Source organism: Nomascus leucogenys, chromosome 6 (assembly GCF_006542625.1).
Source record: "Nomascus leucogenys isolate Asia chromosome 6, Asia_NLE_v1, whole genome shotgun sequence".
Taxonomy (NCBI): domain Eukaryota; kingdom Metazoa; phylum Chordata; class Mammalia; order Primates; family Hylobatidae; genus Nomascus; species Nomascus leucogenys.
In genome coordinates, this window is record NC_044386.1 from 94,218,887 (window position 1) to 94,358,565 (window position 139,679).

The following is a 139,679-nucleotide window of genomic DNA, read 5'->3' on the forward strand; positions in this document are numbered from 1 at the left end:
CTGGCCCAGCTCAACCAGCATCACTGAGCAGCTCTCTCCCTCCCCACTCCTAGCTGCTCCAGGGGCAGCAGGGGAGGCGCGTGACAGAGCAACCCTGAGAGGCCAACTCGTGGAACCATAACTGGGATTCCCGCTCGCGCCCTCAGGTCTCCCTCCCTTTTTCAGCGTCAAGCTCTTTGGGCAGCTGCTGGGTTCAGTGACTTGGGTGGGTGGGGAGAATGGGGGGCGCCCAAGGCTGGGTTTTTACCCCTTGCTGCTACCTGGATCTCCCAGCTGAAATCCCAGTTATTAGTGGCCCAGGAGAGAAGTTGGAAGAGGCTACGGAACAGGGTTCTGGGAGTGTATCAGCTCAACCCCTCTCCCGGGAGAGCGACCCCACCACCACAGGCCCTAATCCGCTGTCAGCAGTGCCCAGCGGAGCTCCGCGTTGAAGGAGGCACGTGGGGGAGGCGGGAGTGGGGAGCGGGCACGTGGTCCAGCCTTCTCAGCCCCGTGCTGCCCCCCGCCCCCCGTGAGGAGGGGTTTGGGGAGGTGGGGGCGGGCCCGGGCGGGGGCGGGCGGCGGGCGGCGCCAAGCGTGGGGCGCGGGCCCGCGGCGGGAGCTGTCCGCGAGACCTAGTGCTGAAGTAGGCGCGGACGTGCCCGGTGCCTGGCGTGTGGTAGCAGGCGCCCCGTGCCCCGGCCGGCGAAGACCATGGCGTTCATGGTGAAGACCATGGTGGGCGGCCAGCTGAAGAACCTCACTGGGAGCCTGGGAGGCGGCGAGGACAAGGGGGATGGGGACAAGTCGGCAGCCGAAGCTCAGGGCATGAGCCGGGAGGAGTACGAGGAGTATCAGAAGCAACTGGTGGAAGAGAAGTGAGTGGGATCCCTTCCTGGCTCCAACGACCTCCCCCTCCCCATCCCCACAGCTGCTCAGTCCATCCCCGGGCCAGCCTCAAGTCCCAATCCCTTCTCCCCTACTTTCCTAGACACGGTAAGAGACCGGGAGGTGTCCTCTACACTGCCCCCAGACCCATCCCATCTCAAACCCAAAACCCCGCTCCAGCTTCATACTCCGGCCAAGGGGGAGTGGGGGAGGGGCGACCGGACGAGGGACGGACCGGATCCTGGGACGCGGACGGGGGTGCACGTGCGTTTCTGACGAAACAATAATCCCTTAATCCGATCTGGTCCCAGCTGCCTATGTCTTCCAACTGGGGCTCCTCTGAACTTGAGGCTCTGAAAAAAGTGGTGCAGCTACTCAGAGTCGCGGAGGCAGACCCTGAGATGGGGTCACTCACAGACATTGAGCACTTGTGTGCCCGCAGTGCTGGGACAGAGTTTGGGACTGGACTCTGCGGCTAGGCTACTTGGGTTCAGAGCCTGGCTTTGCCTATTAGCTGGATAACTTTAGGCAAGTTACTTAACCTTTCTGTGCCTCTATTTCCTTTTCTGGAAAATGGGGATGGTAATCATAATATATGCCTTGTATGTTTACGAAGATTAAATGCCAATGCATGTAAACTGTTTAGCACAGCACCTGGCACATGATAAAGTCTCATAAATGATAGCTATTATTTCGCTCAATCCTGATAACAGTTTTGTGAGTTACAAAACTTTATCCCCATTTTACAGAAGAGGAAGGTAAGTGACTTACCTAAGGATATACCTAAAATGGTAGTGGAGCTGGGATGTGAACCCAAGTTTGGCCTGAATACTTTTCGCCACATGACATAGCTTGTCAGTGAGGGAACAGCAGACCAAGTTGGAGGCCATGAGGGACAAATAATTAGGATCTGCAGAGACAGCCAGACAGACTGCCACCTTGGCTCCCTAGTTCCATCCAGTGGCAGAGACGACAAAGGGCGCTGTGATGGGGAGAGGCAGCAGAAACCTGGATGTCCGGGTTGGAGTGCTTTTGCTACACACAGGGACCAATGTAGCAGCTGCCAGGACTCCGAGACCCCTTCTGTCCCTCCCTTGAAGACCTCAACCCCCTTCTCTCAGCCCTCGTGGTGACTCTGCCCCCGGTGACCCTGCAGGATGGAGCGGGATGCACAGTTCACACAGAGGAAGGCAGAGCGGGCCACACTGCGGAGCCACTTCCGAGACAAATACCGGCTACCCAAGGTAAGCTGGCCCCGGCTGCGAGGCACATCTTGGACCCTGAGCTCTGGGTTCTGGACTCCTTCACCCCATTCTGGGCACCACAGCCCTCAGCTATAAGACTCACAGGGTGTTTGGTTAGATCCCTCCTTCTCATTCATTTTTTCTTTTATTCATTCACTCACTCATAGTTAAATCTGTGCCCACCAAGGGCCAGGGCTTTGTGCTGAGGGGACCCCAGTCCTCTTGAGACTGACAGGTCTGTATTTCTGGAGCCAATCTAGGCCTCTTCTCTCCTCCACCCCCTGTACCCCCACCAAGCCTGGGCCAGGCCTGGGCAGAGGAAGACACAGGGGAGGCAGAAATCAGTAGATTTGACTGCAGAAGTGAGTGTTCTGGAGGTTTCTGAACCTACTGAAGGGCAGAACTTACTTAAGGTGGGGGAGAGAAGCCCTGTGTGTGCCAAGTACTTGACCTTCATGTCCTCATCTAACCCCCAATAATGCTGCCAGGCAGCTATCACCCACAGTTGACAAAAGATGAAACTGAGGCTCAGAGAGATGGAGGGACTTGGCTAAGATCATACAGCCAGTGAGCCATGGAGCTGGGACCAGCCCTCAAGCCGGCGAATATGAGCCTGCCTTTGCTCCAGGGCCCCAGGCTGCTTTCCAGGGTATGGAGTCTGCCCGTAGAGAGCCAAGTACCCCCTTGGCCGGCCAAGCAGCCAGAGCGTATATCTCAGGAGATCCCTGCCCCCATGCTCCCCTGGGCAGTGCAGCACCAGAAGGGCATGTAAGTGTGCTGCTCCTGTTGTCTAAGGAGGGGACTGAAGCACAAACCTCTCCCAGAATATCACCCTAGTGCATCCAGAACTGTGCTGGACTCAGGGGAAAATAGCACAGAGCTATAGCCTCCTGATTTTGATCTTCCACTTGAATTGAATGACCAAATATATGAACATCACATTCACTCATTCAACAAATATTTACTGAGTCCCCAGCTGCTTCTGACTCCCCACAGGGCACCAATCTTTTGGAAATCTGTCACGGGGAAAAACCGGTCCAGAAAGCCTGCCTCACTGCAAACTCTCCTAGGAATAAAGTCATTCCTCAGATGCTTGCGCTAGGCATATAAGAGACAGCTGCCATCAGGGAAGTCAGAGTTGAGCAGAAGAGCCAAGACTTGGATGCAACTGAGTGGGACATAAGATGCCCCCCAGAAGAACAGTGAAGGGCAATGGCCATCGTAGGTGCCATGCAAAAAAACACAGATGTTGGAATCAGTGACAGAGGTTTGAATCTAGCTCCCCAACCTCCTACCTGTGTGATCTTGGACAATTTAAGTTACTTAAGTTACTTAAGTTAGTTAAGTAACTTAAATTTAAAGTAAGTTACTTAAATCCTGTAAGCCTCAATTTCCTTATTTGTGAAGTGGAAATAATAATACCTACCTACCTCACAGGGTTATTGTGAGAATTAAAAGCACCCAGCTCAACGTCTGCCATGTAATAGATATAATAGATGTTTGATAAATGGTACCCATCACTATTTTTGATTACACCCTTAAGCATAACAAGAGTCAAAACATGACTTAGCTGACTGTAACAGTGTGACTCATAGGTATTTTCATTTTGTCTTTACTCACTGTGCTGGTCCTTCAGTCTCTCAGAGTGAAATAAGGTAATATGAAAGGTCTCCATGTCCAGGCACCAAATGCTTGATCCTGGGATATGGGGGTGGGAGCTGAGCTCACTGGAACATGGGCCTCAAGAATCTAGGGGCTGGGCATGGTGGCTCATTCCTGTATTCCCCCCGTACTTTGGGAGGCCAAGGTGGGCATATCACTTGAGCCTAGGAGTTTGAGACCAGCGTGGGCAACATAGGGAGATCTCGTCTCTACAAAAAAAAAAAAAAAAAAAAAAAAATCTAGGGGCCTGGAACCCAGTCCAAGCCTCCTCCCTGTCCTCTCAACTCTGGGTCCTCACAGATTTCCACTCCATCCCATCCCCTCTTCCCTTTAGAACGAGACAGATGAGAGCCAGATCCAGATGGCAGGTGGAGACGTGGAGCTGCCCCGGGAGCTGGCCAAGATGATCGAGGAGGACACAGAGGAGGAGGAGGAGAAGGCCTCAGTCCTTGGGCAGCTGGCCAGCCTTCCTGGCTTGGACCTGGGCTCACTCAAGGACAAGGCCCAGGCCACACTGGGGGACCTCAAGCAATCAGCTGAGAAGTGTCATGTCATGTGACCACTTCCGGGGGTTACCCACTGGGCTGGGCCCCCATGAGGGCTAAGAGTGTGTCAACTTCCAGCGACCCATACTCCATTTGGGGCTTTGTTTTCCTTGCCCCATCCTAGTTCCAAGACCTTTCCCATCCATGTCCCAAGCCTATCTTCTGGTTTCTTCCTCTCTGCTGGGAGCAAAGTCCCCATCTTCACTCTACCCTTCAGGACCCTCCCCGCCAGCTCAGCCTGTGGAGGCCTCCCAAGATTGTAGGAATAGGCCCATCCCTCTCTGACCATGGCCCCAAGTTCCTGCACACAGGAGCACCCACAGAGAGACACACATAGGACACAAAACCCCTGGCACGTTCAGAGACAGAAGCCACAGATGCATCCCGGCACACACAGACACGCATGCACAGGCCAGCTCCCTTGCGTGTCCAGCCCCTCCAGACACTACCACTCAGAAATTCTGAGAGAGAGCATGGGCAGATACCCTCTGCAGACAGGAGGCCTGAGTTCCAGTCTCCACCTTTATTGTTCTTGAAAGCCCCTGCTCTCTCTTGAGCCTTGTTTCATCATCTGTAAAATGGGAATGGCCTGAATGATTTCTAAGGCTCTTTCTGGCTTGGCCTCTCAGAGCCAAGCCCACATCCCTCCTTGGGCAGGGCAGCAGCTGCCGCCACAGCCTCCAGCGGCTGCCACTGTGGGCTCTGGGAGCCGGAGCGATGCTGTGTGAGAGGCACAGTGCCAAGGATGAAGCTGGCACTGAACAGTAAGTGGCTCCAGGCCTCCTCTGGGCCCAGGGCCCAGCCAATTTCTGTTCTGTTCCTGTAGAACGCTCTCTGGATTCCATAGCTGGACTCTCCTCTCTTAGCTCAGTGAAAAATAAAAGTCCCGAATGGTGTGCCTACCTTCCCACTTCTTACTGGCTTCCAGGAGTCTTGGAGTTCACAGCCCCCCGAGCCTGCCTTAAAGGATGTCCTCCACCCACCAACTACAGCTTCACAGGAGGGGAGGAGGCATCCAGTGCTAGGAGTGGAAGTGTCTCCAGCTCTGTTCTCTTGGGGCCGTGGGTGAAGGTGGGATCTGGGGCCTATGAAATAGGTCTGGGCTTTGAGGAGGGTGGAGCAGCCTCATTACGTGGGGAAGATGGGGCCTCTGGGGCGTCACTGAGACCACAGGTGGGGCCGGGGCTGGACCGCAGCTGTCTTGGGTGCCTGTGCCTACACCCCTCCTCACCCTGGAGACAGAAGATGTGTAAAAAGAAAGAAGGCAGGGCAACTGCATTCCAGCCCCACACCGTGATGACTTTGAGCCTGACCTTTCCCTCCTTGAACCTGTCTTGCTTGTCCCCTGTAAAATGAACAGTCCCACTCTCCCCCATATAGTAATAATACATGTTTCAAAGGGTGACAATTTATAAAGCATATGACAAACCATATCAATAAATGTAACTCATTCTTTTAAAAAAATGAAGAGACCAGATCTCATCCCACTCACCTGTGGCAGGGGCAGGGGGCAGGGGAGGTTTAAGAAACCAGCCAGAGGCCGGGCACGGTGGCTCACGCCTGTAATCCCAGCACTTTGGGAGGCCGAGGCGGGCGGATCACAAGGTCAGGAGATCGAGACCATCCTGGCTAACACGGTGAAACTCTGTCTCTACTAAAAATACAAAAAATTAGCCAGGAGCGGCGGGCGCCTGTAGTCTCAGCTACTCGAGAGGCTGAGGCAGGAGAATGGCGTGAACCCGGAAGGCGGAGCTTGCAGTGAGGCCTGGGCGAAAGGGCGAGACTCTGTCTCAAAAAAAAAGAAAAAAAACAGCCAGGAAGCTCCCCAAGCAGGTCGCCCCCGGGGCCCGGGCAGGAGGAAGGTGCTATGGGGCCAACCCCAGGTGCCCCACCCCGAGGTCCAGGGCCCGGCCTGTGGGGAAGCCAGCCAAGGTTTATAGGCAGGAGCGGCTGAGGATTGGGTTTCAAGGGCAAAGTTTCCATGAGGTCTCCTTTGTAAAATAAGAACAAGGCACATCGAACCTGTACAGGAGGTCATGCGGGGCTGGAAGAGGGGAGACAGGGCAGGGAGAGACACAGGCCCAGCCCTGGAGTCTGCTGCTGGAGCTGTCACTCTTGGTCTCACTCTCCCGAGTGTCCCCAGGGAATGGGCCTGGGCCTCTGAGCTGCTCCTGGGCTGTCCCCAGGCCAGGGCCTCCTCCTGACCTTCTCAGAGCTGGAGGAGACCCAAGCCAGAGCCCCAAGCCGGGTAGGGGGGTCATGGGCTGCCTCCGCAGCATCGGCAGCAAGGCCCACGTCAGCACTCCGCCCTCCAGGGCCTTCTGCCTAATGGGACTGGACAGACCCCTTCCCCCTCAGTGCTTCGCAGGGCCGAGAGGGAGAGGCAGGGGTGGTGGGCAGTGGGGGCTGGGGACTTGCACTCACTGAACCCTGTCAAAGCAAGGCTGGTTGGAACCTGGATTAAAGGTCAGGAGGGGGGTGAGCCCCCACATTAGTTTCCCCTTCACCCTAGGAGCGGAACTCCAAGAAGCCCTGACCGGTTTGCACTATCCCTGGAATGGGGTGGAGGAGGCTGTGGGCTCAGATAGAGATGGACAATGAGGGTAGGCTGAGGGGTCCTGGGCCCTGTTGGGCATGCCTGGCCTCTCTTCTTCCTTCCCCCTCCCCATCAGCCCTGCAATCTGGGTCTCTGTCAGTCTGCACCCCTCTCACCTGTGTGCCCTCACTCCCCGCCGCTCTGCTGGCTCAGTGCCTGTCCTATATCCACCCGCAGCTGGGGGCTGACTTGGCCCAACTGGAGCTCCTCTTCTGCACCTGCCCCCAACTCCCAAGCCCTCGGGCCCTGAATACATCAACTACTACTCTCTTCCCAAGCTGTTCCTACCCTGTCTTATTTAGACAATTCAATGTCCAACTAGGATATTTACATATTTGTCCTGTGACTGGTCCACCCACCTGGTGTGATGTGAGGGCCACAGAGTCATTTGCCACCAAAACTTCCATTTCACGCTATGCCTAGAACCCCATTAGTACCCCGTAGTTAGGACTCTGATGTTTCAGGCCTGCTCCTTCCTTCCCTCCCTCCCTCCTTTTCTTTTCCCCTTTCCTTTCTCCTTCATACCCTTGCAGGCGGTCTGAGCATACACGAAATGTTAAAAGGTAGTTAAGAGAGCCCCTCCAACTTCCCTAAATCCCTTCAGCGGGAGGAAGAGGCAGAGATGGTTGCCTGTCCCACCACCTCTCACCCTCTGGGGCTCTGGTTCCACAATGCAAAAGATTTCAGGGAAACCCTGCCCAAGGAGCCTGCAGTCCCCTGCTCCTACCTTCTACCCACCCGGACAGCTCAGGCCCAGTTGCCAGCAGGAAGAGGGTGCCAAGAGAACAAGTGACTTTCCCAAGGCCAGTTGGTCCCCAGGGAGGAACTGGGGAGGGTGACCAGGGTTTGGAGCATGGAGGATCTCCTGTTCCCTCAACAGCCACATGGGTCCTCCTCAGACACCGGAGGCCCCAGGCAGGCGCTAAGACACCTGGAACATGCTTGTTAGCTGAGCCGAGCTGCTGACATTGCCTGTTGACCCAGCTGACACTCAGCCGTGAGGCTGGAGCTTCTGTCCTCTATCCCACAGACCTGAGGTGGGGCTGGGGCTGTAGTTACAGGGTCCACTGCCGTGCCTCCAACCCAATGCCTGCCAGGGAGAGCTGTCCCCAGAGGCCATTTGAGGTTTGAGATCAGGGGAGCAGCAGCAGCACTGAGGCGGCCTCAGCCTCATTCAGCAGGAGCTATGCCTGCTTGTGTGCTCATGAGCGTGTGTGTGGGGCCTACGGGGGCTTGTGAGCCTGCACACGGCTGTCTTGTGTCTGTGGGATCTGCTGTGTGTAGGTGCAGTATGAGTTCCTCTGGGGAAGCTGTCATTGGTGTGCTCCTTCCCTCGGGCCCCAGCCTGGGTGTTGGGCCATTGCCCTTTCAGGGAGGGCTGGGACAGCAACCCGGCCTCTGGGGACAAGAGCCCTTCTAGATGACCTTCCGCAGGAACAAAGGTTCTATGTCCTTTCCCACATCCCAGGTAAAGAGGGTAAAGAAGGGCCAGCTGGACACCTGGGTCCCTCTATCTGCTTCTGAGGCCCATCTGCGTCTTCCAGGGCTGGCCCTGTGGGAGAAGGCTTGGGTGCTTCCCCCAGCTTGGCCCAGGGCTGGCTCTGTGCTTGGGTGACTGGGATAGAGGCAGGAGGACAGGGCAGTCCCCTGAACGTTACTAGGAGGTAGCCATCCTGCTTTGGGCACCTACAGAGTGTTGAAAGTGAGAAGCGAAAACAACTCTGTCTCCTATGAAGGAAAACATGACCTTTGGAAAGTGGATCTGCACGTTTCCTACAGGCCTCTGCTGTTAGAAGCAAGCCCTGCCCCTCGCCCCAGCCTCCAACTGGGCTGCCTCCCTGCTTGGCAGACGGCTTGGACACAGGACCAGCCTAGAGACCATCTAGATGTTTTATTCAAGGAGGGCCCCTTCCCAGGGGCTCCTCCAGCAGCCTCAGTCCCCAGGCCTTTCGAGTACTGAATCTTCCCTGTGGGGGCCCACTGCTCTCCGCACCTACCTGCCTAAGAACTTCAAGCCTCTGTTCTCAGCCAGCCAATATAATGATCACAAATAAGCAACTGGGGTCGACGGGCCAACCCTCTCTCTATTGGCCATAAATTCTCTCTAGTCTTCCATCTCGTCTTTCATTTCCACTCTTCCTCCCATCTTTTTTTTTTTTTTCTTTTTAAGACAGAGCCTCGCTGTCACCAGGCTGGAATGCAGTGGCCCAATCTTGGCTCACTGCAATCTCCGCCTTCCAGGTTCAAGTGATTCTCCTGCCTCAGCCTTCCAAGTAGCTGAGACTACAGGCGCCCGCCACCACGCCCAGCTAATTTTTATATTTTCAGTACAGATGGGGTTTCACCATGCTGGCTAGGCTGGTCTCCATCTCCTGACCTCGTGATCTGCCCGCCTTGGCCTCCCAAAGTGCTGGGATTACAGGCGTGAGCCACTGTGCCCAGCCCCTCCCATCTTCTCAATTCATCCACTCAACCAGGTCCATTCATTCCCCTCCTGTTCCCTCACTTTTATATATTGAGGCTTTTTTGTCTGGCCTATTTCCAGAGATAATCTGAAGTACATTTCTCTCCTTAGATCTGAAAGTCACATTTTTTTGTATTCTTACTGTATGCCATGCCCATGTGCAATATCTCATTACAAATTCCCATGGGGCCCTTATCCTCAACCTCACTCTATGAAGAAATAGGCTAATCGATGGATCCCAAACTTCAAGGCCGAGTAGCAGAGCCAGAATTCTAGTAGTTCCTCCTGCCCTCTGGGACACTGCTCCACACTGCCCCCCGATGGCCAGGCCAGGGGCTTCAGGGAGAATAGTTCCCAGGGTCTGTTCCCTTCCAGGTATGGGAAATCCTGGGATGACTGAGCAACCCGGAGCATGGGTAAGTCTAAGGAACTGCTCCCCTGCTGGCTGCCAGGGAATGTGCTCCCCTCCTACTCCCAAGTGCTGATCAGAATGACACCTGGGGTGCACGTGGGGTTGGGGGAAGGCCAGGGTACAGAGCCTGCTGGAAATGGAGTCCCTGGGGGCTGGGTGTGAACATGATACCTCAAAACATGCCCTTTCCCCCAGTCCAGCTCACTGCTCCCTCAGTGGCCCAGGGTAAGAAAGGGAAGGAAGCCAAGAGATCCTGTCTGGGGTGAGACAGTGTGCGGTGTGGAGGGCAGAGCATAGTGGAAGATTGCATTCCTGGAGCTGAGCTGAGGAGCAAAGAGGGAAAAAGCCTTCCCAGCTCCCAGGCCTGCGCTCCTCTCCCCACCGGTCGCCTGGGTATGGGCAGGAATGACCCTGGTCAGCCCTTCTCCTGGATCCCTGGGGGCTGAGGGCAGATGTGGCTATCACTCTCAGCATTCCCCTCCACCTCGCGACCTCTCCGGCCCTACCTCAGCTTCCCCAGCTTTTGCTGCAGTCCTTCTTGCCCCAGCCTATGGGCAGCGGCCACCTCTCCTGTTCTTAAGGCAAGAAGAGATGCGCAAATAGAGAAAATAATTTAATAGAGAAACAATGAATGAAACTCTTCACACTCAGCCTCCTGCAGGGAGGACGGACAACTCTTGCCCAAGGAAGCATTTAAGGGCAGAAGGGCTAGAAATCACCAACACCTGCTGATTATTTAAAAGAAACTCTCAAATACATTCTTTTCCAGGTTAAATTCACTTTGTCCTCGTAAGTGCCCATGCTGTGGGCTGTGAAGGTATCAGCCCCATTGAAGAGATGGGGAGACCCAGGCTCAGAAAGAGGAAGGGGCTTGCCCAGGGCTCCACAGCGGCAGAGCAGTCCTAGAAGTGGGTAGCCTGGAGTGCACTGGGTCAGACCGTCTCCAAACCTCCCTCTCCCTGTCCCAGGCTCAAACTCCAGCACAAGGCCTGCACTGTGGCTAGTGTGGGGCCCAAAGAGGAACGGAGGTGGGAGAGATGAGGACCAAGGAACCCTCCTGAGTGCTCCCTAGGCCAGGGCAGGAACAAGGCATGGGCTTCTTAAACCCCAAAAGATACAACTTTCATGCTTGAAGGATTAACTTAAAGTACCAAGATGGCAGGCAGGTGTGAGTTCCCAGAAAGACTGGTGGGTTCTGTGGGGCTGAGTGCATACTGTGGGGAGGGTGGTCCCTGAGGGGTGTTGGAGTGCCCCATTCCAGTGCAAACAGGAGCTGAGTTGGAATAAGGGTTCCCGGGAAGGGCAGGCCAGGGGCATAGCTGCCTGCTGGCAGGGCGAGGGCAAGCACAGAAGTGCCCTGCAGGGGCCCCTTGCCCTCTTCTCGGAGCCAAAAATGATAGACGACTGTATGCCCCAAAACGGACAGGCACAGGACCCAGTAACCACCGAGTAACAAAGGTCTCATGAAAGAAGTGCTGTTCTCCCAGAGTCCTGCCCTCCCCTCCAGTATACAGCACAGCCATCAAACCGTCTGTGGGTGCAGAGTAACCTGAGGAAGGCTGGGGACTCTGGCATGTGGGGGTCTCAGCACTGTCCATCCAAGAAGCCTGCTCGCCAGGGCTGCAGTGGGCCGCTTCATTCTTGGCGTCAGCCTGGGTTAGTGTCCCTCTGCTCCAGATGGCTCACGTCTGTCCAATCATTCTTCTAGGGTCACTGAAGGGTACAAGCTATAGGGGGGAGGGGGACAATGGGGGAGGGTCAGTCTCAGGTCTTTGGTAAGGGAGGCAGAACTCAGGGCCCCCAGCCCTCACCCGTCCTTGGATAGAGCATCGACCCCAGGACAGGACTCACAGCTACGAACAGATTCCGACAGTCCCTCTTTGTCCAGGGTGTCAGCTTCCCAGCGAGATTCCCTCATCTGTGGGATGTGAAGGCAGCACAAGGGATGAGAGGCAGCCAGAGGCAGACACACGAGCCACAACGCACAGTGCCGAGCAAGTGAGAGAATGAAGGACGGGGACACGAGCCACAGCGCACAGTGCTGAGCAAGAGAGAGAGTGAAGGGCAGATACAGGGACAGGGAGGCCTGCAGAGGAAGCGGGAGAGCAGACATACACCAGCAGGGTGGGGACGACAGCCACAAGCAGAGAGCAACAGCACCCACAGACCCTAGCCCCAGTGCGGCCCCCATGTGCCTACCTTGATCTGCTCCTTCAGGTATTCAGCTCGGGCCATGAGGTTCTGAACCTGCCAAGGAAAGATATGCCCTTGGGTGTGGGGGATAGTGGTGGGGGGTGGGGTTTCAAAGGGAACTCCTCCTCACCCCTGATGCTCTCCAGAACCCTCTGCCCCATCAGAACAACTTGCCTCCTGAGTCCCTTATCTGCTCCTTCCTCCAGGAAGCCTTCCCAGACTTTTTGCTACTGGGTTCCCAGATCCCCCACTGCCCTGTCTGAGCACCCCAGCCCTATGGTTTGACTTCCAGACTTGGAACACCCTGAGAGTGGGACATTCCAGAGGGAATCCAAAGAGGTTCCCACAGGTAAGAGCAGAGAAAGGGGAAGAGGAAGCCCCCCAACCCTCTCAAGCTCAGTGGGCACCTCAGTGTGAAGCAGCTCCCGCCTCCGGCCCGGGGGCTCCGCTGTAAAGAGAGGGCGTGTGGTGAGGGCAGGGCGGCCAGGGGCCCTGTCGGGGGCAGAAATGGGGGCCCTCACCTGCCAGCAGCAGCAGCAGCTCCCCCAGGCTGTGCTGGTACAGGTCCAGGGCATCCTGCTCCCCACCAGCAGCCTCCTCCTGCAGCCACAAGGACACCCCCGCTGCTTAGGGTCATGGCCTGGGTATCTCCCCGCCCTGCCCCGACCCACCTGGACCCCTCCCACTGGCACAAACCTTGGCCATGGCAGCTGAAGCCACTTCCAGGGCGGCTAGGAGGCGTGGCTTGTCCCGGGCCATCTCTGAGATGATGGGAAAGGCTCAGCGTGAGGGAAGCAACCTGCCTGTTCGCTGCAGGATGCCTCTCAACACCCGCCTCCCCATCAGGCTGTCGGGAGGTTTGCTGGGGGCCCTGGGGTCAGCCAGAAACCCTGGGGTCAGTCTACCTCTGAGCAGGTCTCGGGCAGAGGTCCCCTGCCTCAGCAGGGCCTGATTGGAAGAGGAGACGATGGCCTTGAGCTCCTCGGCCCTGGACACGTACTGCCCCACCTGTAGCAGGGAAAGGGCCTGAGGAGGGGTGGTCTCACCCGCTACCCTTGCCAGAACCCACCTCCAAGTTCTCCCTCTGCATTGTTAGTGACTGCCTCAAGCTATAAACATGTCAGGGGGCAAATGAGGCTGGCCTGACCCATTCCCAGCTCTGTGTTGCAGGAGAGGAAGTTCCAATTCTAAGAGAGCCATTCCGCAGGGGCCCCCAAGATCTCCGGGCCTTACCCCCTGCCCCCCCCACTTCCTCATGGGGACTCTCACCCACCTTTGCCTTAATTGCCTCCTTCCGCTGGGCATCCACTTCATCTGCAGAAAGTGAGGTCACATGAGGAGTCTGGGCGAACCCCTGCCCCACAATGAACCCTCTGGAATCCCTCAAAACACAATATGCCAGGTTTATGCTCTGCTTTGTCGCCTACAAAATTCTAGATAGAGAACTTCTGGAATCCACCTACTGCAGCCACAGATGACTCCCATCCCTGCTGCACCCACGAGCTTCAGGCATGGCCTGGGACTCACAGTGCAGGGCAGGTACGAAGAAGTCCAGAGCCTTGCAGTAGAGTGATAAGGCGGCTGCTGCATCCCCCTCCTGGTCTTTCTTCACAGCCTGCACCACCAGGGCGGTCTGGGGGATGGGCAGATCAGGGGTCAGGTCCACCTCCCTATTCTCCCACGCTCACCAAGATGGGAGATCAGCTCCCCTGAGCCCGCCCTCTGTCTCTGTTGGGCGAGTCACCAATTCACCACCAACGGGGGCAACAAAACCTCCAGCCCACCCTCAGCCCACCCCAGCCCCAGCCGTCTGCTCACTGCTCGCCCCAGACTCTCCCCACTGGGCATGTGCTCCAGGTCCACCCAGGGGTGCGCAAAGAAGTCCTGGAAGGAGATGCGACGGCTGGGGTCCCGCTCCAGGAGCCGCTGCAATAGGTCCCGGCAGTCTCGGGAGAGCAGGGGCCGCAAGGGGAGCTGCAGGGAAGGGAACGGCAGAGACAGATCACACTGGGCTCCAGCCCCTCCACCCCTACCCCAGCCCAGGGGTCTGCAAGGAACCCCAGAGGTACGCATTGGACAGGTGGGGAACCCGAGACCAAGGAGGAACAGGATGGGTCAAGATGATGGAGCCAGTGGAGAGCCAGGCCTCCATCCCTGGGCTCCCGGCGCACCCTCGCTGGAGCCCTGAGCTGAGCTAGAATCGTGTTTCTGAGTCCTTATTTCCCTCCCTGGACTATGCTCCTGGGAAGGCTGGGCCTGGCTCTGCTTTGCATTCTCCCCACAAGGGCCTGCAAAATAGGCACTGTGCTGCCTGCTGTGGGCTGACCTGAGGCCCTGGGACAGCCTGGCACCTCGACTTCCAGCCTGGAGCATGCCCCTCCACCACAAAGGCAGCCTGGAGCCCATACTCCAGTCTCTGCAGGTCACAGCGAGGTCTAAACCCTCAGGGCCCTGGCTCCCTCTGCTCCCCAATGGTCGCTAAGGCCCTGCTAGACCCACCTCGATGACCCGGTTGCTACGGATCTTCTCTTCCAGCTCCGAGAACGACCTGGAGGCAAAGGGGGGCTGCCCGAAGAGGGCTTCTGTGGAAGGGAGGCAGAGCGGAGGCTGGGAGGGAATGGGTCAAGCCTGGCCTGACGCCCCTCAGCAGGGGCCCTGGGCCAGCAGTCAGTTTTCATCAGAACCCTTCAGAAGTGGCCCAGAGAGGCCCTGCCTGAGGAAACAGTGTAGGCCTCAGGGTGAGAAGCGGGGAAAAGAGGTCTCACCATACAGGATGACCCCCACGGACCAGAGGTCCACGCGGGCGTCATACTGCCGCTGGCACACCATCTCGGGGGCCATGTAGAGGGGGGAGCCACGGAGCACGTGCTTCTCATCCCAGGGGGACATGTGTTGTGCGAAACCAAAGTCTGCAGGCAAGAGGCGAGGCAGCAGGGCTTGAATTCCAGCTGCTTCAGCTCCTGGCTTGTAAAGCCTCACCCCAGGCTCCTTTCCACCCTCCAGACCTGCCAGGATCAACCCTATTTCCAAGCCTCTGCTCATCATTAGGCTGGAACATCCTCCTGTGTCTGCCTCTGGGGTATAAAACCTACCCATCCTGCACAGCTCCCTTGGGCACCTTTTCCTAGGAAGCCCACCTGATCACACCAGCTACATGGGTAAGCCCCCACCCTCTCACTGTCCCCCCAGGCTTAGGTTCTATCACAGTCTCTGGCCTCCAGCGTCAAGTATTATCCAAATCTTATCAAGGGTCACCACCTCCTACTCCCCCACCACACACCCTCCTATGTGGCCACAGATGGAGTCACAGACTTGAGCCCCAATTCTGATGACAGACCAAGTCCTATCCCTGCCCACAGAGGGATCCCTGATGCTGGTCACACACTGAACCCTGGCACTGTTCCCAGATTGACCCCTAAACCTGGACACACAGTGAGTCCCAACTCTGGCCACAGACTGAGCCCTAACTCCAGCCATTATGCTGCTGGACTTGAGCACGGGTAGCCTCAGAAAGGTTCCACCTTTTGATGACAGGGTCCAACCCCAGACTTCGCAGCCTGTCACTCTTTGAGGACTCTATAGAGGGCTCCATAAGAAGCAGGGCTGCTGAGTGAGCCCAGGCAGAGGGAGGCCTCTGCACTCTCCAAACCTCATCCCTGCTGTTTCAGACACAGACCTGCCAGTTTTAGGTGGGGCTTCTCCAAGGAGCTCAGTAGAATGTTCTGTGGCTTCAGATCCAGGTGAGAGATATTCCGTTCATGCAGGAATTGCAGGGCGCTAGCTGAGGAGCAGGACCCACAAAGAGAGACAGTTCAGAGCCCATTCCCGCCTGCCTCTCGCCTCCCCGGCTCACATCTGCCTCCTCAAGCCTGCACAACCCCAGTTTCTGCCTGGCTGGTCTAATGTTGTCCATATAAGCACCAAGCTCCCACCACTTCTAGGAGTTTGCCACCCCACCCAAGTGCCCACCCTCCTTCCCTCTGCCCCTTCACAAGTCTCCCCGTCTCTCAGAAGCTTCTCTGGATGCCCCAGCCCTTGAGAATCATGCTCTTTTCCTTGGCACAGCACTTGAGTCCTAACTACAGGATTCTGGAATGTTCTACAAGGTCCTTATATTATGTTCTATGTATGGAAGCCTGAACACCCCACAGAGGGGGGTTACTCCCTCATCTCTCCCACAGCGTCCTTGAGCAAGGGTGGAGTGTATGAGATAAACAGGACCCTAAAATTTCAGGCTGTGCAAGAGGCAGCTGCAATGCGTGCCAAGGCTCTAAGCCTGGGGGAGGGGTGGGATGGTGGGGGGCAGAGAACAAGGGACGGAGTGTCAGGCTGGGGTCACAGGCCTTTACCTAATTGCTGCATGAAGACACGCGCCACTTTCTCAGGCAGAATCCTGCGGGTATGGATGAAGCGAGACAGGTCGCCCCCTGCGCAAAACTCCATGATGAGGTAGATATTGTCACTGTCCCACTGTGTTTAGAGGTAGAGAGGCGGCCTGAAGAGAGTGTCCCTTCTCCAGCTCCCTTTGGCAGCGGCCCCGCCCCAGGCTCGCACCTGAAAGTCTTTCAGCTGCACAATGTGGGGATGTCGAATGCCCTTGAGGATTTCAATCTCCGTGAGGAGGTTCTCCACCGATGCCTTGTTCAGACTTTTCTTGGCTACACACTTTATGGCTACCACCTCACGAGTGTCCTTCTGCGGGACAGGAGATTTGGGGACTCTGCCTTGAGGGGGCCAGGACCCTTGTCTGACTGGAAAGGCTCTATCTGGTTCCCTCTGTCCCCCCACCCCGCCCCTCCCCGGGTCTACCTACTGCACACCAGCACCGGGCTTCCCAGCTTTCCCTTGTGAGGCCAGTGAGGAATGCTGATTCTGGAATCCTGGCTTCCCGACACAGCCTCAGCCTGGTCTTCTCCAACCCTCGGCTAGATGATCCATTTCTTTGCATTCTGGAGTGCTCCCGGCAGAGGGATGTCACTCAGGGTTCTAGAACCGCCCACTCTGCCTCCTAACTGGCTCCAGTCCCAGACTCCTCCTAGCCCACCAGGTAACCTGTTTTGAGCCTGTTCTTCAGCCACTGACCCTGCAGGTGGGTGCAGGTGCGCTCTTTAAGACCGAAGCGTGGCAGTCGGCTCCAACCTCTGCCGAGGGTCAGGCTGGGGCGAGGTCGGCCTCCCGTCCCTAACTATTCCCACACTGTCGCTAACCTCTCGGAGTCTCCCCGGCCGGCACCAGCCGGGCTAGCTCGGGCGGGCACAGGGCCACCGGCCGGCACCCACCTTGGCGTAGGCCTTGTACACCGTGGCGTACGTGCCGCTGCCCAGGCGCTCGGTGAGGATGAAGCCGTCCAGGCGAGGGGGACCCCAGCCGGGCCCCGCCATCCCGGCCGCCTGCGCCCGCGCAGGCGCTTCCTCGGTGCGGGCGGCGGTTCCGGCGGGTTGGGGGGCGGGCCGAGCACGCGGCGGCTCCACGCTGCCCCCAGCGCCGCCCGCCGGAAATGCAGCGCGCATCGGGGACGCGGATCCGCCCGGCTCCCGGCGCCCCTCCCCTGTCCCCGGGCCTCGCCGGGTCACGCGCCCAGCCAGTTCCTGCAGGGCCCAGGAGGGGACACGGAGGCCCCGCGAGCCTAGAAGTTAACAGAGGACGGCCGGCGCGGTCTCCGGGGACTCCCAGCGGGCTCAGAGGCGTCTAGAGATCGCCCATGTGAGGGCGCGGGCGGCGGAGCGGGCGTGTGTGGGGGCGACGGCGTCCGGGAGGCTCCCAGGGCCCCTCCCCAGGACCCGCAGCTCGGAAAGGAGAGCTACTGGCACGAGAAGGCGCCTTTGGAAGAGGCCGCGTTGGCTTCCCAGGCCTCCCAGCTGCTTTTCACTTTTCTGAGGAACGGCCTTGACGACCTATTTATTGCATCTTAACTGTCCCCACTCTCCAATCTTGGCAGCAGCGCCCAGCCCCTAATCCTGTGGGCTGCCCCGTCCTCCCAAGTCCACCAGACATGTGGGCCAGTGTTGTCTGAAAATGTCTTTTTATTTTTATTTAAGCACAAAAATTGAGACGTAACATATACATTTGTACATACAGGGGAAAAAATACCAGAAATGAGTTTATAAAACCCCAGCCACTGCTAGTATCATTCAGTGGCTGGGGCCTGCGGCTGCCTCAGGCCCAGAGCCAGAGGCTAGTTTTGTGGGAAGGCCCCCCAGTCCACACACCCACTCGGCAGCATCGGGAGACAGGGTGCTGGTTTTAAGGGTGGACTCTTAGGTGTCTATCACAGTGACATACCCCCCGGGGTGTAAGCCAGACTCCACTGGGTATTAGGGGGCCCTCCGAGAGATGGCTCATCAGTCCCTGCTGAGGGATGCGGTTCTGGACTGGCTGGCTCTGCCCTTCCTGAAAGTCTGGATGCTGCTGATGGGGAGCATGGGCGGGGCAAGCGGCATCTGAGGCAGAGAGAAAGGCAGCCGTCCCTGGCCGGGGGTGGGGGGGGGGAGGGGGCGGGGGAGTCACAGCAAACCAGGGCCAAACCAACCACACCAGGACAGGCAGACCCCACCCTCCTAGAAGACGCTGGGCAGGACAGCTTGGGGTCAGTGTCCTTGGTTCCTTCCAGTCCCCAAATCCCAACCAACGGCATTGCACATTCAGAAAGTCTGAAGAGAGTAAGGCTCAGCAAGGGAGGGCTCCAGAGGGCTCAAAGTGCCATCCCCTGCAGGAGGGTGCAGAGGGCTAAAGGGCTGTGAATCCGTTTCTGAGGAACACGAGGCAGGGAAGAGCTTAAGGCAACCAGCCTTCTCTGGATCCGTTTATGAGGCAGAGAAGAGCTTGAGGCAACCAGCCTTCTCTGGAAGCCTGGAGACAACTGGAGTGTCTGTCCACCAAAGCCTGAGATCTGTCCACCAAAGCCTGAGACAGGCTTATTCCCAGCCCGGGCAGGAAGGGCTGGGCTGTGTCTGAGAAGCCAGATTCAGGCCAGGCCTGCAGGGTGGGGGAGTCAAGGCCCAAGACCCTGGCAGAAAACTCCAGCTGGGGTGGGCCCAGGTCAGCCTGTGATCCCAACTGTGTGGGGGTGTCTGTGTGTGCACAGGACGAAGAGAACTTCAGTCCCACTGCTTCCACAGACAAAAGAATCCTACCAAACCATCACCAGAGAAGGAAAGAGAGCTTTGTTTTCTTTGTACATAGAGGGGGAAAAAAAAGTCCCTGTCCCTTCCGTTCCAGGGAGAGCTGGTCGCTGAGGGAGGAGGAAGAGCCACGGCAAGAACCCTGCCAGGTCTGTGCTGGGCACAACCACCACCACATAAGGCACCCACGGAAAGTGCAGCTCAGAAGGCAGGCGAGAGAAAGGCTGAGGGGGAGAGAAGAGAGAGAGGAGGACTAATTCCCCTGGAAGGCTCCTTGGGCAGCAGATGAAGCAGCTCTGTGGAAGGTTCTGCTGCTGAAGATGCCCTGGGAAAACTCCTCCTGGGCCTGCTGGAAGCTGGCCCCTGTCCGGCGGTACAGGGAGTGCACCTGGCAAAGAGGGGTGGGGTGAGAGAAGCCTGCCCTTTGGGCCCACCAGGAAGCCAGCCATCCAGGTTATACTCCCAAAGGGGTCACCAGAAGCCTGGCACTGCCTGACCCCTGCAACCAGATCCTTAGAGAAAGGTGCTGGACCTTTGGGGGCCTAGGAAGCCCAACTGCAGCGGTGAAAAACATCTCGTGGCAAGGGCAAGAAACAGTTGCCTGCTTCCTCCCATTTGCTGTCAGCCCTGCCCACACCACTCACCCGCTGCAGGAGGAAGACTGAGAGCACGGCACAGAGGGTGAAGAAGCCAGCCACCACCATCATGATGACTGATACGGCCAGGGACTGTTTCTCCAGTGTAGACAGGGCTGCAATCCAACCGCTATAAAGGGAAGAAGAGGCCAGATGGAGCAAAGTGGGAGTGGGCTCCAAGAGTCAGCATAAGGGGCTCTTCTCCAAGTGGCCGCTGTGTCCTGACCATCACCTTGGCATCTCCCCACAGCACAGGGAGCCCTATGAGCCAGAAGCCCTTGGCCTGTGAGGCCAGACCTCCGTGAAGGCTGACAGGCCCACACTACCCCATTCACAAGGGGAATCTTCTGGTTATGTGAGGTCTGAAAGGGAGGATGTGGTTGCTGCCTTCACAGAGTCAGAAGTAGCACTGGGCTGGGTGCTATGGCTGTCACCTGTAATCCCAGCACTTTGGGAGGCTGAGGCAGGAGGATCGCTTGAGCCCAGGAGTTCAAGACCAACCTGGGCAACAGAGGGAGGCCCTGTCTCCATAAAAAATAAAAAAAGGCCAGGTTCGCGCCTGTAATCCCAGCACTTTGGGAGGCTGAGGAAAGCGGATCACTTGAGGTCAGGAGTTTGAGACCAGCCTGGCCAGCATGGTGAAACCTTGTCTCTACTAAAAATACAAAAATTAGCTGCGCATGGTTGCACACGCCTGCAATCCCAGCTACTCGGGAGACTGAGGCAGGAGAATCACTTGAACCTGGAAGGTGCAGGCTGCAGTGAGCCAAGATCATGCATTGCACTCCAGCCTGGGTGACAGGGCAAGACTCCAACTCAAAAAAAAAAAAAAATTAGCTGGCTGTGGTCATATATGCCTGTGGTCCCAGCTACTTGGGATGCTGAGGTGGGAGGATCACTTGAGCCCATGAGGTTCAAGGCTGCAGTGAGCTGTGATCACACCACAGCACTCTAACCTAAGCAACAGAGTGAGACCCTGTAAGGAGAAAGGGCTGGGCACAGTGCCTTTCTCATGCCTGTAATCCCAGCACTTTGGGAGGCCAAGACGGGTGCATCACAAGGTCAGGAGATCGAGACCATCCTGGCTAACACAGTGAAACCCCGTCTCTACTAAAAATACAAAAAATGAGCCAGGCGTGGTGGCAGCCGCCTACATAGTCCCAGCTACTCGGGAGGCTGAGGCAGGAGAATGGCGTGAACCTGGGAGGCGGAGCTTGCAGTGAGCACAGATCACGCCACTGCACATCAGTCTGGGCAACAGAGACTCCATCTCAAAAAATAAATAATTAAATTAATTAATTAATTAAAAAGGTAGCACTGGGCCGGGCCTTTTTCTGCTGCTTTGGGGGTGGGGAGTATGGAAAGCGTGGCTGCTCACTCCTGAGGACCCACCTTCTGGGAAGGAGGATCACTGGCCAACTTGCTGTCACCTGTCTGAGCCCCATGTCCTCATCTGTAAAAGGGATATCCTCATATTTCTTGACATCAAAACTTACTACAAAGCTACAGTCACTAAAATAGTGTAGGACTGGCATAAACATAGACATATAGATCAGTGGAATAGAACTGAGATTCCAGAAATAAACCCATACACCTATGGTCAGTTATTTTTTTCTTTTCTTTTTTTTGAGATTGAGTCTTGCTCTGTAGCCCAGGCTGGAGAACAGTGGCGTGATCTCGGCTCACTGCAACCTCTGCCTCCCAGGTTCAAGCGATTTTCCTGCCTCAGCCTCCCGAGTAGCTGGGATTATAGGCACCTGCCAATGTGCCTGGCTAATTTTTGTACTCTTTGTAGAGACGAGGTTTTCCCATGTTGGCCAGGCTGGTCTCAAACTCCTTTCTGACCTCAGGTGATCCACCTGCCTTGGACTCCCAAAGTGCTGGGATTACAGGCATGAGCCACCGTGCCCGGCCGGTCAATTAATTTTTGACAAGGGTGCCAAAACCATTCAAAGAGAAAGAGTAATCTCTTCAACAAATGGTACTGGAACAATGATATCTACATACAGAACAATGAAGTTAAATACTTATTTCAACCATATACAAAAATTAACATAGGCCAGGCACGGTGGCTCATGCCTGTAATCTCAGCACTTTGGGGGGACAAGGCGGGAGAATCACTTCAGGATCACTTCAGAATCAAATCCAGAATTTGAGACCAACTTGGGCAACATAGCAAGACCCCATCTCTACAAAAAATTTTAAAAATTAGCCAGGCATGGTTGTGCATGTCTGTAGTCCTAGCTACTCAGGAGGCTGGGGCAGGAGGATCACTTGAACGCAGGAGGTCAAGGTTATAGTGAGCTATAATTTTGCCACTGCACTCCAGCCTGGGTGACAGAGCAACACTTTTTTTTTTTGAGACAGAGTCTCACTCTGTCGCCCAGGCTAGAGTACAGTGGTGCAATCTTGGCTCACTGCAACCTCCACCTCCCAGGTTCAAGCAATTCTCCTGCCTCAGCCTCCACAGCATCTGACATTACAGGTACCCACCAAAACACCCAGCTAAATTTTTTTGTATTTTTTGTAGAGACGAGAGTTTGCCATGTTGGCCAGGCTGGTCTCAAACTCCTGACCTCAAGTTATCCACCTGTCTTGGCCTCCCAAAGTGCTGGGATTACAGGCATGAGCCACGGCACCCAGCCAACTCAAGCCTTCTGATTCCCAGTACAGGTGCAAACGGCAGTCATGAATCACAGCTTTTCTACCAGGGTCTTACTTAGGTAACAAGTAATGAAATTGGGTCACTGGTCAAAAGGGACCAGATTAACAACAGCAGGGCAGGAAGCATGAGTGGTGGTGGGAGGGCAGCATGCACTTGTTTGGAGGGCAAGGGGAGGAAGCCTTTCTCTCCCTACTTCTCTGGACTTGCCAGCTCTGCCAGAGGGAGGGGACCAAAATAGCACCGCCCTTCCAGGCTCAGGCTGTCAGCCAAGTGCCAGTCTGACCTTTCTGCAATGCTCCCTGTGCACTGGGGCAGAAAGGAAAACATCAGCCATCAGCTTTTCTTTTGAGATTAATTTTGAGCTGAGGACTGAGGTACCCTGGAAACTCAAACCAGCCGTATGCTCAAAGAGGGCGGCCAGAAGAAGCCTATCCAGGGGAGGTGAGGGACCCGTCTCCTTAAGTTACAAGGCATCTGGAAAAAGTCGCAGCTCAGAGTCTGCAAAGGCCGGGGCATCCATCAGCTTCCAGGAGGGTGTGGCAGGAGGAAAGGAAGAGGCTGCAATCCAGTGCAGGACACTGTCATGGTAGCCTAAAGAGTCAAGCCAAGTTCACCCACAACACCCTGGAAAGTGGAGAGCAGGGAAAGATAGATAGTGTCTTTTTTTTTTTTGATACAGGATCTCACTCTCTCACCCAGGCTGGCATCCAGTGGTGCAATCATGGCTCACTGCAGCCTCAACCTCCTGGGCTCAAGTGATCCTCCTGCTTCAGCCTCCCAAGTACCTGGGACTATAGGTGCATGCCACTGCACCAGGCTAATTTTTTTTTATTTTTGGTAGAGACAAGATCTCCCTGTGTTTCCTAGGCTGTCTCGAACTCCTGGGCTTGAGCAATCTGCCTGCCTCGGCCTCCCAAAGTACTGGGATTCCAGGCATGAGCCACTGCACCCGACCAATAGTGAATGTCTTTTGATGTCTTTAGTATCAAGGAGAAAAAAAAAAGTGAGTGGCTACTGATGAAGAAGTGGAGAGAAGGCCCAAAGCAGATCCGAGCTGGCCCATTCACCCACTCCCCGCCATGGGAAAAGCAGGACACTGGCGGGGCTCTGTGGGAGCTAGAAAACAGGGCAAGAGAGGCTGAGTCCCATATCGAAAGCCATATCCCTCTGTGATGCCCAGGTCTCACCTGTCCCCCAGGCCAGGGATGCCAACCAACTGGATGATGTAGATCCCTATTTGACAAAAGAATACAAAGAAGAACACAAAGAAGCTGAAAGAGTTGTCGGACCTGTGGAGAGAGAGGGAAATGAGAAGTCACAAGGGGGCTTGGGCCGTGTTCCTCAGCATCCTTACTTGGTGTGACATCCCTCCTCACTAGGAGCCAGGAGGCAGCATGGGCAAGAGACAGAGCTCCAGGGGCCCAGCCACACCATCCATAAGGACACACACGCACCCCCCACCATAATCAAGAAGAGCTTGCCTTTCACTGCCTTCCAATTTAAGGGGTCGGTGCTTGACCCCTTCCTCAAAGAGCTGATAAAGTTGCTCCCCCAAAGGACAATATAAAGAGCCTAACACTCCTGCAGTGAGCCAAGATCCCGCCACTGCACTCCAGCCTGGGTGACAGAGTAAGACTCTCTCTCAGAAAAATAAGCAAATAAAAAATAAAGAACCTAACACTCCATCTCCTGGAGTACTTGCGTTTCATAACAGGCAAGAAAAACTAAGCCAAAGGCGTAAATCTCTTAATAATAAAACTGTATGAGGCCAAGAATTTGAGACCAGCCTAGCCAACATGGCAAAACCCTGTCTCTACTAAAAACACAAAAATTAGCTGGGTGTGGTGGTGTGTGCCTGTAATTCCAGCTACTTGGGAGGCTGAGACGGGAGACTCATTGAACCTGGGAGGCGGAGGTTGCAGTGAGCTGAGACTGCGTCATTGCACTCCAGCCTGGGTGACAGAGTGAGATTCTGTCTCAAAAAAACAAAACAGGCCGGGCACAGTGGTTCACGCCCATAATCCCAGCACTTTGGGAGGCCGAGACAGATGGATCACTTGAGGTCACGAGTTCAAGACCAGCCTGGCCAACATGGTGAAACCCCATCGCTACTAAAAATACAAAAATTAGCTGGGTGTGGTTGCATGTGCCTGTAAGCCCAGCTACTCTGGAGGCTGAGGCAGGAGAATCACTTGAACCCAGGTGGAGGAGGCTGCAGTGAGCTGAGATCGCATCATTGCACTCCAGCCTGGGCGACAGAGCGAGACTCCCTCTCAAAACAAAAAAAAACAAAAACAATAGAACTTGAGGATACGTGGTAACAAAGAACAATGAGAAAAAAACAAAACCTGTACATCTGACTGGAAGAAAAAAAAATATTTGGGAAACAGGGGACACCAGACAAAACTCTCTCACAAGCTGAGGACTTCCATCTCTATGTCCTTGAGGGCTAGATCACAGTGAGGGTTCAGGGCCTCCAATGGTACAGGGATGGTTCAGCCACTACCCTAACCCCTCTTCCCAGGGCCTGCTGGGCTCCCAGCCCTGAAAGCATAAACCCTGAGGTACAATTCCAGAACCCCTGGGGGTCTGTAAGGTATCTCCAGCTATGTTCCCAGTATCTAGCTTAGGTGTTGGCACTCTTGAGTTATTGGGAAGCATCAATAGTCATGGAGAAAGAGCCCTTGAGAGCACTCATCTGACACTACCAGAGAAGCACACCTTAGAGCCTCAGAAGGGAGTTCCCAAAGAGCGTCCCCTCCCCCTACCCAGTAACGGCATCAGCCAGACTGGGAGCAGTGGGATGGCAGGTCCCTTCTCTAGGTCTCCTGTGCCTGGTCAAAGGACAGGGCCCAGAGCAGACCTCAGGTACAGAAACTGAGGAACAGGGCCCCCAGTCTTTGCTCTGGGTGGGAACAGAGGAACAGAATGTAGGGAAAGTGGATTTCCCTACATTCTATTCTGCTCTAAGACTTGGATGGGGTCCCAGGGCCTATAGCCCTTAGCCTGCTACCCGGGATGCCAGCCATAAAGTCTCACCCCTTGTGCCGGCCTCACTCACCTAAAGGCCTTATAGATGGGTCGGTACCAACAAAGGAAGGCACAGGGAGTGAAGATCAGAAACCATAGGATGGAGAGGCCAAAGTCCACTCCCTTGGAGCTGTCGCCCGAGAACCAGGCCAGGCAGGCAAGCAGGTTCAGAAACAGAGTCACTGAATGCACTGGGGAAGGGGACAGGACAGAGTTATGACTTGTACCACGGTGGCTGAGGGGCTCCAGTGTGGCAGCCACTCCCTAGGAGAGGTGAGGTTCATGCTGCAAAGGCAGCTGCTGAGACAGAGGAGCCCGCTCTGTACCTAGGCAGGGATAGTTCCCAAATCCTGGTTTTATGGGACCTCAAAACCAGGGATCAAACTACGTTCCTGAGAGGTGATGGGACAGCCCAGGTATCTGAGGGGTGTGGAGGGAGGATGCAGACCCAGGGCTGGTCCTTGGGGAAGGAAGTCTTTCTCTTAGCAATGCTTTTCCCTGGCCCTGGATGGCCCCTGATGGAGCTGCAGGGGAAGTATTCTTCCTCACCCCTCAGAGTCCACAGGCCTGTGGGCAGGGAAGGCCTTCACCTAAGGAGGGCCTTTTAGTGAAGTGAGCTCTGAAGGAACTTGGAAGCCTCTAGTTAGTCCCACCCTCCCTGATCTGTGGTCTGGACTGCTCCTTTCAAGGAGGTTTCCAGACAGGGGGCAGCCTGTGGGCAGAGGCATCTCCCCAACCCAGCCCAGGCACTGAGGAAGGCTGGAGTCTGCCGAAAGCCTGTATATACCAGGGAGAAGCAGCCAGGGCCAAGATGGGGCTCTCAAGTCACACCCAATTCGCCCTTGCGCTTGGAAGGCAGGAGTAGGACTCACACATCCACAGATAGTAGAGCATCTTGCATATCCGCTGGTAGTCGGCAGGGATCTCTGTGGAGAAATCCTGATAGAAGCAGGGCTTCACAGGGCACCACGAGGGCAGGGGGGGCCAGTTGTTCTGTCTCACTGGGTAGGGGAAAAAGAGTGACGAGGTAAAGGCCCAGCCTTAGAAGGGGCATCGAGGTGCGTGCACACCAGCACAGTGTATGGGCCAAACCAGGGTTCCCAGAGGGGCTCCAGCAAGCAGGGCTTGGAGTCTGCATGGAGCATGGAGTGGGACAGAACAGGATAATGGAACCCAAAGAGATACCAACAAGCTCACACGGAGATAACAGACCCCAAATGTACTGGGAAATACAGAGAGCTAAACAGCCTAGTGATTATTTTTATTAACAAGCAGCCCATAAGTGTGAGAACTCAGTTCATCACCATTAGCAAGGAACTGTGGGACCAATGCCCCTATGCTATCAAAGAATCAAGGAATTTTAGAGCTAGGAAGGAGTGCAGAAGTAATCTACAGCCATTACAACTACACTGCAGGTCTCCTGACTTGCAACTTACTGCTCTTCCCAGGACCAGCGTCCTGCGATGAGAAGAGCCCCACAAAACTCTGAGGCAGCTCAGGGTGAACACTGAGAGGCCCTCCGCACAGGGTTCAGGACACTCTTCTATGCCAGGCGGGGCAGCCCCAGGCCCAGCAGCCTCCCTTACCATGCAAGTTGGCTACAGTGTTCTGCAGCTCCCGCTCCTTGCGTTCCAGCTCGGCAGCTTTCCTGTCCAGTTCTTCCTGCTGCTGGAGCAGGCCTGCCTGGGCTGCAGACACCACGGCCTGGAGAGAACAGGGGAGGTACAGGGACAGCCAGATACAACAAACAGAAACAGGGTCAGCCTGGGTAGGCAGGCAGAGAGGCCTTGCCCCAGGCAGGGACAGCCAGCAAGGAGTCTCAGAAGCAGTCCCCGCCCCACAGAGTGTCTTAGGTACCAGAGACCACCTTAGAGAGGCCAACCTGTCTTCCACTGCCCCCGTACCTTCCTGACCCCTTGGCCATGACTAGGCTCTTCTCTCCCCTCATCCCTAAGCTTGAGTTGGGAAAACTATCCCCAGTGGCTTCTCCACCTCTTCCCCATACTGGGTCAAGGCAGAGCTTAGTCATTGTGACCTTTGGGAAAAAGACCTCACAAGAAACTAAACTATAACAAGAAACCCACAGACCCAAGCCTCATTTGAAGAGCCTGGTGTATATGTGAGAAGGAAAACAGTGCAAGCCTGCTAGCAGTGAGTGGAAAGGGGAGACATGTGAGGGCAGATGGCATGTGCCTGAGCCTCAGGATCTGTACAAGCACCCTGCCCCATGGCCTGCCCCCAGGAGCTGCCTCCTGAGGTCCCCCTAAACTGCAACTGGCTACACCCCAGGACAGCCCCTTAGGTGTGGCCCTGCCCTGCCTGGCTTTAGTGGCGTGCAGAGTCAACATTTATCTCCTCTCCAGGTAGGGCAGAGCCTCTGAGTAACAGTAAGGGACTGACTGTATGTGAGGCTGAACAGACCTGGCCCCAGGGCCCTGCACCTGCTGGCAGCTGCTGCCATTTGGGCCAGGTTCCTCCTGAAGGATGAGACTACAGTCCTTTTTAGGGAGAGATCTCAAACTGGTCATCTCACAGGATGACAAACCAGGCACATGTGTACACACACACATGTATACACATACCAACCTCTCCAAAAGCTCTTCAAAGACCTAAGGCTGCCTTGGAGAGGCAAGTTGCAGGCACCGGGGGCAGAAGCAGGAGCAGAACTGACCCCACTGTGCCACACTGGGGGTCTTGACCTCCTCCAAGTCTGTGACGTCAGTTGAGAAGGACCCAGCTCCCTACAGCCCACCACCCAGCTGCACAGAAAAAAAGACACCTCCGCATGTAAGGCCTGCCTCACCTCCACAGGGCTCTAGGGCCTGGGAGGGGTGCGGGGCAGGTTCCGGGTGCCCTGCCCTTCTTCCTGCTCATCTATACTAGGCCTACCTTCGGAATCTTTCGCATGTCGCTGTCTCTGAGAATACTTTCTCCTCCTAGGAGCATCTGCCTCTCTGAGAGCTCGCTCACTGCCAGGAATTGGGCAGGCGGGAACTTGCTGGCCTGTCTAAGCAGGAGCTGCAACACACAACTCCACCATGGGTCATGCTCACAGGGGCAGCGAGGAGCGCGGCAGGAGGGCAGTGAGGCGGCGCAGTGGAGCACCAGGCACAAAGCAGGCAAGATTCACAGTATTTGGTGAAGGGACAAAGGAAGACAGGAAGGAAGGTGAGAATTAATGAAGTTAAAAAAAAAGAGAGATTCTGGGCCCCAAGGAAGAGAGAACAAGCCAAAGGCCCGGGGAGGACCTGGAGGGGTACAACAGGGACAAATCCCCTCTCTGGAGGCACCAAGGAGCCCGGCCTGGTGAGTAGAGCTTATTTCTCAGTGGTGGCGGTGGGTGGGATGGAGGGAGTAAGGATATTAATTGGCAGAGCAGCCCCTCTACTTATAGGTGACCAGCTCCAAACAGATTAGCAAGAGGGCCCTTAGGGGCCAAGGCTGAAAGCTCTCTGCTTGCCCCCAGCCTCAGGGCTCAGCTACTGGTCTGGGTGATTCCCTCACTGGAGAGAAAAGGCCAGAGTTCTTTGTCAGCAGTACCTGGGGGGTCGGCTGGGTTGGTTCCACTGATGGCTGGAGAACCGCTGGCTGCGAGGACCCAGGGAGTTGTGTGACAGGAACTGTTGTCGCTGCATTTGTCTACATGGAACAAATCAAAGGACAGAAGTGAGTGGGACTCCATTAGTTGGTGACGAGGGGTCAAACCCACAGCAGGATGAGTGATATGCCCCTGCCTGTGAGGGAACTCCCTCGGGGCCTGCACTGGGCCTTCCCCTGTGGCTTCCCAGCCAACAAGCCTCAGGTTCAGGCCATCTGATCCCTAACCCAGCACCCCTGGGCTCGCTGGGTCCAGCACTCTTGCGCACTGCCCTGACCTCTTTGGGGAGGGGCCCTGGTCACAGATCCCAAGGGGAGAATTTTACAGAGCATTTGGTGGCTTTCCCATCCTTACCCTGCCTCCTGGGTTCATGTTAGGACCGTCCCTTTGAGGACTGCCGCTTCTCAGAGCTGCTTCTGTCCTTGCCAAGGATCCCTGCCCCGGAGACCCCAGCACCACCCCAGAGGGCCATAGGACTTGGAAAGAGGGCCTGCTCACCAACCTCTGAGAAGGGGTTGAATTCCGCCAGGCTGCCCTGCGGGGCGTTGGTCAGCTGGGTCACAGAGGGATCCTGAGAAGGTGAAAAAGAGCCCTCAGACACAGTGGAGAAAACCCGGGCCAGGGGCCGGCGGGCGAGCTGGTGACGCCTGACTGAAGCGGGGCTGCTGATCACCCTCCCGGGACCCTGATAAGCCTCTCTGGAAGGGTCCTGTGCCTGCCCCTGCCACACCACAGCTGCAGTCCCTTCTCCCTTCCTGGAAAAGTTTCAGCCCAGAAGAGACCCAGAGCAAGCTTTACCCAGAAGCTTGAGAGTACACACCATGCAGGCTCCTGTTGGTGCCCTATAAGATTCAAAATGGTTCACAGTATTTACCTCTAGGGAGTGGGTTTTTTTTTTTTTTTTTTTTTCGGGGTGGGGTGCTGAGGGGCAAGTGAATGGGGTGGTGAGGGCAGAGACTTACTATTGACCTTATAACCTTTCTGTACTGTTTTACTTATTATTCATTTATTCCTCTTATTTTTTATTTTTTTATTCTTTCGAGACAGAGTCTTGCTCTGTCACCCAGGCTGGAGTGCAGTGGTGCAATCTCGGCTCACTGCAACCTCCGCCTCCTGGGTTGAAGCGATTCTCCTGCCTCAGCCTCCCGAGTAGCTGGGACTATGGGCGCACGCCACCACACCTGGCTAATTTTTGTATTTTTAGTGGAGACAGGGTTTCACCATGTTGGCCAGGATGGTCTAGATCTCTTGACCTTGTGATCCGCCTGTCTCAGCCTCCCAAAGTGCTGGGATTACAGGCGTGAGCCACCGTGCCTGGCCATTCCTCTTATTTTGTAAAAGACAGTCTAAAGTAGCCCGGCGTAGTAGCTCACGCCTGTAATCCCAGTACTTTGGGAGGCCAAGGCGGGTGGATCACCTGAGGTTGGGAGCTCGAGACCAGCCTGACCAACATGGAGAAACCCCGTCTCTACTAAAAATATAAAAGTAGCCGGGCGTGGTGGCGCATGCCTGTATTCTCAGCTACTTGGGAGGCTGAGGCAGGAGAATCACTTGAACCTGGGAGGTGGAGGTTGCGGTGAGCCCAGATTGTGCCATTGCTCTCCAGCCTGGGCAACAAGAGAAAAACTCCATCTCAAAAAAAAAAAAAAAAAAATAGTCTAAGGTTCTAAATCATGCTGCTGGCTGCCAGTACTGATTTTATTAAATCAGGCACACTTGCTAAGAGCAGAGATATGATGGGCTGAGGTGAAAATCCAAGAAAATGTTTTTGGGTTTCAGGGGTTTTTTAAAGTCTTTTCATAAAATCCAAGAATGTCCTCAGAACACAACCTTGTCTCCCTTTCCCATCTGATCTCAGCATGGGGCTCTGCCATCCTCTTTACTGCACCCCTGCTGGCCTGGGGCAGTTGTCTTCACCCTGCCCCGCCCCAAGGAGAGCTCCTCCGCACCCTCCCCTTCCTGGTAACAGATGCAGGGCTCAGGTCCAGCTTCACAGCCATGCCTGGGCTCCGTGAGGAACAGCCCTGAGGGTGGCCAAATTCAGGGCTGTTCCTGCCTGTGGAGACACCACTCGGGTTCCACACCTCACCCCACACCCCTAATTATTAAACCAGATGCTTCCATACTTTAGGCCCAGCCTCACCTCCACAGGAAGCCTCTGTAGAGCCAGTTCTTTTTTTTTTTTTTTTTTTTTTTTAAGACAGGGTCACGTTCTGTTGCCCAGGCTGGAGTGCAGTGGCATGATCTCCGCTCACTGCAGCCTCCGCCTTCTGTGCTCAAGCTATTCTCATGCCTCAGCCTCCTGAGTAGCTGGGATTTCAGGCGCCTGCCACCACGCCTAGCTAATTTGTGTATTTTTAGTAGAGATGGGGCTTCACCATGTTGGGCAAGCTGGTCTTGAACTCCTGACCTCAGGTGATCCGCTCACCTCAGCCTCCCAAAGTGCTGGGATTACAGACGTGAGCCACTGCACCTGGCCTCCAGTTCTTTTTTTTTTTCTTTTTCTTTTTTAGAGACAGGGTCTTACTCTGTTGCCCAGGCTGGAGTACAGTGGTGCAATCATAGCTCACGGTAGCCTCAAACTCCTGGGCTCAAGCAGTCCTCCCATCTCAGCCTCTGGAGTAACTAGGACTACACACATGAGCCACCAGGCCTGGCTGATTTTTAAAGTTTTTTTGTAGAGATGGGGTCTTGCTTTGTTGTCGAGGCTGGTTTTGAAGTCCTAGGCTCAAGTGATCCTCCCACTCTGGGCTCCCAAAGCGCTAGGATTACAAATGTGAGCCACTCGCCCTGTCCAGATCCAATTCTTAAATACGATGCTAATATTAGACGTAACCACAGAGTGACCCCCTCAATTTACGGATGTAGAAACTGATACTCACCATGATCCTAGGACCCAAAATGGGAGCTCTCTTCTTACTCTGAACATTTATAGAGCTGAGGGTCAGCATTGAATATGTTCTCTGGTTTTATCACAGATACAACCTCTTATCTCTTATCTTCCCACCTGAGCCACCAGTTCATAGAGGGTGTAACTGTCTGACTGCCTCTAGGCATACAGCCAGAACTCACTGTGTCTGGACGGGCCTCATACTACAGCCTCCACCCCTTCCAACCTCCTCTGTGACAGACTGTGGCTATGTTCTTCCTGCTGAGCACCACCTCTGCCCTGATGGTTCCTGCAATTTGGACAAAGTGACAAGGTGAAGTTCAGGAGGCTCTGTGTTGCTGAGGAATTGGCCCTGAGGTTATTTCATGCCTGAATGACCAGTGGTTTACTACCAGAATCATCTGGCTTCCTGCAAGGAAGATTTGGGGCTTGGTATCTGTTCCCCTCTCAGACTCAGCAGATACTTCGCCACCGCTGAAGTCACTGAAATTGGATCTACCATCCACAGAACTGGCTCAAGTCTGAGTCACCAGAGGACAGAGGAAGAGCGGCCGCTCTGGTAGCAGTTTCAGGTGCTGGCATACAGACATCTGGCCAAGGTGCACATGTTTAATAGGTGATCTCCAGGCCCACAAAGAGATGCCATTTCCTTTATGAATGGCAGACAGAAGGGGACTGTGATGGGGATGACAGGATGACTGCCCTGTCCACTCTGATCCCTCCCCTTTTCCTAAAATCTTAAAGACATGGCCTTGGACCCCTCACCAGGCTCCTCATAAACAAATCTGATCTCCATTAGTAAGTTAGAAACTCCCTGCAGCCATATGCATCTGTGTCTAGTTCATACTTTAGTTCCCTGGTGCTTGGTGAAGGGCCTGTGGCAGCACAGCAGCTCAGTGGTTTGAGAAGACATGCAGCATGCTGTAGGGCCTCCCTCTTTTTAGGAAGCACTGCCCAACTGCCAGGGCATAGCAAACAGGAGGCACCTGCATCATAGCAGTAGCCCAAGGGCCTGGAGGCACGTTGCCTAGGAAGAGCAACCTAAAACGCTGAGACAAGTGGATATTTTCCCATCCAAGAAAACCTAGGCTCTTTCTGAAAGATGTGCGTGGCTTTAAGACAAGCTGAGCCCTGGCAAGAAAGGGAGAGAGGAGGAGGGACTGGGGAAGGAAGCTGACATTTACTTGTGTCTACAGTGTGCCAAACTCACCACACAATGATGCTACTGTGAAATTCTAGTCACCCTAGAACTAGCCACTGTGTCGAGTTGTCAGAAAAGAGGATTTTACTGGCCTTCCTTGACCTGGTTCTTCAAGAGACTTATGACCCCCTAATCCACTATTTATAATGACTTTACTTCTCTCCTGGTACCTAGGGTGGTACTAGTTATACTCCATACTTGAGAGAGCTGAGAGAGTCACTCCAATCAGCTTCTCTGTTCTGTGGCTCAGCTTGGGACCCTGGCTGAGAAAAGCTACAATACAGCTCCTCATTTAACCCTCACAACAGCCTTATGAGGGAAGAATATTTACATTTTGCAGCTGGAAAAGCTCAAGCTCAGAGAAGGGAAGTAGCTTGTCTTAAGGTCTCAGGGGTGAGTGGCTCAGCCAGATTTTGAATCCAAGTCTGTCTCCAGGGACACAAGATGGTAAAGCTGAGTGGGCAAAGCATCTCGAAGCCTGGTACGGAGCCTGACAAACTGAAGGCGCTCAGTGAATATGTGGCGGAATGAATGAGCCCCACTCCAGGAGGACACTGACAAGGGCTTCTGCTTGTTTCCTTGCTTCCTTCTTTCCTTCAAAGAGCTTTTTTTTTTTTTTTTTTGAGACAAAGTCTTGCTCTGTCGCCCAGGCTGGAGTGCAGTGGTGCAATCATGGCTCACTGCAAGCTCTGCCTCCCCGGTTGATGCCATTCTCCTGCCTCAGCCTCCCAAGTAGCTGGGACTACAGGTGCCCGCCACTACGCCCAGCTAATTTTTTTGTATTTTTAGTAGAGACGGGGTTTCACCGTGTTAGCCAGGATGGTCTGGATTTCCTGACCTCGTGATCCACCCACCTCAGCCTCCCAAAGTGGTGGGATTCAGGCGTGAGCCACCATGCCCGACCCTAACTGGCTTTTAAATGGGTCAAGTAGGATAGTAAGGGCTAAGTTTCACCTACAAGGAGGAATAACCTAAAACTCCCCTGCAGTGCCACTCAGACTGGCTAATGCCCTTTACTGAATTTATAACAAATAAAAGGCTCTTACCCTCAGTTCTTTTCATTCAGCAACCAGCTACGGTGTGAGGAACATACCACAATGAATAAGACACAGCTCTTGCCCTTCTGGAGTCCACAGTCTGGTATCTGAGACAAGTGGACACCCCCGAAGGGGTGCTGGGGACCACGGCAAGGTGCAGAGCAAAAACAGGAAGAAGGGGAGACACCTCAGCGGGCTTCGAGAAAGGCCAGGTTGCAGAAGGAAGACAGACAGCAAAGCCCCAGATCAGTAAGGCCCCCCACCACTGCAGGGCAGGGGGGCACTTCCACATAGCTGGAGGGTAAAGTCAGTGAGGGAAGAGAGGCAGAGGCAGGCAGAATTAGGCTGCAGCTCTGCCAGGAAGGGCAATGAAAACCACACTTTTTTTGTTTTTTTGAAACAGAGTCTCGCTCTGTTGCCCAGGCTGGAGTGCAGTGGTGCGATCTCTGCTCACTACAATCTCCACCTCCCAGGTTCAAGCGATTCTCGTGCTTCAGCCTCCCGAGTAGCTAGGATTACAGGCACGTACCACTACGCCCGGCTAATTGAAAACCACACTTGTCACTGGTTTGGAAACCTCATTCCATGCGTTTCACAGGTGCTGGCTGTCTGAGCTCTCTGTGACTTTTCCTTGCCTTCCCTTCTTGTATTCCACCCAGGCTCCCAGTGTGAGGTTTATTTCAGGCTCCAAATAAACACACTAAATAAATATCTTATCTTATGGACTAAAAAACATTCAGGGCCAGCCGGGCACGGTGGCTCAAGCCTGTAATCCAGCACTTTGGGAGGCTGAGGTGAGAGGGTTGCTTGAATCCAATTTGAGATCAGCCTGGGCAACATAGCGAGACACTGTCTCTTTTTTTCATATTAAAAATAAAAAACAAGTTTAGGCCTGGCGCAGTGGCTCAGGCCTGTAATCCCAGCACTTTGGGAGGCCAAGGCAGGCGGATCACCTAAGAACAGGAGTTCCAGACCAGCCAACATGGCAAAACCCCATGTCTATTAAAAATACAAAAATTGGCCAGGTGTGGTGGCTCACACTGTAATCCCAGCACTTTGGGAGGCCAAGGCAGGAGGATCACCTGAGATCAGGAGATCTAGACCAGCCAACATGGGCAACATGGTGAAACCCCATCTCTATTAAAAATACAAAAATTGGCCAGGTGTGGTGGCTCACACCTGTAATCCCAGCACTTTGGGAGGCCGAGGCAGGTGGGTCACCTGAGGTCAGGAGTTTGAGACCAGCCTGGCCAAGATGGCAAAACCCCATCTCTACTAAAAATACAAAATTAGCTGGGTGTGGTGGCAGGCGCCTGTAATCTCAGCTACTTGAGAGGCTGAGGCAGGAGAATCGCTTGAACCTGGGAGGCGGAGGTTGCAGTGAGCCGAGATTGTGCCATTGCACTCTAGCCTGGGAGACAGAGCAAGACTCCGTCTCAAAAAAAAAAAATTAGCCAGGTGTGGTGGTGCACACCTGTAGTCCCAGCTACTTGGGAAGCTGAGGCAAGAGAATCAGTTGAGGCCGGGCACGGTGGCTCACGCCTGTAATCCCAGCACTTTGGGAGGCCAAGGCGGGCAGATCACGAGGTCAGAAGATCGAGACCATCCTGGCTAACACAGTGAAACCCTGTCTCTATTAAAAATACAAAAAAAAAAAATTAGCCGGGCGAGGTGGCGGGCACCTGTAGTCCCAGCTACGCAGGAGGCTGAGGCAGGAGAATGGCGTGAACCCCAGGGGGCGGAGCCTGCAGTGAGCCGAGATCGCGCCACTGCACCCCAGCCTGGGTGAAAGAGCGAGACTCCTTCTCAAAAAAAAAAAAAAAAAAAAAAAAAAAGAGAATCACTTGAACCCAGGAGGAGGTTACAGTAAGCCGAGATTGCGGCGCAGCACTGCACTGCAGCCTGGACAGCAGAGCAAGACTCTGTCTCAAAAAAATAATAAACAGTAATAATAATAAATAAATTCTGGCCAGGCGTGGTGACTCATGCCTGTAATCCCAGCACTTTGGGAGGCCAACATGGGTGGATCACCTGAGGTCAGGAGTGTAAGACCAGTCTGGCTAACAAGGTGAAACCCCGTCTCTACTAAAAATACAAAAATTAGCCAGGTGTAGTGGCAGGTGCCCATAATCCCAGCTACTCAGGAGGCTGCGGCAGAAGAATCACTTGAATCCGGGAGGCAGAGGTTGCAGTGAGCCAAGATCGTGGCACTTCACTCCAGCCTGGGCAACAGAGCAAGACTCAACTCAGGGAAAAATAAATAAATTAATTTAAAAAAAATTAAAAATTCAGGGTCGCCAGGCGCGGTGGCTCACACCTGTGATCCCAGCACTTTGGGAGGCCGAGATGGGCGGATCACGAGGTCAGGAGATCGAGGCCATCGTGGCTAACATGGTGAAACCCCGTCTCTACTAAAAAATACAAAAATTAGCTGGGCGTGGTGGCAGGCGCCTGTAGTCCCAGCTACGCGGGAGGCTGAGGCAGGAGAATGGTGTGAACCCAGGAGGCAGAGCTTGCAGTGAGCCGAGATGGCGCCACTGCACGCCAGCCTGGGTGACAGAGCAAAACTCCGTCTCAAAAAAAAAAAAATTCAGGGTCACGCTGAGAGGCAGAGAGTCAGCAACACTCTAGAACCTCTGTGAAGTCCTATTGGCTTTGGAGATGAGGCTGAGTGTCACAGAGCAAGAAAAAGCAATCATCCCCAGAGTGGCTACCTGGGTCCCAGTGCACAAAGAGCCACAATTGACGTTGGTGCTCTCTGACCTGATACCTGAGAATCTGTCCTAAGAAAATATCACAAAAACATGTAAAAATCTGTACCCGCAATGATATTCACAGGACTAGGACTTACAATGGGAGAAAAAAGCAGGAAACAAACATCCAACGACAGAGACCACAGGTATGTTTCGGTACGCGTCCCCTTGAAGGCCCACAACGCCACTAAGCATCACAGCCATGAAGATGGTGCAGCAATACAGAAAAGGCTTTCTGGCCAGGCGCAGTGGCTCACGCCTATAATCGCAACACTTTGGGAGGCTGAGGCGGGCGGATCACTTGAGGTCAAGAGATCGAGACCATCCTGGCTAACACGGTGAAACCCCGTCTCTACTAAAAATACAAAAACAAAATTAGCCGGGCGTGGTGGCGGGTGCCTGTAGTCCCAGCTACTCTGGAGGCTGAGGCAGGAGAATGGTGTGAACCCAGGAGGCAGAGCTTGCAGTGAGCTGAGATCGCGCCACTGCACTCCAGCCTGGGGGACAGAGCGAGACTCTGTCGAAGAAAAGAAAAAGAAAAAGAAAGAAAAGAAAAGAAGAAAAGAAAAGGCTTTGTTACATCAATACCAAATTATGGGCCAGGCCTGGTAGCTCATGCCTATAATCCCAATACTTTAGGAGGCTGAGGCAGGCGGATCACTTGAGGTCAGGAGTTTGAGACCAGCCTGGCCAACAAGGTGAGAACCCGTCTCCACTAAAAAAAAAAAAAGAATACAAAAGTTAGCCAGGCGTGGTGGCATGTGCCTGTATTCCCAGCTACTTTGGAGGCTGAGGCAGGAGAATCGCTTGAACCCAGGAGGTGGAGGTTGCAGTGAGTCGAGATCGCATCACTGCACTCCAGCCTGGGAGACAGAGTGAGACTCTGTCTCAAAAAAAAAATACAGGCTGGGTGCGATGGCTCACACCTATAATTCCAGCACTTTGGGAGGCCAAGGTGGGCAGGTCACTTGAGATCAGGAGTTCGAGACCACCCTGGCCAACATGGTGAAACCCCTCACTACTAAAAATACAAAAATTAGCCAGGCATGGTGGTGCGTGCCTTTAATTCCAGGTACTCGGGAGGCTGAGGCAGGAGAATCACTTGAATCCAGGAGGCAGAGGCTGCAGTGAGCCAAGATCATGCCACTGCACTCCAGTCTGGGGGACAGAGTGAGACTCCATCTCAATAAATAAATAAATAACAATGGTTGCAAATGACTGGTAGAAATATGGAAGACTAATTTTCTGTTTTCCAAATTTTCTATAATGTGATCATGTTATTTTGATTTTATTTTATTTATTTATTTATTTTTTGAGACGGAGTCTGTCTCTGTCGCCCAGGCTGGAGTGCAGTGGCGCGATCTCGGCTCACTGCAAGCTCCGCCTCCCCGGATTCACGCCATTCTCTTGCCTCAGCCTCTCCGAGTAGCTGGGACTACAGGCGCCCGCCACCACGCCCGGCTAATTTTTTGTATTTTTAGTAGAGACGGGGTTTCACCGTGGTCTCAATCTCCTGACCTCGTGATCCACCCGCCTCGGCCTCCCAAAGTGCTGGGATTACAAGCGTGAGCCACCGCGCCAGGCTATTTTGATTTTAAAACCACACATACATAATCCCAGCTACTTGGAAGGCTGAGGCAGGAGAACCGTTTGAACCCGGGAGGTAGAGGTTGCAGTGAGCTGAGATCGTGCCACTGCACTCCAGCCTGGGTGACAGGGCGAGACTCTGTCTCAAAAAACAAAAAACAAAAAAAAAAAAAAACAAAAAAACACTATACACACACACACACAAACATATTTTTAAAAAGAGAAAGAAAAAAATAGGCTGGGCACATTGCTCATGACTGTAATCCCAGCACTCTAAGAGGCTGAGGCAAGAGAATCGCTTGAGCCTGGGAGTTAAGACCAGCCTGGGCATCATGGTGAAACCCCATCTCTACAGAGAATACAAAAATTAGGCCAGGCACAGAGGCTCATACCTGTAATCCCAGCACTTTGGGAGGCCGAGGTGGGCAGATCGCCTGAGGTTGGGAGTTTGAGACCAGCCTGGCCAGCATGGTGAAACCCAGTCTCTATACTAAAAATACAAAAATTAGCTGGGTGTGGTGGCAGGCGCCTGTAATCCCAGCTACTTGGGAAGCTGAGGCAAGAGAATCGCTTGAACTTGGGAGGTGGGGAGATTGCAGTGAGTTGAGATCACGCCATTGCACTCCAGCCTGGGCAACAGAGCGAGACTCCGTCTCAAAAAAAAAAAAAAAAAAATCAGCCAGGTGTCGTGGTGGGTACCTGTGGTCCCAGCTACACCAGAGGCTGAGGCAGGAGAACTGCTTGAGCCCTGGAGGTTGAGGGTGCAGTGAGCCATGATTGTGCTACTGCACCCTGGCCTGGGTGACAGAGACAGACCCCATCTCCAAAAAAAAAAAAAAAAACAAACAAACAAACAAACAACCAGTAAGTGAGCAAGGTACACTCTCAGGCCTCGCTCCCTGCCACCAGCTGCAATGTGTGGAACCATTCAGAAAAGCAAGTCTGAGTTACCTGGCCTGGTATTCAAGGCCTTCCAGGACCTGGCACCACCCCTCTAAAGGAATCTACCCTCAAAATGGGACACTTACTATCTCCTCCCACCTCCGTGTAGTCTCTCCATACACAAACCATTCCATGCTAAGCACTGGGCTAGGGAAACCAAGAAAAAGCCTTGATTCCTGCCTTCGAGAAGCAAATAGTACAGAGAATCACACAGAAGCCAGGGCAAGAGGTGATGGCACATGATCAGCACTGTAACAGGGTGAGGGCAGACACAGGGTGAGACACAATGTGATCATAGAGGAGAGAGCAATTAAGCTGTCTGGGAGAGTCAGGGAAGGCTCTACTGAGCTGGAATCTGAGTCGGATCTTGAGAGATGAAAGAAACCTAGCAAACAGGAGGAAGGCAAGAACCACACTTGCAAAGCCACAGAATCTTTATTTATTTATGTATTTATTATATATATATTTGAGACGGAGTCCCACTCTGTCACCCAGGCTGGAGTGCAGTGGCGTGATCTCAGTTCACTGCAACATCCACCTCCCGGGTTCAAGTGATTCTCCTACCTCAGCCTCCTGAGTAGCTAGGATTACAGGTGCGTGTCACCATGCCCAGCTAATTTTTTGTATTTTTAGTAGAGACAGGGTTTCACCGTGTTAGCCAGGATGGTCTTGATCTCCTGACCTTGTGATCCATCTGCCTCGGCCTCCCAAAGTGCTGGAATTACAGGCTTGAGCCACCGCACCCGGCCGAGAATCTTTAAAAAGAGCTTGCATGTGTTCAGAAGAGAGAAGGTTATGGAGGCTGTGGAGGGGTGTGTGGAGAGAAGAGTCTGGAGTACCAGGGAACCAGTCTAAAGGGGGTGGGGCAGACTGTAGGACTTTGGATGTCGCTCTACAGGCAACGGGGAACAACTAGAGATTTGCAGTCAGGGGTGCCATGATCATTCTAACAGCAGTGAAGGGAGTGCAACAGCATGGGAGGACAACAGCAGGAAGACTGGCTAGGACACAACTGTCGACATGGGTGAAGTGAGGACCAAATTGAGGGACAGCAGCTGGGGATGGAGAAGAGGAACAAGAGGGACTTCAGAGACCTTCCTCACGTCAATCCCACGGGCTCAGCAACTCTCTGGGTTGGCCTGGGAATGGAAAGACTACAGGGCAGGAAAGGGAAGGGAAAGAATAGAGTTGAGGCCAGGCACAGTGGCTCATGCCTGTAATCCCAGCACTTTGGGAGGCTGAGGTGGGTGGATCACTAGAGGTCAGAAGTTCGAGACCAATCTGGCCAACATGGCGAAACTCCATCTCTATTAAAAATACAAAAATTAGCCAGGTGTGGTGGCACATGCCTGCAATCCCAGCTACTCAGGAGGCTAAAGCAGGAAAATCACTCGAACCCAGGAGAGGTGGAGGTTGCAGTGAGCTGAGATCATACCACTGCACTCCAACCTGACTCTATATAAAAAAAAAAAAAAAAAAAAAAAAAAAGTCCGGGCACAGTGGCTCATGCCTGTAATCCCAGCACTCTGGGAGGCCAAGGCGGGTGGATCACCTGAGGTCAGGAGTTTGAGACTAGCCTGGCCAACATAGTGAAACCCCACCTCTACTGAAAATACAAAAATTAGCCGGACGTGGTGGCATGCCATACGCCTGTATTCCCAGCTACTTGGGAGGCTGAGGCAGGAGAATCGCTTAAACCCGGGGGGCAGAGGTTGCAGTGAGCCAAGACAGCACCACTGCACTCCAGCCTGGGCGACAGAGCAAGATTTTGTCTCAAAAAAAAAAAAGAAAAGAAAAAAGAAAGAAAGAAAGGAGCGCCCAAAATAAGTGACTGTGGGAGAGGAGGAACAGGTTTTTCAAGGGTGGGTGTGGTGGGGTAGGGAGAGGATCCCAGAAGATACTGAGTCAGGTTGGAGATAGCTGTGGAATATTTCTGGTTGGAAGGATTGGGAAGGTGCAGGTGTGAGTTTGAAATAGTGGTTTGAGCTCAGGAGGAAGCTGAGAACTAGAGATCTAGATCTGGGATCGCTGGAATGTGGATGCTATTCTGAAGCCATAGAAATGAAGGTATAAAGTGAGAACATGGTAATCCCAGCACTTTGGGAGGGTGAGGAAGGATTGCTTGAATCCAGGAGTTCAAGACTAGCCTGGGCAACAAAGTGAGACCTCATCTCTCCAAAATAAAAAGAAAAAAAAAAAAAAGCCAGGCATGATGGTGTTTGCCTGTAGTCCCAGCTACTTGGGAGGCTGGGATGGGAGGATTTCTGGGGGATGGGAGGATTTCTGGGGGATGGGAGGATTTCTGGAGCCTGGGAGATTGAGGCTGCAGTGAGCCGTGATTGTGCCATTGCACTTCGGCCTGGGCAACACAGTGAGACTCTGTCTCGAAGGAAGGAAGGAAGGAAGGAAGGAAGGAAGGAAGGAAGGAAGGAAGGAAGGAAGGAAAGAAGGGAGGGAGGGAGGGAGAGGGGAGAAAAGGAAAAGAAAAAAAAGAAAAGAAAGACAGAGTTTAAGTTCTGAACTTCCAGTAGCATGAATAAAAACAAAAAAAGAACTCTGGAATACTCCTAAATGTACGAGACAGGAAGTGAAAACAGGCTGAGGAAGGTGAGAATTATCAGGATAAAAGAGGCCAAGGATGGAGAGAATTTCAAGAGACTGGCCAAACAAGCATGTGAGTCACAAGCAGCAGATGCATCCCAGGCTCATGAATCCCCAAGAGACCATTAAGATATAAGAGTGGAGGACATGCCTGGGGGTGCAGGGATGAGAGTAGACACAGGAGTACAGGGATGACAGCAAGCAGGAGCGACTTTTGGTTCTTGGCACTCCTTCACCCAAAAATACTGTTTTCTGGCTGGGTGTGGTGGCTCACACCTGTAATCCTAGCATTCCAGGACACAGAGGTGGTTGGATCACCTGAGATCAGGAGTTTGAGACCAGCCTGACCAACGTGGTTGAAACCCCACCTCTACTAAAAATACAAAAATTAGCCAGGCGTGCTAATGCACGCCTGTAATCCCAGCTACTTGGGAATGAGACTCTGTCTCAAAAAATAAATGAATACCCCTGTTTTCCCATCTGCCAGGCTTTCTGCTTTTAGCCCAAGCGATCTGTGCCATAGGGGTCTGCCATTCCTCCTGAGAGCCCTCCCAGCTCCTTTGGACACTGCCCTGATCCCACTTGTGGTGTGCTGTCACTCTCAGTGAGCATTTATTTTCTTTTTTTCTTTTTTTTTGAGATGGAGTCTCGCTCTGTCATGCAGGCTGGAGGGCAGTGGTGCAATCTCGGCTCACTGCAACCTCCGCCTACTGGGTTCAAGTGATTCTCCTGCCTCAGCCTCCTGAGTAGCTGGAACTACAGGCGCCCACCATCACGCCTGGCTAATTTTTGTATTTTTAGTAGAGATGGGGTTTCACCATATTGGCCAGGCTGGTCTCGAACTCCTGACCTTGTGATCTGCCCGCCTCAGCCTCCCAAAGTGCTGGGATTACAGGCATGAGCCACTGCGCCCTGGCCTCAGTAAGTATTTCTTAGCTCTCCTGCCAGAAGCCATTGATCACATACTATGCTCATTTACCATGGTCTCCTGCACAGGCCTGCGGAGCAGCATGACCTCAGTGATGTGCACTAACGTGAACATCTCAAAGCAGCACTTGCTGGATGGGTCATAGCTTGCAAATGTGCACAGCACTCTTCTCTGAATGAATAGCAAGTACCTCTTGTTTGTCCTGGTTAAATATTACCATTTCTCTGAACACAAGATTATCTTACCCCAAGTGTTTCCAAAGAAGATTTAACAGAAGAGTCAAAGTTCACTTATCTCTCTACACAAGTTTTAACATCCAGCCTGGCTCCAGGTGCCAACCATAAAGGCAGGAATCCTCCCATCTGGGCAGTTGTCTGCAGTCACAATGAAGCTGTAAGAACCCTGCCATTTTCAAATTTCTTGAGACAATGCTCTGTTACACATGAAAGTTCTACCAGGTCCATCTGGTTGTTCCAAGAATTCCCAAAGTTATGGTCAAGCTGGGGCCGACCCTCTCTGGGAAGGTCCCAGTGTCTGCACAGGGAAATTCAAGTAACTTTGTTCACACCCAAATCACATTTCTGTCACCACTTTCTCCTTCCACAGGAGAGAAATATTTCAAATCCTTGGGAAGCAGCCACAACACCGAGATTATCTTTTAACTGCAAGGAGGCAATGTGTGAAAGTGATATTGTGTGACTTGGCAACTTACAAACACTGAAAGGTTTTCTCTGTTCAATGCCACCACCTATTCCACTTCCTCTCCTTGAGATCAATGCTGTCTGCCTGGGATAATCTGGCAGAAGTGCCGAGTGGGAAAGCAACCCTAGGCACTTGCCTGGGTGGCCTGATTTTTAGTGGACTGCTGAAAAATGGATGGTACAATGACTCCCTTTAGCTTTCCACCCCTTCATCACCTGACAAGACTTAATGAGAAACTTTTGGGAGCAGACACCCTGGATCATTCCGAAGCAGAGACCAAAATACTCAGAGGGTACAAAGCAGCCGCCATAACCAACAGAGGAATTAGGGTGTGCCAGTGGAGGCTGTGAAATCAACAACACTTGGCTTGCAGTTTCCTGCTTCCTCCTAGGAGGTGGGCAAACCTCTGTGGCCACAGAGGCGTGAGCCACTGTGCCCTGGCCTCAGTGAGTATTTCTTAGCTCTCCTGCCAGAAGCCATTGATCACATACTGTGCTCATTTACCATGGTCTCCTGCACAGGCCTGCAGAGGAGGCCTCCGCTCATATCTTAACTTCCCATTCACAGCTCTTTCTGTGCAGGAAGTTTTCTAATCATCCCGATTATAACCACACGCAAGGAAGAGGTCATAAAAGCACATGCCCACAGTGCGGGGTGGAAGCAGGCACTTAATAAAGAACCTTGGATGAGGAAGTCAACTAAATGGTGCACTGGGAGTTTCAAAGGATATAACGAGTGAGCAGAAAACAGATTCCATGGTCGAATAACTGTGAGAAATGCTGGGTCAAATAAAGCTGAGCCAATGTCTTTTTGTAGGATTTCTCAGAGCCTTTAACAAACTAACAAGCCTTGTGAATCTTTATTTTGGTTTGTTTTTTGAGATAGAGTTTCACTCTATTACCCAGGCTGGAGTGCAAAGGCACTCCTCAGCTCACTGCAACCTCTACCTCCCAGGCTCAAGTGATCCCCCTGTTGCAGCCTCCCGAGTAGCTGAGCCCACAGGTGCATGCCACCACACCTGGCTAATTTTTTGTATTTTTTGTAGAGACGGGGTTTTGCCATGTTGCCTAGGCCATTCTCAAACTCATGACTTCAAGTGATCCACCTGCCTTGGCCTCCCAAGTTGCTGAGATTACAGGCGTGAGCCACCGTGCCTGGCTAAGCCTTGTGAATCTTTGAAAAAACAAACAGGCTGGGCACAGTGGCTCATGCCTGTAGTCCTAGCACTTTGGGAGGCTGAGGCGGGTGGATCACCCGAGGTCAGCAGTTCGTGACCAGCCTGGCCAACATGGTGAAACCCTGTCTCTAGTAAAAATACAAAAATTCTGAGCGTGGTGGTGGGTGCCTGTAATCCTACCTACTCGGGAGGCTGAGGCAGGAGAATCGCTTGAACCCAGGAGGTGGAGATTGCAGTGAGCCAAGATCGCACCACTGCACTCTAGCCTGGGCAAAAGAGCGAAACACCATCTCAAAAAACATAAACAAAGAAACAAAAATGAAATAGGTAGCAATTCCCAAACCTATTTGACCACAGAACCATGAGCACCTTTCAGGACTGGCATTACTCAGAATATATATTGCTTTAAAGAACTGTCTTAAAAAGCCCAAGAATTGTTCTCCAGTGGAAAAAAAAAAAAATTAAAAATTAAAAAATTAAAAAACAAAAGCGCAAGATCTGTATTATTCCATCCCCTCACACTGGAGAAAAAAGGTAGCTTAGCTAATACTAATTTGTTACTTTCACCACTCCCAGTACTCTCAAGAATGGTGACAACGTGATGATGTTACATTCCATTCTTTCCTTAGCCAGCCTAAAATATCCCCAGTGCAGTTTAATACCAATGTCTGAGCTTCAAAACCTTTAAAACAGCCCTGTCCTGGGAATGAGACCCAGGTCAGCCCCTTCCTGCTGCTAAAGAACTGATGACTCTGAGGCCAGGCGCGGTGGCTCACGCTTGTAATGCCAGCACTTTGGGAGGCCGAGGCGGGCGGATCACGAGGTCAGGAGATCGAGACCACGGTGAAACCCCGTCTCTACTAAAAATACAAAAAATTAGCCGGGCGTGGTGGCGGGCGCCTGTAGTCCCAGCTACTTGGAGAGGCTGAGGCAGGAGAATGGCGTGAACCCAGGAGGCGGAGCTTGCAGTGAGCCGAGATTGCGCCACGGCACTCCAGCCTGGGCGACAGAGCGAGACTCCGGCTCAAAAAAAAAAAGAACTGATGACTCCGGCACATACCATCCTCATTGAGGTCTTGGTTTCCTCATCTCTAAACTGAAGAGGTTAGAATAGAGTTCTAAGAATGTTCTCAGCTCTAACAGTCAACTATGGGCTCTGAACACTAGGTATATTTTTGCAATCCACCATTACACTGCATGACGGAAATAAAAACGACTGTTCTGGAGTGTGACTAGGTGTGACAGTTTCTGAGTCTATCGCCTCTCCACCTGCTCTCTCCTGAGCTTGGTGCCAACACCCTGAGTAAATGAAGCTGGGCTCACACCCAGGCACCCAAGGGCTACACCTCCCAACGTCCCAGCCCTGGCAGTCAAGGAAGCAGACACCACCATCTCAAGGAAAAGGTGGGCAGCTCTGACCAGGAGAAGGTTCAGAGGCCTCACATACAAAGCTGTTTCTCCCCACACCACTGTGTGCCAAGAGGAAAAGCCCAGCCCAGGATGAGGAGGAGCAAATCGCAGCCAGCCAGCCAGCTCTCTTCTTCCCACCCAGGACTCCCCACCAGATGTGGCTGGTTGAACAGGACCACAGCTGCTTCCTGTCATGCCATATCCTGGGGCTTCCTGATGGACAGACTGTCTCGCTAGAATGCAGAAGTTACTTCTACCACAGTTTGCACAGTCACTTTTGGAGCCAGAGATGAGGTTTAAGACTTTCAAGCAGCTATTAATACAGGGTAGATCTTGCCCTCTGCTAACACTGGAGCAAAGCTCTCTGCATCTTTAGACAACTGACTTCCTCTCTGTCAGACAGCAGCAGACTTTTATTTCTGATTCTGAGAGGACAAAAAAACACACACAAAAAATGGAAAATCATCACATATGACATACACCATAAGGCTACAAGATCCTACTAAAACCCAAACCCCAGTATTATACAGCAGTTTTGTGATTAAAGTCTGTTACCAGAAGACATTGGCAGAGAAAAAAACACAAATCTTCTTTCTTTACTCAATGAATAGAGATGACTGTTTGCCTCACATAAGAGACAAGGTCCTTGCAAAGGCTCTGTCAAGAAACATTAAGCTACGAGAGGAATGTTCAGAATTCCCTGATGTTCTAAGGAACAAGCTATCAGAATTTGCCCTGAGGGCTCCTGTTGGCTAAGACACCTTGAGACCAAGAAAGAAGCAAAACATTTTCACTCTCCTGACAGCGTATAATTATTTAGTTCAAGTCTCCTTTGATTTTGCTCTGACCCTTGAAGCGATTCAAAGTGAGAAAACTCATGCTGTGAATGGCAGGAAGGACTCCTTCAAGGACTTCTCTGACACCTGCAGGAAACTTAAAAGCTGCCAATGACCAAAATAAAGGACAAGCAGGGTGAGTTAATGTGCCTGGTGACATCCTGACAGAGCAGAATATCAGGGCTCATAATTCACCAGTCAGCACAAACAAGCTTCCCTAGAACGGGTTTTGAGCAGACGTGAAACAAAAGGCATAGGAGCTCTAGAGGTAACAGTTCAGCCCCTCATGGTGGAAAAAGATCATCCCTGTGCTCTCAGCTTAAAGGCAGAAAGGTGTGGGCTTTAAGTAGGAAGACTGTCCTGTGGCTCATGCCTGTAATCACAGCACTTTGAGAGGTTGGGGCAGAGGATTGCTTGAGACCAGGATTTCGAGACCAGCTTGGCCTTCACAGTGAGACCCCTTCTCTACAAAAATTTTTTTAAAAAGGAGTCAGGCCCAGTGGCACATTCTTGTAGTCTCAGCGACTCAGGAGACTGAGGTGGGATTCAAATAATCATTTGAATCCTGGAGGTCAAGGCTGCCATGACCTCCACTATGCTACAGCCTGGGCGACAGAATGAGACCCTGCCTTAAAAAAGAAAGAAAGAGGGCCGGGCGCGGTGGCTCATGCCTGTAATCCCAGCACTTTGGGAGGCTGAGACAGGTGGATCACCTGAGGTTGGGAGTTCGAGACCAGCCTGACCAACATGGAGAAACCCCGTCTCTACTAAAAATACAAAATTAGCCAGTCGTGGTGGTGCATGCCTGTAATCCTAGCTACTCAGGAGGCTGAGGAAGGAGAATTGCTTGAACCCAGAAGGCAGAGGTTGCAGTGAGCTGAGATCGCGCCACTGCACTCCAGCCTGGGCAACAAGAGCGAAACTCCATCTCAGAAAAAAAAGAGACCAGGTGTGGTGGCTCACCCCTGTAATCCCAGCACCTTGGGAGGCTAAGGTGGGTGGATCACTTCAGGCCAGGAGTTTGAGACCAGTCTGGCCAATAAGGTGAAACCCCGTCTCTACTAAAAATACAAAAATTAGCCGGGTGTGGTGGTGCACACCTGTAATCCCAGTTTCTCGGGAGGCTGAAGCACGAGAACCACTTGAACCCAGGAGGTTGAGGCTGCAGTGAGCCGAGATCACGCTACTGTACTCCAGCCTGGGCGACAGAGCAAGATTTGTCTCAAAAAAAAAAAAAAAAAAAGGAAAAAAAGAAAGCAGGAAGACTGTTTCTTCCTCAACTGCTGTTCAAAAGGTCAGGCCAGGCGTGGTGGCTCACACCTGTAATCCCAGCACTTTGGAAGGCCGAGGCGGATGGATCACCTGAGGTCAGGAGTTTGAGACCAGCCTGGCCAACATAGTGAAACCCTGTCTCTACTAAAAATATGAAAATTAGCTGGGTGTGGTGGCACACGCCTGTAGTCCCAGCTACTCGGAAGGCTGAAGCAGGAGAATTGCTTTAACTTGGGAGGCAGAGGTTGCAGTGAGCGGAGATGCCAATGCACTCCAGCCTGGGCGACAAAGTGAGCCTCTGTCTCAAAAAAAAAAAAGAGTTAGGCCAGCTCACAGGTCAGTGCATCTCAACTATGTTGCCACCACACACAGTTCCATCAGACAAACGTTCCCTGTGGGTCCAGACTTTTTCAGAGCCCCCCGCACCTCTCCTCCCTCCCTAACCCGGGCTCTCCTATCTGGTCAAAACCCACTCCAAACTAGACCATGGCCAAAATGTGGAATTCTTATCAAGGCCGTTTTTCAACTTGGGCTACCTTCCCGCCCTCTCCCAGCCTTCTTTCCCTGACAAATCTCAGGGGCTCTCCTGTACTTTATACACTAGTTTGGCTGCTGGTGCAGCGGTGGCAGGTGTCCTGGGTTTCTCCCACATTTTCCCACTCCACCAGAGGCTTCACCGCCTCCTCATATGTTGCCGTCACCTCCTCTTCTAAGGTTACTCGACAGGTGTCTATCCAAGAATGAGGGAATGTGATAGCCACATTTCGCTTCTCCCTGACGCTAGGAGACTTCCCTAAGGGTCCGACCGTGCCTGCTCCAGTCCCCTTCCCTAGCACAGCCCAGCCTCCGGGTGCTGTAAGACCCCACTCTCTCCAAGACTTCAGCGCCCCGCCTCCTCTGCAGTTCCACCTGCTGCTAGTCGCGCCCCTCACGCGTTACGATAGGCCAGGCCTCAAAGCCCGCTCTCCCATTGGGCAGATGACCCGTCCCTCCTACGCCACGTCTCCCGGCTCTAGCGAAAGAGGCCCGGGCGGCGGCCGTGGGCCCTAGGGAAATCTGAGAGCTGGATGGCGGGAGAGGGGCTCTACCTGGAAGGGGTTTACATCCACTGGGTCCGCGAAGGGGTTGGTGTCGAAAGCCGACATGGCGATCGGGGGCCAGCGGGCGAACTCCGCGAACGCTGCTGCCTCCGGGGACCCAGACCCAGCGGCGCTTCGTGTAGACCCTCCACTTCCGGGAGCGAGGCAGCGGTTCTGGCGCAGGCGCGGTGCCCTCCCCCGAGGGCGTGACCCTATGACGTCCCGAAATCCGCTCCGCCCCCTGCCTGGCCCACAATAGTGCGGCGGATGGGCATTCGGCTTACGCCCACATCTTCGCCATGCTGGGAATTCAGGGGTCTTGGCTGCGCGGAGGGTCTACGGAGCCAGAGGCGTGGCCGGAGACCTTCCCAACTGCTTATTAATCTGACACCTTCCAATTTTATGTCTCTCAAAAGTGGGACAGGAAACATCCCCTTCACTTCTCTGTAGACCAAGTTTGGGAAGAAGTCCAAACTGACCCCTGGGCAGAGGACAGGGGTGACAGGTGAGGCCAGAGGCCTTGGGAGAACTAGGAAAGCGCTTCCTCTGCAGAACGTGCTGCGGGAAAGAGAAGTGCCAGGACCACCCAGCAGTCCTCCACCCGAGCTGAGCCTGCTTCTTTTAGGGCTGCTTGCCCTCTGAGGTTGTTTCATCGTTTTAGGGACGAGGGTTCCTGGGCCCATCAGCTTTGGGACCTGAGTTGGGACTTGAACCTGGACATCAAGCATTTATGAAGTGAATGAAGGAATTCAGCAACAGAGCCTCAATCATGGGGTAGGTGGCTGCTTCATTCTCCACAGCTCCGCTTTTTTTTTCCCCCCGACACGGTCTCATTGTCGCCCAGGCTGGAGTGCAGTGGCGCAATCATGGCTCACTGCAGCCTCGAGCTCCTGGGCTCAAGCAATCCTCCCACCTCAGCCTCCTGAGTAGCTGGGACTACAGCTGGTCACCACAATACCCAGCTAATTTATCGATTTTTTGTAGAGATGGAGATCTCACTATATTGCCCAGGCTCGTCTCAAACACCTGGGCTGAAGTGATCCTCCCGCCTTGGCTTCCTAAAATGCTAGGATTATACTCACGAACCACTGCCTGGCCAAATCCACATTATTTATTTGGATCTCTCTGGTATTATCATCTCTGCTGTCACCGAATCCCAGCCACTGTTATTTTTACCCTGGACTAATACAGTGCTGTTAATTGGTCTATTGTTCTTCATGTTGTAATCAAAGATCTGTTTAAAGGGGGCAAAATTATCACAGAACTTTGTTAAAATTTTTCAATTAATTTCCATAAAGGGCTGGGTGCGTGGCTCATGTCTGTAATCCCAGCACTTTGAGAGGCAGAGGTAGGAGGATCACTTGAAGCCAGGAGTTCGAGACCAGCCTAGGCAACATACCAGGACCCTGTCTCTACAAAATATATATATATCACACACACAAACATAATTAGCTAGGCATGGTGGCCTGCAACTGTACTCCAGCTACTTGGGAGGCTGAGGCAGGAGGACTGTTTGAGCTCAGGAGGTCGAAGCTGCAGTGAGCCATCTTTGCACCACTATACTCCGGCTGAGTGACAGAGTGAGACCCTGTCTCAGTTAAAAAAAAAAAAAATCAGGCAAGGCAAGGTGGCTCATGCCTGTAGTCCCAGCACTTTGGGAAGCTGAGGCAGGCAGATCACCTGACATCAAGAGTTTGAGACCAGCCTGGCCAACATGGTGAAACCTCATCTCTACTGAAAATACAAAATTAGCTGGGTGTGGTGATGCACACCTGTAATCCCAGCTACTCAGGAGGCTGAGGCAGGAGAATCGTTTGAACTTGGGAGGCAGAGGTTGCAGTGAGCTAAGATTGCAACATTGCACTCCAGCCTGGGCAAAAAGAGTGAAACTCTGTCTCAAAAACAAAAATTCATAAAGGCCCAAATTCTTAGTTTGTCTTCAAGGTCCTAAAGGATCTGCCCCTACCTTTCTCTCCTGACCCCTTCTAGCACCCAACCCCCACCCACTGTTCCAGCCATGCAAGTTCTTTTCAGTTGCTCAAACCTTCCTTGTGCCCTCCTGTCTCAGGGCCTTTACGTATGTGTTCCCTCTACCTGGTAGGCACTTAACCCATGCCCCACTATTATCCTCTGGTTAACCTCTCCTTACCCTTTATTTTTTTAATTTTTTTTATTTTTTTTTGAGACGGAGTCTCGCTCTGTCGCCCAGGCTGGAGTGCAGTGGCGCAATCTCGGCTCACTGCAAGCTCCGCCTCCCGGGTTCACGCCATTCTCCTGCCTCAGCCTCTCCGAGTAGCTGGGACTACAGGCGCCCGCCACCACGCCCGGCTAATTTTTTTGTATTTTTAGTAGAGAAGGGGTTTCACCGTGGTCTCGATCTCCTGACCTCGTGATCCGCCCGCCTCGGCCTCCCAAAGTGCTGGGATTACAAGCGTGAGCCACCGCGCCCGGCCTCTCCTTACCCTTTAAATGCAAGTTCAGATGCCTTTCTTCAGGAGTAGCTTCCCTTCACTCTCTTGGTTACATCATCACCTCACACTCAACATAAGCTCTCCTATTGCCCTGTACTTTTCCTTCACAATACCTATTGCAGATTGTAATTAATACTAGTATAGGTGGTTCTTTATGCCTGTATCCTCTGCTAGACTGAAAGCTCCATGAGGGGAGGGCTGAGGTCTGTTTTGCTCACTGTTGTGTTTCTGTCACTAACATAGTATAAAGCACATGATACACATTTGTGTGTGTGTGTGGGTTTTGGGGTTTTTTTTTTTTTTTTTTTTTTTTTTTTCAGACAAAGTCTCGCTCTGTCACCCAGGCTGGACTATAGTGGCATGATCTCAGCTCAGTGCAATCTCTGCCTCCCAGGTCCAAGTGATTCTGCTGCTTCAGCCTCCCAAGTAGCTGGGATTACAGGCACTCACCACCACACCCAGTTAATTTTTTTTTATATATATAATTTTAATAGAGACTGGGTTTCACCATGTTGGCTAGGCTGGTCTTGAACTTCTGATTTCAAATGATCTGCTCGCCTCGGCCTCCCAAAGTGCTGGGATTACAGGCATGAGCCACTGTGCCTAGCCGACATGCATGATATACATTTAGTAACTATTTCACTGTCCCCGCCCGCCCCCCCCCGCCCCCCGCCCCCATCCATTTATTTTGTTTGTTTGTTTAGAGACAGGGTGTTACTTTGTTGCCCAAGCTGGTGTTGAACTCCTGGCTTCAATTGATCCTCCCAATTTGGCCTCCCAAAGTACTGGGCCTACAGGTACACACCACTGCACCTGGTCATCTGTTTCTTTCACCTTCCTCTCCCGTCTAAATCCTGACTATCCTTTAGGGTTTAGCTCAGCTTTACTTCGGGAAATATCTACACACAAGTGGGAGGATGGGGAAAGATCCATTTTGTATCCCCTTAGAAATTGCCTGTCCCCAAGTCTCTATGGCCACCCCTCCAAGAGCAGCAGATAGATCTTTGCTGTCTGCAGCCTCACAGGAGAACAGTCCACACCCCACAGGCAGTCCTGCCTGCTCTGGGTCTGCTGCAGCCGAGTACAATGCTGGGCTGGTGAAGAAAGAATGAAACTTAGTTACAACCAATGTGGTGGCTGCCCACCTATCTGTCTAATTCCCTACAAGAGAGACATCATTCATTTATTCTACAAGAAAGGAGGTATAGAGAATGCAGCTCTTTGCTTTTGAACCAGTTATTTCACCTCTCCAAGACCCATTTTTCTCATCTTGATCTTGAAACCACCTTTGCAAAAATTATAACTGAGGAAATTATGACAGTGGAAGAGATTAGACCTAACCTACTCCATCTTGCTTCTGACCTTTAAGCAGTCCTTGTTCATTCCTGGGTGTAGGCTGAACTAACCTTGGGAAGGAATTTATAGTTTAACTCTAAAACAAAATTGATTATAGCCCTTTTCCAAAAAAAAAAAAAAAAAATCCCTTCTTGCCTGGGGACCAGTCTGCCTTTCTGGACTAACAAATTAGCTATGAGATTAGAAATTATGGTTTAGGGACCATGCAGCCTTTAGCTGTGAGTCTGAACCTCCCCAAATTGCTCCTGAGAATAACATCACTATTGTAAAACCTAAGATCAGTGCTTGAGATATTTTGCAGACCCTGCACTGGATGGATTAGCTGACACCACCTCCAACAGTAATGTAGCTCAGACAGTTCTGCCATCCCACTCAGGAACAGAAGACAGCAAGAAAAACTCATTTCGACCCCCTATGATTCCATCTCCAACCCGACCAGTCAGCACTCCCTACTTGCCTAGCCCCTACCAGCCAAATTATCTTTTTTTTTTTTTTTTTTTTGAGACGGAGTCTTGCTCTGTCACCAGGCTAGAGTGCTGTGGCACAATCTTGGCTCACTGCAACCTTCAACTCCCTGGTTCAAGGGATTCTCCTGCCTCCGCCTCCCAAGTAGCTGAGATCACAGGCATGCGCCACCATGCCCGGCTAATTTTTGTATTTTTAGTAGAGATCGGGTTTCATTATGTTGGCAAGGATGGTCTCGATCTCCTGACCTCGTGATCCGCCTGCCTCGGCCTCCCAAAGTGCTGGGATTACAGGCATGAGCCACCACGCCCGGCCAAATTATCTTTAAAAACTCTGATCCCAGAGGCTGGGTGCAGTGGCTCACACTTGTAATCCCAGCACTTTGGGAGGCCGAGGCAGGTGGATCATGAGGTCAGGAGTTCAAGACCAGCCCGGCCAAGATGGTGAAGCCTCGTCTCTACTAAAAAATACAAAAAAAATTGCTGGGCGTGGTGGCAGGCGCCTGTAATCCCAGCTACTCGGGAGGCTGAGGCAGATAATTGCTTGAACCTGGGAGGTGGAGGTTGCAGTGAGCTGAGATCACGCCATTGCACTCCAGCACGGGAGACAGAGCAAGACTCCGTCTAAAATAAATAAATAAATAGGCCGGGCGCGGTGGCTCACGCCTGTAATCCCAGCACTTTGAGATGCCGAGGCGGGCAGATCACGAGGTCAGGAGTTCAAGACCAGCCTGGCTAACATAGTGAAACCCTGTCTGTATACTAAAAATACAAAAAATTAGCCGGGCATGGTGGCGGGCGCCTGTAATCCCAGCTACTCTGGAGGCCGAGGCAGGAGAATCGATTGAACCCGGGAGGCAGAGGTTGCAGTTAGCCAAGATCACGCCATTGCACTCTAGCCCAGGCAACAGTGTAAGACTCTGTCTCAAAAATAAACAAACAAATAAATAAATAAAATAAAAACTCTGATCCCTGAATGCTCAGGAAGACTGATTTGGGTAATAATAAAACTCCGGTTTTCTGCACAGCTGGCTCTGCATGAATTTACTCTTTCTCCATTGCAATTCCCCTGTCTTGATAAATTGGCTCTGCCTAGGCAGCAGGCAAGGTGAAGCCGTTAGGTAGTTACAATCTCACAGAGTTGTCTTGAGAATTGATGAAAAAAGCAGTGTTTTTTTTCTCCCTCACAACTACAGACTCCCTCAACAGTCATTCAACACAATAGTTCTGACACCTGACGTGTGTGGGTTGTTTCTCCACACATCAAGCAATTCTGCAGCAGACACTAACTGGGTGTCCTTCAATTTAATTTAATTCCAACACTTTCTACCTGGAGATAGTGTCAGATTGTAACTGCAGTAAGTTCATTGCCAGATGTGCAAATCAATACACTGAGGCACCAGGTTGCAACAAAGAAAAAGGTTTGTTTAATTGTAGGGCAACCTGGCCGGGCGCGGTGGCTCACGCTTGTAATCCCAGCACTTTGGGAGGCCGAGGCGGGCGGATCACGAGGTCAGGAGATCGAGACCATGGTGAAACCCCGTCTCTACTAAAAATACAAAAAAAAAAATTAGCCGGGCGCGGTGGCGGGCGCCTGTAGTCCCAGCTACTCGGAGAGGCTGAGGCGGGAGAATGGCGTGAACCCGGGAGGCGGAGCTTGCAGTGAGCCGAGATTGCGCCACTGCACTCCAGCCTGGGTGACAGAGCGAGACTCCGTCTCAAAAAAAAAAAAAAAAAAAAAAAAAAATTGTAGGGCAACCTAAAGAGGGGATGGGAGAGAATCCCAAATCTATTTCCCCAAGGTGTTTAGGGTTAGGGATTTTTTTTTTTTTTTTTAGATGGAGTCTCACTCTGTTGCCCAGGGGCATGATCTCGACTCACTGCAACCTCTGCCTCCCTCGGGTTCAAGCCATTCTCCTGCCTCAGCCTCCTGATTAGCTGGGATTACAGGTGCCTGCCACCGTGCCTGGCTACTTTTTGTACTTTTAGTAGGGATGGGGTTTCATCATGATGACCAGGCTGGTCTTGAACTCCTAACCTTAGGTGATCCGCCTGCCTTGGCCTCCCAAAGTGCTGGGATTATATAGGCATAAGCCACCGTGCCCGGCCAGGTTAGGGATTTTAAAGAGTATTTTTTTTTTTTTTTTTTTGAGACGGAGTCTCACAATGTCACCTGGGCTGGAGTGCAGTGTTGCGATCTCAGCTCACTGCAACCTCTGCCTCCCGGCTTCAAGCGATTCTCCTGCCTCAGCCTCCCAAGTAGCTGGGATTATAGGTGCCTGCCACCACGCCCAGCTAATTTTTTCTATTTTTAGTAGAGACGGGGTTTCACTATCTTGGCCAGGCTGGTCTCAAACTCCTGACCTCGTGATCTGCCTGCCTCGGCCTCCCAAAGTGCTGGGATTACACGTGTGAGCCACTGTGCCTGGCTTGGTTTGTTTTCTGTTTTTTTGAGACAGGGTGTTTCTTGCTCTCTGGCCTAGGCTGGAGTGCAGTGAAGCAATCTGCAGCTTCAACCTCCCAGGCTCAAGCGATCCTCCCACCTCAGCCTCCCGAGTAGCTGGGACCACAAGAAAACGCCCACCATGTGTGGCTAATTTTTGTATTTTTTGCAGAGATGGGGTTCCACCATGTTGCCCAGGCTGGTCTCAAGCTCCTGGGCTCAAGCGTTCCTCCTTCCTCAGCCTCCCAAAGTGCGTGAGCCACTGTACCTGGTCAGGAGTCTTTAAACTGTTTGGCATCACTTGTTCCCCCAGAATTAAAGATCTGAAAAACATCTTAAACAATTCTTTTTTTTTTTTGAGATGCCCAGGCTGGAGTACAATGGCACAATCTCGGCTCACTGCAAGCTCCGCCTCCTAGGTTCACGCCATTGTCCTGCTTCAGCGTCCCAAGTAGCTGGGACTACAGGCGCCCACCACCACACCTGGCTAATTTTTTTGTATTTTTTAGTAGAGACAGGGTTTCACCATGTTAGCCAGGATGGTCTCCATCTCCTGACCTCGTGATCCACCCACCTCGGCCTCCCAAAGTGCTGGGATTATAGGCGTGAGCCACCGCGCCTAGCCCATCTTAAGCAATTCTTAAAAGCTTTATGATTCTAATGTCAGACATCCTATTTATAGGAACCATGTGGATGCAGATGGTCAGTATCTAGGGCTGCAGTGACTTTTGGTTACAGGGAGGTGGCCCTAAGTGCAGCCTGAGTAATGCTTAATTTTATTTTACTTTATTTATTTATTTATTTTGAGACGGAGTCTCGCTCTGTCGCCAGGCTGGAGTGCAGTGGCGTGATCTCAGCTCGCTGCAACCTCCACCTCCCGGGTTCAAGTGATTCTCCTGCCTCAGCCTCCCAAGTAGCTGGGACTACAGGTGTGCAACACCACGCCCAGCTAACTTTTATGTTTTTAGTAGAGACAGGGTTTCACCATGTTGGCCAGGATGGTCTCAATCTCTTGACCTCGTGATCCACCTGACTTGGCCTCCCAAAGTGCTGGGATTACAGGCGTGAGCCACCGCACCCGGACCAGCCTGATTAATGCTTAATTTTAAATATATTTGTCTTTTTTCTTTTTTTGAGATGGAGTCTCACTCTATCGCCCCAGCTGGAGTGCAGTGGTGCAATCTTGGCTCACTGCAACCTCCACTTCCTGGGTTCAAGCAATTCATCTGCCTCAGCCTCCCGAGTAGCTGGGATTACAGGCACACGCCACCACACCCAGCTAATTTTTGTATTTTTAGTAGAGACGGGGTTTCACCATGTTGCCCAGGCTGGTCTCAAACTCCTGACCTCAGGTGATCCACCCACTTTGGCCTACCAAAGTGCTGGGATTACAGGCGTAAGCCACCATGCCTGGCCTAATGCAAATTCTTGGTAAACAACATGGGAACTGCCTCTTCTTTTCCTTTAAAAACCCATTAGTGGCTGGGTGCGGTGGCTCACGCCTGTAATCCCTGCACTTTGAGAAGCTGAGGTAGGTAGATCACCTGAGGTCAGGAGTTGAAGACCAGCCTGGCCAACATGGCAAAACCCTGTCTCTACTAAAAATACAAAAATTAGCTGGGCATGGTGGTGTGTGCCCATAATCCCAGCTACTAGGGTGGCTGAGGCAGGAGGATCACTTGAACCTGGAAGGCGGAGGTTGCAGTGAGCCGAGATGGCGCCACTGCACTCCAGCCTGGGCAACAGAGTAAGACTCTGTCTCAAAAAAAAAACCAAAAAAAACCAAAAAACCATTAGTAACTGTTGCTAACTGGAGCATATATTAAGGGCAACTTGAATCCATGCTCCTGATCACAGGCCTCAAATTTGGCCCAAATAAACACTACTTATATTAAATTTGTCTAAGTTTCTTTTCTCTTTAGGTCAACAAAAGATATTACAAATTATACACATAGACAGCCAGATGGAAGAGATGCATGGAGCAAGGCCCGTGGGAAGGGGTGTGGTGTTTCCATGCCCTTTCTGGAGGACCACCCTCCAGTGACCTCCAGGGACCATGTGTTCAGCTATCTGGAAGCTTTTTTTTTTTTTTGAGACGGAGTCTCATTCTGGGTTCAAGTGATTCTCCTGCCTCAGCTTCCCGAGTAGCTGGAATTGCAGGCATGCACCACCATGCACAGCTATTTTTTTTTATATTTTAGTAGAGATGGGGTTTCACCATGTTGGCCAGGCTGGTCTCGAACTCCTGACCTCAAGTGATCTGTCCGCCTCAGCCTCCCAAAGTGTGGGGATTACAGGGATTACAAGCGTGAGCTACCACGCCCAGCCTTGGTGTTTTGTTTTGTTTTTTTCTTGAGACAGGGTCTGCTTTGTCATCCAGGCTGGAGTGCAGTGGCAGGGACATGGCTCACTGCAGCCTCGACCTCCCTGCGCTCAGACTAAACTCCCACCTCAGCTTCCTGAGTAGCTAGGACTACAGGCACATGCCACCATGTCCAGTTAATTGTTGTATTTTTTTTGTAGAGCTGGGGTTTTGCCATGTAGCCCAGGCTGGTCTTGAACTCCTGAGCTCTAGTGATCTGCCCACCTCAGCCTCCCAAAGTGCTGAGATTACAGGCGTGAGCTACTGCACCTGGCTGACATATGCCCTTGAGTTGTCTTCCAGAAACCCAGACCCCTAGCAGATGGAAAACAGCCACTGCTATCACATAGACCCCAGATAAGGGGGAACTGAGGACTGAACTCTGGCCTTACCCATTGTATAACTGAGGCAGGATTTTTCTCAGCCCCTTTGTCAGCCAGAGGTCTTCAGCTGGTGACACCCCTACCTGGGCCTTGCTCAGGCCTGGGCTTGCTGCAGGAGATGCCCCATCTACTCAGGTCACTGAGCCGTGCCTGGCTTTTACTCCAATGCAGATCCCTGCACTCAGCCCCTGGAGGGAGGAGGTGTGAGCAAGTGTGGAGTCTGGCCACCACACCAAGCACAGACACAGGAGTGGGTTCCATGCAGGGCTTGAGGCTGGACCAGGCATGTTGCACTGAGGGGAAAGTGGTGGTGTATGAACAGGGATGCCTATGACCCCAAAGCCCCAGAGTGGGTATTACAGCATGCTAATAGCTCTTTTGGTCCCACTGTCTGCAACCTGATGGACTAACAGCTCTGTCAGTCCCACTGCCCCACTCCAGCCTATGGCTCCAGTACTGGCTTGGCCCTGCCACTCCTTCCCATCACATGAGGCACCTGACCTGAGCCAGTGGAAGGTAGAGGACCAGTGTTACAGCCTCTTTTTACCCACATTCGGTAGTCCCAAGTTCTTGTCCCATGTACAAGAAGAATGAGGTTATGGTGACAATTGAAGGGTGAGGGGGACAAAGAGCTTTACTGAGTGACAAAACAGATTTCAGTGGAGAGGAGGATGTGAGGGGTTCCCCCACCTGAAGTTGTGTGGTCTCTCACTCGGTGTGGCTGTGTCTGGGGCTTTTATAGGCTCAGAATGGGGAAGTACATGCTGATTGGTTTATGAGTATGCAAAAAAGGCTAAAACAAAGGCATCACTCAAAGGTAGGCACAACAGTGTAAGAAACCAATTAGGGAAGGGTAAGTATATGTAAAATAGGTGACGGGTGGGGATCAATCAGAGGAAAGTGCACCGAACAGGAAGAGAGGTTCACACTCCAGTCCGTGGATTTACCCAGGACTTGTAGCTTGGCTTTCAGGCTTTAAACTGTCTTTGGTTTGAAGGTTGGTTTTCACCGGGGACCCGTCCCTGTCTGCCTAGGATTTGTCTGCCTCCTGCCACTATCATAACAATAAAAGTTAGCTGCAGCCAGGTGCGGTGGCTTACACCTATAATCCCAGCACTTTGGGAGGCTGAGGCCAGTGGACTCCTTGGGCTCAGGAATTCGAGACCAGCTGGGATATGTGGCAAAACCTCGTCTCTATAAAAAATACAAAAATTAGCCAAGTGTGGTGTTGTGTGCCTGTAGTGCCAGCTACTCAGGAGGCTAAGGTGGGAAGATCACTTGAGCTCAGGAGGTGGAGGTTGCAGTGAGCTGTGACCTTGCCACTGCACTCCAGTCTGGGAGACTGTCTCAAAAAAAAAAAACAGCTGCTATTATAGCTTGAACCCTCAGCTGGGCACTGGCAGAAATGTGAAGCTGAATTAGACATATGGTCTAGAAGGGAAGAGAGAGAGGAAAGTGTATTGTCACTAGATAATAGAGTGTGATCAGTTCTATTAGAGATTGTTAACCTAAAAGGAAGAGGCTGAGTCACAAAATTAAAGTTACTTGATTCACAGTGAGACAGCTGTCCATAAGACTCAGAACCAAGTAACCTTGGATATGAGCTCTGTTAGGCCTTTGTTACAAGTTTGTTTGTTTTTTTTCCGAGATGGAGTCTTGCTCTGTCGCCCAGGCTGGAGTGCAGTGGTGCAATCTCAGCTCACTGAAACCTCTGCCTCCCAGGTTCAAGCGATTCTCCTGCCTCAGCTTCCTGAGTAGCTGGGACTACAGGCATGCGCCACCACGCCCGGCTAATTTTTTTGTATTTTTAGTAGAGACAGGGTTTCACCATGTTGGCCAGGCTAGTCTCGCACTCCTGACCTCATAATCCTCATGCCTTGGCCTCTCAAAGTGCTAGGATTACAGGCGTGAGCCACAGTGCCCAGCCACAAGTATGTTTTTAAAGGTAAAATGCAAGGACAAGGAGTGGGCTGATACAGTCTTTTGTCAGGAATTCTCATTGGTTTACTGAAATAGCACTGATTAGTGATTGGCGATACATTGTTAAGCTGTAGGGTATGGGTTACAGTGTCCATTGTGATATTATTAGGTTAATTTATACCTAGTTGTGGCAATAGCAAGCAGTTTCAAGAGATAAATAAATAGCTCAAAAGGAAAGGAGTAGAATGTGGTTGCTGTCTCATTTTAATGTTGTTACTGAATTGACCTCGGGTCTGCTTTCCTAGTGTGCAGAAAAAGCCAAACACTGGCCAGGCACAGTGGCTCATGCCAATACTCCCAGCACTTTGGGTGGCTGAGGTAGGAGGATCACTTGAGGCCAGGAGTTCAAGACCAGCCTGGCCACATAGTGAGACCCAATCTCTTAAAATAAAAAATAAAGAAATTAGCAGGGCGTGATGGCATGTGCCTATAATCTCAGCTACTCGAGAGGCTGAGGTGGGAGGATCACTTGAGTCTTGGAAGTAGAGGCTGCAGTGAGCTGTCATTGTGCCACTGCACTCCAGCCTGGGCGACAGAGCAAGACTTTGTCTCAAAGAAAAAACAAAACAAAACAAAAATGCCAAACAGTGACACCGGGATTTGCAGCAAAAGAAAGTGACATAATTTATTGCAGGTGCCAAGCAAGGAGAATCAGGCAGCTAATGCTTAAGACCTGAACTCCACAATGGCTTACAAGCAAGGGTTTTTAAAAGCAGGGGCACATTTCAGGAAAGCAAAATTGTAAATCGATACATAGAGGTTACACGTTGGTTTGCCCCAAAAAGGTGGGATATCTTGAAGCAGGGGCTCACGTGAATTCAGAGATTCTTTGGTTTGTAATTGGCTAAGGAAACAAGGCTTTGTCTAAAAACTTGGGGTCAGCAGAAAGGAATGCTAAGGTTTGGCCCGTGGGTGTGACTCTCTCCACACCCCTCAGGAATAATTTGGAACAAAGGATGGTGGTCAGAGTTCAGTCTTCAGTTCCCCCTTATCTGAAGTCAATGTGACAGCAGTGGGCATTTTCCATCTGGTAGGAGTCTGGAATCCCAGCACTTTGGGAGACAGAGGCAGGAGAACAGCTTGAGCCCAGGAGTTCAAGACCAGCCTAGGCAACATAGCAAGAACTCCCATCTTTACAAAAAATTTTAAAATTAGCCAGGTGTGGTGGCATGTGCTTATAGTCCTAGCTACTCAGGAGGTTGAGATGAAAGGATAGCTTGAGCCCAAGAGTTCGAGGCTGCAGTAGGCCTGGATGACACAGAGAGAACCCATCTCTGAAAAAAAAAAACCAGAAGACATGTCAAGGTGTTATTTTTTTTAGAGATGGAGTCTCACTCTGTCACCCAGGCTGGAGTGCAGTGGTACAATCACAGTTCACTGCAGCCTCGACTTTCCAGGCTCAAGCAATCCTCCCACCTCAGCCTCCAGAGTAGCCGGGACTACTGGCATGTGCTACCACACTCAGCTAATTTTTAAAGTATGTTTAGCCGGGCACGGTGGCTCAAGCCTGTAATCCCAGCACTTTAGGAGGCCGAGGCGGGCGGATCAAGAGGTCAGGAGATCGAGACCATCCTGGCTAACACGGTGAAACCCCATCTCTACTAAAAATACAAAAAATTAGCCGGGCACGGTGGCGGGTGCCTGTAGTCCCAGCTGCTCGGGAGGCTGAGGCAGGAGAATGGCGTGAACCCAGGAGGCAGAGCTTGCAGTGAGCAGAGATCGCACCACTGCACTCCAGCCTGGGGGACAGAGCAAGACTCTGTCTCAAAAAAAAAAAAAGTATGTTTAGAGACAGGGTCTTGCTATGTTGCCCAGGCTGGTCTCGAATTCCTGGACACAAGTTATCCTCTGCCTTGGCCTCCCAAAGTGTTGGCATTACAGGTGTGAGCCACTGCACCTGGCCAAGATATTATCTTCATTTTTTTTTAAATAGTAATGAGATCTTGCTATGTTGGCCAGGTTGGTCTTGAACTCCTGGCCTCAAGCAATCCTTCTACCTCTGCCTCCTAAACTGCTAAGATTACAGGCCTGAGTCGTTGCACTACTCTATCTTTTTTTTTTTTTTTTTTTTTTTTTGAGACGGAGTCTCACTCTGTCGCCCAGGCTGGAGTGCAGTGGCGCGATCTCGGCTCACTGCAAGCTCCGCCTCCCGGGTTCACGCCATTCTCCTGCCTCAGCCTCTCCAAGTAGCTGGGACTACAGGCGCCCGCCACCACGCCCGGCTAATTTTTGTATTTTTAGTAGAGACAGGGTTTCACCGTGGTCTCGATCTCCTGACCTCGTGATCCGCCCGCCTCGGCCTCCCAAAGTGCTGGGATTACAAGCGTGAGCCACCGCGCCCGGCCACTACTCTATCTTTAGTTGTCTTTTTTTTTTTTTTTTTTTTTTTTTTTTTTGAGATGGAGCCTTGCTCTGTCGCCCAGGCTAGAGTGCAGTGGCACGATCTCCACTCGCTGCCATTCTCTTGCCTCAGCCTCCCGAGTAGCTGGGACTACAGGCGCCTGCCACCACGCCCAGCTAATTTTTTGTATTTTTAGTAGAGACGGGGTTTCACCATGTTAGCCAGGATGGTCTTGATCTCCTGACCTCGATCTCATGATCTGCCTGCCTTGGCCTTCCAAAGTGCTGGGATTACAGGTGTGAGCCACCGTGCCCGGCCCCTATCTTTAGTTTTTATAAAGAACTAAACATCTTGTGACTCTGGCTTACTTGGGTGGCTGCTTAAGTTACTATTACCTTCTTCCTTAGTGGGTTATTAATTTAATTCCCTAATTGCTGGGTGCAGGGCTAGCTAGTTCCTGAAATCTCCCTTGAAGGGACTCAAAATTTTCCCTTTATCTCCATACTTGCGGGCCAGACGGGCACCTAAGAAGGGTCTGTCCTCCATATCAATGTCTCTCTGGGCCTGATAATATAAAAGGATGCACATTCCTCAGATAAAATCTCTTTTCTCAAGATAGACCAGCAAGAGGGAAGAAGTAGAAGGTTCTAGGTTCTCCAAACACCCTAGTTTCCCTTACAGATAAGTTTTTCTGTATTGGGGGGGTGGTCTGTATCTCCCAACAATCTAAGTTCTTCCTTCACTTTGCAGCGATACTATCAGCAAGTAACCCTGACTCTGTTTTCTGTGGTAGTGGTAGTGGGGAGTGCTCCAAGAACTCCTTGAGCCTCATTAATCCCTCATTCTTATCTGAGAAGGTTCCTAATGCTTGGTGTATTAGTCCGTTTTCATACTGCTATAAAGATACTACCTGAATTGGGTAATTTATAAAGAAAGGAGGTTTGGGCCCGGCATGGTGGCTCATGCCTGTAACCCCAGCACTTTGGGAGGCTGAGGTGAGTGGATCACCTGCAGTCAGGATTTTGAGACCAGCCTGGCCAACATGGTGAAACCCCATCTCTACTAAAAATACAAAAATTAGCTGGGTGTGATGGCATATGCCTGGTGCCTGTAGTCCCAGCTATTTGGGAGGCTGAGACAGGAGAATCGCTTGAACCCGGGAGGCGGAGGTTGCAGTGAGCCAAGATCATGCCACTGCACTCTAGTCTGGGTGACAGAGTGAGAACTCCATCTCAAAAAAAAAAAAAAAAAAAAAGGAGGTTTGGCCTGACTCGGTGGCTCATGCCTGTAATCTCAGCACTTTGGGAGGTCAAGGCGGGTGGATCACCTGGGGTCAGGAGTTCGAGACCAGCCTGGGCAAAATGGTGAAACCGTGCCTCTAGTAAAAATACAAAAATTAGCCGGGCATGGTGGTGTGCACCCAGCTACTTGGGTGGCTGAGGCAGGAGAATCATTTGAACCTGGGAAACGGAGGTTGCAGTGAGCTGAGATCATGCCACTGCACTCCAGCCTGGGCAACGGAGCAAGACTCAATACTCAAAAAGAAAAAATAAAAAAAAAGGAGGTTTAATTGACTCACAGTTCTACATGGCTGGGGAGGCCTCAGGAGCTTATAATCATGACAGAAAGCAAAGGGGAAGCAAGGCACGTCTTAGATGGCAGTAGGAGAGAGAGCGAGAAAGTGCCACACTTTAAAACCATCAGCTCTCGGGAGAACTCACTCACTATCATGAGCACAGCGTGGGGGAAACCACCCCCATGATCCAATCACCTCCCACCAGGTCCCTCCCTCAACATGTGGGGATTACAATTCGAGATGAGATTTAGGTGGGGACACAGAGCCAAATCATATCACTCGGGTAGTGGAGATGAGGGGAAGGAGTGGTATTCCAAAGCAGGAGGTATTGAGTACCTTGTTTCATTAGTCTTGTATTATCCATTTTATTATTCCTTAGTGCATGGTAAAGCTTCCTTTGAAATGCAAGCTGATTTATCTGAGCCAGAGGACCCCAGGGGAGGTGAGATAAATACCCACACCTGGGCAGAGGATTACAGGGAAAACAGCACCCACTCCTTCCCCTGGGCACATGTGGTAGAGGCTGTGGGAATCAGGGTATTGCAGGGGTAAAGAGGGTAGAGTCAGGACTGTAATTCCTCATTCCAGGTTCCCCGGAGCTTTGACTGCTACGCTCCTGGCCTCAAGCAATCCTTCTGCCTCTGCCTCCTAAGGTGCTAGGATTACAGGCCTGAGCCACTGACTGTCCTCCTCCTAGGAGGCTGTTGACTGAGGTCTGGATGTCAAAGCCTTTCACCACAGGATATAGCCAAGATTACTGCAGAGCCAAGGCCCAAGGCCATCCTTCCCTATGCACAGCTCTTGGTAATTCCCCTGACTTCTATGTGTGCAACTTGTAAGCAGCTCAGCCTGGAGTAGGAGTTGGGGTTCTGACTTTCTACAGCACCTGGGACAGGAAGGATCAGAGGCGCACAGGGCGCTGACTGCCTTATAGGTGTCCCACGTCATTCCATCTGACCCTCCAACAAGCGTGTCAGGCTGGCATTATTCACCCCATTCTACAAAGCTCGGAGCAGTGAAGGGCCTTGCATGTGACATTTACCATCATCATCACTAGTATGTCCCTACTCACATCACAGCAATTCTTTGCTCAAATCTCTAATTGCTGAGAGACTCAAGTAAAACCCAAAGTCCTCACAATAGCAATAGCCTGCAAAGCTCTGCCCCCCGCCTCTCTTCTCTGACCTCCTCACTGCCCCTGTCTTACTCACTCTGCTCCAGCCACAGTGGCCTCCTTGCTAGCAGTTCCCTCCCCAACACGCCCGGCACAGTCCCACATTCCCGCCTTGCTCTGGCTTCCGCTGTGGCTGTTTCCTCCCCGCAGAACACTCCTGCCTTTCACCGCCAAGTCTGGACTCAAACCTCACCTCCTCAATGAGGCTTGCCCAGACAGCCTTTTAAATTCTGCAAAATGCCTCCCACTCCCACCTGCCCCCTTACTTTTTGTGGCCTTGACCTTTCAACATACTGCATGATTTGCTTACAATACTTGTCTTTCTTGCCTTCACCAGAATGTAAGCTCTCTACAAAGGCAGAGGGAAGGCTATCTTGCTCTCTGATGTATCCTCCAGCCCTTAGAACAGTCCGTGGTACTTAACAGGTTTTCAGTACATCTGTGCCCGGCGACGGAAAGAATGAATGAATACTGAGACCGAAGATCGCGGCCGTAAGCCTCTGGGCACATGTGCTCCGGGTTCTGGCGGAACGCTCAGGGAACTACATTTCCCGTGAAGCTCTGGGCGCAGAGGGCCGCGGGGACTGCCGGGAAAGGCATACGTCCTTAATCCTGGTGCAGGGGGCGAGCATGGCCGCTCCGCGAGGTGAGCCACTGGCCGGGGTGTCAGCGAGTGTGTTGGTGGGGCGCGTCCTGGGGACGACTCCCGGCATGATCGGCCAGGTTGAGTCCGCTCCTGGAGCTCCGCGGGAAGATGGGTGGGTGCCCGGCAGAGGTGGGGCCACCTGCGATGGGGACTGACCTCCGAGGGGAGGAGGCCCTTCTAGACGTCGTGCCGTGGGATAGGTACCTTCCGCTCCCTCCCCGCCACCCTGCCTCAGATCAGCACAAGGTCCTTACTGCTGCCCATCTGACAGTTGGGAACATCGAGGCCTGCAGCGGAGGGGGGTCTCATCCAACAGCCTACAAAACCCTTATTTGACTCTGTCCCCAGTGAGCACCCCCCAGCTCTTGCCTGGTTTCCCGGGACACTAGGGTGGGGCCTGAGGAGTGGAGTGGCAGCTGACCCTGTCTGTGCCCCCAGTATTCCCACTTTCCTGTGCGGTGCAGCAGTATGCCTGGGGGAAGATGGGTTCCAACAGCGAAGTGGCGCGGCTGTTAGCCAGCAGTGACCCACTGGCCCAGATCGCAGAGGACAAGCCCTATGCAGAGGTGAGCCCCGGGCTGTATTTCAGCCCACTGTATTTCAGGTCAGGAGAAAGGGCCTGAGGCAAGTCATAAGAATCAGCTGGGAATGGTGAGGCAGCAAGGAGGGAGGAGACCCACTTGGCTCTTCAGGCTAATGGACTAGATAGTGTTACCAAAAAGAAGAGAGGTTTTGTCATAATAGGCTGGGATTTCCAGCACTCTCCTTCCCCCAACCACTCTTAGCACTTAGTGAATTTTAATTCAGCCCTCTTTGATAATTACGTTTTTTTACTTTGACTATTTTTTTTGCATTTTTATTAACCTAAAATATTTCTCCTGCCTATTTAGTGGAGAAAAAGCCAAAGCATAGGAAGGCTTTTGCCTCTGCTTCTGAAACTGGAAGATGTATGTTAACCCCTGAAAGAATCATTTAAGAGTCATAGTTTGTCTGCTACTTTGACAGTGCAGCTGTCATTCTCCTCTTCGGACAGAAGGGAAATAACTAGTCCAAGTCTCCACAGATGGCTAGTGGCCGAGTCTGGACAAGGGCCTGGGTCTGCTGCCTCCCTGTATGTCCATGATGGCATGAACATTTGTATCCAGACCTGGGAGGCCTTTCCCAGGACTCAGTTGCCCTGTGGGGAGCACAGCATAACAGATTGGGGCAGGCCAACTCAGGGTGGCAGGTTTCTTCCCCCTTCCCCTCCCAAGTTTCCTGTCTTTCCAGTTGTGGATGGGGACTCACCCCCGAGGGGATGCCAAGATCCTTGACAACCGCATCTCACAGAAGACCCTAAGCCAGTGGATTGCTGAGAACCAGGACAGCTTGGGCTCAAAGGTCAAGGACACCTTTAATGGCAACCTGCCCTTCCTCTTCAAAGTGCTCTCAGTTGAAACACCCCTGTCCATCCAGGCACACCCTAACAAGGTAAAGGACAGAGTGCAGTGCAGAGGTCAGGGTACAGAAGAGCTTATGCTAAGGTCCTCCCATGACTTTGACTGCCACTTTTACCCCACCCATGCCAGGCTCCTGCCCAAGGCCAAATCCAGGCTGACAACTCCCAATTTAGCTCTGCAAAGCCAGATGGTAGTGACACATGCGGCAACTAAGTCTAAGCAAACAGCTCACTGGCCTGTGCCAGGGGAGTTTCTCTAAGCTCATTCCAAGGGGCTTCTTCCTGGTCTTCCCTCACCCAACTCATGTCTATTCATATCTGCCATTTACTCATCTGCTTTCAGGAAGAGTTCAACTTGCAGGGCAGGGCAGGTACCCTCAGCTCCACCCCCATGGAGTCTCCCTACACAAGCCTGAGTCCCATCCTAAGCAACTGTGGATCAAAACTCCTTTTTTTTTTTTTTTTTGAGACTGAGTCTTGCTCTGTTGCCCAGGCTGGAGTACAGTGGCACGATCTCGGCTCACTGCAACCTCCTCCTCCCAGTTCAAGCAATTCTCTTGCTTCAGCCTCCCAAATAGCTGGGACTACAGGCACGTGCCACCACACCCAGCTAATTTTTGTATTTTTAGTAGAGATGGGGTTTCACCATGTTGGCCAGGCTGGTCTTGAACCCCTGCGCTCGTAATCCGCTCGCCTCAGCCTCCCAAAGTGCTGGGATTACAGGCGTGAGCCACCATGCCTAGCCAAAATTCCTTATTTCTAGATACACAAAGTAATACCCAGAGAAGGGAGGGATTTACCCAAAGCCACACAGCTTGTTAGTGTCAGAGCTTGGCCTGATATTTGGGTTTCCTGATTCACAGGCCAAGCCTCTTAAAGTCTGCCCCAGCTTTTCCCTGGATTTGCCCCTGGGTTGCCCCTGATTTGCCCCTGCCCTGGGTTGGCTGAGCCCCAAGTTTCTGCATCATGCTTTGACTGGGCTCCTTGCCAGAGGTAGGTAGCCACTGCCATCCTGCAACTGGGGAGGGTGGACAGCAGGGGCTAGGTGGCACTGGTGTCCCTGCTAGGTAATGGCTGTACCCTCACCATCCTCCTCTTCCCCTGGCCACCCTACAGGAGCTGGCAGAGAAGCTGCACCTCCAGGCTCCGCAGCACTACCCCGATGCCAACCACAAGCCAGAGATGGCCATTGCCCTCACCCCCTTCCAGGGCTTGTGTGGCTTCCGGCCAGTTGAGGAGATTGTAACCTTTCTGAAGAGTAAGTTGGGCAGAATGCTGAAGGCATGTGTATTGGGCCAGGGATACCTGGGGAACCAAGATGATAGGAACAGTGGCTGAGAACAGGGGTCACATGTCACAGGCACTGAAGGGCCTCATGAAGCAGTTTTCGGAGCCAGTGGGCCAGGCCAGTGAGACCAGGCTCCAGTGTGATTGCCAAGGGCTGGTGGTGAGTGATTGGTTTCCACTGCAAGGTTTACTTAGCATTGCTGGCTCTTTGGTTAGGGCTGGGATGGGAAGGTGTCCTCCAACTCCCCACTTGTGTGGGTTCCATCTTACCATTCCTGATAATGGGCCCTGGGCCTGGCCTTCCTGTAGAGGTGCCTGAGTTTCAGTTCCTGATTGGAGATGAGGCAGCAACACACCTGAAGCAGACCATGAGCCATGACTCCCAGGCTGTGGCCTCCTCTCTGCAGAGCTGTTTCTCCCACCTGATGAAGAGTGAGAAGAAGGTGGTGGTGGAACAGCTCAACCTGTTGGTGAAGCGGATCTCCCAGCAAGGTGGGCACGGTTATATTCCTGGTTGGGTGCAATGCTCTGGCCTGGGCTTCCCAGCAGACACCAGACTCTGGGGACAGTTCTCAACCCCCTTGCCCAAGTGGAACACTAAAAGGGGCCCAACTTAGATGACCTGTTGGCAACCTAGCATTGCTTGCCTAGTCTTTGTGGAGCAGGGCCCTTCTTATTTGAGTGGTGCTTCCCAACTGGTCATCTTCTCCAGATGGTTGGAGGCAGACTGGCATAGAAGACTCTTAGGATGCCTTCCACCTAGGCATTCTGAGATTTTCCCTAGCCCTGCAGCTGCCCTCCATGGATGGACTTGTATCTTGGGGCTAAAGAGGCAGGAAGGGGACAAGAGCATCCTCCCTCTTCTGGAAAGGCCTGATGCCTCCAGCACTCAGTCATTTGATCTTTCCATTACCTGCTGTGTGCCCAACCTTGTGCTAAGAAGAGTTCAGGAAATGACTGTGACGGGTGTGGTCATGTCACCCCAAAGGTGGGGAATCAACACAAGCAGTAAGAAACCCAAAACAGAACAGACTCCCAGCAATGAGCTTATGTGGTGCAGGCGATGAAGTCTCAGCTTCTTAGCCTGGCAGCCACAGCCCCTTCTCTAGGTGGCCCAGAGCTCTCTTGCTCTCTTTTTATTTTACCTCTACAGGTTTCCCCTGTTACCTTTGAGCCTTAGGGCATTATTTATTTTACCCAAGCATATTTTTTTCTGTTCAGTGTGTGTGTGTGTGCGCGCGCGCGTTTTGAGCCAGGGTCTCTTTCTGTTGCCCCAGGCTAGGGTGCAGTGGTGCGATCTTGGCTCACTGCAGCCTCTGCCTCCCAGGTTAAAGCAATTCTCCTGCCTCAGCCTCCTGAGTAGCTGGGATTACAGGCATGTGCCACCACATCTGGCTAAGTTTTTATATTTTAGTAGAGACGGAGTTTCACCATGTTGCCTAGGCTGGTCTCAAACTCCTGAGCTCAGGCAATTCACCTGCCTCAGCCTCCCAAAGTGCTAGGATTACAGGCGTGAGCCACCACGCCAGGCCCCTTGCCTCACTTTAAAGAAGCCTGGCTGGGCATGGTGGCTCACACCTGTAATCCTAACACTTTGGGAGGTTGAGGCGAGTGTATCACTTGAGGTCAGGAATTCAAGACCAGCCTGGCCAACATGGTGAAACCCCATCTCTACTAAAGATACAAAAATTAGCCAGGTGAGGCAGAGGTTGTGGTGAGCCTAGATCATGCCACTGCACTTCAGCCGGGGCAATAGAGCGAGACTGTCTCAAAAAAAAAAAAAAATTGCTGGGCATGGTGGTGTGTGCCTGTAATCTACCAGCTACTCAGGAGGCACAAGAATCACTTGAACCCAGGAGGTGGAGGTTGCAGTGAGTCTAGATTGCACCACCGCACTCCAGCCTGGGAGACAGAGCAAGACTCCGATTCAAAAAAGAAAAAGAAAAAGAAAAAAAATTTAAAAATTAAAGAAGTCCACTCTTGCCACTCTACCCAGGCTGAGCTCATTTTCCCTTGTCGTTTCCAGGACACATTTTGGCCCTCAGCGCATTCTGCCTCATGCTATCTGGAGCGGACCGAGAGAGATTCTCTGAGACATAGAACTTTCTTTTTTTTTTTTTTCTGAGACGGAGTCTCGCTCTGTCGTCCAGGCTGGAGTGCAGTGGTGCAATCTCGATCACTGCAAGCTCCACCTCCTGGGTTCAAGCGATTCTCCTGCCTCAGCCTCCCGAGTAGCTGGGATTACAGGCATGTGCCACCACACCTGACTTTTTTTTTTTTTTTTTGTATTTTTAGTAGAGATGGGGTTTCACCATGTTGGTCAGACTGGTCTCGAACTCCTGACCTCGTGATCCACCTGCCTTGGCCTCCGAAAGTCCTGAGATGACAGGGGTGAGCCACCACGCCCGGCTGAGACACAGAACTTTCAGTGTTAAAAACTAGAAAGTCGCCGGGTGCGGTGGCTCACACCTGTATTCCCAGCACTTTGGGAGGCCTAGGTGGGAGGATCAGTTGTGTTCAGGAGTTTGAGACCAGCCTGGACAACATAGCAACACCCTGTCTCTGCAAATAATAAAAAACTTAGCCGGGCATGGTGGCATGCACCTGTGGTTCTCGCTACTCAGGAGGCTGAGGTAGGAGGATTGCTTGATCCTGGACAGTTGAGGCTGCAGTGAGCTATGATCGTGCCACTGCACTCCAGCCTGGGTGACAGTGAGATCCCATCTCAAAAAAAAAAAGGGAAAGCTCAGGCATGTTGGTTACCCTTCATGAAACTCTTAGTTATCTCCCTAGATCTTGAGCTCCAAGCACAGTGGTTCTCATCCAGGGGACATTTGGCTGTTGTCTGGAGCCATTTTTGATTGTCAAAATCCAGACAGGGGTTGCTAGTGGCATCTTGTGGGTGGAGGCCAGGGAAGCTGCTACACATCCATCAGTACACAGGACAGCCCCCACAAAAAAGAATTACCTAGCCCAAATGTCAGTAGCGCCAAGGCTGAGAAATCCTGTCCTGAAAGGACCATACTCTAGCTCTTTTAGCGGCTAGTATAGTCCTGGACATATGAATAGTCAAGATATGATGAAAGATGGTATTTGTATGGACTGGAGTATCAAGCAAGGCTGGACCCCCAAAGGGCTGGAGGCATGGCCAGAAGGACAGGGCCACTTTGGCTTCTGAATTCCTGTGACAGGGACCTTTTCCTAGGACTCCCTGGCCAATGTGGGGCTATGAACAGCACTGAGTATCCCCCTAAGTGACCTTGGGGTGCTCTGTGACCCTCAGTGGCTGCCGGAAACAACATGGAGGACATCTTTGGGGAGCTTTTACTGCAGCTGCACCAGCAGTACCCAGGTGATATCGGCTGCTTTGCCATCTACTTCCTGAACCTGCTTACCCTGAAGCCTGGGGAGGCCATGTTTCTGGAGGCCAACGTACCCCATGCCTACCTGAAAGGAGGTGAGCCACATTTCAGCAGTGAGCCCCACTGCCATCCGTGCTGGGCGCTGTTTCCCTATCTGGACAAAAGAAGGAGAAAGGTGGTCAAGGAGACCCCCAAGGACCTTGCAGCTCTGACCTCTGAGGGTTCCTGGGCTCAGCAAGCAACAGCTGGTAGGGATGATGAATGCGTTTAGCATTGAACACGCCTTGAATCCTGCCACCAACCCTGTGATGCCATGCTACTCTGATTTTAAGTCCTGCCAGTCAGTGTGGGAACCACAATTTGAACGCAGGCTATATTGGATCAAAGCTGTTGTTCTGTCACTACCCAGGGATTTTTACACTAAAATATGCATGTTGCCACAGAAGGATGCCACCTTTTAACTGTTGGCTGCTTATCCACACATGCCTCATGCAGAGGATTCTGTGGTAGAAGTGGGAGACTACAGAGTTGGGGCTCCCCAACCCCCAGGGGTTAACATGACTCCCCTCTGACAATAACGGGTGACCTGTCACCTGTTTTTGGTATTTGATATCTTAGCCCCATTCTCCCAGATAATACAATTCATGGAAATTTTTACCTAACTTGGCATGGGGTTCATGGAGCTCAGGTTAGGAGGCCCAGAACTGGAGAGCTAAGGCATACTTTATCAGCTTAGCGCATGACGACTGTCTCTCCAGACTGTGTGGAGTGCATGGCGTGTTCAGACAACACAGTTCGTGCTGGCCTGACACCCAAGTTCATCGATGTGCCAACCCTGTGTGAAATGCTCAGCTATACCCCTAGCTCCAGCAAGGACAGGCTCTTTCTCCCAACACGGAGTCAGGAAGACCCTTACCTCTCAATCTATGACCCCCCTGTACCAGACTTCACCATTATGAAGACGGAGGTGAGTGAGGGGCCATGATGGGTGTCCTCCGTGTGCCATGAACATCTCTGGCAACGGTCATGATGGGGCTGGGTTTCCTGTCAAGCCCACTTGGCGGAGGGTGGCCCCAGGCCCTGCCCATTCCTCCCTGTACCAGGGACCAGGCCTCTATGCTGACCCAGCCTGGGTTGTGGGAGAAGGTGGCAGAGCTCTCCCTCGTGCCCTGGGGACTGTCCTGGGCCCATGAGCTGAAGAGAGCAGAGTCTGAGCTGCACTGCCTTATCGTTTCTTCCTGCCCAGGTCCCTGGCTCTGTCACTGAATACAAGGTCTTGGCACTGGACTCTGCCAGCATCCTCCTGATGGTACAGGGGACAGTGATAGCCAGCACACCCACAACCCAGACACCAATCCCTCTGCAACGTGGTGGCGTGCTCTTCATTGGGGCCAATGAGAGTGTCTCACTGAAGCTTACTGAGCCGAAGGACCTGCTGATATTCCGTGCCTGCTGTCTGCTATAGAGGCCGCAGCCTCCCTAGCTCTCCTCTGCCAGCCACCCTAAATTCCAGCCAGCCTCACCTCCTCAGGCCCAGCTCAAGCCCCCTTCCTTGCTCTGGACCCCTTAGGTATACCCTGGAAGAGCTGGGGTGGAGGAGGAGGGAGCGTGAAGGTAGTGACTCCTGAACACACCCAGGTGGAACCATCTTCTTTGGGGAGGAGAGGCCCGTGTGAGGGGTCTGATACTCCCCTTGTCTTCCCTCTCTACTCCTCGCTACACCTGAGCCAGGCTCTTGCCAACTCTGTTCCAGCCTATGGCTTTAGGCTAGCTGTTAAATATGTGACCCAGCATTAGCTCAGCATCTGTCAGAGCAAGAGGCCAGGTAATTTCTAAGAACAGGGTTCTAGCACTGGGACTGCCCATTTTGTCAGCTGCAGAGGAGGAAAGGGAAAGAGTAGGCCTGTGGACTAACTCTGTTTACACCCTCTTGTTCTGTCAAAGCAATTAAAGGTCACTTGTGTTGAGGCTGTGGGGTAATGAGCACTCAGCCTTTGGGGTACCTGTTCCTAAAGTGGGCCAAAAGAGCCCTCCCTGCATGATGCCCCAGTTTTTGCTTTATTCCTATTTCATACAGCTTCCTGGGGGGGTGGGCAGGCTACACTCCAGAACGCTGGTATGGGAAGGAGTGGGAGAGGAAGCCAGCTTTGGCCTCAGAGGCACAGCTTGCAAGCAGGCCTTGGGTCTACCCAGAGGCATAGCTTGCAAGCAGCCCTACAGAGAAGGTGACTCAAAGGATACACCAGTCACCAGTGCAAGACTCTTTGCTCCTATTTTTTTTTTTTCGACGGAGTCTCACTCTGTAGCCCAGACTGGAGTGCAGTGGTGCAATCTCGGCTCATTGCAAGCTCCACCTCCCGAGTAGCTGAGACCACAGGCGCCCACCACTGCGCCCGGCCAATTTTTTTGGTATGTTTAGTAGAGATGGGGTTTCACTGTGTTAGCCAGGATGGTCTCCATCTCCTGACCTCGTGATCCGCCCACCTCGGCCTCCCAAAGTGCTGGGATTACAGGTGTGAGCCACTGCGCCCTGCCCGGCTCCTGTTTTTCAACTGGCCCTAGAGGAGGGGTCAGCAAACCAGGCTGGCAGGCCAGTTCTGGCCATACCTGTTCATTTCCATACTGTCTGGCTGCTTTCAAGCCACAGTGGCAAAGTTGAAGAGTTGCACTAGACTGTACAGCCTGCAAAGCTGAAACTATTGACTGTCAACCACTTCTCTAGAACATACTCAGCTGTTGCAGATTACAGGGACTCAGGAACCGAATTAGACAATTTTCATGGTGAGGAGAAGCCCAGTTAGCTTTCCTAAACTGGCAGGAAGTGTGAAAAGAGGGAATCTCCCGATGGCCTGCTCCAGGAGTGGCACACGCCTGCAAGAGGCTGTCGGCTGTCTGCTGCTGCTGAGGTTTCTGACCTGCAATCATAGATCCTGTCACCACAGACTAATCACTTAGTCTACTGGCTCCTTCCTGTGGGATAAAGGTTTAAATTCATACAAAAGAATCTTTCTGGGCTTCTGCCCACACTAGAGCCCCTATACAATGGAGTTCCAGGAAACCACCTTCAAAAATCTCCTGGGTTTTTTTGCCTCCAAATTTTCTTCAACTAAAAAAACAATAAAGATGAGCTGGAAAGAAAAGGTCTGCTAAAGGGAACCCATTCTATAGAAGTGACTTGCAAGAGCCTATTTCACTCATGCTGTCCAATGAAACAGGCCCGAAAGTGGTGCCCAGTGCGAACAGCAGAAAGGGGAGGGAGTTTCCAGAAGGAATTGCTGTAGTCAGCTATTAAGCTATTTCTTCATTTCAGGATATCCAGGATATTCTTAACTTTTATTTTTTTGAGAGGGAGTCTTGCACTGTCTCCCAGGCTGGAGTGCAGTGGTGCGATAGCTCACTGCAACCTCTGCCCACTGGGTTCAAGCGATTCTCCTGCCTCAGCCTCCTGAGTAGCTGGGACTACAGGCGCCTGCCACCACACCCAGCTAATTTTTTGTATTTTTAGTAGAGACAGGGTTTCAGTAGAGACGGGGTGACAGGATCTACAACTGCAGGTCAGGTCAGGTTGGTCTCAAACTCCTGACCTTGTGATTTGCCTGCCTCAGCCTCCGAAAGTGCTGGGATTATAGGCATGAGCCACTGTGCCTGGCCAAGGCCTTTAAAATCCTACTGCAACACAGACACAGCTCAACTAGTGTGATTGCATTTATTCTTATAAATGTACGGAGCTGTAGAAGTGCAAGCCAAGAGTTCTATAGAGTAGTACATAAACACCATATGGTACCACTCCTGCTGGGAGGTAAGCCTGGATACACCCCTCTCCTCAGGAAACTGTCACCTGCAGAACACACAGCACTCAGAATTAAGGCAGTTTGGCCCTGGGCACATTGGTGGTATTTTGGTATGTGGCCACTGGCCCCAAACAACTGACCATTTCTACCCTGCCTCACTGCACTGTCCCACCAGGTCCCTCCAGCTTTTTCTACAAGGTAACACCCTCCTACATGGGGTCAACCAGCTCAGAAACCTCTTCTTCAGGGACAGTTGCAGCTGAATATGCCAGAGCTGATTATTACAACAATGCAGAGGGCCTTGGCTTTGGGGTCCTGCCACCCTCACCCCTAGCAGCTGCTAAACACCCAGGCCATTCTGCCCTGACCACCTCCCCAACAGAGATGTGGGTCTATACCTACCTTCTGCAGCCACCTCCCAGCACACACTGGGTCCCTCTACCTGTGTCGCTGTCTTTCTTTACACTGTGCTACATTTGATCCCTTTCCACATGTGCACTTCACCTCTGCAGACACAAGAAAGGCCTGGACACGATCTCTGCAGATGGGGAAGGGGTTCTGGATGGAGATGTTCTTGAGCTCTACAAGCATTTGCACAAAGTGCTCAGGATGTTGGCCACCTGCGTAGAGCTGCAGAGTCCCATTCCAGAACAGAGTAACCATCTGCCTCCTCTCTTCCCAAGACCCCAAGCTGGCATGACTCTGGTCTCTGTCCTCTCTCTGCTGTGATGCTGCTAGCTAGTAGAGTAAGTCAGCCCCCAGATACTGTATATTCCTCTCAACCTTCCATGGTTTGAGAAAAACACAAAGATAGATGTCCATCAAGCACTCACAGGATTACCATCGTGAGGATGGTTGTCAGAGAGATAACAAATAAGGCTGTATCTTTTTATTAGACTTTCTCATCTTCCAGTCACCCCTTGTGGTAGAGCGAAAAGAGTGTGTTGTCCCTCTCATGCCTCTAGTGGTCACAGGACACTGAGTAAAGCAAGAGACTGGATACTTTCCCATGTAGAACCTACACCCCAATCCCGACTATTGGGCTGGGAACCCTGTCTATGCCCATTCAAAGCTCACCATGTGGGAGGATTGCTTGGGCCTGGGAGGTTGAGGCTGCAGTGAGCTGTGATTGCACCACTGCACTCCAGCCTGGGTGATAGAGACCCTGTCTCCAACAAAACAAAGCAGAACGCTCACGATGGTTCTGAGTTAAGCCAAAAAACAAAACAAAACCTGTTGGAAAAATTCTAGAAAGAGGCTTGGTATAGAGTATAGCAAGAGATACTCTCCAATTTGTGGGTAGGGGGTGTCACAGCAGAAATTATGCCTATTTCTGCTGTTTGGGCTGGGGGCTGAAAGAGGCTGTGTTACACCCAGAGTTCTGCTTAAAGCCCAATCCTGAGTATCCAGTGAGGCCCATGCTGTGACCAGAAGAATCTGGCAATAGAATGAAGGGAGTGAAGGGAGGCCCTCTACACTGGTGGACTGATTTCCTCAGGCAAGGGTCTAGGAGCTGGCTTAGGTCTCTCCTACCCTTCCTGTCTGTAAGCCTCAGTCTAGGACAAAGCCCACACAGCTGTATACCCACTCTCACAAGACCATTGCTACTTCTCAAAAGTTTAAAAAGTAAACAAATAGGAAGGCACCGGACTGCTCCCTGTAGCTCCCTCTGCTGGTAATAATAAAAACTGCAGGCTTCTGGGGCCAGCCCCAGTACCTTCGACCTAATCTTTAGCTCAAAGACTGGGTGAAGAAACTCGCCCAGACCAAGGAAATACAAATAAATAAATATGAACATGTCAGAGCAGTTTTTCTCTAACTAGGGAAGGGCAAACCAGAATCACTAAACTCACCCGGACAGTTGGACCAGTTGGGGATGCCCCAGGTCCAGGGATTCTGGAAGCCAGGATACTGCTGTGTCATTAAGCAACCTGCTATGATCCCTGTCATAGTTAGACAGGTGCAACCTGAAGAGGGACAAAAGGACTCACTTTATGCTCTCTTGAAGGTCAAGCCTGCAAACCATCTTAGAGCTAGGAAGAATAGGGCAAATGGAATTTCTCGAACCGGTCTCAAACAGTTAAGTTCTTTTTTGGATTGCCAGCTATAATAAACCATAAAGTGCTATTTTCTGCCTCCATACAACACTATCTAGCACAGCCTGGGCACAAGAGCTCCCTTTTTGCCTCCCTGAAGCACTATGACAAATACCAGTCAAGCTGTCTGCAAGTGTTTTCCTTAGCCACCTTTGTCACCCACCATAAGAACCAGAATTCTCTGTCCTGCCCTTATTAAAGTGACTTCTCCAAACTCTGCTCCAACAGCAGAGGAAAACTACAGAATTCTACCTATTAGCCCACAGCCCAGATGGGGGCCTCTGGCCTGAGAAGCAACAGGTAAGGGCTACCTGCAGGTCACTTTCTAGGGGTCAGTGACTTCAGTGCTCACTGCACTGTGTGAGCGATGAGTGGCCAACAGGGCTCTGTAGGCCTCATGGTGAGCAGGGCCCATCTTCGAGGGTAATGTCTACTGGAGGGTACAGGAGGAAGAGTCCCCAAGACAGCACCAGCAGCAGGAGCATGTTGAAGAGGCCATGGGCTTAGGGGGGATGAGGTCCAAGTCCTCGTCATCTGGAATCTCATCCAGGTGATACCCATCCTGAAGCAGCTGCCGGCTCACATCCTGGTTCACCTGCTAAGAGAAGGAGAGGAGGGAACTATAGGCCAAGATGCAAAGCAGAAATAACTGCTACCCAAAAGACAGAACCACATTCCCTTACCAGGGCTTCCTGTCCATGTCCCATCCCCGGCCAACCCCACACATCCCTGGACTACAGGAGGAAGTATCACCTTCTCCTACCTGTGCCTCAGCCAGCAGTAAGCCTTAGTACTGTCCAGGCTTCACTGTCAGTGACCCCCAGGGATCTGTTCTCACTAAATCCTGAGGCATTCATATAAATATCAAGTTCCCAATTATGTTTGAAGATAGATGCTCTGACTGTTCCTACTGGGAGCCCAGACTAGTCCCTATCAAGGCTGAAGAATATGGGATAATAACAGAACAATGGGCTAGCATAGTAGAGCATGGGTTACAGTGGAAGGGGGTGGTGAGCAGTTTTGTCTACACACTGCTGTTTAGACTTATCCTTTGATGCCAGCAGAGCTGGGTTCCTGCAAAGTGGAATCTGTTGGTTGGTTTCATCAGTTCACCGAACATAAGAAAAATAAGGCTGGGCGTGGTGGCTCACGCCTGTAATCCCAGCATTTTGGGAGGCCAAGGCAGGTGGATCACAAGGTCAGGAGATTGAGACCATCCTGGCTAACATGGTGAAACCCCAACTCTACTGAAAAATAGAAAAAATTAGCCGGGCGTGGTGGCAGGCGCCTGTAGTCCCAGCTACTCGGGAGGCTGAGGCAGGAGAATGGCATGAACCTAGGAGGCGGAGCTTCCAGTGAGCTGAGATCATGCCACTGCACTCCAGCCTGGGCGACAGAGTGAGACTCCGTCTCAAAAAAAAAAAAAAAAAGAAAAAGAAAAATAAATGAGGCTGGGGAAAGTGTAAGACTTCCTCTTACACACAATCTTTGACACTCAGACATCTAAGGAGGACACAATTTGCAAACTGCTCTATTCTCTGTGACAGAAACTCAGAGATTAGCCAAGATTTCCAGGAGAGTAAGAAAAGCAAGTGGTGTAGAGTCATGTCCCCAGCACTTCACCTCTGTCAAAGGGAATGAGCTGCAAATCCCAGGATTTTACATCCCTGTGTTTCTATCTGGGACAGTCACTCTAGAAAAATGTCCACATGGCTATCCCAGGAGTGTTTTAGCTTGACTTTTCATAGATGGAACAACTGAAGAAACAGAAGTTGTTTGGTCTGGAAGAAAGCAAGCTTGGTGGAAGATGGGCAGGGGAGAGACAGAAATGCTGATCTCAGAGAAACTAGAGTTGCTGTGTGACACTGGAAAGCAGGTCAAGGACCAATGGACCCATTCAGATTAATAAGGAAGATTTCTCTAAGAGCTACTCAAAGAAAAAATTTTGTGTGTGTTGAGGGAAGGGTGGGTAGCAAGGCTCCTTGGAGGTGGTGAGTACCCAATTACAGAAAGCATTCAAGTAAGCACAGACTAGTAAACACTTAGCTGGGATCTATCAAAAGGATTCCTTTTCCAAGCTGTGCCCTAAAAGACTTTATTTTAGAGTCTTATTTTAGAGACAGGGTCTTGCTATATTGTCCAGGCTGGTCTTGGAACTCCTGGGCTCAAGCAATCCTCCTGCCTCAGCCTCCCTAGTAGCAGAGACAACAGGCATGTACCACCATGCCCAGCTTTCATGACTTCTGAGATCATTTCTAGCCCTGAGTCTATATGGTCTCCTCGATTCTCAACAGCCCTCCTTGGTCACCTATACCTCCACCGGGGGAAGAGGGCAGAGTGGAAGATCGTAGAACAGACCAGAAGTATGGCACAGTGCTGTGCTCACAGCGGGCACCAAACAAGCATTTGACAGTGGTAGTAATGTTGCCTGCAGCCTGGCCCTGCGCAGAAAGGTGTTCTGGACTTGCCTCTGCAGATGAATACCCGGAGGAGTATCTGGATTCCAGCTCCCCATCACTAGGAGAAGAGGAAAACAGTCAGTTCCGGAAGGTACCTGTGGCGCACGGCTGTAAATCATCAGGCGGAGAGCATGCGAGGGCATCTGGAAGACTTGTGAAGCAAAGGCCACACACAACAGAACTCAAGCCCGAATAGGCCTGGAGGAATACTGGTTCCCTCAACTGGTTCTGGCAGGGACAGGGTCACTCTCACTAACAATGCAAACATAGCAGGGCAGGATGATCCCCCGGACATTGATGCTCCGAATTCTAGAGCAGCATGATTACCTATGAGTCTTCTAACCAAGCCATCCTGGGAAGGGATATTGTTCAGAAGAGAACAGCCCTGGAATATACATGAAGGGCCTTGGAGGAGACAGGGAACAAGCAAAGGCATCAGGCAATCTTCAGTTCCAGCCAAGTTGCTTCCCAAGGGGGTATTTCCAAGGGGAGCACTCACCTGTCAGAGTCGAGGGACACCAGGTTTTCATCTGGACTCTGGCTAAGAGCAGTATAGCCCTTGTTAAACTTCACTGACCTGAGGGGAGATGGGGGAGAAGAGACCAAACATAGATGAAAGCATAGGCATTTCACAGGGATAGCCAGAGTCCTCGCCCTGAAGGAGAAAGAATTAACTGCACTACTGACTTGCCTTCTCCCTGGTCACAGCCACCACTGCCTGCAGCTCCATGTACCTGGCTAAGTGCCTCAGAGTGTGTACGTCCTCATTCTTTTTTTTTTTTTTTGAGACAGAGTCTGGCCCTGTCACCCAGGCTGGGGTGCAGTGGCGCGATCTTGGCTCACTGCAATCTCCGCCTACCATGTTCAAGTGATTTTCCTGCCTCAGCCTCTTGAGTAGCTGGGACTACAGGCGTGCCCAGTTAATTTTGTATTTTTAATAGAGACAGGGTTTTACCATGTTGGCCAGGCTGGTCTCGAACTCCTGACTTCAGGTGATCTACCTGCCTCGGCTTCCCAAAGTGGTGGAATTACAGTCGTGAGCCACTACGCCTGGCCTGTATTCTACTCCTCTCATAGGTCTTGGAAAAAAGCACACCTCCCCTTGCCTGAACTAGGAAAAGCACCCTCTCCCCACTTATTTAATCAGAGGACACAAAAACTGCAAGTCTTTGAGTAAAAGGTTAGGGTTAACCTTCACTTCTCCGAGTTTCAACCCTCATCTGTAAAAGGAGGCACTGAATAAGGTTCTATGCAGCTCCGAGTTTACTATTCTGTTAAAAACAAACAAAAACAGGTCTAGCCATTCCCACACTGCTCTTCGTCCTTATTCCTGGGGACTCCAGTCACCATTCTCCTCCCTAACAGAGGAGGAGAATGTTAGTGAATGAGCCTGTGCACTCACAGAACTCCCTTATTCCGAAGCCCTTTCTCTGATCCTATCACATCCTTAAAGGAAAAGAGGAGATTGTTCCTCTTCCCATTTTAAAGATAGTGAACCTGACAGGTTGCATCAGGGGAATCGCTAGCTCGGCCTTAAACCAGAGCACCCTGTCTCCGTCCTGGGGATTAAAGCCTTCTCTAAAGCTGCTGGCACAGAGGAGGTGGCGCCTGCTGAGACCTTTTCCCTGAAGAGTCTGGGCGGTTCGGCGAGGCCCCCAGCATGCCTTTTCTCCGCAGAACGGCCTTGGCCAGGTCCCGGTGCTTCTCTGGAAGTTAAAGGACCCGGGTCAGCCGGGTCTTCCCCACTCCGCCGCGTCTCCCGAAGGCTGGGAGGCCGCTCTTTCCGAACGTATTTTGAGGGGCGAGAGCAGGCTGCAGCTAACCCCTTCCCTCCGGGGCCGAGGCCCAGCGGAGCTCCGGAGCCCGCCCTGGGGACGCGGCCGCCCGCCCAGGGACAGACCTCCCCCGACCATCGGGCCACACTCACGCAGCTTGGCTTGAATGGAGGGTGCGCGCGTCACCATGTATGGCCCCCTCTTTTCCACGGCCGCGGCAGTGCGCTCCCCTAGACGGAGGGCTCTATTACCGATCTGCCCGGAGGGTGGCCCCGCAGCTCCCGGCGCGCGGTCCCGAGCCCCGCTGGGCCGGGGGCCCGGGGAAGACAACCGCACCGCGCGCCCGCTGGGCTCCGCGGTCGCCATGGCCGGGCCCCGCCCTGCCGGATGGTGCAACCCCGCCCGTGGCAAACAAGCGACCTGCCGAGAGAGAAGCGGGCTCTTTTAACAAGATGGCGGTGCGCAGCCGCAGGTGGTTCCCTTCCGGAACTCTCCGGTTCGGTAGTCTGAGGAGTTGGCCGAAATGTTCCGCCCTTCTTTTCGGGGGGTCGGGCAGTTCCGTTCTCGCTTTTGGGGTAGGTAGCTTGAGCCTGGTGATGGTTAGGCTCAGTTTTGTCTCTAGTGGAAATTAAATACTGACACTGTTGTGGGGCTGCGCGTGTGCCTCGGTCGGGCGCCCACGCTTTGAGTCCTGGTGCGCCGCACTCTGCTTCTCGCAGTGTCTCCTTGGGGGTCTCCCCACATACGGGGCTGCCAGAGAGCAGACTTGGATTGAAGAGTCATATGAGGACAAGCGTTATCAGCGACCTTTTCTAGCAAAAGAAACAGGCCCCAGAAGTTAAAGAACCTTGTGAAGGTGACACATCTAGAGGCAGTGCTTGCGCTGATCCATCTGACGCCAAACCCCACCTTCTTTCCAAAACCAAGCGGTGCCTGTGACCTTCGACAGGACCTGACCCTCTCTAGGCCTCAGTTTCCACATTTAAAAATAGAGCCAATGTCACTACTCATTGTACAGTGAGGCAAATAGGCGTTGAAAAGGAGGGTGAAAGTGCACTCTGAGTCTGTGTGTGGTAGGCTGTGTGTCAGGGCTCTTGACTTCTCTAGCCCCCAAGGGATGTGCTTGTGACTGGCTGGAAAGAAACTCCAGATCCTTGTAGAACTCCCAAATCTCATGAGGCTGTCCCTTGACTAACTTACTGGCCTCAATAGGGTAGGTCAACAGTATGCAACCTCCGAGCTCCCAGGGCCACGCAGACCGTTGGGTGGCACTATGCCTTGGGCAAGAGAGGTGAAAAGGAAGAATTTAGGGCTAAAGTTTTCAAAAATCAAAAGCACAAAGGAATCCTTACCATTTTGGTAGATTCCCCCCACTCCCCATGATGTTAGACTGTTTTTGCCTCCAGAAACAGCAGGTTCATATACCTCAACTTAGTATTTAATCGTTATAACCTCCCAGTGAAGCCAATAGTTATTCTTGTTAAACAAATGAAGCGGCCGGGCGCGGTGGCTCACGCTTGTAATCCCAGCACTTTGGGAGGCCGAGGCGGGCGGATCACGAGGTCAGGAGATCGAGACCACGGTGAAACCCCGTCTCTACTAAAAAATACAAAAAATTAGCCGGGCGTGGTAGCGGGCGCCTGTAGTCCCAGCTACTCGGAGAGGCTGAGGCAGGAGAATGGCGTGAACCCGGGAGGCGGAGCTTGCAGTGAGCCGAGATTGAGCCACTGCACTCCAGCCTGGGCGACAGAGCGATACTCCGTCTCAACAAAAAACAAAAACAAAAACAAAAAAAAAAAATGAAGCTTAGACTTGGTCAAGTTTACCAGTTAAGTGATAAACCTGGAATTCGTACCCAGTTGCCTGTGGACTCCAAAGAAGTAGTTTTCTGGCTGGGCACAGTGGCTCACATCTGTAATCCCAGCACTTTCGGAGGCTGAGGCGGGTGGATCCCCCAAGGTAGGGAGTTCAAGACCAGCTTGGCCAACATGGTGAAACCCCCATCTCTACTGAAAATACAAAATTAGCCAGGTGTGGTGGTGGGTGCCTGTAATCCTGGCTATTCAGGAGGCTGAGGCATGAGAGTCGCTTGAATCCAGGAGTGGGAGGTTGCAGTGAGCCGAGATTGGGCCACTGCACTCCAGCCTAGGCAACACAGCAAGATGCTGTTTCAAAAACAAATCACCCCCCAGCCAAAAAAAAAAACAAAAAAAAAACAACGAAGTGGTTTTTTCCTGGTTATGCTGATGGGGACTTCACCAAGGGCCAAAGAAAATGTGATTTAAACCAGCAGTCTCCAACCTTTTTGGCACTAGGGTTGGTTTTGTGGAAGACAGTTTTTCCACGGGGTGGAAATGTGGGGGCTGGTTTTGGGATGATTCAAGCACATTTATTGTGCACTTTATTATTACATTACAATATATAATGAAATAATTATACAACTCAACTTAGAATCAGTAGGAGCCCCAAGCTTGTTTTCCTGCAACTAGACGGTCCCATCTGGGTGTGATGGGAGACAATGACAGATCATCAGGCATTAGATTCTCATAAGGAGCCCACAACCTAAATCCCTTGCATATGCAGTTCACAATAGGGTTCATGCTGCTATGAGACTCTAAAGCCACGGCTTGTCTGACAGGAGGCGGAGCTCAGGTGGTAATGTGAGCAATGGGGAGCCGCTGTAAATACAGATGAAGCTTTGCTCACTCATGGACCAGTATCCATCCATGGCCTGGGGCTTGGGAACCCCGACGTAAACCCACTTAATGTCACAAAATCACTAGGAACTTGTAGCAAAAGTGTGAGAGCCTTCATGCACGCTCCTCCCAATCTTCCATCAATAATGCTGTTAACTGCTGAGTGATTGAACATAGACCCTGAAGCCAAATTATTTGCTCTGTTACCTACTGGCAAATTATTAAACCTCTTTATGTCTCAGTTTCTTTAGATAAGTGGAGATAAGAAAACCCGTCTAGCCGGGCGCGGTGGCTCACGCCTGTAATCCCAGCACTTTGGGAGGCCGAGGCAGGCGGATCACGAGGTCAGGAGATCGAGACCATCCTGGCTAACACAGTGAAACCCCGTCTCTACTAAAAATACAAAAAATTAGCCAGGCGAGGTGGCGGGCGCCTGTAGTCCCAGCTACTCGGGAGGCTGAGGCAGGAGAATGGCGTGAACCCCGGGGGGCGGAGCCTGCAGTGAGCTGAGATCGTGCCACTGCACTCCAGCCTGGGCGACAGCGAGACTCTGTCTCAAAAAAAAAAAAAAAAAAAAGAAAACCCATCTAATGGAAGTGGAATTGTGAAGTTCAGTTGTAAAGTGTTTAGAATGACACCTGGCAAATAGTAAGAGTTCAAGAAATATATGCTATTATTTACACAACCCTTATACAGCATTACAAGGATTTAGTGTTCATTCTCATTTGACTTTACACTCCCCAAGGGCAGACTGCCTTATTCACTTTTTAGCATAAGGTTATAGTAATAAGTATTTGTTGAATTAATATCCTATTTCCCCTCTTTTAGTTAACTAGTATCATAGAACTTTGGGGCTGGAAGAGATTTTTTTTTTTTTTTTTTTTTGAAACAGTCTTGCTCTGTCGCCCAGGCTGGAGCGCAGTGGCGCGATCTCAGCTCACTGCAAGCCCTGCCTCCCAGGTTCATGCCATTCTCCTGCCTCAGCCTCCTGAGTAGCTGGGACTACATGTGCCCGCCACCACGCCCAGCTAATTTTTTTTTGTATTTTTAGTAGAGACAGGGTCTCACCGTATTAGCCAGGATGGTCTCAATCTCCTGACCTCGTGATCCGCCCTTCTCGGCCTCCCAAAGTGCTGGGATTACAGGTGTGAGCCACCGCACCCGGCCTGGAAGAGATCTTAGAGATTATATAATTTAAAGTCATTACTAATGAAGAAATTGTGGTCTTGTGATAGTTGTGCTCAATGACCCTGGCCTGGATGTGGGCAGTTCCCTTTTCCACTTAAGAAATTATGTTCACTAGGGCTCACGTCTGTCATCCCAGCACTTTGAGAGGCCAAGACAAGTGGATTGCTTGAGGCCAGGAGTTCAAGAGCAGCCTGGGCAACATGGCAAAGCCCCGTCTCCGCAAAAAAATAGAAAAAGTAGCTGGGCATGGTGGTGTGTGCGTGTGGTCTCAGCTACTTGGGAGTCTGAGGTGGGAGGATCACCTCAGCCCAGGTGGTTAAGGCTGATCTGACAGGAGGTGGAGCTGCAGTGAGCTGCGATCACACCACTGCACTCCAGCCTAGATGACAATGAGACCCTATCTCAAAAAATAAATAACTTACAATTTAAAAAAAGAAATTATGTTCAATAGGAACCTAAGAAAAACAAATACCCGGCCGGGCGCGGTGGCTCACGCTTGTAATCCCAGCACTTTGGGAGGCCGAGGCGGGCGGATCACGAGGTCAGGAGATCGAGACCATGGTGAAACCCCGTCTCCACTAAAAATACAAAAAAATTAGCCGGGCGTGGTGGCGGGCGCCTGTAGTCCCAGCTACTCGGAGAGGCTGAGGCAGGAGAATGGCGTGAACCCGGGAGGCGGAGCTTGCAGTGAGCCGAGATTGCGCCACTGCACTCCAGCCTGGGCAACAGAGCGAGACTCCGTCTCAAAAAAAAAAAAAAAAAAAAAAAAAAAAACAAAAAAAAACAAAAAAAAACAAATACCCACCCCACCACCAAAAATACCCCCAACCAACTCTAGGTTGCAAGGGGATAAGTCTCCAGAGCAAGAACTGCCACAGCAGAAAGGGCAGAAAGCCCCTCTTCTTGCCCCTGCTACTCAGACCTTAACCCGGTGCTTGTGCTGGCTGCCTTGCTGGGCCTGGGGCTTCTCAATTCAGCATAGCGTTATTCATCTCCTACTGTGTCACAGGTGCTATGCTGGGTCCTACAAACCTAATGATGACAAGGTATCTCCCAGTTCCCAGTCTTGTTCCTTTGTTATTGAGGGGTAGTGAATGCTCGGGGAGAGATTATTGGCTGTTGGGAGCAAGGACTACTATCCTGGCTTTTGGAACCTTCATTGGGCAGTTACTCTTTATCCCTGGCTCTAAATCTAAGTTATTCCCTAAACTTTCTTGGTCCTGGGACAGATACATCTCCATCATCAGTTGAGAATTCTGGTTCTGCTGTTGACTGGAGCTGAATTACTTCATACAGGCAAGTATCTGGGGTTAAGCATTAAAAGGGATGGAGGACAGATTTTTTTTTATCCTGCTACTTCCCTTTCAAGCTCTTTTCCATCTCAGAAGGCACTGTCTCACCAGGTTGTGGCCTCTAGCCCAAGGAACTTCTCTCATTATTGGTAGAGTACACATAACTATATAGGACCTATGAATCTGCAGGTCTTTCTGGGTTCCCAGGTTACCAGACCCACCATTTTCCTCACAGTTATATGCAAAGGTATGGCCACAGATGTGGAGGGCTGCTGTGGTTTGTCTCCACCAAACCCCATGTTTAAATTTGATCCCCAGTGTTGGAGGTGGGGCCTAATAGGAGGTATCTGGGTCATGGGGGTGGATCCCTCACAAATACATTAACGCTGTCTCTGAAGGTGGTAAGTTCTTATTTTCTGAAGGTAATAAGGTCTCTGAAGGTAGTAAGCTCTCTGAAGGTGGTAAGTTTTCTGAAGGTAGTAAGTTCCTGAGATACCTGGGTTTTTAAAAAAATATCGATTATATATATATAGTGGGCCATAAAAACTATCTCTGCGGCCAGGCGCAGTGGCTCACGCCTGTAATCCCAGCACTTTGGGAGGCCGAGGCAGGTGGATCACGAGGTCAAGAGTTCGAGACCAGCCTGACCAACATGGTGAAACCCCATCTCTATTAAAAATACAAAATTAGCCGGGTGTGGTGGCGTGCGCCTGTAATTCCAGCTACTCAGGAGGCTGAGGGAGGAGAATTGCTTGAACCCAGGAGGCGGAGGTTACAGGGAGCCGAGATCGTGCCATTGCACTCCAGCCTGGGCAACACAGTGAGACTCCATCTCAAAACAAACAAACAAAAACTATCTCTGCTTTCCTGAAGTGTGGATTTAGCTGAGGAGCCAAAAAACATAAAAACATAGCAGTGGAAATTTACTAGTTATAGGGATAATCTTAGATATATATTTATGTGTGAATATATATTATCTGTATAGATAGATAACTAGGTATTAATGTCACATAAAATGGTGTGACCACACACACACACAAACATTTGTGCAGTGAGAGGGAATTCAGCCACGTGGTGTAGGTTGGTTAATTACTTGAGATAAATGAGAAGCAGGCAGGTCTGTGCTGAGCTGTGTCATCAGTGAAGACCACACTTGGAGGTGACATTGAAGCTGATTCCTCAATAGGAAAAAGAACCAGGAAGGAGGCATGTGGAGACCCAGACAGGGAACATCAGAGGCTCCAGAAAAAGCACGTCCCAGAAAAGTCTCGGCCTGTTCTTCAGAAAGGAATGACCACTTTGTCTGTGGGGTATAGTGGGAGGCAGAGGAGATGGAGCTGAGATTCAGGGCCTTGGTGGATTCAGAATAGGTCAGGATAAACTGGCCAGGAAAAGGTGGCCCCATCATCTCAAGAGAGCTGGATATTAAAGAGCCTGGTATCTCCCCTTCCTATTGCTTCCTCTCTCACCAAGTGATTTCTGCTCAAGCCTGCTCCCCTCTGCCTTCAGCCATGAGTGGAAGCAGCCTGAGGCCCTCACCAGAAGCTAAGTAGATGCCAGTTCCATGCTTCTTGTATAGCCAAAACAACCGTGAGCTAATAAACTTTTTTTTTTTTTTTTTTTTTTTGAGACCATGTTTCCCTATTATTGCCAAGGCTGGAGTGCAATGGCATGATCTCGGCTCACCCCAACCTCTACTTCCCCAGTTCAGGCGATTCTCCTGGCTCAGCCTCCCGAGTAGCTGGGATTACAGGCATGTGCCACCACGCCTGTAATTTTGTATTTCTAGTAGAAATGGGGTTTCTCCATGTTGGTCAGGCTGGTCTTGAACTGACCTCAGGTGATCCGCTCGCCTCAGCCTCCCAAAGTGTTGGGATTACAGGCGTGAGCCACTGCACCCGGCCTAATAAACATTTTTTGTTAAGAGATGGGGTCTTGGCCGGGCGCGATGGCTCACGCCTGTAATCCCACCACTTTGGGAGGCCAAGGCGGGCGGATCACAAGGTCAGGAGATCGAGACCATGGTGAAACCCCGTCTCTACTAAAAATACAAAAAAAAAAAAAAATTAGCCGGGCATGGTGGCGGGCGCCTGTAGTCCCAGCTACTCGAAGAGGCTGAGGCAGGAGAATGGCGTGAACCCGGGAGGAGAAGCTTGCAGTGAGCCGAGATTGCGCCACTGCACTCCAGCCTGGGCGACAGAGCGAGACTCCGTCTCAAAAAAAAAAAAAAAAGATGGGGTCTTGCCCTGTTGCCCAAGCTGGAGTGCAGCACTGTGATCATAGCTCACCGTATCCTTGAACTCCTGGGCCCAAGCAATCATCCTATCTCACCTTTCTGAGTAGCTGGGACTATAGGTACATACCACTGTACCTAGCTAGTTTTTAAATTTTTTTTGTAGAGATGGGGGCGGCGGGTCTCACTATGTGGCCCAGGCTGGTCTCGAACTCCTGGCCTCAAGTAATCCTCCTTCCTTGGCCTCCCAAGGCACTGGGATTACAGGCATGAGCCCCTTTACTTTAAAAATTACCCAGCCCCAGGCCGGACGCAGTGGCTCACGCCTGTAATCCCAGCACTTTGGGAGGTCGAGGCGGGTGGATCACAAGGTCAAGAGATTGAGACCATCCTGGCCAACATGGTGAAACCCCGTCTCTATTAAAAGTATAAAAATCAGCTGAGCGTGGTGGCAGGCGCCTGTAGTCCCAGCTACTTGGGAGGCTGAGGCAGGAGAATCGCTTGAACCCAGGAGGCGGAGGTTGCAGTGAGCTGAGATCACGCCACTGCACTCCAGCCTGGGCGACAGAGCGAGACGCCGTCTCAAAAAAAAAAAAAAAAAAAAAAAAAAAAAAAAAAAAAAAAATTACCCAGCCTCAGGTATCCCTTTACAGCAACACACTAAACACCTACTAAACACTAAACACTAAACCCATTTAAGACAAAGGCCAAGCCAAGCACAGTCATCTCACTTGGCATTCAACCAAACTTCTCCAATGCAGCAAAATGGCAAACTAAACAATGTTACTGCAAAATGTGACTATAGACTAATAGACTCTGCTGCTATGGACAAGCTCTCTGGCATCCAGTTAAACAAACAGCCAGGAAAAACTGAAGTGATAGTTAGCAAAACTTAGGAGAGAATGACTAGGCTTAAGCCATTTTCCCAAGCACAACCAAAAAAATGATTATAACACATAGGACATAATCTGGTAACCTTTCATTCTTGTTATATCCTTGTGAGGTGGCTCCCATTTTCAGATAAGGAAACGAAACGAAGTGTTGGCAACGTATAAACAGTCATATGGCTGTTATACAGTAGACTGGGATTTATACACAAGTCTGAATCCAAACCCCATTTTCTCATCTTACTGCTACATTATGCTGCCTTCCATCAGCTGGTAGGTGTATGTAATAAAAAGACACGAGGTCAAACTGACATCATGTCCCTCCTGAGGGGATACAATTGGAATTTCACATGGTATTTTTGCCAAAAATGTTTAGCTGGATTTGAATAATTAGGAAACAGACACAGGCAGATTACAGGACATTCTACAACTGGCCTGGACTCTTCAGAAATATGAACTGTATGTATTTGATGCTAAACTTTTTTTTTTTTGAGACGGAGTTTCACTCTTGTTGCTGGAGTACAATGGCCCAGTCTTGGCTCACCGCAACCTCCGCCTTCTGGGTTCAAGTGATTCTCCTGCCTCAGCCTCCCGAGTAGCTGGGATTACAGGCATGAGCCACCACGCCCAGCTAATTTTTGTAGTTTTAATAGAGACGGGGTGTCTCAATGTTGGTCAGCCTGGTCTCGAACTCCTGACCTCAGGTGATCCATCCACCTCAGCCTCCCGAAGTGCCAGAGTTACAGGCATGACCCACTGCGCCCTGCCTGATGCTAAACTTCTTGAAATAGAACAGAATTGTGTTTATGTAGGAAGCAAAAGTCCTTTTTCTCAGATTTTTGCTTTAGTATTCAGGGGTGAAGTGACGTATCTACAGATATACATATATATACGTATTATCTGTATATAACATATAAACAAATGTGACAAACTATTAATTGCTTTGAAATTTCTTTTATTTTTTTCTGAGATGGAGTCTGGCTCTGTCGCCCAGGCTGGAGTGCAGTGGCACGATCTCGGCTCACTGCAACCTCTGCCTCCCAGGTTCACACCATTCTCCTGCCTCAGCCTCCCAAGTAGCTGGGACTACCGGCGCCCGCCACCTCGCCCGGCTAATTTTTTGTATTTTTAGTAGAGACGGGTTTTACTGTGTTAGCCAGGATGGTCTCGATCTCCTGACTTTGTGATCCGCCTGCCTTGGCCTCCCAAAGTGCTGGGATTACAGGCATGAGCCACTGTGCCCGGCCTGCTTTGAAGTTTATTAAAACAAACTGTAGGAAAGAAAAAGGCTAGAGACCCCATCCTGTTAGGGTAGAAGCCCTGTCCATCCAAGTCAAGCTGTGGAAGGATCCTCATATTTACCATCTACTTCTTTTGTTTGAGAAAGTCTCGATCTGTCGCCAGGCTAGAGTGCAGTGGCACGATCTCGGCTCACTGCAACCTCGGCCTCCCGGGTTCAAACAATTCTCCTGCCTCAGCCTCCTGAGTGGCTGGGACAACAGGCGTGCACCACCATGCCCAGCTAATTTTTGTAGAGATGGGGTCTCACCATGTTGGAAAGGCTGGTCTTGAACTCCTGACCTCATGATCCGCCTGTCCCAGCCTCCCAAAGTGCTAGGATTACAGGCGTGAGCCACTGCACCTGGCCCATCTACTTCTTTAGGTAGAGCTAGGATTCATCAAGCTAAAAGATGTATCTACTTTTTTTTTTTTTTGAGATAGAATTTCACTCGTTACCCAGGCTGGAGTGCAAATGGCATGATCTTGGCTCACTGCAACCTCCGCCTCCCAGGTTCAAGCGATTCTTCTGCCTTAGCCTCTCGCTGGGATTACGGGCACTCACCACCACACCCAGTAAATTTTTTGTATTTTTAGTAGAGACAGCGTTTCACCGTGTTGGCCGGCTGGTCTTGACCTCAGGTGATCCACTCACCTCAGCCTCCACAAGTGCTGGGATTACAGGCGTGAGCCACCGCGCCTGGCCAAGATGTACCTACTTTTTCCAGCACAACAAAGGAGTTGATTCAATTTGCCTAATGGGTGTGTGTGTGAAGAAAGTTTGATGAGACAAATTCACCAGTAGATTGAATTTATCTAGTCACTTTTGCCTCCTAGTAACATGCCTTGTGATTTTTGTAAGTTTGCTTCTTGTGAAAATTATTTCTATTATTTTAGATTAAAGGTGGGCAAACTTTCTGTAAACAGGCAAATAGTACTCTCTGGTCCAACTACTCACTATGTCATTTTAATGCAAAAGCAGCTATAGATAAAGCACAATGTGAATGTACCTAATGCCACTGAACTGTAAACTCAAAAATGGTCAAGATGAGGCCAGGTGCGGTGGCTCACGCCTGTAATCCCAGCACTTTGGGAGGCCCAGGTGGGCGGATCACGAGGTCAGGAGATCGAGACCATCCTGGCTAACACGGTGAAACCCCATCTCTACTAAAAATACAAAGAATTAGCCAGGCGTGGTGGCTGATGCCTGTGGTCCCAGCTACTTGGGAGGCTGAGACAGGAGAATGGCGTGAACTCCAGAGGCAGAGGTTGCAGTGAGCTGAGATCGCGCCACTGCACTCCAGCCTGGACAACAGAGCAAGACTCTGTCTCAAAAAAGTCCAGATGGTAAATTTTATGTATGATCTTACCATAATTTACTAAAAAGCAAAAAAAGAAGCCACAGATAATATGTAAATGAACGAGGGAGTGTGACTGTGTTCCAATAAAACCTTATTTATGGACACCATATTTGAATTTTTTTTTTTTTTTTGAGACAGTCTCGCTCTGTCGCCCAGGCTGGAGTGCAGTGGCACGATCTCGGCTCACTGCAACCTCCGCCTCCCAGGTTTATGCCATTCTCCTGCCTCAGCCTCCCGAGTAGTGGGGACCACAGGCGCCCGCCACCATGCCTGGCTAATTTTTTATATTTTTAGTAGAGACGGGGTTTCACCGTGTTAGCCAGGATGGTCTTGATCTCCTACCTTGTGATCCGCCCACCTCGGCCTCCCAAAGTGCTGGGATTACAGGCCTGAGCCACCGTGCCTGGCCCATATTCTGAATTTCATACAGTTTTTATATATTATGAAATTTTTTTTTTGAGTCGGAGTCTTGCTCTGTTGCCCAGCCTGGAGTATAGCGGCACGATCTCGGCTCACTGCAACTTCCACATCTCGGGTTCAAACAATTATTCTGCTTCAGCTTCCCGAGTAGCTGGGACTACAGGTGCGTGCCACCATGCCCAGCTAATTTTTGTATTTTTAGTAGAGACGTGGTTTCACCATATTGGCCAGGCTGGTCTCGAACTCCTGACCTCGTGATCCACCCGCCTTGGCCTCCCAAAGTGCTGGGATTACAGGTGTGAGCCACCGCGCCTGGCCGAAATATTTTTTCACTGATTTTTCAACCATTTAAAAACATACCAGGCCGGGCACAGTGGCTCACGCCTGTAATCCTAGCACTTTGGGAGGCCGAGGCAGGTGGATCACGAGGTCAGGAGATTGAGACCATCCTGGCTAACACGGTGAAACCCCATCTCTACTAAAAATACAAAAAATATGCCAGGCGTGGTGGCAGGCACCTGTAGTCCCAGCTACTCGGGAGGCTGAGGCAGGAGAATGGCGTGAACCTGGGAGGCAGAGCTTGCAGTGAGCTGAGATTATGCCACTGTACTCTAGCCTGGGCAACAGAGCAAAACTGTCTCAAAAAAAAACAAAAAACCCGTAACAGCCTGGGCAACATGGTCTACAAAAAAATACAAAAATTAGCTGGGTGTGGTAGCTTGCATCTGTAGTACCAGCTCCTCAGAGGCTGAGATAGGAGGATTGCCTGAGCCCAGGAGGCAGAGGTTGCAGTGACTGATGTCGCACCACTGTACTCCAGCCTGGGTGACAGAGCAAGATCCTGTCTCAAAAAAAAAAAAAAAAAAAAAAAAAGTAAAAATTCCTAGAGCAGGCCAGGCACAGTAGCTCACGCTTGTAATCCCAGCACTTTGGAGGGTGAGGTGGGCGGATCACTTCAGGCTAGGAGTTCAAGACCAGTCCAGCCAACATGGTGAAACCCTATCTCTACTAAAGCTACAATAAATTAGCCAGGTGTAGTGGCACATCCTGTAATCCCAGCTACTCAGGAGGCTGAGGAAGGACAATCGCTTGAACCTGGGAGGCAGAGGTTGCAGTGAGCCAAGATTGTGCCACTGGACTCCAGCCTGGGCGACAGAGCAAGACTCCGTCTCAGAAAAACAAATAAAAAAAACCTTACCAGAGTACCCATTTCCTTCTAAGGATATAGATGAGTGAATCAGATAAAATAAAATGTTGAAATTTCAACCTTACCTAAGATACAAAGGAGGCCGGCTGTGGTGGCTCACGCCTGTAATCCTAGCACTCTGGGAAGCCAAGGCAGGCAGAGAGCTTGAACTCAGGAATTTGACGCCAGCCTGGGCAACATGAGACCAAAACCACAAAAATTAGCCACGTGTGGTGGTGCACGCCTGTGGTCCCAGCTACTCTGGAGGCTCAGATGGAAGGATTGTTGGAGCCCGGGAAGTCGAGACTACAGTGAGCCATGATCACATCACTGCACTCCAGCCTGTGTCAGAGCAAGACCGTCTCAAACCAAAACAAAAACACGTTTAAAAAAAAAAAAAAAAAAAAAAAAAAAAAAAAAAAAAAAAAAAAAAAAAAGCAAAGGCAACAAGAATCACTTTCCATCTACTAGTTCTATCCAGCTACAAATAAATCTTCTGCTTGTAAAAGAAAAGCTAATGCCTCAACCCTCACCATCTTTCAAATCACCCTCATTGCCTAAGATCACTCCTTCGCCTCCTGCAATTTGGCCTCGACCGCCCACAAAAACATGGCCAAGAAATTAAAATTTCTTGAGCATCTGGCCAGGCGCGATGGCTCATGCCTGTAATCCCAACACTTTGGGAGGCCAAGGCAGGCGGATCACATGAGGTCAGGAGTTCGAGACCAGCCTGGCCAACATGGTGAAACCCCATCTCTACTAAAATTACAAAAATTAGCAGGGCATGGTGGCGCATGCCTGTAATCCCAGCTACTTGGGAGGCTGAGGCACAAGAATCGCTTGAACCCGGGAGGGGGAGGTTGTAGTGAGCCGAAATCGTGCCACTGCACTCTAACCTGGGCAACCGAGTGAGACTCTGTCTTAAAAAAAAAAAAAAATTTTGCTGAGCATCTGTATATGCTTACTAGCTTCACTTAGTGTCATTTAATCCTGACAAAAATGGCTCTTAAAAGTCCTCCATTCAGCATTTCACAGGTATACACATGTAAAAGCTCAAGCTACATACTTTAAGATTTGCATACTTGGCTGCATGTAAGTTATACCTTACTAAAGTTGCTCTCTTCTTTCCCTCTAAATGTACCCGCTCCCACAATTTCGGCCTTCAACCTAGTTCACATCTGCCTAGTTCACATCTGCCTCCAAACAGCCTCCTTGGAAGTCTTACTTTTTGCTGTTTCAAACCTTAAATTCTTTTCTCTAGTCTCAGTCTCTTTTCAGAGCTCTTGTCGTAACTAGCCCACAGATGCCTGAAATTTAACAGATCCAGAATCAAATGTAGCAATTTCTCCACTCTGCACCAAGGTCCTCCTTTTGCTGACTCCTGTATGAATGGCATCACCACTCAAATCTCAAAAATGGCCTTCCCAGAGTTCTCATTTCCCCTCATCGAATTAGTTATCAACTACACCTCAATAATGTGATTCTCAAAATGCATCCCTTTCCATTCCTATGTCTACTACCCTAATTCAAAATCCCCATTAAGTTATAACCACACTGTGCCTAACTTTTATCCCTACCTCCAGTGTCTCCAGGTTCCAATATTCACTGTCTCTCCTGTTCACTGCTTTACCTTCAGTGCCTGGCATGTTTGTTAAGACAGTAGGTGTTTGACAAATTTTTGTAGCATGAAGACCATCACAGCATTTATCTCACCCTCATAGATAACTGTGACTCTATGTTCCTTCCTCTGCTCCTCCCATGACATGAGGAACAGAGACCATTTTTACGACAGTGAGGAGGAAAGCGCTGGCCCACAATGGGATCAAACCTAAGAACCATGGCCTACCAACTATACATTAAAAATATGTGCCATTTTAGTTTATTTCACATTTCTACGTCTTAAAAACTGGACAGGGGATTTTCTGGTAGGGGATCAGCCTTTATAAAAGGTTTCACTAGTATTAGAACTTCACCAAAACTGATTTTAGTAACAATCCCTTACATGGCTCTAGGAAAGAAGACATCTAAATTTCAAGCTAATATTAATCCGATTTCTCTGATACTGCAGTCTGGACTGGCTGTACTAGAAGTCACCCAGATCTAGAACCTCTTTATCCAGCAGCTGGTTCTAGTATTATGGTGCTTCTCACACAAGCAGGATTTGTTTTACTCAGCTGTTTAATCAGAATGCCTCCAAATTTACAAAGCAAATGTTTTAATGTCCAAGGCCAATACGCCACTGCAAGGGAAGAACAGGTAGGGAAGGAAAGGGGCACTAAGAGAGGAACACACCATAAGAGGGCTTGGCTACTGCATAGCACATCCTCAAGACTATCTCAGTGACCACTTTTAAACATCATTAAAACCTGTTTTGGAAGGTACACAATTTGATCTATCCCCACAGTCCCCTAAGCCTAGGGTGTCAACAAGAAAATTCTATATAAATGACTTCTAGCCTTCAGCTAATTTACAAGCTAGGGCACCCAAACATATGAAGCTGCTTTTCATGTCAGATGGTTTCCAGAGAATTAACACAGTTCTCTCAGCATGTAACAGGGCAGCAAAACCATGAAACTAATACAGCACTTAATTTTCTGCTTATTAATGCAAACACATGAAACAAATACCTAATTTCAGTTCAAACTCATTTCCCTTTTATTAAAGTCCAAGTTACCATTACATGGCTTGGTACTCAATAAAGGAAAACTTGTTCAAATAAGGTAATATGTTATCATCAGTATTTCCAGGTAACTGTTCACACTCAAGTAGCAATGTCAATAAATCCTTGGGGAAGCCCATCTGTAAGAGAAAACACAAAGAATTAGCTGGGAAAGAATAAAGAAAAGGTAGAAATCTTTTAAAAAAAAAACATTAGTGCTACAACCAGGGAAATCACTGTCTCTCTGTACCCTTTACTGCTCTTACTTAATCCTGCCTACTGTCAACCCACAAGGGACTAGCTTTCTGGCTTTTTTGTTGTTTATACACTGGTACTTCCTTCCCAATCAGAAAAGTGTTCAGTAGTTGCCATTTAACAAAAAAAATTTTTTTTGGGCTGGACACGGTGGCTCATGCCTGTAACGCTAGCACTTTGGGAAGCCGAGGCGAGTGGATTGCCTGAGCATAGAAGTTTGAGACCACTCTGGGCAACACGGTGAAACCCCGTCTCCACTAAAATACAAAAAATAAGCCTGGTGTGGTGGCCCACGCCTGCAGTCCCAGCCTCAGGAGGCTAAGGCACAAGGATCTCTTCAACCGGGAGGCGGAGGTTGGAGTGGGCCGAGATCACTTCATTACACTCCAACATGGATGACAGAGCAAGACTCTGTCTCAAAAAAAAAAAAAGAAAAGAAAAAGAAAAAAAGTTAGTATAGCTAGAATACGAATACATCCTACATAAAAAAGATCTTCTGGACCCCTTGGAATAATACTTGATAAAATGAAAACTAAAACAATCTTTTAGGAGTCCATTATAGAATATGAACCACAGGGCTGGGCGTGGTGGCTCACGCCTGTAATCCCAGCACTTTGGGAGGCCAAGGCGGGCAGATCACGAAGTCAGGAGATTGAGACCATCTCGGCTAACATGGTGAAACCCCGTCTCTACTAAAAATACAAAAAATTAGCCAGGCATGGTGGTGGGTGCCTGTAGTCCCAGCTACTTGGGAGGCTGAGGCAGATGAACAGCGTGAACCTGGAAAGCGGAGCTTGCAGTGAGCCGAGATCGCGGCACTGCACTCCAGCCTGGGCGACAGAGCCAGACTCCGTCTCAAAAAAAAAAAAAAAAAAAAAAAAGAATATGAATCACAGGGCCAGACGCAGTGACTCACACCTGTAATCCCAGCACTTTGGGAGGCTGAGGTCAGGAGTTCGAGACCAGCCTGGCCAACATGGCAAAACCTGGTCTCTACTAAAAATACAAAAATGAACTGGGCATGGTGGTGGACACTTGTAATCCCAGCTACTAGGGAGGCTGAGGCATGAGAATTGTTTGAATCTGAGAGGCAGAGGTTACAGTGAGCAGAGGTAGTGCCATTGCACTCCAGCCTGGGCAACAGCGAGACTCCGTCTCAAAACAACAACAAAAAACAAACAAGAGCTTCAAAAGTATAACTAGGAAAATTTCCATTCTGAACAACTAGTTTTAAGTACTCACAGAAGTTAAAACCATTGCATGTATTATAAAGATGAGCTACTTCAGGGAGGCTGTGCTGATGAGGGGGTGGACAAAGATAAAATGAAAAGACCATTGCTTTTGGCTCACACCTGAAACTCAAATAATTTGGAAGGCCAAAGTGGAAGGATCACTTGAGCCCAGGAGTTCAAGAACAGCCTGGGCAACATAGTGAGACCCTGTCTCTATAACAAAATTAAAAATAAATAAACAAAAACAAAAAGACCACTCCTTTAAAGCAAGCTTTAAAATGAGATCCCACCTGGGGGTGGTGGCTTATGCCTGTAATCCCAGCACTTTGGGAGGCTGAGGCGGGTGGGTCACCTGAAGGCAGGAGTTCAAGACCAGCCTGGCCAACATGGTGAAACCCCATCTCTACTAAAAATACAAAAATTAGCCGGGCATGGTGGTGCATGCCTGTAATCTCAGCTACTTAGGAGGCTGAGGTACAAGAATCAGCTTGAACCCGGGAGGCGGAGGTTCAGTGAGCTGAGATCATGCCACTGCACTCCGGCCTGGGTGACAGAGTGAGACTCCGTCTCAAAAAAAAAAAAAAAAAAAAAATCTTAAAAGTAGATTACAAAGTTTTTGGCATTTTCTGTTCAGTTTCTCAACAGGAAGACTGAATATAAAAATTCCTTGAATTCTGAATATTTTTGTTTGTATGTATGTATGTATGTATTTAATTAACTAACAGAGACAGGGTCTCACTATGTTGCTCAGGCTGGTCTCAAACTACTGAACTCAAGCAATCCTCCCACCTTAGCCTCCCAAAGTGCTGAGCTTACAGGCATGAGCCATTGTTGCCAGCCAAGTTCTGAGTCTTCTTCTTTTGTGTTTTTTTTTTTTTTTTTTTTTTTTGAGACAGAGTCTCACTCTGTCACCCAGGCTGGAGTACAGTGACACAGTCTCGGCTCACTGCAACCTCTGCCTCCCGGGTTGAAGTGATTCTCCCGCCTCGGCCTCCCGAGTAGCTGGGACTACAGGCACATGCCACCACACACAGCTAATTTTTGTATTTTTAGTAGAGACAAGGTTTCACCATGCTGGTCTTGAACTCCTGACCTTGTGATCCACCCACCTCTGCCTCCCAAAATGCTGGGATTACAGGCATGAGCCACTGTGCCCAGCCCAAACAGAAATACTTTAAAACACACCAAAGCAAATGTGGCAACAATAAAAGTATCTGAAAATCTGGATATGTGTACACAGACTCACTATATTATCATCTATGCTACTGTTTATGCCTAAAATATTTTATAAAGATTTTTCTTTAATTAAGATGGCTTTTATTTGCCTTTATACTAGTAAGAAAATAATGATGCCAGGTGCAGTGGCTCAAGCCTGTAATCCCAGCACTCTGGGAGGCCAAGGCAGGCGGATCATGAGGTCAGGGGTTTGAGACCAGCCTGGCCGACATGATGAAACCCCGTCTCTACTAAAAATACACAAATTAGCCAGTTGTGGTGGCATGCGGCCTGTAGTCCCAGCTACTTGGGAGGCTGAGGCTTGAATCCGGGAGGCGGAGGCTGCAGTGAGCCTAGATTGCACCACTGCACTGCAGCCTGGGCAACAGATTAAGACTCTGTCTCAAAAAAAAAAAAGAAAGAAAAGAGAAGAAAAGAAAATAATGATAACAACTAGAAATCATTTCAGTTCTTTAAATTTACCATTACCGGTATTCTCAAAATCTCTTCATGCTCACGGCCATTACCTCTAACAAGAACACTGAAAGGTCTTACTACAGCACACTGAAATGTCATCCACCCACACCTCTCTGGATTGTTTTCCTGCCTTCTTCAGTGGTTTGTCGCTTACCCATGGGGTTTACACTTTGTCAAGGCCCAGTTCCTCCGGAGTGGAGATTCCCAGTTCATTTAAAGTTGGTCTAAGTTCCTGGATGACATAGGGGTAGATTTCCTTATGAGGTCCTGCTTTGTCCTGATGGCAAAGAGAATATTCACATTTAACTCTGTCAAAAGCCATGTCTATTAATTCATGAAATGAACTTAAAAATGTCTTTAATTACTTATGCAGAGGCAAGTAGGACAGAATAATACAGGTGATCAGCTGGGCGGGGTGGCTCACACCTGTAATCCGAGCACTTTGGGAGGCCGAGGCGGGCTGATCACTTGAGGTCAGGAGTTTGAGACCAGCCTGGCCAACATGGTGAAACCCCGTCTCTACTAAAAATACAAAAATCAGCCAGGTGTAGTGGCACATGCCTGTAATCTCAGCTACTCGGGAGGCTGAGGCAGGAGAATCGGCTTGAACCCGGGAGGCGGAGGTTGCAGTGAGCCAAGATCATGCCACTGCACTCCAGCCTGGCAGCCTGGGTGACAGAACAAGATTCTATCTCAAAAAAACAAAAACAAAAACAAAAAAAAACAGGTCATCTACTTTTAAGTTAACACATTTGTTCAGTAAATAGGGCAACTTGCTGGGTGCTGTGGCTCATGCCTGTAATTCCAGCACTTTGGGAGGCCAAGGCGGGCAGATCACAAGGTCAGGAGTTTGAGATCATCCTGACCAACATGGTGAAACCCCGTGCCGGTTGTGGTGGCACACCCCTGTAATCTCAGCTACTCAGGAATGCTTGAACCAGGGAGTCGGAGGTTGCAGTGAGCTGAGATCATGACACTACACTCCAGCTTAGGTGACAGAGCGAGACTCCGTCTCAAAAAAATAAATAAATAATTAAATAAAAATAAAGAGGGCAACTTATATATGTACTGTTCAAGGTAGGCTTTTGAAATACCTTGAGAATAACTGCAATTGGACTAAATCCAGAAAAAACATCTTAAAGTGTAGAATTACTGGAAAAGAAGGTAGTGATGACAGAATTTTGTGAAGGCAATTAGACATGCCCAGCAGGCAACACGAATAATTAAGTTAACACGGGAAAAGTTTTTTCATTTGTCTCCAATTTGAGACCCTAACTGAATTAACTACCAGTGCTGAATGGATTGATAGCCTACAGAACCCTTTATTATCTTACCCATTATAGATAAAGTAATGTCACACTTTTGCTGTTAACGGATCTTAAGCTTCTTTCTTACAGACCACAGTATCTTTTCATGGAGAGCTGTACTTTGAGAATACATATGTCCAGGGCTGGAGACTTTTCACTGTAATATATAGTTACACCTATGCTGTCACAAGGTTCCTTAGGAACGAATAAGAAGTCAAAAGAACTAAGAAAGTGCTGGCCGGGCGTGGTGGCTCATACCTGTAATCCCAGCACTTTGAGAGGCTGAGGCGGGCGGATCAACTGAGGTCAGGAGTTTGAGATCAGCCTGACCAACATGGAGAAACCCCGTCTCTTAAAAACACAAAATTAGCCTGTAATCCCAGCTACTCGGGAGGCTGAGGCAGAAGAGTCACTTGAACCCAGGAGACCTCAGAGGTTGCAGTGAGCTGAGATCATGCCATTGCACTCCAGCCTGGGTGACAGAGTGAGACTCCATCTCAAAAAAATAAATAAACTCAGAAATTATAACCAAATAAGGCCGGGCGCGGTGGCTCACGCTTGTAATCCCAGCACTTTGGGAGGCCGAGGCGGGCGGATCACGAGGTCAGGAGATCGAGACCACGGTGAAACCCCGTCTCTACTAAAAAATACAAAAAAATTAGCCGGGCGTGGTGGCGGGCGCCTGTAGTCCCAGCTACTCGGAGAGGCTGAGGCAGGAGAATGGCATGAACCCGGGAGGCGGAGCTTGCAGTGAGCCGAGATTGCGCCACTGCACACTCCAGCCTGGGCAACAGAGCGAGACTCCGTCTCAAGAAAAAAAAAAAAAAAAAGAAATTATAACCAAATAAGAGGGAGGAAAATTAGTATATATCCTCCTATGTTTTCATATAATGTATATATTTTTTTTGAGATGGAGTTTCTCTCTTGTTGCCCAGGCTGGAGTGCAATGGTGCCATCTCGGCTCACCGTAACCTCTGCCTCCCGGGTTCAAGCAATTCTCCTGCCTCAGCCTCCCGAGTAGCTGGGATTACAACAGGCACGCAGCCCCACGCCCGGCTAATTTTTTATTTTCAGTAGAGATGGGGTTTCTCCATGTTGGTCAGGCTGGTCTCAAACTCTTGACCTCAGGTGATCCACCCGCCTCCGTCTCCCAAAGTGCTGGGATTACAGGCGTGAGCCACCACGACCAGCCAACGCAAATATGTTTGAAGTCAAACACATTTCTATGGTATCAATAGTTGTGTAGTATAACCAGTTTTGGGAAGTTCCCTCTTAAGAATTCCTAACATTGGCCGGGCGCGCTGGCTCACGCTTGTAATCCCAGCACTTTGGGAGGCCGAGGCGGGCGGATCATGAGGTCAGGATATCGAGACCATGGTGAAACCCCGTCTCTACTAAAAATACAAAAAATTAGCTGGGCGTTGTAGCGGGGGCCTGTAGTCCCAGCACTCGGAGGCTGAGGCAGGAGAATGGCGTGAACCTGGGAGGCGGAGCTTGCAGTGAGCCGAGATAGCGCCACTGCACTCCAGCCTGGTAGACAGAGCGAGACTCCGTCTTAAAAAAAAAAAAAGAATTCCTAACATTTCGTATGACAAATAGCAAGGAGATGAATACACTTTGTATTAAATCTTTATATATCCTTAATTGTTTCCTTGATAAATTCCTTTCTTTCTTTTTTTTTTAGAGACGGAGTTTCTCTCTTGTTGCCCAGGCTGGAGTGCAATGGTGCAATCTCAGCTTACCGCTACCTCCACCTCCCGGGTTCAAGCAATTCTCCTGCCTCGGCCTCCCGAGTAGCTGGGATTACAGGCATGTGCCACCACGCCCAGCTAATTTTTATATTTTTAGTAGAGACAGGGTTTCACCATGTTGGCCAGGCTGGTCTCAAACTCCTGACATCGGGTGATCCACCTGCCTTGGCCTCCCAAAGTGCTGGGATTACAGGCGTGAGCCACCACGCACGGCCAAGATAAATTCTTAAAAAAAAAAAAAAAAAAAAAAAAAAAAAAAAAAAAAAAAAAAAAAAAACAAGAAGAAAGAAAAAAGATAAATTCTTAAATGGAATTGCTGAACAAAAGTGTATCATGTACAATTTGTAACGCCTTGAATAAATGCTGCCAAAGTAGCCTCTAGAAAGATTTTAACCGCAATGTACATTCCTTCTAGTTATATAAGGACTCATTTTAGGCATTTTAACAAATTCAAAAATACAGAATATGCTGATACCTCAGCAATAGCCCACTCATTTACAGAACAATTTTAGCATTATTATTTCACTGACCTTAACAGCCTCTAGGATACGAACTGTACTAGCAAAATCATTTAACCGTCTGCATGCCCGCAAAGCAGCATCAATGATTTTGGGCTCTGGAACCATATCATAGGTAACAAGTGTGTTTATCCCTGCAAAATTAAAAAGAAGGGCCATGTCAACCTCGAAGAGCCTCACTTAAATATGAGTTATTTACATTTTTACTGAATCACTGATGTATGATCTTATCTGTCTGGGTCTCCATTCTCTTATCTATAAAATGAGAGAAATCTACCTTTAACAAATTCTAGATAATAAGATTATAGTGGATCTCCCTTAGTGAATCAGTGGAAAGAAAGAACTATGCAACAGCATGCAGATTGAAGGAAAAAATCCTGAGTTTTTTTTCCTTCTTTGAGAAAAAGAGGTCATTTTCAACTCCTAACTTTTTTTGAGATGGAGTCTTGCTCTGTCACCCAGGCTGGAGTACAGTGGTACCGCCTCAGCTTACTGCAACCTCTGCCACCCAAGTTCAAGTGATTCTCCTGCCTCAGCCTACCAAGTAGCTGGGATTACAGGTGGGTGCCACCAAGCCCGGCTAATTTTCGTATTTTTAGTAGAGACGGGGTTTCAGCATCTTGGCCCGGCTGGTCTTGAACTCCTGACCTCGTGGATCCACCAGCCTCGGCCTCCCAAAGTGCTGGGATTACAGGCATGAGCCACCACATCTGGCCCTCCTATCTTTAACTCTTAGTACAATGAACACATCTTGGATGCTTTAAAAGAGATTCAAGGCTGGGCCCAGTGGCTCATGCCTGTAATCCCAGCACTTTGGGAGGCTAAGGTGGGTGGATCACCTGAGGTCAGGAGTTCAAGACCAGCCTGGCCAATATGGAAAAACCCCGTCTCTATTAAAGATACAAAATTAGCCGGGCGTGGTGGCACACGCCTGTAATCCCAGCTACTCGCAAGGCTGAGGCAGGAGAATCACTTGAACCCGGGAGGTGGAGGTTGCAGTGAGCTGAGATCGCGCCATTGCACTCCAGCCTGGGCGATAAGAGAGAAACTCCATCTCAAACAAAACAAAACAAAAAAAACAAATAAAAAAAACAAAAAAGAGATTTAACTGGAAAATAGCCTAAAAACAGCCAGAGAAATGTGTAAAGAGAGTTAATGAAGCCTAAATGAGGACATTAAGGAGATATTATAGAGAAACATTAGTACACAAACATTCAACCAGAAAATGATTGGGCATGACTACTTTCAGATCTGCACAAAATGACACATCATAAAATTTAAGATTCTCTTAATGGGAACACATAATTGTTCTTTTTATTACTTCTACTCCAGATTGTTCAGTAAGAATTCTACTGGTTGTAGCAAAAGGGAATCATTACATTTCTGCAGAGAAGTTTAAAGCACTTCGGTTTCTTGCTTTTATTACTTTAAAATATTTAAACAAAGGATACCAGTGAATACGATGCAGTCATTGAGATTGAATTTTTGGTCTGAGATAAATTACCCTACACCTAATTCTACTTATTCATGTTAAGTGTGCATCTGCAAATTTAGGAAAGACAAGTTCTAACTTACTTAGATACTTATTCAGGGCAAAACAATGCAAAAATAACAAAAAACCCAAACCATCACCCAAAGGGGAAGGCAACCAAATGATTGCTTTGTGTAAATTCTTTTTTTTTGAGACAGAGTCTCGTTCTGTCGCCCAGGCTGGAGTGCAGTGGCGCTATGTCGGCTCACTGCAAGCCCTGCCTCCTGGGTTCATGCCATTCTCCTGCCTCAGCCTCTCGAGTAGCTGGGGCTACAGGCGCTCGCCACCGCGCCCGGCTAATTTTTTTGTATTTTTAGTAGAGACAGGGTTTCACCATGTTAGCCAGGATGGTCTCAATCTCCTGACCTCGTGACCTGCCCGCCTTGGCCTCCCAAAGTGCTGGGATTACAGGCGTGAGCCACCTGTGTAAATGTGTAAATTGTTTGAAATGTACAAAACCGTTACCTTTTGCTCATCTAGCCTTATTGCTATAGCAGTGGTTTTCAATTAAGGGTGACTTCATCCCTCAGGAGACACTGGGTAATGTCTAGAGACATTTTTGGTTGTCACATGGTAGGAATGTGTGCATACTGGCTCCTAGCACGTAGAGGCCAAAGGTGATGCTAAACAGCCTACAGTGTAAAGGACAGTCCCCTACAACAAAGAATTATCTGGCCCAAAATGTCAATAGTGCCTGCCTTAAAATCCTGCTTTATAGGTAGCCATAAACTTTCCTAACTTCAAGTTGCATGGAGTAACCAGTTTAAACAACGCATTTTTCGAAACAGTTGCTCTCAATAAAGGAGCAGAAGCAGTTCATATTTACACACCAAAATAGACAAATATGTCTATGTTCCAATTACCTTTACGCAATTCCCAGGCATCTATATCTGGCTTGTTGAAGTATGTTACCCAGCGAGCATCAAACTCCTCATCTGTCTCCTGTGACCCATGGGAATAGCAGCGAACTGACTGGATAGCTACAATGTGAAAGAACCATAACTTCAATGTACACAAATAGTACTTGATATATCTTGTTTAATGCATTAAATTTTGAGTTGACTATGTATGTATGTGGCAGAAAAAATATTCAACAGGTCAAATGAAATACATCTTATACATTGATACAGGAAGATATATTTAAAATTAAGCAAATAAAATAAAGTAGAACAAAAAGTATTACACAGGCATGCTTATACTTTTCTCCCTAATGTATAATACTAGCTTGTAATTATTAACAGTGGTTCCCTCTGATTTTAAATTAACAGTGATTATCTGTGGGAGGTAAAAACTACTTTATATACTTCCATATTGTTTGAATTTTTACACATAATCAGAGTATTAATTCCTAAGTAAAAATGTCCGAGATGGGCATAGTGGGGCACACACCTGTAGTGCCAACTACTCAGAGGATGAGGCAGGAAGATTGCCCAAGCCCAGGAGTTCAAGGTTGTAGGGTGCTAACAATATGACAGAACCTGAGAAAATAGCCATTGCATTCCAGCCTGGGCAACACAGTGACACCCCACCTCTAAAAACTAAGAATAGGCCGGGCGCGGTGGCTCACGCCTGTAATCCCAGCACTTGGGGAGGCTGAGGCGGGCAGATCACGAGGTCAGGAGATCGAGACCATCCTGGCTAACACGGTGTAACCCCGTCTCTACTAAAAATACAAAAAATTAGCCAGGTGTGGTGGCAGGTGGCTGTAGTCAGCTACTCGGGAGGCTGAGGCAGGAGAATGGCGTGAACCTGGGAGGCGGAGGTTGCAGTGAGCCGAGATCACACCACTGCACTCTAGCCTGGGTGACAGAGCGAGACTCCAACTGAAACAAAAACAAAAACAAAAACTAAAAAACTAAGACTAGGCCGGGCGCAGTGGCTCACGCCTGTAATCCCAGCACTTTGGGAGGCCGAGGTGGGTGGATCACGAGGTCAAGAGATCAAGACCATCCTGGCCAACATGGTGAAACCCCGTCTCTACAAAAATTAGCTGGGCATGGTGGCACGTGCCTGTAGTCCCAGCAACTCGGGAGGATAAAGCAGGGGAATTACCTGAACCCAGGAGGTGGAAGATGCAGTGAGCTGAGATTGCGCCACTGCACTACAGCCTGGCGACAGAGCAAGACTTCGCCTCAAAAAAAAAAAAAAAAAGACAATAAACAACAACAAAAAGGCAATAAAAAAAAACTAAGAGTTATACTAATGTCCATTCAAGTTCTTTTTGAGACAGGCTCTCGCTCTGTTGTTGCCCAGGCCGGAGTGCAGTGGCGTGATCACAGCTCACTGCAGCCTCAAACTCTTTGGGCTCAAGCATTCCTTCCTCCCTTGCCTCCCAAAGTGCTGGGATTACAGGTGTGAGCCACCAGCCCTGGCGCCACTGAAGTTCTTAAACAAACTTATATATACTTCATTGACACATCAAAAAAAAATCTCATGTTATTATATTCCAAAATAAATTACACATCCTGACAAATTACACATACAAATTGCTTTATCAAACTACAGCCCCTTCCCAAAATATTCTGATAAATCCCCTAAGGGAACGTACACTCTAATCTACACCTAATGCAAAATAATACTGTTTTACAAGGAATATTTTGGGCTGGGCGCAGTGGCTCACACCTGTAATTCCAGCACTTTGGGAGGCTGAGACGGGTGGATCACCTGAGGTCAGGAGTTTGTGACCAGCCTGATTAACATGGTGAAACCCCGTCTCTACTAAAAATACAAAAATTAGCTGGGCGTGATGACGGGTGACTGTAATCTCAGCTACGCGGGAGACCGAGGCAGAAGAATCACTCGAACCCAGGAGGCGGAGGTTGAGGTGAGCTGAGATCACGCCATTGTACTCCAGCCTGGGCGACACAGCAAAAGTCTGTCTCAAAGAAAAAAAGAAATGATATTTTAAAGGTAACATTGTCAAGAAAACAGGATACACAACTATTTTCACGTGTTTTTTTGCCTTCAGCATTCTGAAGGCTAGTAGAGCCTCCCAATCAATACATACTTTAGAGTATTGTATGAAAAGCATTCCCATTTTTTTTTTTTTTTTTTGAGATCGAGTCTCTGTCACCCAGGCTGAAATGCAGTGGAACAATCTCAGCTCACTGCAACCTCTGCCTCCTGGATTCAAGCGATTCTCCTGCCTCAGCCTTCTGAGTAGCTGAGACTACAGGCGAGAGCCACCAAGCCTGGCTAATTTTTGTATTTTGAGTAGAGACGGGATTTCAGCATGTTGCCCACGCTAGTCTCGAACTCCTGACCTCCAGTGATCTGCCCACCTCAGCTTCCCAAAGTGCTGGGATTACAGACGCGAGCCACTGCACCCAGCCCCATTTTTTCTTTCTTCTTGTCAAATGGACACTGAATTGAGTTTGGAAATCTGAATTCCTTCTGAACAGCCTCTGGAACAGGTAGGGGGATAGGAGGAGGCAGAAAATTTTATCTTTGGGTATTGGATGCAGCACAGCCTAGCACTCAGATACCTCTAGGCTCTTTGCTCTCTCTGTTTGACCCTGGAAAATTAACTTGTTTCATTTTCCTTATCTGTAAAATGGGGATGCTACCCCCCTTAGCAGATTATGAAGATTAAATGTGAAAACAGGTAGGTTAATACTATGCACTGGTAAGTATTAAACAAATGGTAGCTATAAACTAACCCTTATCTAAAAATGTCTTAGTTGATTGTCTATAGAAATCGTAACTTAAAGAAACGAAACCTATCTCAAATCACATTTCCTACTACCTGTATTAGATAAGTGTGGTGTAACTTCTAGTTGTTTAAGGCTTAACATATTTTTATTTATTTACTTTTAGAGATGGGGGTCTTGATATGTTGCCCAGGCTGGTCTTGAACTCCTAGCCTCAAGCAATCCTACCACTTCGGCCTCACAAAATACTAGAATTACAGGTGTGAGCCACCATGCCCAGCCTTAACATATATATATATATATTTTTTAAAAACTTCACCCAGAAACCTCTCAACATTGTTATTCTAAGAACACTCTGAAATTTAAACGTTAGTAATATCCTATATATCTTTAATGCAGTAACTGGCAGGAGGAAGAGTAGGAAAAAAAACAAAGCAGAAAAGATCTTCCCAGAGACCTAAATTACCTACATAATCCAAGCCCAGAATGAAGTGGAACATGTACATAAATGGACTAGAAGTGAACACGTTTTAATTTCTTTTTTTTTTTTTTTTTTGAGACAGAGTCTCACCCTGTCGCCCAGGCCAGAGTGCAATGGCACGATTTCGGCTCACTGCAACCTCCACCTCCCGGGTTCAAGTGATTCTCCTGCCTTAGCCTCCCGAGTAGCTGGGATTACAGGCATGTGCCACCATGTCAGGCTAATTTTTTGTATCTTTAGTAGACACGAGGTTTCACCATGTTGGTTAGGCTGGTCTCGAACTCTTGACCTCATGATCTGCCTGCCTCGGCCTCCCAAAGTGCTGGGATGGCTGGGCGCGGTGGCTCACGCTTGTAATCCCAGCACTTTGGGAGGCCGAGGCAGGCGGATCACGAGGTCAGGAGATCGAAACCATGGTGAAACCCCATCTCTATTAAAAATACAAAAAATTAGCCGGGCGTGGTGGTGGGTACCTGTAATCCCAGTTACTCGGAGAGGCTGAGGCAGGAGAATGGCGTGAACCCAGGAGGCGGAGCTTGCAGTGAGCTGAGATCGCGCCACTGCACTCCAGCCTGGGTGACAGAGCGAGACCCTGTCTCAAAAACAAACAAACAACAAAAAAAAACAAAGTGCTGGGATAACAGGCATGAGCCACAGTGCCCAGCCTTAATTTCTACAACAAGATAAAAATGGTTCTCTACACCTAAATATATCTGGTAAGTACAAACATTTAATCAAAACTACATGGATATTTAATAAGTCTTACAAGACTAATATTCAAATTTAATATATCAGAAAACAAGGCCAGGTGCGGTGGCTCACACCTGTAATCCCAGCACGTTGGGAGGCTGAGGAAGACAGGTCACTTGAGACCAGGAGTTCAAGACCAGCCTGGCCAACATGGTGAAAATCTGTCTCTACTAAAACACAAAAAATTAGCCAGGCGTGGTGGCACACCCCTGTCGTCCCAGCTACTTGGGATGCTGAAGGAAAAGAACAGCTTGAACCCAGGGAGGTTGTAGTGAGCCAAGATCATGCCACTGCACTCCAGCCTGGGCAACAGAGCAAGACTCCGTCTAAAAAAAAAAATAGATATATCTATATCTATATATACATACATACATATAAAAACATAGATTAGAACAACCGTCTAACCACTATTATCAAGAACTTGGGGCCAGATGCAGTGGCACCAGCCTGGGCGACAGAGTGAGACCCTGTCTCAAAAAAAAAAAAAAAAAAATTATAAGCTACCTCTTCAAAAACTAAAGCTAGCCTTAACTGAATACTGAAAGTGCAAGTATAAAATGATACAATCACTTTGGAAGACTGTTTAAGCAGTTTCTTATCAAGTTAAACACAAACCTACCATATAACACAGTAATCCCACTCGTATTTACCCAATAAAAGGTCTATGTACTCCTTCCCCAAAGGTAATTACCTGTCCTATCCCCAACAGTGCTTCATGATAAGCATTTCCTTTTGTTCACTGCTGGGCATGGATTTGACTACATGAGTGCTAGGCTTTGTTTCCTAACTGTGAATAAGATGACCAGCAACAGCAAATCCAAGTCAAGGAGATGACCACCTTCAAGGATTTGATGTCTTCTGGAAACCAAATTACAAACTGGTTGTATTCCAAAAAGTTATAAAACAGAACTAGAACTTTGAGAGGCCAAGGCAGGATTGCTTGATGCCAGGACTGAGAGACCAGCTTGGGCAACAAAGACAGACCCCCATTCTCTACAAAAATCTTAAAAAATTAGCGGGGTTTGGTGGTCCCAGCTACTCAGGAGGATCCCTTGAGCCCAGGGCAACAAGGCTGCAGTGAGCTATGACTGCACCACTGCACTCTAGCCTAGGTGATAGAGCAATACTCTGTCAAACAAATTAAAATAAATAAAAATTTAAAAACCCATACATCCCTTTCTGAAGGGCTAAAACAGACTTTCCCCACGATTTAATTTTTTTTTTTTTTTTGAGACGGAGTCTCACTCTGTCGCCCAGGTGGGAGTGCAGTGGTATAATCTCAGCTCACTGCAAGCTCCGCCTCCCGGGTTCACACCATTCTCCTGCCTCAGCCTCCCCAGCAGCTGGCACTCACCACCACGCCCGGCTAATTTTCTTGTATTTTTAGTAGAGACAGCGTTTCATCGTGTTAGCCAGGATGGTCTCGATCTCCTGATCTTGTGATCCGCCCGCCTCAGCCTCCCAAAGTGCTAGGATTACAGGCGTGAGCCACCACGCCCGGCCATGATTTAAATTATATTGTTAAATCCAGTAATGGGTAGAGCAGGATCTATTCCATTAGCTATGGACACATCCCCCACATGCTTAACTTTTTTTAGGTAAACTATACTAGCATTCTCCGCCCCACACACCCCACCCCACTTAAGAACAGGATCTCCACCTAGTATTGAAGCTTGAAAGGCAAATTATTTTGGAAAACAATTAGAGCTTTTACGTAACCTGAAAGTCCCAAAGTAAGAAAAAAGCAGCAGCTGTGAAAAATGAGGACATTTTTAGGGCTTCATCCTAAAAAGCTATTTCTAACACTGCTTTTGGCATTCAGTTAAGCAATCCATTTAAAAACAAAAAAGGCTAACATATATAGAAAAATAACAGGGCTCATTAATCCTTTGGGTTTAAATTTAGTTAAATAGGATAGTTTTCCATTTAATAAATAATCAACCCTGACAGGCCCAAAGAATGAACACTTTCGTGGTGGTAACTCTAGGAATGAGGGCACATTAATGAGTTATTGAGGTCGGGCGCAGTGGCTCTCGCTTGTAATCCCAGCACTTTGGGAGGCTGAGGTGGAAGGATGGCTTGAGCCCAGGAGGTTAAGGCTGCAGTGAGCTGTGCCAACTGCACGGCAGCCTGCATGACACAGCAAGACCCTGTCTCAAAAACAAAAACAAAACAAAACAAAAACAACAACAGAAGAAGAAAAAGAAAATTTGGCTGGGCATGGTGGCTCACACCTGTAATCCCAGCACTTTGGAAGGTCGGCACTCCTGAGCCCAGGAGTCCCCAGACCAGCCTGGGCAACATAGGGAGATATTGTTTCTACGGAAAATAAAATTGGTGGCGCACCCTTGTGGTCCCAGCTACTTGGGAGGCGGAGGCAGGAGGATCAGTTGAGTCCCAGGAGGTCAAGGCTGCAGTGAGCTGTGATGGTGCCACTGCGCTCCAGCCTAGGCAACACAGTGAGAGTATCTCTAAAAAAAAAAAATTTTTTTTTTTTTTGGAGATGGAGTCTCGCTCTGTCACCCAGACTGGAGTGCACTGGCACCATCTCGGCTCACTGCAACCTCTGCCTCCCGGGTTCAAGCGATTCTAATGCCTCAGCCTCCCAAGTAGCTGGGACCACATGTGCGTGCCACCACACCCGGCTAATTTTTTTTTTTTTTTTTTTTTTTTTTTTTGAGACAGAGTCTCGCTGTTGCCCAGGCTGGAGTGCAATGGCGCGATCTCGGCTCACTGCAGGCTCTGCCCCCCGGGGTTCACGCCATTCTCCTGCCTCAGCCTCCCGAGTAGCTGGGACTACAGGCGCCCGCCACCTCGCCTGGCTAATTTTTTGTATTTTTAGTAGAGACGGGCTTTCACTGTGTTAGCTAGGATGGTCTCGATCTCCTGACCTCGTGATCTGCCCGCCTTGGCCTCCCAAAGTGCTGGGATTACAGGCGTGAGCCACCACGCCCGGCCCACACCCGGCTAATTTTTGTATTTTTAGTAGATACTGGGTTTCGCCATGTTCAGGCTGGTCTCGAAATCCTGACCTCAGGTGATCCACCTGCCACAACCTCCCAAAGTGCTGGGATTATAGGTGTGAGCCACCGTGCCTGGCTGAAAAATGTAAATTGTACTGTTACTTTAGCAAAACACAAAATCTGAACAAACATCAGGATGGCCCAAACATAACTATAAGAAACAAAAATGGCTGCATCAATAAAAAGGAGTCAGTTTCGGCCAGGTATGGTGTCTCACGTCTGTAATCCCAGCACTTTGGGAGGCTGAAGCAGGCGGATCACCTGACGTCATGAGCTAGAGACCAGCATGGCCAACATGGTGAAACCCCGTCTCTACTGAAAATACAAAAAGTAGCCCGGCATGGTGGCAGGAGAATCGCTGAGCCAAGACCGCGCTCTTGCACTCCAGCCTGGGCAACAAGAACGAAACTCTTGTCTCAAAAAAAAACAAAACAAACAAACAAACAAAAAAAACGAAAACAAAACAAAACAAAAACAAGGAGTCAGTTTCCCAAGATGGACTTTGGTTTCCTTTTCTATAAAATAAAATGGCCTCCACGATCTCTAAAGTACACTCTAGGTTGGCTGCAGTGGCTCATGCCTATAATCCCAAACTTTGGGAGGCTGAGGTGGGAGGATCACCTGAGCCCAGGAGTTCAAGCCCAGCCTGGGCAACATAGGGACACTCCGTCTCTAATTTAAAAACAAATAAATAAACAAAAATAAAGTACCCTCCAGCCTTATGGTTCTATGACAAATGATAAAAGATAAAGTCTAAAATGAATGAAGCAAAACATATTCTTTAGGTTCTGAAGTGTTAAAACACTTAGTAAAGACAAAAACCTTATTAGTTTTGAGTTTCTGAGTTTTTTTTTTTTTTTTTTTTTTTTTTTTTGAGACAGTCTCGCTCTGTCACCCAGGCTGGAGTGCAGTGGCACAATCTCGGCTCACTGCAACCTCCGCCTCTCAGGTTCAAGCGATTCTTGTGCTTCAGCCTCCCGAGTAGCTGGGATTACAGGCGCCCACCACCACACCCAGCTAAATTTTTTGTATTTTTAGTACAGACAGGGTTTCACCATATTGGCCAGGCTGGTCTTGAACTCCTGACCTCAGGTGATCCGCCCGCCTTGGCCTCCCAAAGTGCTGGGATTACAGGCATGAGCCACCGCGCCCGGCTGAGTTCTTAATTTTTAACTTCAGCATATCCTGAAATGAATTTCTGAGTTCTTATGTTTAAATACGCATGCATAGTTGTCAGTGATGCAGGTTCAAAAATAAAATATAATATGCATGCATAGGAGCTAAATTTCAAAATGTAGCTTATATAATCATCACGGACCAAGCTCGAAGTGCAATTACTGTAATTATTCTACGGTGGTGGACTCAAAATCTCCCAGCACGCATATAAAGGGAAGGAAAACAGACAAAAATCAGCAGCACGTCTCATACTCCAGCAATCAGGCTTCTATTCCAAAGGGAAAAAACACGAAGCGTTCCTATGCTTGCAAAACCCAGTATTCCTGAGTCTGTGGCATTCAATTTTCAAAAGAGTGATATTTTCATCATAAGCCCTATCAAAACTCAGGCTATCTTCCGGAGATCAGGAAACAACCACACACGTCGATCTATTTTAAACGTGGAAGAATTAGAACGTGGCACAAGCAGACCCTAAAAATGACAGAAAAGGCTGTGAAGGTGACACACTAATCGCTAACCGAGAAATGCCTGATTAAAAAGTATAATCGTGTCCCATACGGAAGCATACTGTGTCTTCGGACCCCGAGCGGCGTGCCCGGAGGCTCAATGTCACCTTCGCCGAGGCGCTGCAGGCCGGCGGCGGCCACTCTGGGTCAGATGGCCGCAGGGTCGGCGCCGGGGCAGGGTCATGGCCCGGGAACCGAAGGGGAGCGCTGCGTCCCCTCCTCGGCGCCCACAGCAGGTCCACATCTGACCTGCCCGCAGTGGCAAAGCCAGGAAGTTGCGCGGGGGGAGGCCCCGGGGGCGCGCTCTCAGGTCCCCCACTACTCGAGGCGGCGGCCAGGGCGGCCCGCGGTCACAGGGTTCAGTAACCAGGGTAGGGCAAGGGCTAGGCCGGGGAGAGCCCGCCCCGGAGTGGCGGCGGGACCCAGGTCACGGCAAGGACACGAGGGCGCGGGCAGCGGCAAGCAGGGGCCTTACCCGCGGCGGGGCCGGGGGTCCGGGCGGAGTGCAGGAGGCCTCGAGGGCCGGCCCAGGTGGTTGCGGCCACAGCGCAGCGGCGGAGAGCGGCGCCCAGCATGACGGCGATGGAGGCGCGCAGGCTGAGGACAGAGAGAAGCCGGTGTAAGCTCTCGGGTTGCTCCGGAGCGGGCGGGGGCCGGACAGGCGCACGGCGGGCGGAGCACGTAGGCCCGCCCACTGCGACTCTGGCGCGCGGGCGGGAGGGGCCACCGCGCGGCCGGCGGTGGGCGGGCTACGGCGGCGCGCTGAGGACAAACTGTTAGCCTCGCGTCCCGCCTTGTCTCTGGTCAGGTGACCTGCAGCCGCCATCCTGGAAGTAGGAATGGAGGCGAGGGAGGAGCAACCGACCCTGATCTTGTCCGAGTCAGGCCCAGGAGGGCACTTAATCACCTCAAAATAGGAATGACAGCAATAACAACAAACTATAATAAAAATACCTACTTTGCACCCGGGCGCTGTGGCTCACGTCTGTAATCCCAGCACTTTTGGGAGGCCGAGGCGGGCGGATCACCTGCGGTCGGGAGTTCAAGACCAGCCTGGGCAACATGGAGGAACCCCCGTCTCTACTAAAAATACAAACTTAGCCAGGCGTGGTGGCGCAAGGCATGCCTGCAATCCCAGCTACTTGGGAGGCTGAGGCAGGAGAATCGCTTGAACCCAGGAGGCGGAGGTTGCGGTGAGCCAAGATGGTGCCATTGCACTCCAGCCTGGGCAACAAGAGTGAAACTCCATCTCAAAAAACCAAACAAAACAAAAACCTACTTTGCTTAGCCCCGCCTTCTCATTGTGGCATAAAATAAAACAACAATTGGGGGAAAGAATGCCGCTGGACGCGGTTGCTCACGCCTGTAATCCTAGCACTTTGGGAGCCCAAGGCGGGGGGGATCACCTGAGGTCGGGAGTTCGAGACTAGCCTGAGTAACATGGAGAAACCCCCGTCTCTACTAAAAATGCAAAATTAGCCAGGCATGGTGGCGCATGCCTGTAATCCCAGCTATTTGGGAGGCTGAGGCAGGAGAATTGCTGGAACCCAGGAGGTAGAGGTTGCAGTGAGTTGAGATTGCACCATTGCACTCCAGCCTGGGCAACAAGATGGAAATTCCATCTCAAAAAAAAAAAAAGGCCTATGTGTAAGGGACTTTATTAGTATATATTCTTATATCACAAACCAGCTTGCATAAAAAATGAGTTCGCCGGGCGGTGGCTCACGCCTGTAATCCAGCACTTGGGAGGCTGAGCGGGGATCACGAGGTCAGGAGATCGAGACCATCCTGGCAACACGGTGAACCCCGTCTCTACTAAAATACAAAAATTAGCCGGCGAGGTGGCAGGCCTGTAGTCCAGCTACAAGGAGGCTGAGCAGGAGAATGGGTGAACCCGGGGGGGAGCTGCAGTGAGCCGAGATCGCGCCACTGCACTCCAGGCTGGGAAAGGGAGACTCCGTCTCAAAAAAAAAAAAAAAAAAAAAAAAAAAAAAAAAAAAAAAAATGAGTTCAACTGCTTCATTTCACAGATTAGGAAAGAGGCTCAGAAATTAGGTTGTTGCTGGCAGTCAAAGATCTTTTCACCACATCCCCAGTTCCGAGGACTCTCACCTGAATGTTTCTGCCCCATCTCCTACAGGAGGGCTCCTGAATCCACGATGGCTCTGAAATAGGGTTGGTCAAGTTCTAAGGTTGTTGCATCTGATCTCACTAGCTACATCCTAACTTTGAGCGCCTGGGCAGTCGAGGACACTTCTCCCAGGCCTGAAGTATCTGGATGCTGCCCAGAGTTAATGAGACATTCTGTTCTGTCTTGCTGTCTCCCATTCTCTATCCCTGGGCACACTGAGGAAAGAAAAGATGGCCATTCATGTGCCACTTACTCACTTCAGGCCGACTCTCCAGGGCCTCAGCATCTGCCCTTCTTTTTTTCCTCCCTAGCAATGTGGCTTCAGTGGGTAGGAACCTGGCAGGGAAAAGGATTTTTAAAATGTTTTTGGCTGGGCGCGGTGGCTCAAGCCTGTAATCCCAGCACTTCGGGAGGCCGAGGCGGGCGGATCACGAGGTCAGGAGATCGAGACCATCCTGGCTAACACGGTGAAACCCCGTCTCTACTAAAAATACAAAAAATTAGCCGGGCGTGGTGGCGGGCGCCTGTAATCCCAGCTACTCGGGAGGCTGAGGCAGGAGAATGGCATGAACCCGGGAGGCGGAGCTTGCAGTGAGCCGAGATCGCGCCAGTGCACTCCAGCCTGGGGGACAGAGAAAGACTCCGTCTCAAAAATAAAATAAAATAAAATGTTTTCAAAGCACCTGCCCTCACCTTTTCCCACCAACCTAGTATTGGGGCTTAGAAAACAATACCACAAAGTGAAGGCCTACGAAGCAGTTTCTCTCTGACCTTCTGCCCTCTTGACTCTTGCCCTTTACTCTCCCTCCAGGCATGCCACAGAAACTAGAATCCCTCCTCCCCAAGAGGGGGTCTAGAAAGTAGAACCCCTTTGCCCCAAAGCCAGCCATAAAGCCTAAAAATATTGCTCTAACCTTTCTCTTTGCCTTTCTGTGTAACAGCTGGCCATAAAGAAATTAAGGCGAGCACGGTGGTTCATGCCTGTAATCCTAGCACTTTGAGCCTCCAAGGCCAGGAGATCACTTGAGGTCAGGAGTTCAAGACCAGCCTGGCCAACATGGTGAAACCCCATCTCTACTAAAATTACTAACATTAGCCAGAAATCGCTTAAACCCAGGAGGTGGAGGTTGCGTTGAGGCAAGATCACACCACTGCACTCCAGCCCTCCAGCCTGGGTGTGGGTGACAGAGCTAGACTCCGTTTCAAAAAAAAAAGAGAAAAGGAAACATGGCCAGATACAGTGAGTGGCTCACGCCTATAATCCCAGCACTTTGGGAGGCTGAGGCGGGAAGGTCACCTGAGGTCAGGAGTTCGAGACCATCCTGGCCAACATGGTGAAACCCCATCTCTACGAAAAATACAAAAATTACCTGGGTGTGGTGGCACAGGCCTGTAATCCCAGCTACTCTGGAGGCTGAGGCAGGAGAATCACTTGGACTCGGGAGGTAGAGGTTGCAGTGAGCCAAGATCGCGCCACTGCACTCCAGCCTGAGTGACAGAGCACAACTCTGTCTCAAAAAAAAAAGAAAAAAGAAATTAAGGCTGGGCGCAGTGGCTCACGCCTATAATCCCAGCACTTTGGGAGGCTGATGTCGGGGGATCACCTGAGGTCTGGAGTTTGAGACCAGCCTGACCAACATGGAGAAACCCCGTCTCTACTGAAAATACAAAATTAGCTGGGCATGGTGGTGCATATGCCTGTAATCCCAGCTACTCGGGAAGCTGAAGCAGTAGAATTGCTTGAACCTGGGAGATGGAGGTTGCAGTGAGCCGAGATCACGCCACTGCACTCCAGCTTGGGCAACGAGAGCGAAACTGTCTCAAAAAAAAAAAAGAAAAGAAATTAAGACACTCGTTCCAGATGGATCATACCCCATAGTAGGGAGGAAGAAATGCTACAAAAGAGAGGCCAGAAGGATTTGAATGGACAGGCCTTGCTGGGTTTTCCCACTCAATCCAATTCCATTAGCTTGGACCCTTTCTGTCCAATCACAATTCTACATATGCTTTATTGGACCTAAGCATAAAAATGGACGATTTTCCTTGTATCTATGGGTCTTCAATCTGAAGCCTCCCATGTCACATAAAACTATTATCAAGTAAACTTGTTGTGGTTTTTTTTCTTGTTAACCCATCTTTTGTTATGGGAGTGTCAGCCATGACCCTTATGATGGGGAGGAAAAGGATCACCCCTTTCTGCCCCTACACTGGCCAAAGGGCAACGGGGAAAGCTTTGACCTCTCTGTAGTTCAATTAATGTTCATCAAATCTCCAGCTGCTGGAAGCTTAGGATGAGGTCAGGGTAAGAAAGTAAGAAAAGTAAGAAAAGCAAGTAAGAAAGCACTGGGGTATATTGCTTGAATCCCAACTGGTCTCCCTGCTGTCAGAATCCCTCCACTTTGCCTACAGTCACTTAGATTGACTGCTAAAGTGTTTTCTTTTCTTTTTAAAATACAATTATGACTATAATTTACAATGTGCCACTACATGCCACAAACTATTATCCCATTTATGCCTCATAACAACCTTGTGAGATAAGTTTTTATCCCTAATTTATTTTTAAAATTTATTTTATTTTATTATTGTTATTTTTTGAGGTGGAGTCTCGCTCCGTCGCTCAGGCTGGAGTGCAGTGGTGTGATCTTGGCTTACTGCAACCTCCGCCTGCCAGGTTCAAGTGATTCTCCTGCGTCAGCCTCCTGAGTAGCTGGGACTACAGGTGCTCGCCACCATGCCCATCTAATTTTTGTATTTTTAGTAGAGATGGTGTTTAGCTATGCTGGCCAGGCGGGTCTTGAACTCCTGACCTCAGGTGATCCTCTCATCTTGGCCTCTCAAAATGTTGGGATTACAGGCATGAGCCACTACGCCCGGCCTATCCCTAATTTATTGATAAAGGAATAGACTTAAAGGACACTTGCCAAAAATCATACAGCTAACAAATAGTGGTACTTAGGTTTCAGTCCCCACTTGTCTGACTCCAGAAATTGTTCTTTCCCCACCACTGCTGAAGGTAGGTTTTGCTTATCTTTCAGTCAGTTCTGAATTCTCTGCTACCTTGAGAGCAGTCCACAGCCCTAATTGCCTGTGTTAATTTTTTGTTGCTGCCTAACAATTTATCACAAATTAAGCGGCTTAAAACAATACTCATTATTACCCCTCAGTTTCTGTAGGTCAGAAGTCCAGGTATAGCATAACTGGATTCTATACTGGTTATCACAAGACTGAAATCAAGATCACGGCCAGGTTCGAAGTCTCATCTGGAGCTCAGAGGCCTCTTCCATGGTCATTCAGGTTGTTGGCAGAATTGATTTCATTGCAGTGGTGGGACAAGGTCCTCCTTTCTTCTCCATAGCTGTCAGCCAAGGATACTCTCAACTCCTAGAGAGTGCCTTGATGTCCTCTCCACATGGCTCCCTCCATAGGCCCTTCTTACAATCCTGGAGCTTATTTATTCCAGGCAGCAGTAAAGTGTCTCTCTGACACTTCACCTGCTTTTAAAGACCTCACCTTGAGGCGCGCAGATCACTTGAGGTCAGGAGTTCGAGACCAACCTGGCCAACATGGTGAAACTCCGTCTCCACTAAAAATACAAAAATTAGCAGGGCGTGGTGGTGGGCACCTGTAATCTCAGCTACTTGTGAGGCTGAGGCAGGAGAATCGCTTGAACCGGGAGGCAGATCAGCGGTGGGCCAAGATCTCACCATTGCACTCCAGCCAGGGGGACAGAAGACGACTCAGTCAAAAGAAAAAAAAAAAAAAAAGTACCTCACCTGATTAGGTCAAGCCCACCACGGTAACTTTTTGATTCACTCAAAGTAGACTGACTAGTAGACTAGTCTTGGGAATGATATCTAAAGAAATTCACAGATTCTGCCCCCTACTCAAGAGGAGGAGATTGTACAAGGGCATGTACACAGGGGGCATGAATCCCGGGGCTATCTTTGAATTTAGCATACCATATCACTAAGGCAGGGGGTCCTTGCTTGTTTCCTAGTTGGCCCGCAGATGTGTCCGCAGGTTGAAGCCCATACCATTGCTTCTGGAGGGTACCCCTTCCCTGATGGGCTCAGAGCAGACATCCTGGTTCTCACTCAAGGTCTTCAGGGTCTTTTGTCTCTTCCTGCCATTTCCTACCCTGAAATCCTTCGCTGTCCCTCTGGAGAAGCCACACCTAGACTTTTGCTTCTTCTTTTTTTAAAACACAACAGCTGGACTTCTGATGGCTCAGAAATGTCATCGTCACCAGTGGATCAGCCTATCAGCTTTCTGCTACAGCTCAGGGCCTTCATTCTGGAAAAGTTGTGATGAGGCATTCCCTCTGATGTGTGTGGGGGATGGAATGACATTACTGAGGAGTTTGTGAGGATAAAGACACTGTTCCACCATGTGAATTTCTAGTAACGGTTAAGTTCACATGCAAGAAAAGCTCCTTTTTTGTTGTTTTTTCTTCTCTTTTTTTTTTTTTTTGAGATAGGGTCATGCTCTGTCACCCAGGCTACAGTGCAGTGACAGAATTATGGCTCACTGCAGCCTTGACCTCCTGGGCTCAAGCAATCTTCCCCCCTCAGCCTCCCAAGTAGCTGCGATTACAGGTACGCACTACCATTCCCGGCTAATTTTTTTAACATTTTTGTTGAGATAGGGTCTTGTTATGTTGCCCAGGCTGGTCTCAAACTCCTAGCTTCAAGCAATCCTCCTGCCTCGGTCCCTCAAATTGCTGGGATTACAGGCATGAGCCACCTCACCAGGCTAGAAAAGCTCTTATTTTCTCTGGTGGGAATTAAGCATGTGCTCAGGAAAAAGAGGGGGAAAAAAAATGAAAGAATCCTACCACTTTAAGACTGAAAGTGGCCCCCGAGGCCATTAGTCTACTGAGTCTACATGGTTTCCATTTCCTCAGGCCCCTACTTGAGCATCTCCAGTGAACGGGATCTCAATACTAGACTGCTTCGAAAACGGAGCCTAATGAAAAAAGGCACCCAAGAGAATGACACCCTTACCGCTGTTAAACTATAGTTCTGCCTTATGCCCTTGGGAAAATTATTCCAATTCCCTGAACCACTGTTTCCTTGTCTAAAAAATGGGAATAGCTGGGCATGGCAGCTCACGCCTGTAATCCCAGCACTTTGGAGGCCGAGGTGGGAAGATCACCTGAGGTTGGGAGTTCAAAACCAGCCTAACCAACATGGAGAACCCCATCTCTACTAAAAATACAAAATCTGCCTCCTGGGTTTAAGCGATTCTCCTGCCTCAGCCTCCCAAGTAGCGCCAGCATGCCTGTAATCCCAGCTACTGGGGAGGCTGAGGCAGGAGAATTGCTTGTACCTGAGAGGTGGAGGTTGTGGTGAGCCAAGATTGCATCATTGCACTCCAGCCTGGGCAACAACAACAAAAAATTAGCCAGGCGTGGTGGTATGCGCCTGTAGTCCCAGCTACTTGGGAGGCTGAGACAGGAGAATCGCTTGAACCTAGGAGGCAGAGGTTGCAGGGAGCTGAGATCAAGCCACTGCACTCCAGCCTGGGTGACAGAGCAAGACTCCACCTCCAAAAAAAAAAACAACAAAAAACAAATAAAGAATGGGATAATAATGGAATCTACCTAATAGGTTAATAGATTGTTGGGAAGATTACCTCAGAAAATGCACATAAAACACTATGTCCTGGCTCGTACACAGTAATGGCTCAATAAATGCTTACTGTTGCTCTCTAAAAGAACATTTTCTTGTTGTAAAATTGTAGTGGGGCAGGGCAAGTCGTGAGATGGGGATGTTTTAGTCTGTTTTGTGTTGCTATAACAGAATACCTGAGACTGGGTAATTTATTTATTTATTTATTTTTTGAGACAGGCTCACCCAGACTGGAGTGCAGTGGTGTGATCTTGGCTCACTGCAGCCTTGACCTCCTGTGCTCAAGCAATCCTCCCATCTCAGCCTCCTGAGCAGCTAGGACCACAGGCATGTGCCACCTCGCCCAGCTAGTTTTTGTACAGGTAATTTATAATGAACAGAAATTTATTGGCTCATATTTCTGGAGGCTGAGAAGTCCAATATCGAAGTGCTGGCATCTTGTGAGGGCCTTCTTGCTGCATCATCCCATGGCAGAAGGCATCACATGGCGGAAGGGCAAAGAGAATGCAAGAGGGAGTGAACCCACTCCCTTGATGAACAAATCATTTTTTTCTTTTTTTTCCCCAGGCTGGAGTGCAATGGCTCGACCTCGGCTCACCACAACCTCTGCCTCCCGGGTTCAAGCAATTCTCCTGCCTCAGCCTCCCAAGTAGCTGGGATTACAGGCACCTGCCACAATGACCAGCTAATTTTGTATTTTTAGTAGAGACGATGTTTCTCTATGTTGGCCAGGCTGGTCTCAAACTCCAGACCTCAGGTGATCCGCCCACCTTGGCCTCCCAAAGTGCTGGGATTACAGGCATGAGCCACCACGCCTGGCCAAGAACTCTTGCAATAATGGCACTGGTCCCATTCATGAGGGTAGAGCCCTCATAACCTAAAAATCTCTTAAGGGTTCCACCTCCGAACACCAACACAATGACAATTAAATTTTGAGATTAGTTTGATTTTTGCTTCTTTGTCTTGTTTTTTTTTAGAGACAGGGTCTCACCCTGTTGCCCAGGCTGGAGTGTAGTGACATGACCATAGGTCACTGCAGCTTCGAACTCCTGGGCTTAAGTGATCCTCCCTCCCGCCTCAGCCTCCTAAGTAGCTGGGACTACAGGTGAACACTACTACACCTGGACAATTTTTTCGACAGGGTCTCACTATGTTGCCTAGGCCGACCTTGAACTTCTGGGCTCAAGCAATCCTCCCACCTCAGTCTCCCAAAGTGCCGGGCCAGCCCAGTTGTTTCTTGTGAATGGCTTATAAATGGACATCTTTTTCCCGTTTTCACATGGTCTTTCCTCTGTGTGAACACACGTCTGTATCCTATATCCTAATGCCCTCTTTTTTTTTTTTCTTGAGATGGAGTCCCACTCTGTCGCCCAAGCTGGAGTGCAGTGGCACTATCTCGGCTCACTGCAAGCTCCGCCTCCCGGGTTCACACCATTCTCCTGCCTCAGCCTCCCGAGTAGCTGGACTACAGGCGCCCGCCACCATGCCCAGCTAATTTTTTTTAATTTTCAGTAGAGATGGGGTTTCCCCATGTTAGCCAGGATGGTCTCGATCTCCTGACCTTGTGATCCGCCTGCCTCAGCCTCCCAAAGTGCTGGGATTACAGGCGTGAGCCACCGCGCCAGGCCCCCTCTGGGTTTTAAGCCACCCAGCCTGTGGTACTTTGTTACGGCAGCTAGGACTCTAATACAATAGGTGTTCTCATAGCCTTCAGTGGGAATAGGGAAGAGGAATGTGGGGTGTTTGCCAAGGCCCCTGTTATCAGAATTTGTTAAATATATATATAGACGATTTAGACCAAGCCATTTTGATTCTGCCTCCAATGAGCTTTCACATTTCATTCCTCCTTCCACTCCCAGGACTACCAAACCAAAGTAGGTTCTCCTCACTTCACTCTAAGACAACAGCGTGGCCATCAACTACTGTCACACTCTTCTAGGCTCTGTGAGCACAATGTGTCTCATATTCTCTTCTGCTGTACCAGATTTACTCTAAAACAGTTTCTTTACTGTTACTCCCCTGTTTCTCAACCAGTTACATAGAAAGATGAATATCCAGGGGTAATAGTTTACTTACCTGAAAAAAAAATCTGTCACCAATCCACAGAACTGTTTTGAGTACAAAATATTACATCAGCAATATTTCCTACAACTCTTCTACATGAATCCTACCCTCCTTGTGTTATAGCTCAAATTGGTTTTCTATACTCTGAATCCCTCATTCTCTTTCCTAGATACCTGGTTGTGTTTACTCTTCACCTATGTAAATAATTTTCCTGCAACCTCCACCATCTGACCAAACCCCACTCACATTTCACCGCCCAGCTGAGATCCCATCTACTTCATGAAGAGCAACTCTTTGCACCTTTAAACCTCAGAGAAATTAAGTCCATGCTTAGCTTTTCTTTTTCTTTTTTGTTCGGATGGAGTTTATCTTTGTCACCCAGGCTGGAGCGCAGTGGCACGATCTCAGCTCACTGCAACCTCTGCCTCCTGAGTTCAAGCGATTCTCCTGCCTCAGCCTCCTGAGTAGCTGGGATTACCAGTATGCACCACCACATGTGGCAAATTTTTTGTATTTTTGGTAGAGATGGGGTTTCACCATCTACTCCTGACCTCAAGTGATCCACTGGCCTCGGCCTCCCAACGTGCTGGGATTATAGGTGTGTGCCACCGTGCCTGGCCCATGGTTAGCATATGATAATCAATGCAGTACTTACAGTTCTTAGGACTTTTAATCTCCTCTTATATAGCTGGCATTTCGTATAATGAAAAACACTTTACTAGGAATCAGAAGATTTATTTGAGTAAGTCACAAGCTGACTTATTATTCAAATTATTCATCCAAATAATGAGGACCATAACACACTGTGGCAAAAAGAATCAATGAAGAAACTATGTAACAGATTTTAAAACTGAAAATGGCATGATTCATAACTTCATGTATTTGTCTCGATTCTAGGTGGTATACTAAGATCACAAACTTACATTCTTGGGATTCTTAACAACAAAATGTTGAAAAGCTATACTGGTCTATTTTATAATCACATTTTAAAATGTTTTCATACATTTATCCTGAATTTGCAGATTTTTATCCAAATCTTTTCTTTGATCATTTTTTTTTCTCAAATAAGATACTGAACATAAAATGACCCATTTTCCTTTCCCCATGCTTATGGGGATATTGAGTCAACATACACAATTTTATAAACCAGCACATAAAACCAAAGCACAATACTTATGTCCTTTCTCCCCAATCAGTAAGGGCTTCATTAAAAAGACATTTTAACATTCAACTATAAAAAACAAAAGAACTATGGCTTGGTGGCTAGTAAAAGGTTGCTGTGGTGAGCAAGAGACACAAAGGTTAAACATTTACTATTTTTCAGTCTCGTGTTTATTTTGTATATGTAAGTATTTGGCTGGGTTACCTAACACTGAACTTCCAAAACTGACTATTAGGTTTTATGCCAAGAGAAGTACTTTTTATAGCAATTTTACTGCCAAAACTAAAACAGCCTAGAGAAGCTTTTTTTTGAGACGGAGTCTCGCTCTGTTGCCCAGGCTGGAGTGCTGTGGCGCAATATCTCAGCTCACTGCAAGCTCCGCCTCCCAGGTTCACACCATTCTCCTGCCTCAGCCTCTCTGAGTAGCTGGGACTACAGGCGCCCGCCACCACACCCGGCTAATTTTTTGTATTTTTTAGTAGAGACGGGGTTTCACCATGGTCTCGATCTCCTGACCTCGTGATCCGCCCGCCTTGGCCTCCCAAAGTGGTGGGATTACAAGCGTGAGCCACGGCACCCGGCCTCGAGAAGCTTTAAAGGTAACAAATTGGTACACAATTCTGAACAACTCTGCTTCACACCCAACCTGGGACTTCCACTCACCGTAATAGTATATTCGTGATCAACTTTGTAACAGGCTGTCAAAGGGAGACCTCTAATATCTGCTCACGAAGCAATCACTTTAGCATGTCCTGCTCTGCAGCAGAAAACACACGGGGATCACTCAGAACTCCAGATTTCCAAATGGCAGCATTTCCCAGAGAGTAAGCCAGAGGACACCATCCTCTGAGATGCTGTCAGGAACACTAATAAACAAATTTGGGAAAAATAGAAAATGGCATTAAGGCTCCAAGAAGTCCTTTGGTAAAAGACATTTTGAAGCTGGCTTCCCCGAAACCTTGCAATCCCCACAAAACAAATATCTATTACCATACCACTATATTAGCACTCACAGAACATTTGGGGAGATATGGCAAAAATTAGGCTGCAGGCATCAGGTAAGTAAACTATTAAAACATAATATTGAAAAAATAGAAATTTAAAAATTAAAACAGAAAAGCAAAAGATAAGTAAATAAATAAAAAATTTTAACAAACAACATTGGGCTGGGCAAAGTGGCTCAGACTCATAATCCTAATACTTTGTCAGTCTCAGCGGGGTGGATCACTTTAGCCTGGGAGTTTGAGACCAACATGAGCAACACGGTGAAACCCTGTCTCTATCAAAAATACAAAAATCAGCTTGGTGTGGTGGCATACGCCTGCAGTCCCAGCTTCTCAGGAGGCTGAGGTGGGAGGATGGCTTGAGCCTGGGAGGCAGAGGTTGCAGTGAGCTATGATTGCACCACCCACTCCAGCCTGGGGCAACAGAGAAAGACCCTGTCTCAATAAAATTAATTAAATAATAAAACCAATATTCCTTTTCTGTGTGGGGAAACTCAAAATGAGCTCAGCATATCTGTATGTAATACTAAGGTTTTCTTTGTTTAAACTCACACTTCTTGTTTCTCTGAGCTTTTACACATGGATATCATGTCCAAATAACTATTCCGTAGTATCAACACCACAGTTAATATGCATTCTGATTACACAGAATGATTCTTAACAGGACCTTAGCCCCCAAAACACATACATAAGTATGTAAAGCAAATACAACTAAAAATAACTGTAGCAACAAAGCTCTTCTGGAGAAAGTTCTGAAGTCTGAAGTAGTCACTCATATTTTTACCCTAAATGCAACTATTACTATCTCAACCATAGAAATGATCAAAGTAAGGGCTGGAGATATTTAGATTTTAATCACCATAATGTGGATTATGTCACATAATGGAATTAGTCAGCTAAGTGTTTGAAAATCCTCAAGTTACTTTAAATTGCTCATACTTTGAGGGTCTACAGAACATTTCATAACTAACCTAGCAAACTGTGATCTTTTCCCCACTTCTGTAAGACTTCCAATCACAAAAAAGAAGCAATACAAATTTCAGTAAAACTGCATGATAATTACCATTTGATTCTACTACACTGCAACTATCACCTCTAGAAGTAATTAGCCAGCTCCATAGGTCCATGAGATTTCCCATGATTATTCCTAGAAGTACTAATTAGGATCACAGGTATGTGGGGACCACTCTGTAATCATAACATTCTCTAAACCTTCAATCACAATTTACATTTGAAAAACCTTTGGTTTTTATATAAAAACGTATGTATGAATATATATATATGTGTGTGTGTGTGTGTATGTGTAAATATGTGTGTGTGTATATATATATGTATGTATATACATATATATAACACTAAAATCTCTACCTATCAACATAATGCTTTATAACCAGTGGTTCCAGACGTAGGCCCCAGAACAACAGTATCAGTTTCACCTGGGAACTTCTTAAAAATGTAAATGCTCAGGCAACACCACAGACTTACTGAATCAGAAACCCTGGGACTAGCTCTCCAAATGATTCTGGTGCACACTATATTAAAAAAAAAAAAAAAATGTAGCCCAGGCACAGCAGCTCATGCCTGTCATCCCAGCACCTTGGGAGGGCAAGGTGGGAGGATCACTTGAGCCCAGGAGTTCAAGAACAGCCAGAGCAACATAGTGAGACCTCATCTCTACAAGGCTGAGGCAGGAGAATGGCGTGAACCCAGGAGGCGGAGCTTGCAGTGAGCCGAGATTGCGCCACTGCGCTCCATTCAGCCTGGGCGACAGAGTGAGACTCTGTCTCAAAAAGAAAAAAAAATTTTTTTAAGTAATCACTTAAACTTATGCTCCTGAGAGAACAGGTAATACCACTCAAACAAATGGAGGATCAAATGGAAAGTTATCCTAAAAAGCAAATAAGCAAGTTTAATTAATTTTAAGAACATCGTTAATACTATATACTATTTAGAAGATTTTAAAAGAATCTATAAAAGACTATGTACATTTATTATCAGATAATGGGTGAGAGTCATAAAGGTAAAATTAGTACAGAAAAAATGAAATGAAAACCAAAGCAAATAAAAATGAAGTTAAAATCAGGCCCAAACAGAACAGTGTTATGGTAAACTTATGTAACATATGAAGGCATTTCACTTCAATAGAACTATATAAAGGAACCATTCCAATAACGATAGACTAGGTAACTTAGATCAACCTCTCACTGAGAACTGGAAAGGTGGACAAAATGTAATGATTACAGGGCTGAGAAAAGGGAATAGCAGAGAACAGGGTCTTCTTTTTTCCCCCTTGGGTTTTCTTCCAATGACAGCAGAGAAGAAGAGGTTAACAAGCTGAGCTAGAACTCACAGCCTCACAGAGCTCACAGGGAGATAAACATTGGAGCTCAGGGGGGGGGCTCACGCTGTAATCCAGCCTTGGAGGCGAGGGGGGGATCCGAGCAGGAGATCGAACGGTGAAACCCGTTCTACAAAAATACAAAAAAAGCGGGGGTGGCAGGCACCTGTATCCAGCTACTAGGAGGCTGAGGAGGAGAATGGGTGAACCGGGAGGGAGCTGCAGTGAGCAAGATTGCGCACTGCACTCCAGCCTGGCGACAGAGCAGATCCGTCAAAAAAAAAAAAAAAAAAAAAAAACATTGGAGCTCAGCATCCACCGAGGAGAGGCCCTGCTAAGTCTCCCACTCCTTAGGTTGGGAACCTGAAGAACAAACTGCAAATTGCCCAGACAGGGAATGATGGCCAGCTTTAATCATCTCAATCCCTGATTGTTAATTTCCAAGCCCCTGGCAGGGGAAATGTAAGTCCTCTCTGGAGAAGAATATCATCCAAGGCTTCAAATTAGCTCTACAATTTTTCATATATAATGTCTATCACTAAAAATAAAAAACTACATGAGACTTAAAGATAACATAACAGAAAACAAGAGAAGCAAACAACAGACACAAAACCACAAGGGATCGAGATAACAGAGTTAGCAGACACACTTCAAAATAACTCTGCTGAAAGACAAGGAAAGGCGGGACAAGACTGAAAACCTGACAGAGAAGTGTAAATTATAAAATGAACCATATGAAATTCTGCAATTTAGAACTACCAAAACTGAAATTAATAATGTAATGGATAAGCTTAACCACAGCAGTAACCTAGCAGAAGGCAGATTCAGTAAACTGGAAAAGCCGGGCGTGGTGGATCACGCTTGTAATCCCAGCACTTTGGGAGGCCGAGGCGGGTGGATCACGAGGTCAGGAGATCGAGACCACGGTGAAACCCCGTCTCTACTAAAAATACAAAAAAATTAGCCGGGCGTGGTGTTGGGCGCCTGTAGTCCCAGCTACTCGGAGAGGCTGAGGCAGGAGAATGGCGTGAACCCGGGAGGCGGAGCTTGCAGTGAGCCGAGATTGCGCCACTGCACTCCAGCCTGGGCGACAGAGCGAGACTCCGTCTCAAAAAAAAAAAAAAAAAAAAAACTGGAAAAAGATCAGAAAGACGCCGGGCCCGGTGGCTCACGCCTGTAATCCCAGCACTTTGGGAGGCCGAGGTGGGCGGATCACGAGGTCAGGAGATCGAGACCACGGTGAAACCCCGTCTCTACTAAAAATACAAAAAATTAGCCGGGCGCAGTGGCGGGCGCCTGTAGTCCCAGCTACTCGGAGAGGCTGAGGCAGGAGAATGGCGGGAACCCGGGAGGCGGAGCTTGCAGTGAGCCGAGATTGCGCCATTGCACTCCAGCCTGGGTGACAGAGCAAGACTCCGTCTCAAAAAAAAAAAAAAAAAAAAAAAAGATCAGAAAGACAAAAAGGTAGAAAATTGAGAAAATAAAAGACAATATATTGAAAAGTTTATCACATATGTAGAGCCCTGGAAGAAAAAAAAGAATGGGACAGAAGCAAGAGCTGAAGATATGGTTGCGGAGAATTTTCCAAAACTGATTAAAGACTTCGCAAGATTTGGCCGGCCGCGGTGGCTCACGCTTGTAATCCCAGCACTTTGGGAGGCCGAGGCGGGCGGATCACGAGGTCAGGAGATCGAGACCACGGTGAAACCCCATCTCTACTAAAAATACAAAAAAATTAGCCGGGCGTGGTGGCGGGCGCCTGTAGTCCCAGCTACTCGGAGAGGCTGAGGCAGGAGAATGGCGTGAACCCGGGAGGCGGAGCTTGCAGTGAGCCTAGATCGCGCCACAGCACTCCAGCCTGGGTGACAGAGCGAGACTCCGTCTCAAAAAAAAAGACTTCACAAGATTTAACCACCATAAACACTTCAAGAGAAACAATGGAAGCTAGCATAAGAGAATGATATCTGCAAGGTGCTGAAAGAAGGAAACTGCCAATCTAGAGACTTACAGTCAATGAAGATACTCTTCAATAATGAAATAAAAAATAAGGATTTTTTCTATCTGCAGACTTACACTAAAGAAAATACTAGAGGATATTTTCAGACAGGAGAAAGAGGATCCTACATCAAAACCTGGGGACTCTATTCCATAAGCTCTGTACCCTGGAACATCTCTTCATAAGAAATCTCTTCATAAGAAAACTATTGGAAAGATGGAATAAAATATACAGAAATGTCCTTAACAGGTAAATATTTATTTTTCTTTCTTATTATTATACTTTAAGTTCTGGGGTATATGTGCAGAACGTGCAGGTTTGTTGCATAGGTACACACGTGCCACGGTGGTTTGCTGCATCCATCAACTCGTCACCTACATTAGGTATTTCTCCTAATGCTATCCCTCCCCTAGCCCCCCCAACCCCCAACAGGCCCCAATGTGTGATGTTCCCCCCTCCCTGTGTCCATGTGTTCTCACTGTTCAACTCCCACTACAGGTAAATATTTCTAGAATGTATCTACTCCATCGGGTAGTGTAAGTATTCTAAACTGTGCTAGTATAGCTGCTTTAAATCACTGCTTTCTTCTGTAAATGGTGGCACCTTTAAAATGCTATCTTGAAGGGGAAGTGAGTGATTTGCTCATGTCTCTGTACTGAACTAACACTGTTGACACCCAGTCCAGTTCTACCTTAAACAAGTCTGAGAAATACAGACATAATCCATACTTGTTATTTGTCAAGTCTAAGGTAAAATAAGGAAAGTTGGAACTAACTCACATCCTCTTATGACTGATGTACTGAAAACAATCCATCTCTCACCGTTTCCTAAATAGCATAGTCACAAAGAGCTCTACCCTACCAAGCACTCTGCAAGTCCCACTCTCAAAGGAAGACTCACAGGTGACTGAGAAGATACATTCGCTATTGTTTCCATTATCCTTCAGTTCATCTGGCACCTTTGAAGAAATGCATTTGGATAAGACTCACAAATCTCAGGGCCCCTTCTTTATGAAAGAAATAGCTAAGCCTCCATACTCAGAAGCATCAGACTTTTAAGAATGCTTAAGTCATGTAAAAACGTATCAAAATTATTATCATTACAGCTACCAGGAAATAGCTATCTACTTCATGTTAGATACTACAGTTAAGTATCTCACACAGTTTCACTGATTCCTAACAACACTGCAAAGCATGTTACTAACCCTTATGGAGTAGGAAACTGAAGCTCTGAGAGGCTATGCAACTAGTCAATGGAAATGTGGGGATCTGAACTCTACCTAGCTCCAAAGGGTGTACTTTTTTCTAAAATTTCTAATTTTTTTCCAATTTCACAATGGAGGGAGAGTTTTCACTACAATTTTAATAATTTTACCAGCTGGGTGGGGTGGCTCACGCCTGTAATTCCTTTCATGCACGTCCGTGTGAAGAGACCACCAAACAGGCTTTGTGTGAGCAACATGGCTGTTTATTTCACCTGGGTGCAGGCGGGGTGAGTCCGAAAAGAGAGTCAGCAAAGGGTGGTGGATTATCATTAGTTCTTATAGGTTTTGGGATAGGCGGTGGAGTTAGGAGCAATGTTTTGGGGGGCAGGGGGTGGATCTCTCAAAGTACATTCTCAAGGGTAGGGAGAATTACAAAGAACCTTCTTAGGGGTGGGAGAGATTACAAAGTACCTTCTTAAGGGTGGGGGAGATTACAAAGTACCTTCTTAAGGGTGGGGGAGATTACAAAGTATATTGATCAGTTAGGGTGGGGCAGGAACAAATCACAATGGTTGAATGTCATCAGTTAAGGCTATTTTTACTTCTTTTGTGGATCTTCAGTTACTTCAGGCCATCTGGATGTATACGTGCAAGTCACAGGGGATGCGATGGCTTGGCTTGGGCTCAGGGGCCTGACAATTCCAACACTGTGGGAGGCTGAGGTAGGAGGATGGCTTGGGTCCCGGGGAGACAACTGGGAAACAGTGAGATTCCGACTCTAAAAAAATAATCATTTCACCAAAAGCGGGGGACGGATTTCTAAATCGGAATCTCTTGTTAAAATCCTTAGAGCACTAGTTAAGCCCCACTTCTTTTCAAAAAATAACCGACAGATTTAAAAAAAAGGTTAGAAATCCTTTTAAAGTAAATTTCATCAGAGATCTGCAAGTGAACTGTCATTTTGGACAAGTCCGCAGAGTTGGTGGCTCTCTCCTGTGTACGCTAGCTACCGCTAGGCAGTAAAAATAACTTACCCAAACACATACCATGCCTGCACTATGTTAAGACCACTGGCAAAGAGGGTACAAAGCTAAATAAGGTCTATCACAGCCCTCAAGGAGTTAAAGGACTAGAGGAGGAGTCCATTTATAGTATAGTATGTGTGCAGTTACCATTTAGTCAAGGCAAAGGAACTGTGAGAAATCCTAAAACAATAGTACCTACAGTATAACATGCCATCACCGCCCAGAGAAGAAAAACAACTGGTGTACTCGTCACGTTATGTTGTAAGTAGTACTTGCTTACCTTATGTCCCTCCCTGACAATCCCTTCCAACCTCTGTCAGCCTCCTTCCCCACAATCACACACACACACACACACACACACAAAACCACACAACCAGGAAGGGAAGCCGTCGAGCGAGTAATGTGAATCCTACAAGTGGCTCTGTAGTTTAAAAGTGCAATGCCTGTGCCTGAAGAAATTTGTCTTTAGCTTCATCAGGTGAAGAAAACTGGTTTTATAACACAAGGCCCACCAAACCAGAAAAGCCCAGGAACGCTTCTCCACAGGACTCACTTAGCATGAGAAATCACTCAGAGCAAACTGACACACACAGTATTTGTCAAATTTTTATTTTTCATTTAGCAGAAGGTAAGGTAAAGGAATACAACTGAAGTTAATAAATGACACTCTGGCCATTTTGTTCATTTGTCACTATGAATGATAGACATTTAAGCTAGTTCCATCTGGGGAACTGAAACAGAATCATGTTCATATAATAAGCCAGACGAACCAAATTCAGTGGAATACGTGCACCCAAAACTGGACCAGACTTGTACTTAATGCAGCCTGCAAATCCCCAAGAGTCCACGACAGAATACAAGAACAGTAACACTGGTTTATCTCAACTGATCTTAGCTCCTTCACAAACTTGCCAATAATGACCTTTCAAGAACTGCACCGTCTGTCCTCATCTGGGCAATCCAGTGGCTTAGAAAAACTGAATAAATTGCTTCTTCGAAAAATAAAACAATGCGGGGGGGGGGGGAAGTAACAAAAAAAAAGGCACACTGGTTTTTACAGTACTAAAGCAATAAACTCTCCAACTAACTTCATTAATGAGCATCAGCAAAGAATGAACACCAAAATACCGCTCAATCCAACTTTCATCGTGAATTCCTGAGTTCACAGTAGGATCACTAAATGTGACGGTATCACTTTGCTATCAGAACTATTTCCAAAACAAAACAAACCTATCTACCCCCTTTCTTGATTAAAAAAAAAAAAAAAGAAAATTTGAGGGTTTTTGCTTTTTTCAACTTCACATACCGGTTTGCCTTTGCAAAAAAAAAAAAAATTGTTTAGTCTCAAAGTATAGCTGCAAGTTGGACCGGCTGCACGGGTCCCAGAGCGCTTGGGGACCGCACGGGTCTTCTGGGCCGCTCGCCTCCCACGAGCGCAGTTTCAGCCAGGCCGCGCCCCCGAGAAGCAGCGGAGAGGCCCCAGCAGGCGGGCGCCGCCGGACAGGTTTACCGTCCGCCTCGACCCCGGGGAGCCGCTCCCTCGCGCCCGCAGCACTTGTTCGCGGCGCGGACTCCATACCGCGGCCGCCCGCCCCAGGGAAGGAATGAGTCCTCCCCAGCGGCGCCAACCCGGGGACCCGGGGCAGGGGTTCGGGGCCATCCGCGGCCGGGCGCGCCCCCCACCCGGAAAGCGGCGATGGCCCCCAAGTTGGGCTGCGGAGTGGGAGGCGCGCCGAGCCCCAAGCAGACAATGCGGGAGAAGGGTGATGCGCAGGGAGGAGGGGTCCGCAAAGCTGAGGTCCCCGCGCCGCCCGGCTACCCGTCCGTCCCGCCCGCCCACGAAGCCCCGCGCAGCCCCCGACCCTCCTCTGGGGCCCGCTCCACCGAGCGGCAGCAGGGGACTGGCCGCGCTCCGCATCCCGACCCCTCCTCAAATCACAAAACTTCCCCCAACTCCGCCAACTAAGTTGCGCTCTCACCGTCCGGCTCCCGGGGCTCCCCTGCGGGCCTAGCCGAGACAGCTCCTCACCTTCGCCGCGGAGAAAGACAATAGGCGGCCGCTCCCCCGGCGGCGGCAGCAGCGGCTGCGGCTAAAGCGGCGGCGAGCGAGGCGAGCGAGGCGAGTAATGGGCACGGCGGTCCCGGCAGAGTCTAGGGACTTCACCGCTGCTGCTCTGGCTCCGCGCCGGCCCTGCACAGAACCCCAGCTAGCCCGCTCACTGGCTACAAGCTGCCCGGGGGTGGGCGGGGCACGCAAGAGGGCGACAACGCCTGCGAGTCCTCCCGTGACTACACGCGGAGCAAGGGCTGCGAGCTGGGATTGCACGGTAGAGCTGCCCATCCGGCTCCACTAGACCAATAGTAAGGCACCTGGGCGGGGCGCTCAGGTTGCTAAGGGAGGCTCAGGTTGACCGCCGCTGTTGCTCTGTGGCAAAGTGATCAAAGTTGGGTGGTTGGCAGACGCTGCTCTGGGAAATGCCCACCCACGGTCTCCTCTCCGCCCTGTCTCTAGAAACCGCCCTTTCTCTGTGTGCTGGTGGTTACCTGAGCTGTAGCACTTAACCACACATCGTGAAATGATTTACTCCTCTATTTCCGCCACTTCAACTCAGGAAGTGGGGTTTAGTCTTCTGTGTCCACAGCCTAGGACAGTCTAAGGTATTAGGTATTAAATATAGGTATTAAACAAGTGTTGGATGGATGCACGGCGCTATGGCGGAATCACAGTTGTGACAGTGCATTCCGTGAACTTTTGGCCACTCGATCACCACAGTCATTCCGTGTTCGAGCTGTAGAGGACCTCAGAAATCATTCGATTGCTTTGAGAAACAAAATGTGGTCCTTGTACCAACGGTGGCCGAGGAGAATATATTAGTTGGTACACGAAGAAACTTCTTTTTTCAAATAAGTGTTTTAGTGCGCATTAGGAGGGAAATGCCTATCACGTCAAACCATTGTTTCATTAATGTTATTTCTTAGGTCAAATAAAAAGTGGCAAAAAACAAGTGTATTTCAAGAAAAGTGTTAAGTAAAAATTGAGACACTTTATATGCAGTTCAATATAAATAATATAGCTGACAGTGATTGAAGTAAGAACAGTGGTTAGGTAGGAGGAGAAGATTATTGGCTGGGAAGGGGGAGGAGGGAATCCTCTGTGGTGCTGGTTCTGTATTTTGACCTGGGTGATGGATAACAAAAGTATTTACATGAATAAAAAATACATCCAGTGCACTTTAGATTAGTGCACTTTACACATTTTAAACATGTTATTTTTAATGTCAATTTTTAAAATTGACATTAAAACCCCCCACCCCCCCAAAAAAAAAATACAAAGATGCAAATAACTGCCATTTGGGAAACACTGATCCAGGCAGGCTCACTAGCAGTGACCAAACACCCGAGAAAGGGTATTATGAATACCTGATGTGTGTGCCAGGAACTTCCGTTGTTGAATAGCTCCAAATCTCAGAAATGCTCCTAACCTAATGTTGAGCTCTGGTGCATAGATATATTTTCTTTTCTTTTTTCTTTTCTTTTTTTTTTTTTTTTTTTTTTTTGAGGCAGAGTTTCACTCTTGTTGCCCAGGCTGGAGTGCAATGGCACAATATCAGCTCACTGCAACCTCCGCCTCCCAGGTTCAAGCGATTCTCCTGCCTCAGCTGCCTGAGTAGCTGGAATTACAGGCACACGCCACCACGCCGGGCTAATTTTTTGTATTTTTAGTAGAGATGGGGTTTCACCATGTTGGCCAGGCTGGTCTCGAACTCCTGACTTCAGGTAATCTGCCCACCTCGGCCTCCCAAAGTGAAAGGGATTACAGGGGTGAGCCACTGCACCTGGCCCTATTTTCTTAACCCTCACAGAATGGCGTTGTTGTTGCTGTTGTTGTTGTTGAGACAGAGTCTCCCTCTGTCACCCAGGTTAGAGTGCAGTGGTGTAATCTCGGCTCACTACAGCCTCCGCCTCCCAGGTTCAAGCAATTCTCCTGCCTCAGCCTCCTGAGTAGCTGGGATTACAGGCACCCACCACCACGCCCAGCTAATTTTTGTATTTTTAGTAGAGATGGGGTTTCACCTGCTTCGGCCTCCCAAAGTGCTGGGATTACAGGCTTACAGGCGTGAGCCCCCGCGCCCAACCCAGAATGGCTTTAAAAAAAAGAAAAAAAAAGGCCAAGCATGCCCAGTTCTTCATGTGAAATTATTTCTGTATCACCTCATCATGCTGCTCACCCTCTTCCACTGTTCTCCAATCTGTCCTTGTTGATATTTAAAAGCTGGCACAAGGCCAGGCGCAGTGGCTCACACCTGTAATCCCAGCACTTTGGGAGGCTGAGGAGGGTAGATCACTTGAGCCCAGGAGTTTGAGACCAGCCTGGGCTACAGGTGAAACCCCATCTGTACTAAAAGATACAAAAATTAGCCAAACATGGTAGCCCGAATCCCAGCTACTTGGAAGGCCGAGGTAGAAGGATCTCTTGAGCCCGGGAGGCAGAGGTTGCATGAGCCAAATCAGCAGGGCAGCTGCAGAGTGGGGTGCAAGCTCCTCAACCCAGAGGCTCCCTAGGCCCCACTTGCCCCAGCTCATGAGAGCCTGGTTCTGAGCTCTGCCACTACTGGGGATCAGCACTGCCCATGAAAACAGGCGTGGCAGGGAAGAAAATCAAAACCAAATATTTGTAGTCCCCTCTCTCCTCCCTTCTGGAAAGGGAGGTTCCCTGGTTTGTGGGCTTTTTGCCTCCTGGACGTTATTGTGTAGTGAAGGGAGAAAGGTTGAGATGCAGAGTTGCAGAAACTAAGAGAGTCCAAATTGGTCCATTTGAGGAAAGATGAGTGATCCCAGGAGGGGAGGAGGGGACACCCCGGGGAAGCAGGGGGCTTCCCAGGTGGTCCAAGAAGCAGAGGGCGGGAAATAGAAAGTCAGAGCATGGTTTTGAGTTTTGGAGATAACAAGAGAAAAGAGGGAGGGATTTGGACAACTGTGGAGAGGACTGGGCTGTGGAGAGAAATGTTTAGAGATTTGGAAGATAGTGAGTTGTGCGACGTATCGTGAAAACCACTCCTTTATATCCCTAAAAAACCACCACTGATGGTGATTCATGATACAATTCAGTGCTTTTGCAGAGGGATTGGTGCCTTTTTAAAATAATAATAATGCGTTGGCTTGGCTCCATTTGAATTAGTAGAGACAGACATCTTGAGCAGG

The 139,679-nt window shown here is 49.7% G+C and overlaps 6 protein-coding genes across 19 annotated transcripts; 2 read left to right on the forward strand and 4 right to left on the reverse strand.

The window, feature by feature from the left end:
• The first annotated feature begins 536 nt into the window (after positions 1-536).
• On the forward strand, positions 537-5,751 carry CPLX3 (complexin 3). The gene is made up of 3 exons (XM_003267221.2): positions 537-857; positions 2,024-2,111; positions 4,108-5,751. Exons 1-3 carry the CDS (start codon positions 694-696, stop codon positions 4,330-4,332), a joined length of 477 nt encoding a protein of 158 aa, XP_003267269.1. The 5' UTR covers positions 537-693; the 3' UTR covers positions 4,333-5,751.
• Positions 5,752-10,390: 4,639 nt separating this feature from the next.
• Positions 10,391-17,450, reverse strand: ULK3 (unc-51 like kinase 3). 8 transcript variants are annotated; one of them, XR_004030563.1, is made up of 16 exons: positions 17,263-17,450; positions 16,538-16,678; positions 16,333-16,453; positions 15,660-15,764; positions 14,749-14,892; positions 14,483-14,565; positions 13,802-13,957; positions 13,511-13,616; positions 13,257-13,297; positions 12,889-12,991; positions 12,680-12,744; positions 12,509-12,583; positions 12,391-12,431; positions 11,990-12,037; positions 11,642-11,708; positions 10,391-11,517 (listed from the first exon to the last, which is right to left on the reverse strand). XR_004030563.1 is itself a non-coding variant. In XM_030814770.1 (16 exons), exons 1-16 carry the CDS (start codon positions 17,362-17,364, stop codon positions 11,501-11,503), a joined length of 1,359 nt encoding a protein of 452 aa, XP_030670630.1. In that variant the 5' UTR covers positions 17,365-17,450; the 3' UTR covers positions 10,391-11,500. The 8 variants fall into 8 exon arrangements, 6 of the variants coding, with proteins under 6 accessions (XP_030670630.1, XP_030670629.1, XP_030670634.1 ...); XM_030814770.1 differs by having other exon boundaries at positions 12,505-12,583; positions 12,889-12,931; XM_030814769.1 differs by having other exon boundaries at positions 12,505-12,583.
• A 538-nt stretch (positions 17,451-17,988) lies between these two features.
• On the reverse strand, positions 17,989-49,629 carry SCAMP2 (secretory carrier membrane protein 2). Of its 2 annotated transcripts, none has more exons than XM_030814780.1 (9): positions 49,457-49,629; positions 29,535-29,603; positions 28,975-29,073; positions 27,021-27,138; positions 26,307-26,435; positions 25,466-25,625; positions 23,592-23,693; positions 19,749-19,869; positions 17,989-19,328 (listed from the first exon to the last, which is right to left on the reverse strand). In XM_030814780.1, exons 1-9 carry the CDS (start codon positions 49,511-49,513, stop codon positions 19,113-19,115), a joined length of 1,071 nt encoding a protein of 356 aa, XP_030670640.1. In that variant the 5' UTR covers positions 49,514-49,629; the 3' UTR covers positions 17,989-19,112. The 2 variants fall into 2 exon arrangements, with proteins under 2 accessions (XP_030670640.1, XP_030670641.1); XM_030814781.1 differs by having other exon boundaries at positions 17,989-19,492.
• Positions 49,630-49,714: 85 nt separating this feature from the next.
• On the forward strand, positions 49,715-74,700 carry MPI (mannose phosphate isomerase). 5 transcript variants are annotated; one of them, XM_030814776.1, is made up of 10 exons: positions 49,715-49,952; positions 50,109-50,221; positions 66,335-66,643; positions 67,082-67,209; positions 67,913-68,113; positions 69,198-69,339; positions 69,678-69,860; positions 72,652-72,825; positions 73,489-73,697; positions 73,977-74,700. In XM_030814776.1, exons 3-10 carry the CDS (start codon positions 66,628-66,630, stop codon positions 74,193-74,195), a joined length of 1,272 nt encoding a protein of 423 aa, XP_030670636.1. In that variant the 5' UTR covers positions 49,715-49,952; positions 50,109-50,221; positions 66,335-66,627; the 3' UTR covers positions 74,196-74,700. The 5 variants fall into 5 exon arrangements, with proteins under 5 accessions (XP_030670636.1, XP_030670637.1, XP_030670635.1 ...); XM_030814777.1 differs by having other exon boundaries at positions 49,715-50,221; positions 66,992-67,209; XM_030814775.1 differs by having other exon boundaries at positions 49,715-50,221.
• A 1,720-nt stretch (positions 74,701-76,420) lies between these two features.
• FAM219B (family with sequence similarity 219 member B) lies at positions 76,421-83,311 on the reverse strand. Of its 2 annotated transcripts, none has more exons than XM_003267225.4 (5): positions 83,004-83,311; positions 82,695-82,782; positions 81,576-81,653; positions 81,086-81,134; positions 76,421-79,215 (listed from the first exon to the last, which is right to left on the reverse strand). In XM_003267225.4, exons 1-5 carry the CDS (start codon positions 83,215-83,217, stop codon positions 79,048-79,050), a joined length of 597 nt encoding a protein of 198 aa, XP_003267273.1. In that variant the 5' UTR covers positions 83,218-83,311; the 3' UTR covers positions 76,421-79,047. The 2 variants fall into 2 exon arrangements, with proteins under 2 accessions (XP_003267273.1, XP_030670642.1); XM_030814782.1 differs by having other exon boundaries at positions 76,421-79,212; positions 83,004-83,297.
• Positions 83,312-98,023: 14,712 nt separating this feature from the next.
• On the reverse strand, positions 98,024-116,646 carry LOC100588957 (cytochrome c oxidase subunit 5A, mitochondrial). The gene is made up of 5 exons (XM_003267227.3): positions 116,399-116,646; positions 107,201-107,317; positions 104,819-104,940; positions 101,385-101,507; positions 98,024-98,191 (listed from the first exon to the last, which is right to left on the reverse strand). Exons 1-4 carry the CDS (start codon positions 116,496-116,498, stop codon positions 101,394-101,396), a joined length of 453 nt encoding a protein of 150 aa, XP_003267275.2. The 5' UTR covers positions 116,499-116,646; the 3' UTR covers positions 98,024-98,191; positions 101,385-101,393.
• Between the last annotated feature and the right edge of the window lie 23,033 nt (positions 116,647-139,679).

Coding starts and splice junctions, on each gene's coding strand:
- CPLX3 (XM_003267221.2), top strand. CDS start 694: ATGGCGTTCATGGTGAAGACCATGGTGGGCGGCCAGCTGAAGAACCTC. Junction 858..2,023: donor AAGCAACTGGTGGAAGAGAA/GTGAGTGGGATC, acceptor GTGACCCTGCAG/GATGGAGCGGGATGCACAGT. Junction 2,112..4,107: donor ACAAATACCGGCTACCCAAG/GTAAGCTGGCCC, acceptor TCTTCCCTTTAG/AACGAGACAGATGAGAGCCA.
- ULK3 (XM_030814774.1), bottom strand. CDS start 16,931: ATGCAAAGAAATGGATCATCTAGCCGAGGGTTGGAGAAGACCAGGCTG. Junction 12,992..13,256: donor AGGAGGCAATTAAGGCAAAG/GTGGGTGAGAGT, acceptor TCCCTGCTACAG/GTGGGGCAGTACGTGTCCAG. Junction 12,745..12,888: donor TGCCCGAGACCTGCTCAGAG/GTAGACTGACCC, acceptor CCATCATCTCAG/AGATGGCCCGGGACAAGCCA.
- SCAMP2 (XM_030814780.1), bottom strand. CDS start 49,513: ATGTCGGCTTTCGACACCAACCCCTTCGCGGACCCAGTGGATGTAAAC. Junction 29,604..49,456: donor TGGATGTAAACCCCTTCCAG/GTAGAGCCCCTC, acceptor TCACCTTCTCAG/GATCCCTCTGTGACCCAGCT. Junction 19,329..19,748: donor CAGTCTTCCTCCTGCAGCGG/GTGAGTGGTGTG, acceptor TCTCCCCCTCAG/CCTTTCTCTCGCCTGCCTTC.
- MPI (XM_030814775.1), top strand. Junction 67,210..67,912: donor AGGACAAGCCCTATGCAGAG/GTGAGCCCCGGG, acceptor CTGTCTTTCCAG/TTGTGGATGGGGACTCACCC. Junction 69,861..72,651: donor GAAGCGGATCTCCCAGCAAG/GTGGGCACGGTT, acceptor TGTGACCCTCAG/TGGCTGCCGGAAACAACATG.
- FAM219B (XM_003267225.4), bottom strand. CDS start 83,217: ATGGCGACCGCGGAGCCCAGCGGGCGCGCGGTGCGGTTGTCTTCCCCG. Junction 81,654..82,694: donor CCAGACTCTTCAGGGAAAAG/GTCTCAGCAGGC, acceptor ATCTCCCCTCAG/GTCAGTGAAGTTTAACAAGG. Junction 81,135..81,575: donor GTGTCCCTCGACTCTGACAG/GTGAGTGCTCCC, acceptor CTCTTCTCCTAG/TGATGGGGAGCTGGAATCCA.
- LOC100588957 (XM_003267227.3), bottom strand. CDS start 116,498: ATGCTGGGCGCCGCTCTCCGCCGCTGCGCTGTGGCCGCAACCACCTGG. Junction 107,318..116,398: donor GACCCCCGGCCCCGCCGCGG/GTAAGGCCCCTG, acceptor TTCACATTGTAG/CTATCCAGTCAGTTCGCTGC. Junction 101,508..104,818: donor GTATCCTAGAGGCTGTTAAG/GTCAGTGAAATA, acceptor CTTTGCCATCAG/GACAAAGCAGGACCTCATAA.